We start from the raw sequence: 144,179 nt of genomic DNA on the forward strand, positions 1-144,179 counted from the left end.
AAACCTCTTCATAAACGCCTCGTCTCAGCGGGTTCATCTCCAGCGCTCCGGCTAATGCTAGCGCTGGGGCTTCTGTCAAACACACATGTAAAACGCACTATAAACTCTCACTTCGCATGAAATCGGCCATTTATTGTGCTATTAATTTCATGAAGAGTGGTTTACAGCGCAGCTTCAGGATAATTACTGAGTATTAAATATGAGAGGGTTGCACACATGCTGGTTTATGACTAGAGCACCAGATACAGTGGCGTACTTTAAAGACACATATTTTAGCTCTGTTTAATAAAACACAAAGCATTTAATTCTTTATCTAACGAAACTGGGATTTTAACCTCTTTGTCTTTAGTTTAAATAATCAGAGCTAACAGGAAAGTTTTCTAAACATTATGAACAAATGTTCTTCTATTAACATTAATAGAACATTCATTCAAAATTCTCAAAATATTAAAACAAAAAACATATTTTTTACTGAAAAATTTCAGTTGGACGTTTGTCTAATTTTTTTTTTTTAAATGTTACTGCTTGTTTTTAGAATGTTCAGAGAACATTCAAAAGTAACAATTCCACAATGTGTGAAGAATGATACAATGGAACGGAACTCAATGTTTGCATAATTTTAGAATATATTTTTGTTAGCTGCAGGGAATAAGTGTTTTTATGGATGTTAAGTCCTAAAGAATATATTTAAAGATTTCATAGATTTTTTTAAACAGAACATTTATTTATTTAAAACTTTTAATATAGAAGGAATATAAACATTTACCTAGAAATATTTATCATAATTTCATATACACTAATATACCAATAATAAAAAAATCAGGTGCTTTTATCCAAAACGACTCGAGAATAACTGAAAATTAAACTCATGAAGCATGTAATTATGACCTTTGACCAGCAGGAGTTTATTATATCTGAACGACTGCCCTTGATATGTGTTTCTACTGATGTCGAACAGATCAAAAGTACCTTTAAAACGACACACTCCTTATTTCAGTCCTGAGATATGATGATTTCAGAAGAACGCGAGTGTTTGTACTAAAAGCTCTTTCCACACTGCGGTCTTTAAATGACCGTAAACCCGCGTCTCCAATCTCGCAGCGCAGACATGGCGCATAAAAACTCACCCAGAGAGTAAATCATAAGAGCTATCAATAAATAATTACGTTTAAATGTCTCTTAATGACCAAACTTTGCTGAGGCTGCTGTATAGTTTATGGGATCTGGTGAGGTCGTAAAGAGCTAATGACACGCTGGCTAAAGATAAAAGCTCAATAACAGCAGAAAATATCACTACTGGGCCTCCATTAGACGGGAAACACACACTTCAGTCCCAGTGAAGCCAAACTGGGAGAGGAAGAAACCAGAGAGCATCAGTGAACCCAAAACACAGAAATATGATCATTAAAGGAGGACTTCATGAAAGAGACTTCAAGCGTATTAGAGGAATATTAATGCATCTCAGGTTCAAGTCAACGATTGCTTTACATTTATAGGTCATGAAGCTCAAATATTGTAATGTTCAGAGAGTGTGTGTGAGAGATCTGTGTTGGTGACACTGTTGGACACACATAAACGAGAGCTAATCGAGGCCGTTACGACCCTATAAAAGCTCCAGTACCTCGCACAAGCTGCACTTTTATTAGCAGAAACCCCAGATGAGTGTGTGTGAATCTCCAGGTGTGTGTTTCCCGTTGAAACATGAACGATTAATTATTAATGACAGCTTCAGTTTAACGACTGTCAAATCAGACTCTCTTGAGTCTCTAGGAGAGGTTAGACAGAAACACGAGACGCCTGTGATCCTACAAACAGAGTCTGAAATACAACAGCATACATGCAAATCATTATTCATTTAACTTACCAGTCCAGGTGAAGGTGTGTGAGTTTAACTCTGAGACTCCTAGATGGAGATACGGTTGATGAACCCACAGCTGGATGGAGAAGCCCTGATGAAGTGTGACCAAACACACAGAGCGCTATTACGGATTAAACAATCTTTGCAAAAAAAAAAAGGTAAAAAGGAAAAAGAAGGAAAAGCTTTTCTTGGAGTGAAAGAGATGCAAGAGGAAATATTACAGACTCTCACACTCACACACACACACACACACTCCCCACTGCTCAGATACTTGTGGAGTCTGTGCTGTCGTCCTGCCAACAGACCCCAAACAGTGCATGCACACACACACACACACACACACACACACACACACACACACACACACACACACACACATACTCTCACTCACTCACACTCAAATCTTCAAATTTTCGAAATGAAAAAAGTTCCGATCCTCAAACTTCACAGAAAATACAACATCAGTTTCTGCTGGGAACACACGCTATACAGCAGAAGAGCTTCAATCAGTCTAAATCATTTATTTAGTTTATTAATTTATTAGTTAAAGCCACATCGGCAGAAAAGGTTATTTTTCATGGCAAACTAAGAGTAAATTAGACACACTTTTACAGCTACAATTTTCCCAGAAGAAATCGTTTTAGAAATGTCCATTAATGACGTTTCTGGATAAATCTGTAGCCTAAAATCATGTAAAGCAGGACAGTCCAATAAAATCTGCGTTATCATCCAAACTGAACCATCATGTGATTGTGACTTCAGTGAGCGTTATTGTGTTCTGGTGAATGTTTAAACAGGCTCAGAACTGAAGAGTTTTAGTTCTGATCAATGTAAATGGATTCCTATGGTGTCTGTATATCTTCAGCTGTGTGTGTGTGTGTGTGTGTGTGTGTGTGTGTGTGTGTGTGTGTGTGTGTGTGTGTGTAATTCAGCAGCTCTTCTGTCTGAGGAATAATCTGATTTCATCTGAAGAGAAACACTGACATCTGCTGCTGAGACTCACACACTACACACGTTCAAGCATCATCCAGAGGTAATCATTGGATCATAGTTTAAGGGCTTTTTAGTTCACAAAAATGCCACACGTGTTTGGGCAACTGTTTCAGTGACTATATTTTGATGGACTAAAATGTTGACAATCCTGTATCTGGTTTACAGATCAGATATCAGATGATTTCTCCAGTCATACACACACCTCAGACTAATGCAGTGGGTCATTTAAGATTTTATTTTTATTTTAAGTTTCATTTGGTTTGCAGTAGTACACATACAGCAATGAAGAGAAGAATGACGCCTCAGGTTAAATTAAAGAGCATATATTATACATATTCAGAATGTATCTGTTACTATAAAGGCTCTACAAATATGAGAACTGAGCTGCTGAAAAAGTGAGACATAAGAAAAACATTTATGTGATGAATTTAATGGTTCAGGACAGAATAGATAACATAGTAAAACTGTTCAAAATTACTAGTGATTAAACTAAGGTTAGACTAAAGTCCCTCCATCATTATGTGATCATTTCTAGAATTACGAACAGGATATTCTGGCAAACACCATCCAAGTGTAATAACAGATCAGACCAGTTATATTTCTAAAGTCTAAGATCAAAGTCACATAAGCATTCTCAACAGTTATCACAAAAGTCAAAGCACATTTGTGTACATTTTTGAAGCAAGAGTACAAAACTAAAACTAACTTTATACTAGGGATGTCAATTTTCACAAATTCCTATGATCGATCGTCATTTAAATTAACGATCAATTAATCGATTAATCGTTAGCCTTAATACTGCGATATGCATCTACTGCAGTGGCTATGGCCAACAGCATGACAGGGTCTGCAAATGCTGCTCAGAACGCTATGTTCCTCACCAAATCAATGAGAATGGTTTTAAATATAAATAAAGGGCTAATAGGATTGTAAAATGTTTCGATGTGATTGATAATTAAATTAATTATTTAATAATCAAATATAACTACTAATACAACGTGTCACCAACGCTGCCTCATATGCGCTTAGAATGTGTGACTGTTGTGGACGCGCTCTTCCTGGAATAACTGCACGCGCTGAATGAATCTGCTACCGTTAAACTGGAGCACTTTGCTAGCACGTTATTTATCTAAAAGAAACGCATCCTATATGAGATTAATCAGATATATTCAAAATAAATATAATATTACAAATTATATCTGCACAAAATGACGCAAATTCATGCACAAGTGAACTTGAACTAAGTTACGTGCCATTCATTCAGAACTACTCATGTTGTGGAAGCGCTCTTCCTGGAGCAACGCGACACGGCAACTAAACCCAAATAATTCACAATGTTTTATTACAATATTGTTCTCTTTATAATGTTATGTAATATTAGTCCCAATAGTCATTATTAGTCGTGCACTGCCGTTTGAGCTGCGCGCGCTGAAGTTGACGCATATTACAACTTACATTTGCACAAAACAAAAGGTTGCGAATGCACACGCAAACTTATAGTCATGATGAAGGTGTGAAATGGTCCCAAACATAACTCCGGCGCGCTCACTTTACATGTTTCGCGGTTGAGCAGCGCGTACGCGCATGAAGACCTGCTTAATCGATGATCGATAAGTTGTATCGATTAAATGTATTATCGACAATTAATCGATCGTCGATTAATCGTTGACATCCCTACTTTATACAGTGCTATATCTGTTTGACATACATGTGTGGATTATATTGTATATACGAAATTGTGAATTTGAGCATTTATATGCTGAAAAGTTGAATTGTGATTAAATAAACTCAGTTTTGCTTGAGTGAGCGCTACTCACATTTCCTTCAGAACATGTACAAATCTAGTCTGATGTCCTGAAATTAATCATTTTGATATTTTAGTAGGTTTTGGTGTTATGTCTTAACATATTCATAGGTATGCTATATACTGTATAATTTAGGAGTTTTTAGAATTGTGGATGAGAGCTGTAAATATGAAACATCTAATCGGATGAGCACAGAATAGTAAAATCAGGCTGAGAGAGGGATACAACACAAACAAGCACTGCTGGTAAAATGAGCCAGATAAATCCCAATTGTTTTATATTTATATTTTATATGTTGTGTCTGTTAATACTGTGAACATTTATCTCAAACATGTAAAAGGTCATTTTTTCATGTAAAACACAAATCAAGCATTATACTATCATCCACAGAGACTGAGAGATGTGTAGTAAGTTATTTCTGCTGAGATCTGGGTGTTGTCACTTGTTTTTCATGAAAAATAAATCTGTTCTTGACATCCCTTTAAAACAACCACACATCAGCAGAGTAATGCCACTCACCCCAGTTTACACTGAGGATCCTCCAGTATATGCGAGAGCTGCTTCACTTCTGAGTCTCTAAAGTTATTCTCACTCAGGTCAAGCTCTCTCAGATGAGACGGGTTTGATCTCAGAGCTGAACTCAGATCAGCCCAACCTCCGTCACTGATACGACAAGATCTCAACCTGTTAGTGTCTGAGAAACAGATTAACCCTTTCAGTCAGAATACAGTGAGAATCAGATCATCAGACAATCACACTCAGACATAAAGATGTACAGTCATTACATTAACGAGTCTTTATAAACTATCATAGTATCCAAGCAAGTCTATGTGGTTTATTTATTCCCATTTGCTATTAAATAGATACATACTGTGGGGGAAATAAGTATTGAACACGTCACCATTTTTCTCAGTAAATATATTTCCAAAGGTGCTATTGACATGAAATTTTCACCAGATGTTGATAACAACCCAAGGAATCAGTACATACAAAGCTAAGAAATTAAGTAATAATGTGTGTAATAATGTGAAATGACACAGGGAAAAAGTATTGAACACATGAAGAAAGGGAGGTGCAAAAAGGCATGGAAAGCCAAGACAACAGCTTAAAACTATTAGTAATTAAAAAGCAATCCAGCCCCCTGTCCGTGCAAATTAATAACAGCTGGTTCAGTCCCAATGGATGGCCTACAAAAAGGTCTCATTGCCAAGGTGTCACACAAGACACATCTCATGATGGGTAAAAGCAAAGAGCTGTCTCAAGACCTTTGCAACCTAATTGTTCCAGCACATAATGATGGCATTGGTTATAGGCACCATTCTAAGCTTCTGAATGTTCCACTGAGCACTGTTGGGGCCATAATACGGAAGTGGAAAGACAATCACATGCTTATCTCACACTCACAGGTTGAGACCTTGGTGTTGGCTCTTGGACAACTCTTCTGATTATTCTTTTCACTCCTCTGTCAGAAATCTTGCGAGGAGCACTGGTCGAGGCAAATATATGGTGAAATGATTGTCTTTCCACTTTCGTATTATGGCCCCAACAGTGCTCACTGGAAGATTCAGAAGCTTAGAATGGTGTCTATAACCAATGCCATCATTATGTGTTGGAACAATTGGGTTGCAAAGGTCTTGAGACAGCTCTTTGCTTTTACCCATCATGAGATGTGTCTTGTGTGACACCTTGGCAATGAGACCTTTTTGTAGGCCATCCGTTGGGACTGAACCAGCTGTTATTAATTTGCACGGACAGGGGGCTGGATTGCTTTTTAATTACTAATAGTTTTAAGCTGTTGTCTTGGCTTTCCATGCCTTTTTGCACCTCCCTTTCTTCATGTGTTCAATACTTTTTCCCTGTGTCATTTCACATTATTACACAACTTAATTTCTGAGCTTATTTGTTTTGGTTTCTTTGTATGTACTGATTCCTTGGGTTGTTATCAACATCTGGTGAAAATTTCATGTCAATAGCACCTTTGGAAATATATTTACTGAGAAAAATAGTGACGTGTTCAATACTTATTTCCCCCGCTGTATTGCACATGTTCAGTCCTGTTTATATTTATTATACTTTATTACTGTATTATACTTTATTACAACATTTACACTTTACACGTATGAATATGGACACTTGTGTAAAACAACCAACAAGCACATTTATAAATAAGCTTTGGTAGTGCAGCTTTAAAGCACAATTTAGGTATGATTTGACTATTGTAGGGTTAATTATTGGTCATCTACACCTTATAGAACACTTTATCATGAATACACGGTAAAAAGCTGGTAACAAGGGGGACTGAATCTCAGAGCTGATCTCAGAACAGCACAGCTACAGAAAATCACAAAGAAATCACAAAGAAAAGACACAATCACAAAGAAAAGAGTCTGTGTGGTGAAGAATGTGTGTCAACATGCATGGATTTACAATGCCAGAATTAGAAACGTACCCCAATTTCTCCAGTTTACACTGAGGATCTTCCAGTAGATCTGAAAGCTGCTTTATTCCTAAATCTGTAATGGCATTCTCACTCAGGTCCAGCTCTCTCAGATGAGACGGGTTTGATCTCAGAGCTGAACTCAGATCAGCACAACCTCGGTTACTGATATAACAAGATCTTATCCTGTGAGTGTGAAGAAAACACATTAAATACTTATCAGGGGTGCAAACACATGTATGGTCAAAAAAGAGAGAGGTAATCGAAGCCCTCGTCCCGCGGCAAATATCCAGATACTACATTGTCACCATCCCCAACCCACCCCTATAGGCACATAGAGTCAAATGAAATTTAGAAAAACTATCTTGCTCTTCTTCTTCTTGCTTTACTGCTACTTCCTGAAAACAATTTCACCTGATGATTTGAATAGCTCTTTTTGTAAAGAATTAATAATTCTAGGATGATTGGGGTAATTGTGTAGGGTAGGCCTAGCCTAGTGCATCTGCACAGAAACTAATAAACAAAATACAAATATAAATACAATAAAACACAAATACATGAGAAATAAAGCAGTGCTTTATGTTTTTCAGGTAAATTAACTGTATTAAGTATTAATACAGTTTATCTTTTGACAAAACGTGATTTTTCTCTTTCTCTTTTGTTGTTTGATTAACTTTGGTGACACAAACAGCTGCAGGTATATTGGGTGCTGTCCCTTTAAGACGAATGCACGTATCTAATACCGGTAATGACACGCATCCGTTTTATTTTGACTGCGTTTACGGGGAAACTCCTTGAGACGGACACTGGCTTATTTTTTCGTGCACATGTCTGTTCAAACACAAATAGATAAGAAAGAAAAGGGAATTCGGTGTTCACGAACTTCACGTGCTGTCTGCGACTGCGTGGCCCTGTGCGCCGACAGACCATCTACATTTGGATGTTAAACATAATATATATAGCCTGATACAGCAAAGACAACGTCGGCAGTATTGACGGCAAAATAGGCTACAGAATATTTAATTCTGTAGGCCTATATTGACAGGGGCAATATTTGAAAATCGATAATTAGGCCTATTTTTTAAATTACAATTATATATGCATTTGTCAAAACCGAGAGACTTTCAAGCATCAAAATGTAATTTATTAATATGTATTTGCGCCTTCTATTTTGTCTGAAAACTTCCAACACTCTTGCGTGTCGCGTGAAAAATAGGCGTCGGTTGCGGTTCTATTTCTAGCACGCGGTTTCGGCGCGGCTCGAGAAGTGTGTGTGTCACGCAGGCATTGTGCTCTAACACAAGCTCTAACCAGTTAATAACATGAGAGCCGACATAAAAACGGACACTCCAAGCCACGCAGAGAGAAATGTGATGCAGTGGCAGATCCAGAGTGAGACAGAAACACTAGTGGTTCACGCTTGCGCACATACTGCTGGTTTGGCGCGCAGTGTTCTGATTCGCTTATTTCCTATTTACTTGTTGGTGGACGCAATCCAGAATTACTGTTGGTTAAATTATAATCAGACCCTCTCAACCCCCCCCCCCCCCCCCCGTTTAAAAAAAAACTCTTCGGATCTGCACGATTCACACAAGTCACCCAAACTGACGTGAAAAAAGCGGGAGGCGCCGAAAAGCGCGCTGTTTGCACCCCTGACTTATGTCTAGAAAAACGGTATGGGAAGAAATACTATAACTAAAGATTAAAGTACTTCCAGTCTTTACTGAAACAAATATATGAAATAAAGCCAGTGACACTCACTCCAGTTTCTCCAGTTTACACTGAGGATGTTCCAGTAGAGCTGAAAGCTGCTTTATTCCTGAATCTGTAATTTTATTCTCACTCAGGTCCAACTCTCTCAGGTGAGACGGGTTTGATCTCAGAGCTGAACTCAGATCAGCACAACCTCCATCACTGATACCACAAGATCTCAACCTGTGAAACAAGGTCCAAGACACAGGCAAACAGGGAAATCCAGGGAGGCAAGCAGAAGATAAAAAACAACACACAGGGAACCGGGATAATGCTCAGTATTGCAGTGACATTAAACAAGACTTCGCAATTAATTGCTGAGTGAACAGGGTTTAAACAGGCAAACATAAATGAGGTGGCAGTAATCAGAACATGAGTCCAGGCAGTGGATTATGGGAAGTGTAGTTCATGATGGGAAAGCACTACAGGAGACGGAAGGAGTGCCCTCTGGTGGTTAGCCTGGGTGTGACACTTCCAGACTTTACTAAAACCAATATATCAAATAAAGCCAATACCACTCACCCCAGTTTCTCCAGTTTACACTGAGGATGTTTCAGTAGAGCTGAAAGCTGCTTCACTCCTGCATTTCCAAAGTTATTCTTACTCAGGTCCAGCTCTCTCAGATGAGACGGGTTTGATCTCAGAACTGAACTCAGATCAGCACAACCTCCGACCCTGATCCAACAAGATTTCAACCTGTGTGTGTGAAGAAAACACATTAAATACTGATGTCTAGAAAAGTTTAGGGAAAAAGGTTACACTTAACAATAAGGTTTCATTAGTTAACTACATTAGTTAACATGAACTAATACTGAACTGCACTTCTACAGAATTTAATAATCTTTGTTAATGTTAATTTCAACATTTACTAATACATTATTAAAATCAAAAGTTGTATTTGTTAACATTAGTTAATGTACTGTGAACTAACATGAACGGCTGGATTTTTATTAACTAATGTTCACAAAGATTAACCCTCTGAGCAGAGCCGGATTAACGCAAAGGCAAACTAGGCACGTGCCTAGGGCCCGATTGGCGGGATGGGGCCCAGACAGAGGGACAAAAAAAAAACGAACGCATCCATCAGGTGCTGCGAGTGCGAAGCAAAAGCCTAAATAGGCACGCAAAGAAGCACAGCTCGTAATGCAGGTCATCGATTTTGGAGTGATTGCAATGTATTTTAAATATAAACGTGTGGGCTACTGTAGATCAGCGTCATTTCTGGAAAAATCATTCACCGCTTTGTTAGTCTACGAGTTTAAAAGAGCGCGAGCGTCATTAACGTGCCCAGACGCGACGCTTTGAATTTGCGCGTACAATGAATAACATCGCGTTGGGAGCTGACTAGTAAAAAAGCTACAAAAGTAAAAGACAAGACGTTTGTATTCAAAGTTAAAAAACCAACACACTGCAACACTTTTAAATGTTTCAAATAAAGGATCTCATATCTATGGGTCTATCTTCTATATTCTGATGCTGATGATTAGATAATACCCTGACATCATAGCCTATACGAATATTAGTTTAGAATTTTTTTCCTGCTCAGTAGCGATCGTATCTTTCTCTTCCACTTGATTTGTGTATAGCATATTTAAGGTAGCAATGCAATACATAATATCATATTACTGATATTAATAATATGACAATATCTGCAGTCAATATTGATTAAATGGGAGGGAAAAATCCTGCCCATAACGCAGCTATGAAAACAATTATAAAAGCACGTTCATGTTCATCTACTGAAGTGGTATTCTGGAACTGTGAATAAACTGAATAAAACAGCAAAATAACAACAAGAACAATAACATCTTCATTAAACAAAAAAGAGATTACCTTAGATAAAGTTTGATGTAGTAGGCTACCAGTAAAAAGTCTGGACCCATTACTATTTTTAATGTTTTTGAAAGAAGTTTCTTATTATGCTCTGCAAGCCTGCATTTATTTGATCAAAAATACAGAAAAAAACAGGAATATTCAGCGAGGATGTGTTAAATATATAAAAGTGATAGTGAAGACTTTTTTAAAACAACTTTTTAATAATCAAAAAATCCTGAAAAAAAGTATCACATGTTATAAAATAAATATTAAGCACCATTTCTAACATTTGATAATAAATCAGAATATTATAAAGTTTTCTGAAGGATCACGTGACACTAAATTCAGCTTTGCATCACAGAAATATATTTTAAAGTATAGTAAAATAGAAAACCATTATTTTAAATTGTAATAATATTTCACTATATTATTTTTCTGTATTTTTGATCAAATAAATCCAGGCTTGATGAGCATAAGAGACTTCTTTCAAAAACATTAAAAATAGTAATTTGTCCAAACTTATGTACTGTGTAAGTAAAAATATACTAAATTTAAAATTAAATGTTGTATAAATAAAAAGGTTAGGAATCATATTTGTTTCAAGTGTTTTTTATTGGGGGTGGGGGGCCTCCAACATGAATTTTGCCTAGGGCCTCCAAATGTCTAGAACCGGCCCTGCCTCTGAGGTCGGCAAACGCGCCGGCGCGTTTTGCCGTATTTTCTTCACATTGTAGCACTATAAACTTAAATTACTCCGTCATTTATGGTCATACAGAAAAAAGAAATATAAAAAAAGAATCTGTGATATTTTTACTTTTGTAGGCGTCCACTTACAATCAAATCAAAACATTGTGCTTTTGTAAAATAAAGAAAATAAACAGGGTGTGCGTTCTGCCTCTCCGTCGCGGTGAACTTTTTTTTCTTGAGCACGTCTATAAACTGAACCAAAACTCAGCGAATACTTGTCACACATTTATGAGCCATATACCTTTATAAACACTTAAGTGTGTACTTTTAAATGATCGGATTCATACTGAAAACAAATATTCTCTGTTTAAGTAATTTGTATAAAACCAACAAGATGTCCAGCTTCTCAAACGCTTGCTCATTACAGTTAATTTGGCCACGCCCACTCGCGCAAAAGACATTCACATGCAAATCTCCACATGGGACGCGAACGCGCTCGTTACCTCAAAAACAAAACACCAAAACACTTCACAAGTCTCTGCTTTTCGTCCAGTTTGAAAGACGCGCAGTGAGCTTACATTGGAATTACCTCAGAAGAAGAAGAACGCGATTTGAAGACAAGGAAGATGTAAGGTAAGAAATTCTTACATATTAGTTTGTTATTGTTGCATAAATTTCACATTGCAGTTGAACTGTTGCTAGATATATGGTGAATATTATAATATTTAGACCCATGTTTACTGTTACTGTTTGTGGATATCTGCTCAAATGTAGATATGTATATGGTAATCATAATGTTTTATATTTGAGCGCGATCGCGTTTGAATGTATCATATTTGGATCGCGATCGCGTTTGAATGTATCATATTTGGATCGCGTTTGAAAAGCACCAAACGGCGCTTCATGATTTTACTATTATCTCATTTCATGTCATCATAACGAATGGAAACATTTGAAGTAACATGATAATCAATATATTTTTCTCTAGCTTAGTTGTTACTGAAATATTTTGGAAGATTTATAGGCTGCTAATATGGTTATTGTTATTATTATTTTATGCAGCACTGCGCATAGCCTATGCCTATAAGGCACAATAAACCTGATGTTCATTATTATTGGAAACGTTTATGTGTGTGTGTGTGTGTATGTGTGTATTCTGTGAATTTTAAAAAGCAATTTTAACCAGAAAAATCTAAAATTTATTCCCAAAATCGTGCAGGCCTATAGTTTCTCTTGATATCAGTATGTTCACTTATTATTATTTTTTCAGGGCCCAGATGCCACTCCTGCTGACTTCAACATTCACATGAGTCTCTGTACATGAACATGGTAAAGTGAAAATCAAACACCTTGGAAATGAAAGGTATGTACAATGTTTTTAGGAATGGCACAAAGGTCTCTGTCTTTGGATAATAGTTTTCAATGAGTGCTTTTTTGTCATTTGTTTTGTATCTTTGGATTATGTTGTGTTGTAAATAAATCCAAACAATTTAAAAGCCATTCTTTTTTAAATCTCCTCATTTACAGTATTGTGCAAGGTTGCTCAGAATGATAGGGCCCTGATAGCTCCTAATAGGGCCGTTAGGGGGAGGTTCTTTGTCTTTCTCAGGTGAGAAAAGCTTACATATTAATGAGGTCCCGCATAAGGCTTTTTCACACAAAACACGTCGTAACATTTTTAAATCAATATATTGTCTTCTCTGAATGAGCAGTCAGGGTGATTTTCACATAGTTTTGGAGCAAATATTCTATATGGAGCTAGAAGAGTCTCAATAAAGATAAATGCACAAACTGCATTCACATATGCACACACAGGATACACAAATGCACACACATGATTCATAAATACACACACAGGATACACAAATGCGCACAAAATTCACAAATGCACACACAGAATTTAAAAAGCACAGAAGATTCACAAATGCATACAAAATTCAGAAATGCACACAAAATTCATAAATACACACACAATTCAGAAATAAAAACAAAATTTACAAATGCACACAAGATTCACAAATGCTCAGGACAAGATTCAGAAATGTATTTCTGATGCACACACAAATATATCTTGATTTACAAACTGCTTGCGGTCTGTGAACTTCACTGCATTTGTGTGTGAATTTTGAGACTCCCCTGACTTGGCTCGACACACAAATGCCTTTTTTTAAACAGGGAATGACCTGTGACCAATCAGATACCTCCCTTGTTTTAGCCAATCACAAGAACGCACCCCACGTGGGGGATTGTTTACTTGTAAGCCAATCACATGAAGTGCGGGCGCGAGCGAGAGCGCGACAGCGAGGTGGGTGGAGTTCTGCCAGTTGGTTGAGACCATTTTTTACAGTCTATGGTTGAGGCGGTGGGCCTCGAAATTACGAATTTAATACTTACCTCTCAGCTGTGTACGTTTTTTTTTTTGCTGAGGCCATGTAATAAAATCGTATAAGTACTGCAGACATTGTTTCCAACTTTGTTGTTTGCACATTTGACGCAAAATGTCCTTACAAACTCTTACTTTTTTAAACCGGCAAGTAAGCAGGAGTACTAATCATAACGTTAGAAAACCTCCCGTTTCCTTGACAACCAATGTAAATAATGAACACAGATTCTACAGCGGAGGCAAAGTAATCTTTGTCAGTGACCAGGAAGCTGCGTTCTTGAAATTTTAATTTTGCTTTAATCATTAAAAATGTAATTTTAGTAATGTAGTTCAGTAATACTGAGCTAAAAATTAGGTGTTTTATCCGTTTAGCCTCAAATGTAAAAAGCCCTGTAACTCCTTTCCCAGACAAGTTGGGCAAAGTCTGTTCAATGTAGCCTACACACAAATTATTTGTATTAATGCAATGGACTGTTGCCTATGGCTTGCTCAGTTGGGGATATTTAATTTAATTAATCAATCAACAATACTATTGATCAGCATTACCAAACGTGGACGTTTTCCACTAGAAACAAACATTGATGTATTGTTTTAATTTAATACTGTGAAGCTGCTTTGATACAATCTCTATTGTGAAAAGCGCTATATAAATAAACTTGACTTGACTGTAACGGCACATCCGTATGTCATATTTTCCTAATGTCTGGTACTGTTAAACATGTTTTCACGTGAATGAATAATGATATGCAAGTGATGCATACATGACATACCCAAAAAAAAAAAAAAGGTTGCTGCTCAGAAGTCATTCTGAATAGACACATAACCAACATATATTTAGAAATCCAACCCTTGAGAGTTTACATTTCAAGTCTCAAAATTAATATTGATATATATACGCTCAAACACAAACAAAAACAACAAATATTAAGAATATATTTATTAAATGTATAAAAATTTTATGTGAATTTAGGATTGCAACTTATAACCACAACTAAAACATGGGGATTTTTTAAAGACAATCATCCCGCACATCCTATTCTATAATAAAATCAGCTAATCGAATATTTGAAAATCGTGCCTTATCCCTAATTAATATAGTATTATTGTGTAAGTGGATGACATGACAAGTAGCAAAGGCAGTGTAAGTGGGGTCAAATGTTCATAGCAAATTTAAAAATAAAACAATGTAGCAGCATCATAGTGTAATACTACCAGTGTATTTGTGCAAGAGTCAATCAGCTGCCCTTAGGTTACTGGAGGGTGGGGGTGGAAGGAAGAGGCTCTCTATGATTCCCCTATAGAAAGTTAAGAGGATGGATTTTTGGGAGATGAGCCTTCCTCAACTGTGGGAGGAAGTGCAGAGGTTTTTGGAATTTCTTGGCCAGGTTCTGTTGGTGGTGTCGATAGATCAAGATGGGTCATCTGTGATGTGGATACTAAGCAACTCTGTGATCTTGACCTGCTCCATCATGGTGCTGTTGATGTGATGATTGTCAACGATCACCTCTGTAGTCATTTGGGTGTGGAGAGATATGATGTTGTCCTGTCCGTGTTAGATAAACAACTGAATTATATTCAGATAAATAAACACAGAAAGCGCACATTACTAGATAATATTCAATCACATTTTTCATCTTGACATTTGTATTAAGACTACTGCAGTTCTGACCACAAATAATTTTGTTAAATAGCTCAAAAACAGCCATCTTTAACTAAAATATTTTTCCACCATATTCCATCTTATACCTGTTCTGTTGTGTAGGTGAAGCCCAACCACTGACAGATGTAAGCTACCATGCACAGAATTGTGTCATTGTATAAACTGTGACAATCAACCATAATTGGCTTAAATAACTCCACTACCACTATAAAGTTGATTTGAAATCATTCTTTATTTTGGTTTGCACTCTTTTTAGCTGATAATTAGTCTAGCTTACTTGTAGCCTAGGTAGCTTGCTGTAACCAACCTCGACATACCCTCCCGTTTACCCCGTGATTCTCCCTTAGTCAGACTTATTTCCTGCTGTCTTCCCGTTTAAAATTTTTCCCGTAATAATCCCGTATTTGAATACTCTTTGCTTAGTTTATTGTGTATGTACCGAATGATTATTTTGGATTAGCCTAAGCAGCATACCGTTAGACCTAGCTTGCTCCACTTACCAACATTCTTTCGTGGCTAACGTTACTGTTCTCATCAACGACAACCAGTGATGCGCGGGTTGATCCGAAATGAGTTACCCGCGGTTACGAGTCATCCAAAAATATTTTTAATGATATTCGGGTCGCGGTCGGTCGGGTCGTTTGAAATAAAGATGCCAATTAAACCTTTGTAATTGATATAGTTCTAGACACAATTTTCTATGAATACGTTTTAAATTTAATTTACACTTTATTGGCTGAATAACTGGCGCGAAGATGACGCACGAGCTCAGTCTGCAGGTAGAGATGGAGGCGGCAAGAGAAAAGGTGAAGACTGGGGAGTGGAAGCTCCGCAAAATTATACACAAATAGAAAGAGCAAAGTGTGGGAGACATTTGCCGAAATAATGAAAGATGATGACCAAAGTGCTGGCTTTGTCATGTGTAGGCTACTTCTTGCGATGCTATTTGCACATTTGATAACCACAAAACTGGCACGACCAACCAGGCATGGCGCCAGGATTCCAGTTTTGGATAAGCCAGACCAATTGTGGGTGGGCCTTAAATTAAAAACGTTAAATAAAAATAAAATAAAAAAACGTTATCCAATCACTGCTTAACCTAATAAAAAAATATTGACTAATATAGCCTACTGTTATATTATCTGTGCGTATACATAATATAGATTTTAATAGCTTGATGCTCTTTAAATATTGTGTTGCATTGTAAAAGTAAATCCGCGATCGCTCTCCATGGTTCTGACCAAAGAAGAGAGCTTTGGAATCTCCATTATGAATATACCTGGGCTGCATTTTCCGATAACATTGTCTCTTAGCGCGCTGCGATAACTTAACTAAAGGTATACTACCACTAAAGGTATATCATTGCTAGGCGTCTTCAGGGCTATCATCCACTCGTGAGGCAGAGGCGCTGAGAGGCAGAGGCGCTGGCGCCCTCCTAGCAACGGCGCTGTTTTTGGTAAAACGTGATTTTGACGACTTCATTAAGTTTTGTTTTATAGAAAACTCTTTTTAAAAGATTTTCGTTTTGTATAAATTGTATCTTAATTTTGATCAATGTTTTATCAATCAATTGCCCGTATTTATTAAATAAGAAGCAAATATATAGCAGACAAAATAAGGCGCCGGTACGCGATCACTGCATGTGAACTGGAGGGCGCCGAAACTCAACTTGTGCCTCACAGATTTGATAAATATAGGCTATATATTACAGAAAGCTTGAAATGTCTACTTTTAAACGAAAATATTCAAACCAAAATAAATAGGCTATACTCTCTGATTATGTAGGCTAATCCATATGAAATGTATACATTTCTCTCTGGCGTTCATGGCGAGTCCGCAATCTCCGCATTGTCAACTTCATCTTTGCAGCGACACAGAAAACACCAGTTTATTACTAAACAATTAAATGTCTCCTTGCTAATTTAGACACATTCATAATCATTACTTCAACCGGTTCTTTGTGGCAAGCTTTAAGCGTGCGGTCATTACGCTTATTCCTGTAGGCTAGCCTTTAAGTAATTAATTTAATATAAAGGGGCGATTTGTCCACGAATGGCTTAAATGAACAACTAGTCGACAAGAAAAAAAAATAGTCGGAGGCAGCCCTTATTCCACATATTTTCGAAACAGCAGGCCATCTGGGTTGGGCGAGCGACCATGAGCGGAGCGGAATATTCAGAAATGCGCTCTCCGCTCACGAGCTCTGATCGGAACAAACCCGAACCTCACTGTCTGCTGAACTTGCGCAGAAACATCAAAATAGACATAGCCAGCTTTTTAAAATTGTTTTTAAAACTAAATATTTAGACTATTTTAGTACAAATTATGAGCTTATATTGACGATTTTTTATAATTCTTGACAAAATTAGAATATTATATTAAGAGCTACGATGAGCATTATAGCTATACTTAAAAAAAAATGCGGGTCAGGAAGCGGGTCGGGTACAATATTTTCTTTTTCGTTTTTTGCGGTCCGAGTTGCGGGCGGGTTAGTTGAAAACGTCGGTCGGGTGCGGTTTGTTTATACATTGACCCGCGCATCACTGACGACAACGCATATATTCACGGCGAACTATAGCTTGCAGTCTTAAATACAACTTATATGAAAAGCATTAAGATATAGGGGTGTATAATCATTGTAAAACAAATCTTACCTTGACGTTGTCTTGCCGAGACACACCGGTCTCTTCACGTTGGGTTGTAGACTGTACTAGACTCAAAACTGACGCGACGCCGGTTCAACGAATAACGTGATTGGCCAAATCTATTCAACAAGGTAACAACACAAGCGTTGATTGGATCTCACTCCGGCCAACGTTTGTGATCAGCTAGCGAAATGAAATCTATTTTTATACTTTAATGTGCAACAATTGGCGCTGGAAACAATCATTAATCTTTTTGTGAATTATTCATACAGACAAAAATGAGCCACACAGCTGCTGAGTAACTGTCAAATCAAAAACTAAACGAGATAGACGGACTTGGCCCACCGCCTAAGAAGCCGGTCTCAACCAACTGGCAGAACTCCACCCACCTCGCTCTAGCGCTCGCGCCCACACTTCATGTGATTGGCTTACAAGTAAACAATCGCCCACGTGGGGTGCGTTCTTGTGATTGGCTAAAACAAGGGAGGTATCTGATTGGTCACAGGTCATTCCCTGTTTAAAAAAAGGCATTTGTGTGTCGAGCCAAGTCAGGGGAGTCTCAAAATTCACACACAAATGCAGTGAAGTTCACAGACCGCAAGCAGTTTGTAAATCAAGATATATTTGTGTGTGCATCAGAAATACATTTCTGAATCTTGTCCTGAGCATTTGTGAATCTTGTGTGCATTTGTAAATTTTGTTTTCATTTCTGAATTGTGTGTGTATTTATGAATTTTGTGTGCATTTCTGAATTTTGTATGCATTTGTGAATCTTCTGTGCTTTTTAAATTCTGTGTGTGCATTTGTGAATTTTGTGCGCATTTGTGTATCCTGTGTGTGTATTTATGAATCATGTGTGTGCATTTGTGTATCCTGTGTGTGCATATGTGAATGCAGTTTGTGCATTTATCTTTATTGAGACTCTTCTAGCTCCATAATTCTAGGCTACATGATACAATTTTCAAAAGTCTTGTGAAGAAATAATCAGTATGGGTTTCATGACCTTATTTCAGTGAGAATTTTTTTTTGTATTTTCACAAACCACGCATAAATGCAATTATCTCAAAACAACAAACTTTTACACACATGCTGCTGATATATTATTGTAGCAGAGTTTGTGCTGAATACAGTGTAATTAGACTTTAGCCATGAAAATGTCACAAGTAACAGAAATAAGCACAAATGTCAGAGCATGTCAGAACACCTCCAGGGCCCAGAAAACAGCTCAGACCTCAGAGGGTTAACAAATACAGTAACAAATATATTGCTCATTGTTAGTTCATGTTAATTTCAACATTTACTAATACATTATTATCGGAAATAAAGAATCGGAAATTTAAAATTTTTCAAACGGTAAATAACTCTAGAATTATTTGGGATCTAAATGTAAAACCGAAGGGTATATTAGGTGGACACCTAAATATACGAAGTTTAAAATCAAAAAGTGATCAGATTAATCATATACTATTAGAATCTAATTTAGACTACCTCTGTTTATCTGAAACCTGGCTTCATGACAATTCTCCATCAGCTGCTCTAAATATCCCGGGTTATGATTTCTATAGGAAGGATCGAATTGAAAGGAAAGGAGGTGGCGTAATGATTTATGTGAGAGACACTATTCGTTGTAATGAGATTATATGGCAAAATCCGATTGATTTAGAATGTATAGGTTTAAATATGATTTTATCACCTCAGATGTCTTTTACACTTATAGTTATTTACCGAGCACCTGCTTTAAATAACAGTTTTTATGATGAACTTAAGAACGTCTTATGTCAATGTGATTTTAAGAAGGAAGTTATTGTTATGGGTGATTTTAATTTAAATTGGGAAGACACATCTATAAGGAAGAAGCTCAAACAAGTCGTTGATGGTTTTAATTTAGTCCAACTGATCAAAGGTTCAACACGAATAACAAACAGCACTAGCACTCAGATTGACCTGATATTTAGTAACAGACCGGAGAGAATTATAAAGTCATATAATATGATCACAGGGTTGTCAGACCATAATATGGTGCTTATTTCTAGAAAATTAACAAGCAAACGATTTACTACACATGCCAGTAATAAGGAATTGTTCGGTATTCCAAAAAATAAGCAATTAAATCAGCAATTGACAATCAGTTTAAATCAGCAATTGACAATATGAATTGGGAAGATTTGGTATCATCTAATATAGATTTAGAAATATCTAGTCAGATTTTTACAGAAAAGCTACAATCAACAATTAGTGATTTTTCAATCAAGACGAAATACAAGTACAAGAAACAGTCCCTCCCCTGGGTTAACGACAATATTAAAAAATTAATGAAGGAACGGGATAATGCTTTAAAATTAGCGATAAGATCAAAGATGGTCCATGATAGAAATACATTTGTAATGTTAAGAAATAAGGTAGTAAAAAGCATTAAGGAAAGCAAAGGCAGATTTTTTTATCATAATTATTGAAAACGCTCATGGTAACTCAAAAACAATATGGAGACAAATTAAAAAATTGACTGGTCAAAAGATTATTAAAACAAGTCTAACTGAATTAAAGATTAATGATACAGTTCTACAGAGCCCGATTGATGTGACACAGGCCCTTAATCACTATTTTGTTGAGTCAGTGGATAAAATAGCCCAATGTTTTATTGTACAACAACCCTATATACAAACAATTAATGAAAGTGACACAGCATTAGTATTAAGACCAGTAACTAAGTTAGAGGTTGAAAGAGTGGTCATGTCTCTGAGGACCTCAAGGGCTAAGGATATTTATGGTATGGACACACTCTTATTGAAACAAATTATTTCCTCAATAGTCAACCCTCTAACACATATCATTAATAGTTCATTAGATCAAGGGATATTCCCTAGTTCTTGGAAACCAGCGGTTGTGGTTCCAATATTTAAGGGAGGCGACACTCGCTTACCTTGTAATTATAGGCCCATCAGTGTCCTACCTACAATATCAAAAGTTTTTGAAAAACTAGTGGCCAAACAAATTATTGATCATCTTAATAATAGTCCTTTCCAATTACATCCGATGCAATTTGGTTTTAGGGCAAATCACTCAACAGAAACTGCAATATGTTACTTTACAGAAAAGGTAAAAGCATTAATGGATAAAGGTGGAATGGTAGGAGCTGTATTTCTTGATTTACAGAAAGCATTTGATACTCTAAACCATAATAACCTTTTGCATAAACTGTATGATTTTAATTTTTCTATACATTTTGCAAATTTAATCAAATCTTACCTTTCTTCCCATTCTCAATTAGTAAAAATTGATCATTTTAAATCAAATTTATTAGACCTATCAACTGGTGTTCCACAAGGGTCCATACTGGGCCCAATTCTTTTTAGCTTGTATATTAATGATTTACCTAAGGAGTGTGAACAATGTAATATTCTAATGTATGCTGACGATACAGTGATTTTTACACATGGTAAAAATGCAGAAGAGGTTGCAAAAAATCAATCAATCAACATTTATTTATATAGCACTTTACAACAACCTACAGGTATCCAAAGTGCTTTACATCAAGGGATAAAAACAACACAAAACAACTTAGAATAATAAAAAATCAGCTCCGACAACAAAATGTCACACCACTACTGGGTATTGAATGCCATTCTAAACAGGTATGTTTTAAGTTTAGACCTAAAGGTAGTTTCCTCTGTAATTATACGAATGTCCGGCGGTAATTTGTTCCAGAGTCTTGGTGCAGCAACTCCGAACGCCTGATCACCCCACCGTTTATATCGTGACCTTGGCACTTCTAAAACCAATTGATTAGAAGACCGCAACACTCTGCCATGGTCACGCACGGTTAAAATCTCAGCTAAATACTCAGGTGCCAGGCCATTTAAGGCTTTAAAAACAAACAGTAAAATCTTAAACTCTATTCTAAAATAGAATAGAGTAAAATAGAATAGAATAAAATAGCTCTGCTACCAAAACCGACCTCCGTAGACTACAGCGGATAGTTCGGACTGCTGAGCGAATCACTGGCACTACCCTTCCCACACTCAAAGAACTGTACTCATCCAGAGTGAGTAAAAGGGCTCGCAAAATCACTCTGGACCCGTCACACCCAGCACACTTTCTGTTTGAACTGTTACCGTCTGGTCGACGCTACAGAGCACCGAGCACAAAAACAACCAGACACAGGAAAAGTTTCTTTCCCCAGGCCATCTACCTCATGAACACTTAAATGTTCCCCTACTGTGGAACAAACATGTGCAATACTTCCCTCCGACATTTCATTATAGCACCTTATAACTTTACTTTATATATATTTATAATTTATAATCTTTTATTTTAATTTTTTTATTTATACCTATGTTACTTGTCACTTGTCTTGTCACTTTATATTGTATGTGTACTGGAAGCTACTGTCACCAAGACAAATTCCTTGTATGCGCAAGCATACTTGGCAATAAAGCTCTTTCTGATTCTGATTCTGATTCTAAAACGCACAGGAAGCCAATGAAGAGTAAAAAGGACGGGCATGATATGTGCCCGCCTAGATGTGTTTGTTAAAAACCTAGCAGCCGCATTTTGCACAAGTTGAAGACGAGCTATGGAGGTTTGCTTCAAACCAACATAGAGAGCATTACAATAGTCCAGCCTCGAACTAATAAAAGCATGAATTGCCTTTTCTAGATCATGCCTGTTAAGAAAAGGCTTAACTTTAGCCAGAAGACGAAGCTGGAAGAAGCTCATTCTTACAACATTTGTGATTTGTTTGTCAAAATATAAGTTACAATCGAAAGTAACCCCCAAGTTTTTAACAGCTGGCTTCAGGAATGATGCCATGGTTCCTAAACTAACCGATGGACCATTAGGGGAGTTACTAAAAATTATGCACTCCGTTTTAGCTTCGTTTAAGCTAAGAAAGTTTTGTGACAGCCACAGCTTGATATCCTTAATACAGTCCAGAAGGGAGTCTAACACCATATTATCTTTCGATTGCATAGGGAAATAAATTTGCAGATCATCTGCATAACAGTGAAAAGACAGGTTGTGCTTTCCTATAATTGCCCCTAATGGAAGCATATATAAGGAAAACAGGATTGGTCCCAGAATTGAACCCTGGGGTACCCCACAAGAGAGTGGAGCAGCTGACGAAGAGCAGTCACCTATCATAACAGAGAAACTCCTATTTGCCAGATAGGAGCTAAACCATTTAAGTGCTGAACCTCGAATGCCTACACATTCATCAAGGCGAGAGAGGAGAACTGCGTGGTCCACCGTATCAAACGCCGCTGTGAGGTCTAAAAGCACCAAAACAGCTGGATTACCGGCATCTACAGACAGGGCGATATCATTATGTACTCTCAGTAAAGCAGACTCGGTACTATGGCGTGATCTGAAACCAGACTGAAACTTTTCAAGCACAGAGTTCTGTTGCAAAAAGGCTTGTAACTGTAAAGAAACAACTTTTTCCAAAACTTTTGACAGAAACGGCAGATGAGAGACAGGTCTAAAATTGGACAACACTGTAGGGTCAAGATTTGGCTTCTTAAGTAGGGGCCTGACCACAGCATGTTTAAATGCAGCCGGGACAGAACCTACACTAAGACACAGATTAAAAAAGTGAGTAGACTTGGCCCAATGGTGCTATTAAAAACGTCCTTCACTATCCTGGCTGGGACAATGTCTGAAGGACAAAAAGTTGGCTTCAAATGTTGTACTATATCAGAGAGCTGCGTCAGAGAAACTGGTTTAAATTCCTCCAGCATTGCAGAGCGCCCAGGGACACCAGATACAAGCACGTCAAAATTAGCCCCGCAGTTTTGCCTTACAGATGCTACTTTGTCAGTAAAATAACAAAGAAATTTCTCACATGTAGTAATAGAAACCTCAGTCGGATCAGCGGTGCATGGATTTACAACAGAGTTTATAGTATTAAATAACACTCTAGGTTCATTGCAACTGTTAGCAATGATCGAAGAGAGATGTTGCATTTTTGCCACCTTCACAGCCTTCTGATATGCGGCAACACTGTCCCTTAATAAACCCAGAGAGACATGTAAATTGTCTTTCTTCCACCTTCGTTCAGCTTGTCTACATTGTTGCCTAAGGGCCCTTGTGGTGTCATTTAGCCAGGGATCGACCTTAGGTTTAATAGATTTGTTCCGAACAGGGGCAATAGCATCTAGGATTTCAATACTTGTTGAATGGAAAACTGAAAGAACATCATCTGGGGAAGAGGAGGAGACTAGTCCATTCATTGCATAAAACTGTGAGCTCACGAATGCAGACGCAAACTCTCCAGGTGAAGAGGAGGTGATGCAACGGCGCCTAGCAACTGATGAGATGCGGTTGTTAGCAGGTGGAGAAACACTGATCTCAAACCTAATGGGGAAGTGATCTGAGATACCAGTTTCTGATATATCTTCAAGTGAAACTGAAAGCCCATATGAGATTATGAGGTCCAATGTGTGGCCGTGATGATGTGTCGACCCTTCCACCCATTGGGTTAGGCCAAAAGAGTTCAGCAGTGTTTTAAAATCAATAGCAAGTGAGTTTGAGGGACAACATACGTGGATATTGAAGTCCCCACACACAAGGAGCTTATCGTATTTAGGAACAACATCAGCTAAAAACTCAGAAAAATCGCAAATAAAATTCTTATTCAGTTTTGGTGGGCGATAAATAACTGCACACAACACAGGAGTATCCAGTACAGCTACAAACAGCTGAAGTTCAAAACTGTTATAGCAGAGTGCAGGTAATAACCTGCAACTGTACTCATCTTTGAAGATTGTGGCCAGCCCACCACCTCGACCTGACACTCGCGGGGAGTTGAGGAAAGAACAGCTAGGGGGGAGGAGCTCCGAGAATGCGCTGTCATCACCTGGTTTCAGCCAGGTTTCCGTCAACAACAGAAAGTCCAGAGCATTCGTCGTAAAAAAGTCATTCAATATAAACGTCTTATTTGTAAGTGATCTAATATTGATCAGCGCCATGTGAATTGAGCGACTTATAGATTGTTGTTGGGGCGCGCGACTAAGCGAGCGTAGATTCCCCTGTACGCATCCTCGCTTGGAGCGCTTCCTGTTCCAGCAACGGAGAGATGTGAACTCGGTCGCGGCGTCCGGCACAATCGCCCGAAGCCACCGGTAGCTGTGCACTGGATATTGTCGCAGATTGCAGCCGACGGACCCGGCGGAGAAACTGCCATCAGGACGAGCCAGATCGCAGGTGAAAGATGTTGCCAGGTACGTTCTGAGCCTGACACGTACTCCGCTTCTCCTTCCGCGTCTCCTGCGGCGATTCCTGTGGGGTAGCAAGCAGGGCTGACGCTGTAGAAAAGCCGGTATTGAAGACAGGAAAGGCGGCGGTGTATCTGACTGATTGTTTGATCCATAGATCGGCACTTTCTCCGCAGTTTTACATAAACTTAAGAAAGTCAGGCGGTCATACACCAGCAGCGATGACACATTTCGAGAGACAAGCAGTAAAAACAGGAAAATCAGTGATAAATTCAACAGAGATAAGCGGCAAGCCACACACAACGGCGCCATCTTGTTAATTTAGTGACATCTGACAAAAAGTTAACAGACGTTATGGTAAAAGTTACATCCTGGCTAAATCAGAGTTTTCTGAGGTTAAATGTGTCAAAAACAGTCTGTATGTTCTTTTCTAAAGGACATAGGCCTGATACAAAGCAGGACATTTTTATTTCAGGAGAAAGATTACAGGTCGTTTCAGAATGTAAATATCTAGGGGTACATCTGGACTCCTGTCTTGGTTTTAAAACTCACATAAAAAAAGTTTGCAAAAAGATTAAATTTAACTTGGTTAACTTTAGGTTTATTAGAAATTGTTTATCAAATGAGGCAGCAAAGATATATTTCCACTTCATGATTCTTTCTCATGTCACATATTGTTTGACAAGTTGGTCAAATACACATTCTATAGTCCTAAAACCATTAGAATCACTATACAAACAAGTACTTAAAATTTTAGATAAAAAACAATTCAGCTTTCATCATTGTCACATTTTAAATAAGTATAACTTGTTTAACTGGGAAATTCTAATCAATTTTAAAAATGTTTGTTTAGTTTATAAGATCATGCATGGTTTGGCTCCTCCTCCTTTGGCTGATTTTATTAAATTTAAATCTGTTGAAAACAGAATTACAAGAGGAGCAATTAGAGCGGATTGTATAATTCCACGTAGGAAAACATCGTTTGGCCAAGCTGTTTTCTCATACAGAGCTTCACATCAGTGGAATACTGTACCTCACTCAATTAGAGAGTGCTCAACATTTAACTCTTTTAAGCTTAATCTTAAGAAATGGCTTCTTCATAACCAACAATGTGAACATTAATGCTGCTCCTCTATTATTATTATTATTATTAATCTTATTATTAATTTTATTATAAACCTAATCAGTCATATTTAACTCATAACAATTTTTTCTATTGTGTGTATATTGTCTTTTTTGTATAATGTTCTTAATTGTATTTTATAGAGGTGTTTACAAGTTCTAGATTTATGATTGTTGTAGTGTATTGTTGTAATGTTTAACCTTTTTTCTTTTTTATAGTTTAGAGCCTAATAACATCTGGCAAAGGGACAACCAATGAAAACTAGCCTTCGGGCTAATTTGGGTACATTTACATTTATGAATGTTAATTAATGTACACTGTCCCTTTTCTAAATAAATAAATAAAAAATAATTAAAAAATAATAAAAAAATGTTAGTTGATACTTTAACTAATGTTAACACATAAAACCTTATTGTAAAGTGTTACCGGGAAAAAACTTTAACTTAACTATAACTACAAACTATAGTATTTCCAGTCTTTACTAAAACAAATAAAGCCAATGAGTCTCACCCCAGTTTCTCCAGTTTACACTGAGGATCTGCCAGTAGAGCTGAAAGCTGCTTCACTCCTGAATCTCCAAAGTCATTCTCACTCAGGTCCAGCTCTCTCAGAGACAGGTTTGATCTCAGAGCTGAACTCAGAACAGCACAACCTTGGTTACTGATATGACCTCTGTCACTGATATCACAAGATCTCAACCTGTGAGTGTGAGATAAGCATGTGTTAATGTCCCGTGAGAATCAAGATTCAAGTAATTATTAAGCTCTAATCTACAATAATGAGAATCAGGCAAGTCGGATTAAGTTCACATCAAACAAACTGTTTATCCAAATCGTCATTAAAACTCTTTTGTCTCTGTTGACATGTTGCTTTGATATAATGAACAAAGTGAATAAGTCTATCTGTACTTCATGAAATTAGGGGTCAGCAAGTTTTTTTGTCATTAAGTGCCTTTTTTGTTTTTTTTTCTAGTTAATCGCTGGACACACACATTCTTCCTGCCTTATATCACATGTACACATTTATAATTATATAAATATATTGTATACAATTATTTTTAAAGGTTCAAGTGTAATAGAAAAATCAACTAAATCTCGAACTTTCTTATTTGATTAGTAACACAAGACTGACTATTATTTCTGAAGCAATATTTGATGAAATGTTTAAAGTTACGTTTATTTTAAAAACAGTGTTGCAGTATGGCCGTACTGAACCCCACCACATGCATTATTGCTGTAGTTTGCACATTTCCTGATTTGTGTGTGGAATGTGAAGGACTTTGTATTCCTAGTTAAAAATCTCCAACATTGATATCAGTAATTTATTTAGCTTTGAAAGCTCCAGCAGATCACACTGTCCTTCACTCAATCCCACAGAGTGACTGAAGCGAATCAGACTTGTGTGATTCACACTTTAAGTACAGCTCTGCAACCTTGATCTGTGTCAGTTTCAGCGGCTCATGATGTGCAGCGCTCGTGCAAACGGTTAGTCAGTGTTTCCCAATCCTGGAGCCCCAACACTGTCCATGCTTCTCTAATCTGACACCCATCTGAGGCCTTTGAGTCTTTACTAATGAGTCGATCAGGTGTGTTTGATTTATGAGACATCAAAACTGCTGAGGGAACTCCAGGACCAGGATTGGGGAACACTCCCGGAACTGCTCGCTTCTGCTGACTAACAGGTTAATTCACACACTATAATGATGATGACGATACTTTTTATTTATATTGCGCTGAGCGCTAAATAGTATTTATAGCTCACAAGTTAAGTTAGGATGCATGTCTATGAGAAAAGATTAACTCTAAATGTATATCTAACTGAATACAGTTCTCTCACTATTCCTCATATGTCAGTGATTAACCCTCTGTGTGCTGATATTGGCATGTGTGCCACAGGTTGCCGACCCCGAGCTCTAAATAAGATATTTTTTTTATTCCATCTAGACCAGACAGGCTCTTAATTACTCAACTCACCCCAGTTTCTGTAGTTTACACCGAGGATCTGCCAGTAGAGCTGAAATCTGATCCATTCTTGAATATGCCAAGTTATTCCCACTCAGGTCCAGCTCTCTCAGAGACAGGTTTGATCTCAGAGCTGAACTCAGAACAGCATAATCTCCATCACTGATATAACAAGATCTCAACCTGTGTTTGTGAAGAAAGGTAGAAAAATGTTTCTCCATCTTCATGTGTATCTGACAAAAGAGAAACTTTCAAAGAAAATAACCTACTTATAACGAACAGGTTCACTCCGTCTTCATTCAAACAAATATATAAAATAAAGCCAGTGACACTCACCCCAATTTCTCCAGTTTACACTGAGGATCTGCCAGTAGATCTGAAAGCTGCTTCACTCCCAATTCATCAAAGTTATTCTCACTCAGGTCCAGTTCTCTCAGATGAGACGGGTTTGATCTCAGAGCTGAACTCAGAACAGTATAACCTCTGTCACTGATATTACAAGATCTCAACCTGTTTTCAGTGAATAAAGTGATAAGACAATGACAAACTTACTCAGAGAGCAAAGTGTGTGTGTGCTAAACTGCCAAGATATAATCATTCACACAATATAGTGTCAGTGTTCAAATAGGTAACACTGGCATTACTGCTGGTTGGATGCTAGCTGCTATGAAAAAAATAAAATAAATTTGAACTAAAAATTTTAATTACATTGAAAAAATAAAGCAAATACAATGTTTCATTTACATACTTAAAGGACTTATTCAACCAAACATAAAAGAAAACATGAGCAGTGAGGTGTCAAGGTAGTGCCTGTGTGGAAATATCAATGAACTGCTCGTGTCTCTACTTGTGTCCTTAAAGAGGCTACATGCGATTTTCTGAAATTTAAACTCGCGACTGACACCTGTGGCCAAAAAACGGAACTGCTCTTCCTTTCTGCTCGCTCTCGTACGTGCACACTTCACAAGTCATCCGCTGCAAAGAAGTCAACATTGTTTACAGAGGTAAGAACAGTCAAATACATATATTGTTTGAGAAACTAAGTTTGTTTGCTGACTAGCGGTGGTGGCAGAGTGATCTGAAACGTTTAACATGAACGCGCTTGACGTCACATCCGCAGACAGCGCGCGAAAAATCCGACCCGACAGAAAATAGGAAAAATAGGATACAGGCTTATAGGTGCATCCACTGTGAGCTGACAAGGTATCAGTATGCTCATCAGGAGATGTTTGAGTCATAAATGGTCAAATAAAAAGGCTATTGTTACGTTTATTTTGGGGAAAAAGTTACATGTAGCCTCTTTAAACCAAATCAGCAGTTCAATCAGAAACAGCTGTTAAATAATACAAACAAAGAGTAAATAAAACCTACATATATTCATGATATTTTATTTAGCTTTCAAATGCAATTTGGACGCTATAATTATGACTGAACTGGCTGAGTTAACAAAAGTGCAATCAAGCATTCTGCGTTAGTTCAGGAGGTCTCGTGGTCAAGCTCAGCTATCACCTGTCCAACACAGCCCATATCAGCTGATCGACTCCTATGCACTCAACTGGCAGCTCTCAAACAGAGCGTCTTACTCAAACACAGCTTCAGTGTGCCTGATCGGCTGTTTCTGCTGCAGATCACCGTGATCAGGAGCTAATTAAAAAAGACGATTTCAGCATCATCTCATTAGGATTGTGCAATCAGGGATTTAGAGAGAGGAATTCGTTCCCCACATGGATTTCACCTCAGATTCATTCAAGGTTTATTTTTTATGTTATATCAAGTGTACAGTTGTACAGTGTCATTGATTGCATCTTGAATAAATATTTACATGTTCTGTATCACTCTGTGTTGTGTTTCCTTTTTCTGTTTAGACGAGAACTGAGCCTTTAAATCTCCTTTGTAAAAGCTTTATAAGGCAGAACTAGTCCTCTCTTTAGCTGAGCTCACAAAAATAGTTCACTGACCACTACTGAATGTTTTATAACTACCTGAATTAATCATGAACTACAGTAGAAATACATGTTAATAAAGCATTTATTCACACACTGAGTAACTATTACTACATGTCTAAATAATAAGATGTATAAATGTACATTTAAATTGTTTATTAATCATTTACTTACACTTTCTTTAAATGATCTTATGAACAACTAACAACTCCTAAATAACTGGATTTTAAATGATGTTACTGTTAATTTAGATATGATAAACTGATCATTAAAAAAAGTATGAAAATAAAATTATTAAACACATTATAGATTTGCTTATAAATCAAGAATAAAGCATTTATAGCTGTATTTATAAAATGCTTAATGTCTATTAATGCTTTCTAAATTATAAATGAACTATTTACTAATGCTTAAATAATGATTCATAACATGAAGTTATTATAAAGTGTTACCCAAAATTATTTTGATAACTTTTTAACGGTTTAAAAACCATTGCATAATTACAGCGGTTTTAAGTTTTTTTATATTACAGTTCCACCAAGTGGCAAATAGCCACAATTATTTTTGCATGACCACAGAACTAGCTCTTACATAAGTATAACACGTTTGGTGAATATATCTAATTGAGTTCAAGAGTTCTAGCCATTTTAGTGAAAGTTTTAACTTCCCATTGCGAACGTGAATCACAGATAGAAATTCTTTTAAAAACTTTTTTTCCATGAATGTCTCTAGATGGTGCATGCCGAGTTTTGAGTGAATCAGACAAACGGCCTATGAGGAGTTCGAAAAAATATATTTTTCAGAAAATCCAAGATGGCAGAAAAAAACGGCATACCAGAAATGAAATCAGATAAATAATGTTTTCATATCTCCTGACCACTAGGTGGTACTGTGCCAAAACTGGACAGGTAGCCTCAGTTCATGGTTGTCATAACACACACCAAGTTTGGTCAGAATACACTAAAGCGTTACTGAGATATACCTTCACGTTTATTTTGGCGTGCTCTTCATCAGATTCTTTTGCGAGTTACCCGAGAACGGTTTGACAAATGAACTTGAATTTTATTATATCTGTGAGATAATTTTCATAACTTTGCTGCAAGCGGTTCTAACGGCTGCCATAGACTCCCAGAGCGGAAGAAGAAGAAACAGAAGAAGAATAACAACGCCAACGGATACAATTAGTACATACACATCTTCAGTGCTTGGCCCACAATTACAATAGGGTTTCAGCATTTCATTCTTGAACCCCTATAAGTGCATTGAACAGTGATAGATTGTGTTATTTTGTATTAACAAATATGCACAACACCACTCACCCCAGTTTCTCCAGTTTACACTGAGGATGTTCCAGTAGATCTGAAAGCTGCATCACTCCTGAATCTGTAAAGTTATTCTTACTCAGGTCCAGCTCTCTCAGAGACGGGTTTGATCTCAGAGCTGAACTCAGATCAGCACAACCTCTATCACTGATATTACAAGATCTCAACCTGTGAGTGCGAGAAATACAAATATGGTGAAGTCAGAATACAATGAGAACCAGGTAATTATTAAAAACAATTGTTGAAAGGTATTTTAGAGACATAAGTTCACTAAATCTTTCATTTGAAAGTCACGTGTCTAGTATCTGTAAAACCGCATTTTTCCATCTTAAAAATATATCTAAATTACGTCATATGCTCTCATTGACAAATGCGGAACAATTAGTCCATGTGTTCATGACCTCAAGGCTAGATTATTGTAATGCTCTACTGGGTGGTTGCCCTGCACGCTTAATAAACAAACTACAGCTGGTCCAAAACGCAGCAGCTCGAGTTCTTACCAGAACCAGGAAGTATGACCATATTAGCCCAGTTCTGTCAAAACTGCATTGGCTCCCTATTAAACATCATATAAATTTTAAAATATTGCTGATTACTTACAAAGCACTAAATGGTTTAGCTCCGCAGTACTTGAGCGAGCTCTTAACGCATTATAGTCCTTCACGTCTATTGCGATCTCAAAATTCTGGCCAGTTGATAATAGATCCTTCTCCTATTTAGCACCAAAACTTTGGAACAGTCTTCCTACCATTGTCCAGGAAGCAGATACACTCTGTCAGTTCAAAGCCAGATTAAAGACACATCTCTTTGACCTAGCATTCACATAACACATTATAAACTTCTATAATTCAATGTTAGGCTGCATAGATTAGGTCAGTCGGAACCGGGAACACTTCCCATAAATCTTGTTGTACTCATTACATCATAAGAAGAATGGCATCAACGCTAATTTTAGTGTCTGTGTTTATCCCGAAGTTTTCCCGCAGCCTGCCGTATCCAGGCCGTATCCAGATCTGATGAAGGACCTTCGCCTGGACCCGATGACAACGCAGTGCTGAAGTGCCAACTAGTCTCTCCCTATGGAGGATCCCACTACCACTATACAGATAAAGTGTTGTCGGGAAAATTCGGTTCGCGTATCTAACCCGGAGTGATATAATTCTGTATCAAAATGTTAAGGCCAGACAAGTAGTTTTTTAAGGCTTGGTTTGTAGGGAATTACAAACCTGCGCACATATATTCAAACGCGCATACCAATAGACTGAACTCGTAATACGCATGTGCACGCCATCTGCGTTCTCACAGGTTTCACGTTAAAAGTCTGTGTAGAGTTTCCTGTTAAAACGGTGTCGTGTTAGAGGCCCCTAAGTTAATAACTAATGATCGTTGTGACGGAAGCGAATCAATCAAATTAACTTTAGCTGGAAAATTCAAAAACTGATATAAAGCCAAAACAATCTCTGTTACTTTAAACTATCCTTGTATCTCTGTAAAGCCGCTTTGGAACAATCTACATTGTTAAAAGCATATAAATGAAGATGACTTGACTTGACTTGACTTAAATATGAAGTGGTCAATTTCATGTTTCAAACATTAGTAAAAATAAATTGTTATGGCTATAATTTTTTTAAACGTATTTGTTCTGAATTTTCTGATTTGAATGGTGAGGTGTTTTGACTGTAAATATATATATATGCAGATTTACACTCTCAGACAAGTTTTCAGCAGATGCTATCCTCTCCAGTGGAATTAAAAAACAAAAATGCAAACATATGTATCCATATTCCTAATATACTCAGCCAAAAATAAATGTCCTCTCACTTTCAACTGCTTTTAATCCCAGCAAATTTCTTATTATGTGTAAATATTTGAATGAACATTCAACAACTGAGACAGTTTTACAGACATCTGACGAACAGAAATGGAAAAATGAGTTCCTGAACTGGTATTTAAACCAGTATATCATTTCATACTAGTATTACCATATACCATTGCAAGCTTAGTGACCCCCACTCACAACCATTGCCCTTCCACTTTTTACCTTTTTGTTGTTTTTCACAGCAAAATATAAACAACAAAAGTATTCCTTGTGAAAAATTCATGAACAAAAACAATACCACTCACCCCAGTTTCTCCAGTTTACACTGAGAATGTTCCAGTAGAGCTGAAAGCTGCTTCATTTCTGATTCTGTAATGATGTTCTCACTCAGGTCCAGCTCTCTCAGATGAGACGGGTTTGATCTCAGAGCTGAACTCAGAACAGCACAACCTCCATCACTGATATCACAAGATCTCATCCTGTGAGTGCGAAGAAAACACGTTAAATACAAATGTCTACAAAATTATAAAAGAAAAATTACTTGTTAACAAGAACTCAGATCAGCACAAGCTTTGACACCAATTCCACACTGATATTGTCACGGTTCATGAATTCGCTGTCTCTTCCTTGTCTCGTGTGATTGTGTGTAGTGTGTGTGATTAGTGTGGGTGTGTCCTCTGATTACCGCTGATCATCAGCACCAGCTGATTCCACTCTACTCACCTATATATTCTCAGTGACTGGTGTCTTGTGTTGTCAGATCGTTGTGGTGTTTACCGGTGTTGGTTCCTGTCCTGTTTGGCATCCTCTCGTGATCATCGTTCCAGTTTGGATTTGTCTCTTCGTGTCATTAGGTTCCAGCCGTCATCATTGACTTCTCACTCATCTGCCATCCACCACCAGCCCGGTTGCCCATCGAGGTCCCTGCGTCACTCTCCTGCCCTGTGTGTCGTGTTTGAGTAAACCTGACCTTCACTGTTTATTTATAATAAACATCTTTTACCTGCATCTTGCTTCCTCTCGCGTTCATGACAGAACGATCTGACCAGATCATGGAGGCAGCAGGTGGTCCCACGATCAGCCTTGACGAATTCATCGCTCACAGTATCACTCGGATGGACACTCAGGAAGAGAGCATCGCGAACACAGGGCGGGCAGTACAAGCTTTAGTGATGCAGGTGTCCGAGCTCACACAACAACTCCAACATCTGAGGAGTCCAACTGCGCCGCCCACACCGCCACTTCAGCCCACACCACCGGAGTCGCTCTTCCAGTCGGAACATCGTCTACCAGTACCGTAGGCGTATTCAGGAGAACCCAGTTTCTGCAGAGTGTTCTTGACCAGGTGCTCCATGCATTTCTCACTGCAACCCCGAACCTTCAACAAGGACAGCGGCGTTGTGGGGAACGGTGGTGTGGGAGAACCAGGATTCATGCTGCGCCTCGTTTCAGGCACTCGGTGAGAAGATGAGGCGTGTGTTTGACTGCTCGATGGCAGGAAGAGAGGCGGCCAGGGTTCTCACCGACCTGCAACAAGGAGATCACTCCGTGTCTGACTACTCAATCGAATTCCGCACGCTGGCGGCTGAGTGCCAATGGAACGAGGAGGCGCAGTGGGACATGTTCCTGCGTGGGCTGGCTGACCGTGTCCAAAAGGAAATCTTTAAATGGGCTCATTGAACTGGCTCTAAGAGTGCATGGCTCTCTAGGATGGAACATCGCGTTCTTCCAAATCGACTACCTGGAGGCACTGAAAGCCCACGGGTCAGCGGCGGGGACACGGTCAGCCCCGTCTTTGATCATGAGCCCATGCAGGTGGGTAGAGCTTGGCTTTCCCGGTAGGAGAAGGAAAGGCGGTGGTCCCAGGGACTCTGCCTTTACTGTGGGGGAGCGGACCACTTCCTACACTCCGCCGAGAAGACCTCATCATCGTCATCATCCATGATCCTCCTGGTAAGACTGAGATGGGCAGCCGGCACACACGACTGCCAAGCTTTACTGGACTCAGGAGCAGAGGGCAACTTTATGGACCATAAGCTCGCTTATGACTTCACATTCCTATCACCTCACTTACTCATAACATATCCATCGATGCCCTCAATGGTCAAAAACTCCCCAATATTTCACTCACCACTAGGGATGGGAACGACACGGGATTTGGGAAATCGACTGTCGAGGCCCATGTGTCGACTTTTTGTCGGATTGTCGGCCTTTTTTTTCTTTTTTTTTTAAAGAGCAGCAGCAATGCGGAGGGTGGAAAATATTCTACATTGTTGTACTAGTTTATTCTAGTCTCAAAAACATGGCTCTAGTGTCAAATTTTGACCATTGAAGCGGTAATAATAAAAACGAGAGAGAGAGTAGGCTAATTTAAAATGTTTATTCAACAGCCTTACAAACACATAAGACGTAGGCTACTTTTTGCCGTTCGGAATTTACAGAAATAAAACGGCCTGTCCATTAGTTAATTAGCTCTGTGCATGTAGCCTAAACAAGATAGTTTTCCGAATGAAAAAAATAACACTCTATATTATCATTATATAACTTTAACATGCTTATCAAACGTGAAAATAAGCAACAGTTAAAATTGAAAACAGCGTGCCCATTTTTTTTTTAAACCACAGAAAAGGAGGCAGCATAATACCATCAACTCAACATAACAAATCAGCAGTGAAAATAAAATATACCAATAGGTATCTTACCATTTAGGCCTAATTTTTGTTTAAGAACAGAAGCATATCCACATGTTTGGGTAGAAGGCGACTGCGGAGTCTACTCACGACCAGTCCCGCGGCTGAAAACACACTTTCCGCTGGCACAGATGTGGCGGGGATGCAGAGGTAGGCTTTCGCTAGACGGCTCAGGTTTTATTTCATTATGGGAAAAGTGGCACTTTATGATGTGTATTTGAATAGGAAATGTAATAAATTAAAAGCCAAAAAAAAAATGCAATTTGGAAATCCCACAAGCCCCGCCCCCTCGACATGTCGACACTCTATTTTTTTTGTCGAGTGGAGCATGTGTCGAATGTCGGTCGTTTTGTCGAGAAAAAGTCCCATCCCTACTCACCACCAGACCCATAACACTCACCACATCAGGCAACCATACGGAAACTCTGTCATTCCTCCGCGTGGACTCACCTCTGGCACCCGTAGTTCTTGGTCACCCCTGGCTCACACAACACAACATTTCCGCATGAAGTGCTCAGTGCTATGAGTCTTGTCTTTTGTCTGCTTGTCCGTCTGTACATGTTTCTGTGTTTCAGGAGGAGGCAGTGGATTTATCTAATGTGCCTGTTGTGTACCTCGACCTGAAGGAGGTGTTCAGTAAGTCCCGTGCTGCTTCTCTTCCTCCGCACCGTCCCTACGACTGTGCCATAAATTTACTTCCAGGTAAGTCTCTGCCTAAGGGCAAGTTACATTCGCTTTGTGTTCCAGAAAGGGAGGCCATGGAGAAATATATTTCTGATTCTCTAGCAACGGGGTTCATCCGGCCTTCCTCTTCTCCTGCGGGGAAGATTTACACTCTTCTCCTCTTCTTTTTTGTGGGCAAGAAGGATGGTTCTCTGCGACCTTGTATTGATTATGGGGGGGTTGAACAACATCACGGTAAAGAATACTTATCCTTTGCCGTTGATGTCTTCAGCCTTCAAGAGGTTGCAGGGAGCATCAGTCTTTACAAAATTGGATTTACGGAATGCCTATCATTTGGTCCGCATCAGAAAGGGGGATGAATGGAAGACCGCAAATAACATCCCCAGGGGGCACTTTGAATATTTGGTCATGCCTTTTGGTCTGTCAAACTCCCCAGCGGTCTTCCAGTCACTCGTCAACGACGTGCTGCGACATATGGTAAATCAGTTCATATATGTCTACCTGGACGACATATTGATTTTTTCATCTTCTCTCCAGGAACACGTGCAGCACGTCCGACAAGTACTTCAAAGGTTGATAGAGAATGGGCTTTTTGTCAAGGCGGAGAAATGCGATTTTCATGCACAGTCTGTTTCTTTTCTAGGATACATCATCTCGTCTGAGGGAGTACGTATGGACCCTGATAAGGTTAAGGCTGTGGTAGATTGGACAAGTCCAGATTCCCGTGTCCAGTGACTGGTGTCTTGTGTTGTCAGATCGTTGTGGTGTGTACCGGTGTTGGTTCCTGTCCTGTTTGGCATCCTCTCGTGATCATCGTTCCAGTTTGGATTTGCCTCTTCGTGTCTTCGGTTCCTGTCGTCATCATTGCAATGGGCTTTATGCACAGCTGCACTACTTCCTGGTCAGGCACACCTGGATTAATCAGTTTGTCCAATAATGTCAGACAGGAAACAAAGGACCTGCCTGAAGTTCAGGAAGTAGTGTAGCTTTGCATAAAGCCCATTCTGGATTACGGACTTCTCACTCATCTGCCATCCACCACCAGCCCGGTTGCCCATCAAGGTCCCTGCGTCACTCTCCTGCCCTGTGTGTCGTGTTTGTGTAGACCTGACCTTCACTGTTTATTTATAATAAACATCTTTTACCTGCATCTTGCTTCCTCTCGCGTTCATGATAGATATATCCTGCATTCAGGTGTTAACAAAAATGTATTCCCTGCACCCCCAAATAGGTATCCCTATACTTATACAGGGCTGGAAATAAATTAGTTTTGCGGAGGGACGCTGTTCCGGTGAACGGTTGCATGTATTCCGGTGTTTTGTGATTGGCCGGAATACATGCAACCAATGCTTTTCTATTGTCTCCATTAACTCATCCTTACAGAACCTTCGACTGACATATACTGACGGATACCAAATGCGTATTATAGGCTTTCAATATGGCTGATAAAACTAAATAAGAGCAATGTTTAAACACTGAATTAAAAATGTTCCTGCTGGGCTACAGTATGTAATCAATCAATTTCAAACATTTAGACAGTTAAAGGAAAGTTACTATTTTATGCATTACACAGCTCATATGCATTTACTCACTCATGTTCAACAGATGTTTTGACGGCTGGTCGAAGCTTCAGTTTCTCTGATCGATGATATTTAATCTCATCCAGCTTCTCTTCTGGGTTCAGCAACACACTCATCAGGGCTGAAGACTCATCAGGAGAGAGTCTGAGTCCAGATTTCAGCTGTGTCTTTATCTCCTGGATTAGATAACGGTCATCCAGCTCTTTCAAACAGTCGAACAGGAGACTGCATTCGACTGCATTTTCTGAAGAGGAATTCATGATCATTGTTTTGATGTGTTGAATTATTTCTTGACTGGATGAAGAGCTTCTTCTCTGTATCAGGAGGTCGGACTCCAGTCTGAAACCCAGTAAGAAGCAGAAGAAGAGATCCATCTGTTTCTGTAAAGCGATGTTCATCACTTTCTGGAGTGAATCGTATTTTGTGAAGCTCTTCTCTCCGAGCTCAAGCTTCAGACGGGAGAGATCTCTGAGCTGGAGTGGGTTTCCTCCATTAATGACATCAGTCGCATACAAACCTGCCAGAAACTCCTGTGTTCGGTGATTCATGAAACAGAAGGACTTTCTTTTTTCATCTATCACTTGTATGATTGATGAGCTTGCTTTAACACGTTCAGCACTGAGTTCATAATCTTCATCACAGAAGAGAGAGTTGGCCTTTACCAACAGGTCAAACGCTATTTTCCCCAGAGCGATGATGGTCTCTCTTCTCTCTGGATTCAGTTCAGTCTGAGCTAACAGGAGTTTGCTGTACATCTGAGTGAGAGTCTTGGGGAAATCTGAACCGACTGTACTGATGATTTCCTCTGGAATCGCTGCGATGATTCTGCAGTAATCTGGTGAATAACACATGCTGTTGATGCGTGGAGATTTCTGGATATGACTAATGACTTTATTGGCCATCCTGTGATCACTGATGCTCTTTCTGAAATACTCCTCCTTCTGTTCATCATTAAAGCCCTGGATCTCTGTCACACGATCTAAAAACCTCGCAGGAATCTGATTGGCTGCTGCCGGTCTGCTGGTGATCCAGATCTGAGTGTTTGGAAGCAGATTTCCCATCATGAGGTTTGTCAGTAGATCAGAGACTGAGGCTGGTTTGATTGGATCTGTAATCTTCTTTGTGGTTTGGAAATCTAGAGGAACTTTAAACTCATTTAGTCCATCAAAGATCAGCATGATCCTAGACTCAGGATTTAGATGTTCAGTGTTTTCACAGCATCGCTGCAGAAGCTCCATGAAGCTACACTCCTTCACCGTCTCTCTGATAATGTTCAGCTTCTGGAAAGGGATCAGAAATATATATTCGATGTCATGGTTTGATTTCTCTTCAGCCCAGTCCAGGATGAACTTCTGCACAGTCACAGTTTTGCCAATGCCAGCTTCACCCTTCATCAAAACGGTCCTGGTTTCGAAAATGTTGTTGCTTATTATTTCTTTTTTATTATTGATGTGAGAATCTGGTTCCTCTGTGATGTGCCGCTCAATGAAGACATCATTCAGTAGTTGTCTTCGACCAGGTGATATTTCTTCACTCAGATACCGAAACTCCTCCATCAGTCTCAGTTTGAATGTCTCTGATACTACAGAGACACAAACACAGTTCAGCTCACATGCTTTTCATTTATCACATTTACATCAGTAACATTATCTAGTCTATATAAAGAACTTAAAACACTTAACATTGAACTAGAAGTCACTTCTGTGCTACTAGAGTTTGGATAAAAGGCTGGAACAGATGAGAGCAGCCAACATATTTAAAGGAATGATCCATGTTCAAAGCTGTATTACCTTCTTCTGTGAAACATGAAGACATTTAGAAAAATAACAAAAAAAATGCAATGCAATGAGTCAAAGTGGTTTGATATTGTTTGGTTCCCAGTGCTCTTCAAAATATCGTCTTCTGTGTTCTACAGAAGAATGTAAGTCATACAGGTTTGGCATGGGTGAGTTAATGATGACAGAATGATAATTTTGGGGTGTACATTCTCTTTAAGCTCTACTGACAGTATTTGTGGCATAATGTGAAGCCACAAGACTTAAACATCCAAGGTATCAACATAGTGCCATAGACCTTGTCTGTGCAAAGTTATATCATTTACATTTATTCATTTAGCTGACGCTTTTATCCAAAGCGACTTACAATTGCTATATATATCAGAGGTCGCACGCAACTGGAGCAACTAGGGGTTAAGTGTCTTGCTCAGGGACACATTGGTGTCTCACAGTGGATTCGAACCCGGGTCTCTCACACCAAAGGCATGTGTCTTATCCATTGCGCCACCACAACCCCCCATATCCAATCTATCAACTAATGTAAGGCAGTCAACTAAAGTAGCAGCAAACTAACCGACTGGATTTGTGTCTGTAACATAAGTTTATTCACCTAGAACACTAGTGTCACCCAAAAAATTGAATTCTTATGAAAAAGAGGCACATACTCTGAAAAGATTTATGAGGTCCTGGAGACCAACAACTCTCGGAGGTAGTATAAGGGATCGACTGACCCTCTCCTTTAAAGTCAATGCCTGCAACACACACAAATACAACTCTTGTTGTTATTCACAGACCACCACAATTCAACAAAGTGTTTAAAAAAAACAATTATGGGCAGGACAAATATTTGACTCACCAGTAATCAAACTGCCCTTTCCCTAGAGGAAATATTTGATAATAATTAACAACCAAGATAAGAAGTTACCGTTTACTCATTCTCATAAAGCTTCTCATGTATTTTTTCTTCAGCTGATAAATGATCATCATACCTCTGTGACAACTTCAGTAACGTCACTGTATACGGTGTAGTTGAGTTTCCCCAGCGCTGCACATCTGATCTCATACTCAGCTTCTTCTCTCAGATCAGTCAGAGTAACTGTGAGTTGATCCTTCAGCACAAGTTTAGATCTCCAGACTTTATCCTGCTTACGTTTGTACAGTATTCTGAGCTCCACTGTTTCAGGACATGATGGAGGAACCTTCAGAACCACACTATTATCTTTGACCTCTTCAGTGACTGGACAGGCTGGTTTGGATGGAGGAATGAAGCAAACAGCTTCATCACATTCACTTTCATACAACAGAATGCAGGAACCTGGATTATTCTTCATTTCCTTTGAGGACACAATGAATTTGGCTGGTTTACGGTCTTTTGAATCGATCAATTTCTTTAAAATCTTCAAGTTACTCCTCAGTGTCTTTTGGATCTCAGGAGTGAGCCAAGACTTCTGCTCTGGATCAGGGCTGTTCTCATTTTTTCCTTTTGTTAAAGGATTCAGATTGGCCTTTTGTTGAAGAAGCAGCACGTCTGAGCAGTTCAGAGATGTGAATGTGTAACAGACCAGATTTCCAACTTCCAGATCCATCGAAATCAGATCTATGTTGTATTCTACCTGTGCACCAGCATTCTTCAGCTGTCTGAGCATTAGTTTTACAACATCAGACTCCCTTTCTCTCTCTTTCAGCCATTCTGCCAGGTCTCGTCCTCTGAATGGAGATTCATCATGTTCTTGTAGAAGATCATTCAGGTCAGTTTCCTTCTTCCCCTCACGGATGTTTGGCAGCAGAGAGCCGAGTTTCTCCATGATTCTCAGTTTGTACATGTCGCAGTTTTGCTTCATTTGCAGGATTTTATCATGAAATGCAGCAAAAGTCGAGGCAGGCGAGTCTTCCAGAAGATCACTGCATCTCATCTCAGTTGTATTTAAACTCTCAATCACTGATTCAATCGCCATGATTAGATCCATGCTGATGTCCTTCTGAAGCTTGGAAGCTTTTGAGAGAAGTTTGTCTAGAGGAAAAAGCCAAACTCTCAGAGGAACCGCCAGCTCTTTCTTTTCTCCCAGCAGGTTTGGAAGATCAGGGAAAACCTTCAACGCATCTTCAAAAGAGGTCGGGTTAGACGGTAACTTGAAGTCACCATAAAACGTGCAAGTGAATTTTTGGACTGCGTTCTTCTGAGCATCATTCATCTTCAGACTGATGTTTGCATCTACTGAAATTAGTTTGAGCTTCTCAAAGGCCACTTTTGCTTCTCCTTCTACTGTCTTTATTTCCTCATCTGAGGAAACTTCTCTATCAAACACAAAGCAGGCGTCTGCTCCATACAGCACTGCTGTCACCACGTGTGTCGCTGCATCATTATCAAACACATTGTGAGGAACTATATTTTCAGGTGCCAAGTGGTTCATGGTCAGTTCTTCAACCCTGCTGGTTGAATGATAATGAAGCGACAGTCTTTGCTGTTTGAAAGACTTCTTGGTGTCGTTGAGATATTTGGCTACTCCAGTGACATTGACGAGTCCACCTAAAACACTCAGTTTCAGAGAGCCGTCAATGTTCAGTAAGCTTGATTTGTCTTTAATGGAGTCTGAAGCTGTGACTTTGAAATTTGTGTTAATTTGGGGACGGACTCGTAGACTCTGCTGTAGCTTTTCTTGATCCCACAGTGTGATTCCTGCAAAAGTATAAAGTGTTTAATACAGTCAAGTCATTATTTATGTCTATAAACACAATTTTGATTAAATGATCCCACTGTAGGGCTATGTGCATCTGTTGTAAAAAAAAAAAACAAAAAAAAAAAACACTTCTTTCTGAAGTGTCCTTATATGGTACATGCTTATCAGGGTCACTTTCCCTACCAATAGACACTGGAGAATGCATGTTAAATCTCCCCTGAAATATGAGTCTACATAATTGGTCTGTACAGCATTGCAGTAATTGATGTGCAGAAAAAACCTATTAAGAAGTCTAATTAACTAATAATCATTCAGTTTGTTCACAATATGATGCATTTATTCACTGCTGCAAGTGATATAATCTACAAAACTTATGCCCTACAATACCCAGAGCAAAAAGAAACTGGATACAGCATCACATATTAGAGTCATCCATGAAATGATAATTTTTCAGGGTGTGTGATAGAATGGATAATTGTTAGTAAACTCTAGTATTTGTATTCCCTTTCTAAATGGGAACTCGCACTGCGTCTGACAAGACCCTATGGGGAATGAGAGAGCATGGAAGAAACCGTATTTATCTCGTATCCATCAATTTCAGTATTCTAGCTATACAAATGTCGAGGGGATGCGTGAGGGCTGATACGTGTCGGTGTCTCCCATTGAAGAGACGGTTGTGAGCTATCTCTCAAAGGGGGAAACATCGTCACTGAAGACTCCGACCCTGCCAGCTAAGCCCCTTGGGACAACATCGCTTAAATGGCATATGTGCTGCAAGCATACCAAGCCGATCTGCTGAGGGACCTGGACCAGGGTCAGGGTCTTTCCCCTGATGCGATGGCTGAGCTGCGCCGCAACACAGATCTCACTCTCTGGGCCAGTAAACAGACCTCTGCCGTGATCAGCAGATTGATGGCAGCAATGGTGGCCACAGAGAGACATCAGTGGGTGAACCTGGCTAGCATCGGGACACAGAGAAGGGCGTTCTCCCCGATGCACTGGTTTCGCCTTCTGAACTATTCGACACATCCATTGAGGCGGTGGTCGATAAGTGTAAGGAGGCGAAGGCGTGGGTGGCAGCCTTTAAAATATTCATACACCGCTGGCCCAGGTCCACGCCCAAACTGCCGGGGGAACTGGCCCAACTTGGGCTCACAACTAAAGACAGGACCAGAGGGCTAGTGTCGCTCACATCCTCCTCCTCCGAGAAGCAGTTCGCAGAGGAGGCGTGAGGCGAGGAAGAAGAAACATGATCTCAGGGAAGTGATTCAATCTAGACATTAACACTGTAAAAAAAATCCTACTGTAAAAATCCTACCCTCCTTCCCTTGGAGGCCGATAACATCTGCCCTCATTCTTGAATTTTTTTTTTTTTTCACTATTAAGTGCTACTGCTAGATTTTCCAACTGGAACCCCTTTCAGTAACCCCCTCATAGGACGACTTCCTTAAGAGTAGTGTAGTCATGCCTCCTCTCATTCTAGAGAATTATCCAGTAAAGGCCTTTACTATCTAGGGCTCTTTTTTAAAACAAGCCTATTAGAGTGTTGTTAGGCTACCGCTCATCTATTGAGAGTTGTTCAGTTGAAGCTTCCACTCCCTTGAGCTAACCACTGGGATTGTGAATTCGAATGGTCTAGCTCTCTTTGCTAAAGGCCTCTAATCTCTTAATGTTGGCAATACGGAGTGGCATGGCTCTCTGTGAGCCTCCTCCTTAAGCAGCCTTAGTATGAGATTGTATTAGCTCCTCTTGTTTAGAGAGTCTTCCTGACGAATTCAGCAATCTCTGACCTCCGCCTGGATATCTTTGTCCAGTGGCATGATTCTCTGAGAACTATGTTCTTGGTAGGGCTGTCTCTAGTATAATAGTTAGGCCTCCTCTTGTGCAAGTCATCCTGTTGAGTCCTCTGCCCATCAGAGACCCTCTTTTCCAGCTGAGCTCTCTTAGGTTGAACATGGGTGATACTGCCCTTTCCTGAGATGGGCCGTTATTCTAAGTACTCCTTAGAATTCTGTGTACTTTTGTATCAAGTAACAAGCCTCTCTGTAAGCCTCTCTGATAGGTTAAGTCTAGTGTATTAGCTAGTAGTTCCCTCAATTAGAGGGTCATTATGTACTTTGGGCTGCAGTCTCGAGTTGTTAGGCTGTCCGTGAGCCTCCTTAAGGTACTCCTGTAGGCTAAGTTTGGTACTCACCTTGTTAGAGGCTCAGTATGCAGAGTGCCTTGCTCTCTAGAGCCCATATAGCAGTATTGTCTAGTGATGGGCATTCAGCCTCCTGGATGAACTTTTTTTTTGGGCCGAGCCTGTGTAGAGCCTGTCGTTTGAGAGGGTTGATATAGCTGAATGCTTCGCTCCCTGGGGATAGTTAATGGTAGGTCTTCTGAGGCCTTCTTTAACAACAATTATGTCAATGTCGGTCAGTTCTTCCCTTCTTCTAGAGGCTGATCATGTAGAGTTCTCCTCTGCAAGTCAGAGCAGAGTTACTGAGTTACTCCCCTCGCATGGAGAGTCAATATGCTAAGTCTCTGCTTTCTAGTACTTCTGTCTCTGGAATCCGTTGTGAAGTGGTTACTGCCTGTTGCAATACCTTCTCATTGGAGGCCTCTGAATCTAGAGATTCTGCTTAGGCAGAAGGGTTTTAAGCTGACCAGGCTGATGGTGAATCTGGTGAATCTAGGGGTTGATGTTTTAAATCCCCCTGAAGTGACAGACCAGGTCTCTTTGCAAGCCTGGCCATATTCCCTTAAGGGGGGGGGGGGGTGAAATGCTCATTTTCACTCAATCTCCTGTTAATCTTGAGTACCTATAGAGTAGTATTGCATCCTTCATATCTCCAAAAAGTCTTTAGTTTTATTATATTTATAAAAGAAAGATAGGCTGTACCGAGTCTTTCCGGAAAAAAACGAGCGGCTGAAGGCGGGCCGTGTGGGCGAAGCTAAAGCTGTGCTTATGCGCCGAGCTAACAACACACAGAGACATTTGAAGCAGTTTTACTCACCGCCTGCGACCGCGAACCTTTATCATTGTCAGGGGTGCAAACACATGTATGGTCAAAAAAGAGAGAGGTAATCGAAGCCCTCGTCCCGCGGCAAATATCCAGATACTACATTGCCACCATCCCCAACCCACCCCTATAGGCACATAGAGTCAAATGAAATTTAGAAAAACTATCTTGCACTTCTTCTTCTTGCTTTACTGCTACTTCCTGAAAACAATTTCACCTGATGATTTGATTAGCTCTTTTTGTAAAGAATTAATAATTCTAGGATGATTGGGGTAATTGTGTAGGGTAGGCCTAGTGCATCTGCATAGAAACTAATAAACAAAATAGAAGCATATATAAATACAATAAAACACAAATACACGAGAAATAAAGCAGTGCTTTATGTTTTTCAGGTAAATTAACTGTATTAAGTATTAATACAGTTTATCTTTTGACAAAACGTGATTTTTCTCTTTCTCTTTTGTTGTTTGATTAACTTTGGTGACACAAACAGCTACAGGTATATTGGGTGCTGTCCCTTTAAGACGAATGCACGTATCTAATACCGGTAATTAAGTTTTATTTTGACTGCGTTTACGGGGAAACTCGTTGAGACGGACACTGGATTATTTTTTCGTGCACGTCTGTTCAAACACAAATAGATAAGAAAGAAAAGGGAATTCGGTGTTCACGAACTTCACGTGCTGTCTGCGACTGCGTGGCTCTGTGCGCCGACAGACCATCTACATTTGGATGTTCATATATAACTTATAGCCTGATACAGCAAAGACAACGTCGGCAGTATTGACGGCAAAATAGGCTACAGAATATTTCGTTCTGTAGGCCTATTGACAGGGGCAATATTTGAAAATCGATAATTAGGCCTATTTTTTAAATTACAATTATATATGCATTTGTCAAAACCGAGAAACTTTCAAGCATCAAAATGTAATTTATTAATATGTATTTGCGCCTTCTATTTTGTCTGAAAACGTCCAACACTCTTGCGTGTCGCGTGAAAAATAGGCGTCGGTTGCGGTTCTATTTCTAGCACACGGTTTCGGCGCGGCTCGAGAAGTGTGTGTGTCACGCAAGCATTGTGCTCTAACACAAGCTCTAACCATAGACAGTATATAAACGATATGGCTCTAACCAGTTAACATGAGAGCCGACATAAAAACGGACACTCCACGCCACGCAGAGAGAAATGTGATGCAGCGGCAGATCCAGAGTGAGACAGAAACACTAGTGGTTCACGCTTGCGCACATACTGCTGGTTTCTGGCGCGCAGTGTTCTGATTCGCTTATTTCCTATTTACTTGTTGGTGGACGCAATCCAGAATTACTGTTGGTTAAATTATAATCAGATATAATATATATAGATATAAATTATAATCAGACCCTCATAAACCATCAGACCCCCCCCCCCCCCCCCCCCCCTTAAAAAAAACTCTTCGGATCTGCACGATTCACACAAGTCACCCAAACTGACGTGAAAAAAGCGGGAGGCGCCGAAAAGCGCGCTGTTTGCACCCCTGCATTGTGACTGCTCCATCCTTAAGCATTAGACGATCTGCAAATCCGTCGATCTGGGCTTTGTTTATAAAACAATCATCGTCGAAATGCAGGGAACAAACAGTCTTGCACAAAAACAAACAGTCTCTGAAAAAACAAACTCCATCCACTGGTCCCTTAGCGCTGGGTTCTTTAGGAATCTGTGCAGGGTTGTCTTGCCCTGGCAACCAAAAACACACTTCTTTGGTGACATTGACTTCCAAAAGCTGAGCAGAGCGCTTTGATGGGCGTACTGCTTTCGCTCTCTTCTCTCTCTGTCTGGTCTATGAGTGCGCGCGCGCCCGCGGAGAAGTGCCCTTAGGACCCACATAAGGAAATTCAGCCCCAGCTGACGTCACGAAGACCCATACTCGAAAAAAACTTTACGAAACTTGTGACAAACCGGAAGGACAATTTTTGGCACAGAAATACTCCTTCAAACGTACAATTTAATTTTTGAAACTTTGTCCATGTTTAGCATGGGAATCCATATCTTTAACAGTGTAAAAAACTCAGTATGCATGAAATAGCATTTCACCCCCCCTTTAAAGAAATCTTTCATTGTGTTAATGATTCCAAGTCTCTGAGCTCTGCCCTTGGGCCGAGTCCTACCACTTGGCCCTGCAAGGACTTTCCTCGTTTAGGGTATGCAGGTTGGTCAATGGCCGTAGGGAATAGTGTCATTGACAGCTTGCTGGTGTGTACCTTTGGGGAATCTGACTCTGACAGTGAGGTCAGGAAAGTCAGCTTTTTTAGTGCTTAGTCACGGCCAATAGGGCATGTATTCCCCTCAGCAAGGCGGAGTAGGTATTTGTTCCCCATAGATGTAGTGCGAGTTCCCATTCAGAGGGAACGTCTTGGGTTATAAATGTAACCTATGTTCCCTAAGAAGGGGAACGAGACACTGCGTCTCTTTTCGGGCTTCCTGTCCCGTCTCCTTCAGATGAAGAAGGGAATGACGTGTTCCTCAGGAGCCCTTTTAGACTCACGGTCACACTGGTAGAGACGTCAAGGGCTGTCGCCGGCCAATACAACTGTCGCTTCAGACATCAGTCACACTGAAGCGCTCCCCATAGCATCTTGTTTCCCTTCTCAGGGAACCTCTTTTACATTCGTAACCAATACATTTTTTTGTACCTGGTATCAGAGCATCTTTCCTGCAGTCATACAGCATCCCCAGCTGGAAGTGTCTCCCTAGAGCCGCTGTTTCAATCACGTTCACTCCCACTGTAGCCATTCTAAACACACAAACACACACCAGTTATTAATCCTGAACACTTATTTTAAGTCACTGACTACCTGTATAAACAATGCTGCTGCAACATTAGGCATATAATTAAAAAAATTATTTCTACATTTCAGAATTTGAATTGAGGGGGATGCACAATTCTAGTTTGAATTTAATGTTGCAGAATCACAATAAACTGAAATTAAAAGAATTTCATAAAACTAAAGTAAGTGTAAAAAATAGAAACAGGTCAAGACAAAGTTTGAAGAAAGGATTAATAAAGGCTTGTCTGAAAGTAAACAGAAGTATAAATACATCTTAAAATTAGATTTTTTTTTTAAGCTTTACAGACAGAACTGTTTGTTTGGCTGCTTCTATACACTGTACAAAATGATTGTTTGTGATTTTAATGGCAAAAGATAGTAAAAATGCTGGAGTAAATAAAAATTATATATACATATGTAGGGTACAACGGGGCTAAAGGCGCCTTTGACTTTATTCTTCTCTGATTCACTAGATGCACAAAAACTTGCCACAGCACTTTCCTAAACATCCGCTCTTCAAGATGCACGTGGAAATTTGGCTGATCTGTGACGTGATCGCGAGCAGCAGCGCAAAGTAAAAAAATCTAATATTTGATGTTTTTTAAAAGTTGTAGATTTAAGTAGCAAATGAGAATCTATAAATTTAAATTCAGTTTTATTCAAGGTAATTAAAGCAACAGTTTTTCAATAACAGAAGAATATGTAAAAGTATGGTATTTGGGGCAAAAGCACAATAATAAACATGATAATAAATATCTGACTGACTTTTCCAGTTGTGGACATGATTAGATTCAGATGGTAATTATATTAAGTTGGGTGTCCATCTTAGAGATAATACCCATATTCATAATGAAACAATCATATTTAAAAATATGATATTAATCATATCATATAATTGCTATATAATGTATTGAAAGCTTCAATGATTTCAGAAACTTTACTTTTTTAAATATATTGTTATTAACATATTTTAATGATAGTATATTTACTGAACAAAAATGAATTATTTTATTTATGCAAAAAAACAAAACAAAACTGAAAATAGTACAAACTTTGCTAAAGTGATTGTTATGAACAAATATTTACTTGGACATCATTAAAAACATTTTTTTAGCTAAAGTATTTGTATCAATAAGCTACTGTGTGTATTTTGCCTCAGGCTGTTTTATCCTGTGTGTTTGTGGGATAAAAGACAAACCTCGCTACCTCATACATTTATAAGATTTTTAAACAAAATGAATCACTATGATTTATTTTCACACAAAATCTGTTGCTCCATCAATGTTCAATACAAACATGTATATATATTTTTCTGCATTTGGGAATATTAAAAAGGCACATTTGTCTTAATGTGTGCCTTTAGGCCCGTTGTACATTATTTCAGTGAGGAATCTTTCAGCCAGTGTGTAATTCTCTCTGAAATGAAATCTTTCATAATGTTGTTCGCTTACCTGTCCTCCTCTTCAGCGCTTCCGCACCAGCTGATGTAGAACTAGACAGTTTATCACGTGTTTGACGCTTATTTTTATTTAAAGATATATTTATGATTTATTGAGAAAATTAGATACCTAAATCAGAAGATTAACAAATCGCATTGCCGTCTGTAAAGCCACATCTCCAAACACTTATTATTATTACATACCTGAACTGTTTTCTTTCCGCGGTTGTTCTCTCCTCGGACTGTCTTGCTTTCGCTTTCAGTTCCTCTATAAAGTGTGTCTTTAACACGTGACAGCAGAAACAGAGGTGAAGTTTGACACGTTCTGCTTCCCGTAGTGACGCTCGCGCCGCGTTTGCTTCCTTCATCGCAGTCGAACTGGATTAGATGTGTAATATCTGTAAATGTGAAGTCTAGAGTTATTAATGTCGAGTGCTGTTAAAGAGCAGCGTGTCTGATAATTTATGATCCACAAATCTGTGTTCGACAAAGAGAGTGAATAAATTAGTCTGTCTTATTTCACTGACATTCTTCTATTATATTGTGTTTTAGAATTACAGCCCTGGCAAAATATTACCAATAATTCTTCAGTTTTTCTATTATTATTCTATTATTATTTTCTATTATATTTTTCTTACAGTTAAAACACATATTATTATTACGTAGGCTACTTGAACTGTTTTCTAAACACACAAGAGAAAGGTGTGTAATTTGATGATCTGGTACTAGAACACTTTACTGAACACCACTATTACACGCTTCATTGTTCATTAGTGTTTTAGACCTATAAGAGGACTAAACACATACAGTATAATGTCATATAATGTCACACATGCACAAGTTTAACAGTCTTTTAAAACTCCAGCATAACATTACAGGACAACACACATATTGAAAGTAGAAACTGATTTACTGGCCAGATTGAGTGAAAGATTAACACTGAATGTCAGGATGAATGTGGCCAGAATATCTGAGCATCTCCTGAAGCAGACGAAGAGATTTCACTGTCATGATGACGGTCTGGAGAATGACCAGTAGATGAAGCTGTTGCTCAGGAGAACACCGTCACACACACACACACACACACACACACACACACACACACACTCCAGCAGAGACACTATAGAGTTATCTAGAGCTACAGAAGCTGTGGAGCTGAACATGGGACTGTGAAATACTAAACTTTATACTTTCTGATGACCAGGACTCTCAGATATGAGGATCTCCACTTATAATCGTATATAGGCTTTAATATCTTTAGATATCCAGTTGCGGTTCAGAACGGGTTGGAGGTTCAGCGCTCCATCAGGACCAGAAGTGGATTGTTTGTAATGAACAGTAAACTCCTGTGATTTAAAGAGTTGAAGGTGAAGTTTCTCCGGGTGTAAAGCAGCGCTGAGTTCTTCTGCTCCTGATCTTCTTCTGCGTGAGAGAGTTTTAATGCATGGATGCCTTGAGCTTTAGCGGCCTGCAGTTACTCAGAGGCCAGATGCATGATGGGATTGAATGGACTGATCTTCACACTCATTGGTTCAGTTCAAGCACAGGTCAGACTCTTTAACTAGACTAACCTGTCAGTGAGTAATCTATCGGCCCGTGTGTGTTCATGTCCATCTCCAGAAAACACACACACACAGTAACGGTTTAGGGACAGAGAAAGAGTTTTCTTTCAAATCATGAATCACATCTTTATTGAAGATGTTCAGATGAAAGTTTCATTTCTCGCCTGTTGAATCTGTTTTGTGTTTGAGAGACTCTGGAGATGATCGTCTCTGGGTTTCTGTGTCTTCTGGATCTGAAAGAGGTTTTAGAAGAACTTGATCAAACCCAAAGACTCTTTACACACACAATATATCTGACTAAATGACAGAGTCAGTAACGACTGTTGAACATCTTTACAATCTACAACTGCATTATATTCAGAGCCCACAGACCCAACACTGAATAACAGCAGAACATCACTATTAAATATCAGCAATTATAATACTGGAACATTAAACACCAGTTATCTGTTAGAAAATACAAAGTTCAGATTGCATCTAAATCTAAAATACAACCTTCATTTCTGGCCCAAACACAGATAGAGGAAATATGGATGTTAAGTGTCTGTCCAGTTCTGAACAACTCCATTTGAGCAAAGCATTAAAGGGTTAGTTCACCCAAAAATGAAAATTCTGTCAGTAATTACTCACCCTTGAATGAATAGGAAATGAATAGTGGAATAAAGTCGTTATTTTTGTTTGTTTTTGCGCACAAAAAGTATTCTCGTCGCTTTATAAACTTAAGATTGAGCCACTGTAGTCACTTGGACTATATTAACAATCTCTTTAATACATTTTCTGGGCCAGCAAGTTTCAATCACTTAGAAGCCTATGGAGGAGTGAGACAGCTCTAAGATTTAATCAAAAATATCTTAGTGTTGCGAAGATGAACGAAGGTCTTACGCGGTTGGAACAACATGAGGGTGAGTAATTACTGACAGAATTTTCATTTTTGGGTGAACTATCCCTTTAAATTGCACAAAAATAAAGCCAAACCAATGAAAAATAGGGAGAGATCACATGACATGAGCAATAAAACATGATTGAGAAATCTGAACTGAAAACATGAACAAATCTAGATGGACTGATACTTATGAAAGTGGACAAAAGTAACAAAAGCTTCACTTTATTTTCCAAACAAACACTTTGTCCTACAGACTGCAGAGTTTGAGATCATGTGATCACAGCCGACGGACACAAGAACCACAGCAGAGATGAGGAACAAGCAGCAAGACGTTTATTTAAAAGCAGGGGCAAATAAATAAAGCATTAAGTTAACATTAAACATTAAGTGCATTAAAAGTACAGAACATTAAAAACAGTCTAAAACTAATTGGAACATACCATTACTAAAACTCACTGCGTCAATAAACACAACACAAGAGGTAACAAAAAAATAAAAATAAAAATAAAAAAAAAAGAATAAAACCAAACCATTTTAAATGGCTGAAATGAGCTTGTGCTTCTAAAACAGGGAACAAAACTGAACCCCATAATATAAAAACAGTTCAAAAGAACAGTAAAAACAGTGATGGAGGAGACGGAGGAGGTGAAGGAGGGAGACGGAGGAGGAGATGGAGGTGAAGGAGGGAGACGGAGGAGGAGATGGAGGTGAAGGAGGGAGACGGAGGAGGAGATGGAGGTGAAGGAGGGAGACGGAGGAGGAGATGGAGGTGAAGGAGGCCGGACGAGGAGATGGAGGTGAAGGAGGCCGGACGAGGAGATGGAGGTGAAGGAGGTGAAGGAGGGAGACGGAGGAGGAGATGGAGGTGAAGGAGGGAGACGGACGAGGATATGGAGGTGAAGGAAGGAGGCCGGACGAGGAGACGGAGGTGAAGGAGGCCGGACGAGGAGATGGAGGTGAAGGAGGCCGGACGAGGAGATGGAGGTGAAGGAGGCCGGACGAGGAGATGGAGGTGAAGGAGGGAGACGGAGGAGGAGATGGAGGTGAAGGAGGCCGGACGAGGAGATGGAGGTGAAGGAGGGAGACGGAGGAGGAGATGGAGGTGAAGGAGGGAGACGGAGGAGGAGATGGAGGTGAAGGAGGGAGACGGAGGAGGAGATGGAGGTGAAGGAGGCCGGACGAGGAGATGGAGGTGAAGGAGGCCGGACGAGGAGATGGAGGTGAAGGAGGCCGGACGAGGAGATGGAGGTGAAGGAGGCTGGACGAGGAGATGGAGGTGAAGGAGGGAGACGGAGGAGGAGATGGAGGTGAAGGAGGGAGACGGAGGAGGAGATGGAGGTGAAGGAGGCCGGACGAGGAGATGGAGGTGAAGGAGGCCGGACGAGGAGATGGAGGTGAAGGAGGCCGGACGAGGAGACGGAGGTGAAGGAGGCCGGACGAGGAGATGGAGGTGAAGGAGACGGATCTGAAAGTGAATCAGAAACTCAAGTGAATCATTTGCACAGCAGAAGATCTGAAAGTGAATCACAGGATGAGCTGAAACTCTGAACTACACACCCCGTTTCTGAACTACACACACACCGTTTCTGAGCCGCTTTAGCATACAAGTCTGATGAATCAAAGAGCTCAGAGAAAAGCTTAGTGAAATTAATATTCTTAATGATAATAATCTTCATTACGGCTCCATCTTCACCTGAGAGACACAGAGACATGGATCTTCATGGTGCTGAGGACAGTGAGATGGTCTAAAAGGTGTGTGTGTGTGTGTGTGTGTGTGTGTGTGTTCCTCCCCACGAGCACCTGCACCTAAACGTCACAGGAGGTCAGAAACACATTTGGTTGTTTCACGGCCGGATCTTGGACTTCTACGGACTAGTTCTCCTCTCTCCTGCAGTTTCCATCTTTCTAGAGCTCCCATTTCTCCTGTTCCTCTCTCGGTCATCACACTCTTTCTGTGGTCTCAGTCGTTCTCTCACCCTCTCCGGCAGAGACACTCTTCTCCTGAGCTCCTCCAGAGCCGATCGGGCCGCTGACTCCCTCCTGTTGCTCCCAGACCCCTCCGGGAACTCCTCGTCCCCCACCCGGACCCGGACCGTGAACCTGACAGAGGGAAAGATGAGGAAGAATATAATATAGAATATAATCTTTATTCTTCGAGAGTTTGGGCCAAATACTCTTTTACTCTGACTAACTCTAGTCTTTTTAATTAACTCTAGTCTTTTACTCTAATTATTTGTAAGTGTGAACTCATGAACTGTCTGTGGGCATCTGTGGGCCTCTGTCTGGGCCGTGTGGATTGGCCTTTGCTGAAGGAACCATTATATTTATTCTATGACCATCATTTGGTGCTTCAAAGCACAAATTATTGAAAAATAATAATTAGAAACAAATATAGTTTTGGAAAAATCTTTTTTTTTTTTTTTTTCAGTCCAGGTCCATCTGAAGATTAAATTGAAACAAACTCAAGTGAATAATTTGCACAGCAGAAGTTGAATCATATCACAGGATGAACTGAAACACTGTTTCTGAGCATACAAGAGTCTGCTGAATGAAAGAGCTCATAGAAAAGCTTGATGAAATTAATATTCTTAATGATAATAATAACCTTAATCTTTAATGTGGGGCCCAGAAGCTGCCCAGGGTCCGGGTCCAGAAGCCTGTTTGTGTCCGGGTCCAAAAGCCCGTTGGGTTCCGTCTCCGGGAGCTACCGTAGGGTCCGGGTCCAGAAGCCGGTTTGTTCCGTCTCCGGGTCCGTGAGCTGTCGGGGGGGGTCGGGGTCCGTGAGCTGTCGGGGGGGGGGGTCGGGGTCCGGGCCCAGAAGCCTGTTTGTGTCCGGGTCCAAAAGCCCGTTGGGTTCCGTCTCCGGGTCCGTGAGCTGTCGGGGGGGTCGGGGTCCGGGAGCTGCAGGAATGCTGGAGGACGGCTGTGGACATCATAGATCAAGCTTCAGTGTGAAAAGCTACTGATGGTCTGAGTGAGTGAGTGAGTGAGTGAGTGAGTGTCTGAGTGAGTGTCTGAGTGAGTGTCTGAGTGAGTGAGTGAGTGAGTGAGTGAGTGAGTGAGTGTCTGAGTGAGTGAGTGAGTGAGTGAGTGAGTGTCTGAGTGAGTGTCTGAGTGAGTGTCTGAGTGAGTGTCTGAGTGAGTGTCTGAGTGAGTGTCTGAGTGAGTGTCTGAGTACCTGTGAGACCTCTGTGAGGAGGATGGCCACGGCTGCTTCTCTCTGGCCGGCTGCTTTGAGGAGCCGCTCATGGGGAGGAAGGAGCGACCCCCAATATCACCTGGTAGGAGAACCTGAGAGACAGAGAGACCGAGAGAAGAGTGGATGACAGGTGTGTGAAACGTGATCATTTGAGAGAGACAGAGACAGAGACAGAGAGTGTGTGTACCTCTGGGAATTGGGGTCCCGTCTGCTCCACCAGCTCCTCCCCATGAGGAGTAAACCCTAACCTCTGTGAATTGGGGAGCCCAGTCCGCTCCACTGATGTGATAAGCTCCTCCCCATGAGCGGCTGCGTAACACCGCAGGCCAGAGAGGGAGTGATGAGGCGGTCCTGCAGTCGTGGCCGTCCTCCGAGTCTCTGCTAGGATAGAGAAACTCTACATTACATCATGTGACACACAGAAAATGAAGCAGATGGGAATAAAAGCGTGTGGTTAGTAGTGTTGGGTGATATGCTCCATTTTCATATCGTCCTATCATCAGCCTGTGAGATCGGCGATACACGATATTATCGTGAGGGGGCGGGGCTTACTTATTTGATTAACTTGCTTATTTACTCATTAATTTGCTTGTTTTATTACTTCGTTTTATATATGATCTTATTTTTCTATTTTGCTAAGGTGGAGTCACCTATTAATAGGCTAGATCTTGTTATTTCCAGGTATAGTGAGGTGTATCTCAGTCTGACTCTCAGTATTTCAGCGGGAAATCTACAGACACACATTATCCTCTCATGCCGTTACACATGCAGCATTTCGACTAGCCTACTTCTAAACGAGATGAGAACACGTTTTAATCATTTCTTGGGTCAAGAAAGAGTCGGAGTTTGCATATGAGTCCTACCAGTGCTCTCTCGGTCCTCCTACACTTTACATATGCGCACTTCAATAAGCCCAAAGAACGCGGATTAATGCCGGATTTTAAATGCCGGGAGAAACCAGATTAAGGGGCAAACATCTAAAAGTCGATGCATTGTCAGTTTCTTCAGCAGAATCGGGTTAAGAACGTGCATGTAAACGCGCTCATTCCCTGAAAGTGAAAGCAGAAACGGACTGAGCTTTCGGCATCTGTCGCTGCATTAACGCCGCGTTCTCTCAGAGACGACGATGGATATAACGGTATAGCGACTATCTTAATTTACTGGCTTAATATTTCTCTTGTGGACCTACATTAATGACAGTGAAAAAAATTGTTAAACAAGTGATTGAAGCTGCTTTTGATTTTCACAGATGGCAGAGTTGTGCAAGTGCTCGTGAACTAAAGTCTGTTATTATATATGTCTATGTTATATATATTTAGGCCTATATCATTTTAGTGATTATCGATACGCAATAGCGGTTAGTGAACGTCTGACTCTAGTTCTGTATTAAACGGCTGAAGCATCTCCTCTAGAAGCCATACGGGTCGCTACAGGTTTACTGCGGTGCGTCTCGTCTGTTTTACCTGGAATAACAATGGAAAACAGTCCCAGACACTGATGGCTACTAGTCGGAGTAGTTTTAGCACTATTAGTGCATTTCTCTGTTTCTGAACGAGTCTCTGCTGTGAACTAAACCCTCATGCTCTTCACTAGCTGTCAGTGTCAATCATCTTTCACAGAGACTCGATTACAATCACTGGTGACGGTTCACAGATTAATAGAATATCATCTGAAGGGGACCGTTGGCGTAATTATCAGCCCTAATAGACCCTGTTTCATCCCTAATATTAGAGACTACTTTCTCCTCTTGTTCCTGTTCCTCTCTCGGTCATCACACTCTTTCTGTGTTTCAGTGGTTCTCTCACCCTCTCCAGCAGCGGCCCTCTCCAGGTGGTGGCGGTGGCTGTGGCTGTCTTCCTCCTCCATAATAAATTGGATAAACTGTGGAGGACGAGAGAGAGAGAGAGAGAGAGAGAGAGAGAGAGAGAGAGAGAGAGAGAGAGAGATCAGACTGTGTTCACACTGCACTGAGGACGAGCTGCACTGAGAGAGACAGAGCCAGAGGATGTGTGACAGCGAGCGAGTGAGTGAGCGAGTGAGTACCTCCTATTATTGGGGGCCACGCTCTCCTGGTTCATCATCAGGAGTTCCCCCCCACATGCGGCCGCGTACTGCCGCAGGCCAGAGAGGCAGTTCAGGAAGTCCAGCAGCCGCGGCCGTCCCTGCCAGGACAGAGAGAGACTCGATTACAATCACTGGTGACGGTTCACAGATTAATAAAATATCATCTGAAGGGGACCGTTGACCATTATGGTCACACTGTTTCTGTGGTGTCAGTCGTTCTCTCACCCTCTCCGGCAGCGGCCCTCTTCTCCTGAGCTCCTCCAGAGCCGATCGGGTCGTTGTCTCCCTCGCCGCCCTCTTATTGCTCCCCTCAGCAAACTCCTCCAGCCCAACTCGGACCCGTGCTGTGAAAGGTGGAGGAAGGAGATGGAGGGAAGGGGGAGGAGCGTTGAGGGGAAAGATGGAGGAAGGAGATGGAGGGAAGGGGGAGGAGAGTTAAGGGGAAAGATGGAGGAAGGAGATGGAGGGAAGATGGAGGAGAGTTGAGGGGAAAGATGGAGGAAGGAGATGGAGGGAAGGGGGAGGAGCGTTGAGGGGAAAGATGGAGGAAGGAGATGGAGGGAAGATGGAGGAGAGTTAAGGGGAAAGATGGAGGAAGGAGATGGAGGGAAGGTGGAGGAGAGTTAAGGGAAAGATGGAGGAAGGGGGAGGAGGGAAGATGGAGGAGAGTTAAGAGGAAAGATGGAGGAAGGAGATGGAGGGAAGGGGGAGGAGCGTTGAGGGAAAGCTGGAGGAAGGAGATGGAGGGAAGATAGAGGAGAGTTAAGGGGAAAGATGGAGGAAGGAGATGGAGGGAAGGGGGAGGAGCGTTGAGGGAAAGCTGGAGGAAGGAGATGGAGGGAAGATGGAGGAGAGTTAAGAGGAAAGATGGAGGAAGGAGATGGAGGGAAGGGGGAGGAGCGTTGAGGGAAAGCTGGAGGAAGGAGATGGAGGGAAGATGGAGGAGAGTTAAGGGGAAAGATGGAGGAAGGAGATGGAGGGAAGGGGGAGGAGCGTTGAGGGAAAGCTGGAGGAAGGAGATGGAGGGAAGATGGAGGAGAGTTAAGAGGAAAGATGGAGGAAGGAGATGGAGGGAAGGGGGAGGAGCGTTGAGGGAAAGCTGGAGGAAGGAGATGGAGGGAAGGGGGAGGTGAGTTAAGGGGAAAGATGGAGGAAGGAGATGGAGGGAAGGTGGAGGAGAGTTAAGGGGAAAGATGGAGGAAGGAGATGGAGGGAAGGGGGAGGAGAGTTAAGGGGAAAGATGGAGGAAGGAGATGGAGGGAAGATGGAGGAGAGTTGAGGGGAAAGATGGAGGAAGGAGATGGAGGGAAGGGGGAGGAGCGTTGAGGGGAAAGATGGAGGAAGGAGATGGAGGGAAGATGGAGGAGAGTTAAGGGGAAAGATGGAGGAAGGAGATGGAGGGAAGGTGGAGGAGAGTTAAGGGAAAGATGGAGGAAGGGGGAGGAGGGAAGATGGAGGAGAGTTAAGAGGAAAGATGGAGGAAGGAGATGGAGGGAAGGGGGAGGAGCGTTGAGGGAAAGCTGGAGGAAGGAGATGGAGGGAAGATGGAGGAGAGTTAAGGGGAAAGATGGAGGAAGGAGATGGAGGGAAGGGGGAGGAGCGTTGAGGGAAAGCTGGAGGAAGGAGATGGAGGGAAGATGGAGGAGAGTTAAGAGGAAAGATGGAGGAAGGAGATGGAGGGAAGGGGGAGGAGCGTTGAGGGAAAGCTGGAGGAAGGAGATGGAGGGAAGATGGAGGAGAGTTAAGGGGAAAGATGGAGGAAGGAGATGGAGGGAAGGGGGAGGAGCGTTGAGGGAAAGCTGGAGGAAGGAGATGGAGGGAAGATGGAGGAGAGTTAAGAGGAAAGATGGAGGAAGGAGATGGAGGGAAGGGGGAGGAGCGTTGAGGGAAAGCTGGAGGAAGGAGATGGAGGGAAGATGGAGGAGAGTTAAGGGGAAAGATGGAGGAAGGAGATGGAGGGAAGGGGGAGGAGCGTTGAGGGAAAGCTGGAGGAAGGAGATGGAGGGAAGGGGGAGGAGAGTTAAGGGGAAAGATGGAGGAAGGAGATGGAGGGAAGGTGGAGGAGCGTTGAGGGAAAGCTGGAGGAAGGAGATGGAGGGAAGGGGGAGGAGAGTTAAGGGGAAAGATGGAGGAAGGAGATGGAGGGAAGGTGGAGGAGCGTTGAGGGAAAGCTGGAGGAAGGAGATGGAGGGAAGGTGGAGGAGCGTTGAGGGGAAAGATGGAGGAAGGAGATGGAGGGAAGAGGAAGGAGCGTTAAGAGGACGAGTGGAGGAAGGAGATGGAGGGAAGAGGAAGGAGCGTTAAGAGGACGAGTGGAGGACTGAAAACAAAAACGAGAAAACGAATGATGCTATGCTATGATAGACCGCACATCGACTCTGAATGACAACAACACAACACACATCTAATCAATACTAAAGACTAAAGACGCCATGCTAACACTAGCAATGCAGTCGAGAGCCTCAACACTAGTGTTACCGGTTCAAGACTCACAGTACTGATGATCAACAGGTTACAGGAGTAAACTCACAGAAACAGCAGCGGCTGAGAGAGTTCGCTAGATGTGTTACCTTGGGGAGTGTAGAGGTCCAGTGCGGCCTTCCTTAATTGGGAGTTTTTTGGAACTTGACCTCCTCTCACAACCTTGCAGTAGATTTCTATTGCTCAGCTCTTAACACTGCATGCTTGGTTACAGGAGTAAACTCACAGAAACAGCAGCGGCTGAGAGAGTTCCTCACTGGATGTGTGACCTTAGACCGTGTAGAGGTCCAGTGCGGCCCTCGCTAATGAAGGCGACCTCCTTCCTCTGGCTGTACTGGAAAATAGGAGACGGGTGATCCATTTTTTGTTTTGTTTGAATCTTGTGTTCATGTTCATTCGTGTTTCTTTTATGCATTTACTGGCGGCTAACAAACAAAGGTTGTAGGTAAATTAGCGCCACCTACTGTGCTGGAGTTTTGGCTCCAGTATTGGAGTCTCGGATGGTGCTGGTGGACGGCTGTGAAAACAAGAGAAATTATGATAGACCGCACATCAACTCTGAATGACAACACGCATCTAATCAACGCTAAAAGACTAAAGATGCAATGCTTACACTAGCAATGCAGTCGAGAGCCTCAACACTAGTGTTACCGGTTCAAGACTCACAGTGCTTCACTAGATGTGTGTGTTACCTGTGCGTGCGCTTCACTAGATGTGTGTGTTACCTGTGCTTCACTAGATGCGTGTTACCTGTGCTTCACTAGATGTGTGTGTTACCTGTGCTTCACTAGATGCGTGTTACCTGTGCTTCACTAGATGTGTGTGTTACCTGGGCGTGCGCTTCACTAGATGTGTGTGTGTTACCTGGGCGTGCGCTTCACTAGATGTGTGTGTGTTACCTGCGCGTGCGCTTCACTAGATGTGTGTGTGTTACCTGCGCGTGCGCTTCACTAGATGTGTGTGTGTTACCTGCGCTTCACTAGATGTGTGTGTGTTACCTGCGCTTCACTAGATGTGTGTGTGTTACCTGCGCTTCACTAGATGTGTGTGTGTTACCTGCGCTTCACTAGATGTGTGTGTGTTACCTGCGCTTCACTAGATGTGTGTGTGTTACCTGCGCTTCACTAGATGTGTGTGTGTTACCTGCGCTTCACTAGATGTGTGTGTGTTACCTGCGCTTCACTAGATGTGTGTGTGTTACCTGCGCTTCACTAGATGTGTGTGTGTTACCTGCGCTTCACTAGATGTGTGTGTGTTAACTGCGCTTCACTAGATGTGTGTGTGTTACCTGCGCTTCACTAGATGTGTGTGTGTTACCTGCGCTTCACTAGATGTGTGTGTGTTACCTGCGCTTCACTAGATGTGTGTGTGTTACCTGCGCTTCACTAGATGTGTGTGTTACCTGCGCTTCACTAGATGTGTGTGTTACCTGCGCTTCACTAGATGTGTGTGTTACCTGCGCTTCACTAGATGTGTGTGTTACCTGCGCTTCACTAGATGTGTGTGTTACCTGCGCTTCACTAGATGTGTGTGTTACCTGCGCTTCACTAGATGTGTGTGTTACCTGCGCTTCACTAGATGTGTGTGTTACCTGCGCTTCACTAGATGTGTGTGTTACCTGTGCTTCACTAGATGTGTGTGTTACCTGGGCACGTGCTTCACTAGATAACTAGATGTGTGTTACCTGGGCACGTGCTTCACTAGATGTGTGTGTTACCTGGGCACGTGCTTCACTAGATAACTAGATGTGTGTGTTACCTGGGCATGTGCTTCACTAGATGTGTGTGTTACCTGGGCGTGTGCTTCACTAGATGTGTGTGTTACCTGGGCGTGTGCTTCACTAGATAACTAGATGTGTGTGTTACCTGGGCGTGCGCTTCACTAGATAACTAGATGTGTGTGTTACCTGGGCGTGCGCTTCAGTAGATAACTAGATGTGTGTGTTACCTGGGCGTGCGCTTCACTAGATGTGTGTGTTACCTGTGCTTCACTAGATGTGTGTGTTACCTGTGCTTCACTAGATGTGTGTGTTACCTGGGCACGTGCTTCACTAGATAACTAGATGTGTGTGTTACCTGGGCACGTGCTTCACTAGATGTGTGTGTTACCTGGGCGTGTGCTTCACTAGATAACTAGATGTGTGTGTTACCTGGGCATGTGCTTCACTAGATGTGTGTGTTACCTGGGCACGTGCTTCACTAGATGTGTGTGTTACCTGGGCACGTGCTTCACTAGATAACTAGATGTGTGTGTTACCTGGGCATGTGCTTCACTAGATGTGTGTGTTACCTGGGCGTGTGCTTCACTAGATAACTAGATGTGTGTGTTACCTGGGCGTGCGCTTCACTAGATAACTAGATGTGTGTGTTACCTGTGCTTCACTAGATGTGTGTGTTACCTGTGCTTCACTAGATGTGTGTGTTACCTGGGCGTGTGCTTCACTAGATAACTAGATGTGTGTGTTACCTGGGCACGTGCTTCACTAGATAACTAGATGTGTGTGTTACCTGGGCACGTGCTTCACTAGATGTGTGTGTTACCTGGGCGTGTGCTTCACTAGATGTGTGTGTTACCTGGGCGTGTGCTTCACTAGATAACTAGATGTGTGTGTTACCTGGGCACGTGCTTCACTAGATAACTAGATGTGTGTGTTACCTGGGCACGTGCTTCACTAGATAACTAGATGTGTGTGTTACCTGGGCACGTGCTTCACTAGATGTGTGTGTTACCTGGGCACGTGCTTCACTAGATAACTAGATGTGTGTGTTACCTGGGCATGTGCTTCACTAGATGTGTGTGTTACCTGGGCATGTGCTTCACTAGATGTGTGTGTTACCTGGGCGTGTGCTTCACTAGATGTGTGTGTTACCTGGGCGTGTGCTTCACTAGATAACTAGATGTGTGTGTTACCTGGGCGTGCGCTTCACTAGATAACTAGATGTGCGTGTTACCTGGGCGTGTGCTTCACTAGATAACTAGATGTGTGTGTTACCTGGGCGTGTGCTTCACTAGATGTGTGTGTTACCTGGGCATGTGCTTCACTAGATGTGTGTGTTACCTGGGCGTGCGCTTCACTAGATAACTAGATGTGTGTGCTACCTGGGCGTGTGCTTCACTAGATGTGTGTGTTACCTGGGCGTGTGCTTCACTAGATAACTAGATGTGTGTGTTACCTGGGCATGTGCTTCACTAGATAACTAGATGTGTGTGTTACCTGGGCGTGTGCTTCACTAGATAACTAGATGTGTGTGTTACCTGGGCGTGTGCTTCACTAGATAACTAGATGTGCGTGTTACCTGGGCGTGTGCTTCACTAGATAACTAGATGTGCGTGTTACCTGGGCATGTGCTTCACTAGATGTGTGTGTTACCTGGGCGTGTGCTTCACTAGATAACTAGATGTGTGTGTTACCTGGGCGTGTGCTTCACTAGATAACTAGATGTGTGTGTTACCTGGGCGTGTGCTTCACTAGATAACTAGATGTGTGTGTTACCTGGGCGTGTGCTTCACTAGATAACTAGATGTGCGTGTTACCTGGGCATGTGCTTCACTAGATGTGTGTGTTACCTGGGCACGTGCTTCACTAGATAACTAGATGTGTGTGTTACCTGGGCGTGTGCTTCACTAGATAACTAGATGTGTGTGTTACCTGGGCGTGTGCTTCACTAGATAACTAGATGTGTGTGTTACCTGGGCGTGTGCTTCACTAGATAACTAGATGTGCGTGTTACCTGGGCATGTGCTTCACTAGATGTGTGTGTTACCTGGGCGTGTGCTTCACTAGATGTGTGTGTTACCTGGGCGTGTGCTTCACTAGATAACTAGATGTGTGTGTTACCTGGGCGTGCGCTTCACTAGATAACTAGATGTGTGTGCTACCTGGGCGTGTGCTTCACTAGATGTGTGTGTTACCTGGGCGTGTGCTTCACTAGATAACTAGATGTGTGTGTTACCTGGGCGTGTGCTTCACTAGATAACTAGATGTGTGTGTTACCTGGGCGTGTGCTTCACTAGATAACTAGATGTGTGTGTTACCTGGGCGTGTGCTTCACTAGATAACTAGATGTGTGTGTTACCTGGGCGTGTGCTTCACTAGATAACTAGATGTGCGTGTTACCTGGGCATGTGCTTCACTAGATGTGTGTGTTACCTGGGCGTGTGCTTCACTAGATGTGTGTGTTACCTGGGCGTGTGCTTCACTAGATAACTAGATGTGTGTGTTACCTGGGCGTGCGCTTCACTAGATAACTAGATGTGTGTGCTACCTGGGCGTGTGCTTCACTAGATGTGTGTGTTACCTGGGCGTGTGCTTCACTAGATAACTAGATGTGTGTGTTACCTGGGCGTGTGCTTCACTAGATAACTAGATGTGCGTGTTACCTGGGCATGTGCTTCACTAGATGTGTGTGTTACCTGGGCGTGTGCTTCACTAGATAACTAGATGTGTGTGTTACCTGGGCGCGTGCTTCACTAGATGTGTGTGTTACCTGTGCTTCACTAGATGTGTGTGTTACCTGGGCGTGTGCTTCACTAGATGTGTGTGTTACCTGTGCTTCACTAGATGTGTGTGTTACCTGTGCTTCACTAGATGTGTGTGTTACCTGGGTGTGTGCTTCACTAGATAACTAGATGTGTGTGTTCCCTGGGCATGTGCTTCACTAGATGTGTGTGTTACCTGGGCGTGTGCTTCACTAGATAACTAGATGTGTGTGTTACCTGGGCACGTGCTTCACTAGATAACTAGATGTGTGTGTTACCTGGGCATGTGCTTCACTAGATGTGTGTGTTACCTGGGCGTGTGCTTCACTAGATAACTAGATGTGTGTGTTACCTGGGCGTGTGCTTCACTAGATAACTAGATGTGTGTGTTACCTGGGCATGTGCTTCACTAGATAACTAGATGTGTGTGTTACCTGGGCATGTGCTTCACTAGATAACTAGATGTGTGTTACCTGGGCACGTGCTTCACTAGATGTGTGTGTTACCTGGGCGTGTGCTTCACTAGATAACTAGATGTGTGTGTTACCTGGGCATGTGCTTCACTAGATAACTAGATGTGTGTTACCTGGGCATGTGCTTCACTAGATGTGTGTATTACCTGGGCGTGTGCTTCACTAGATAACTAGATGTGTGTGTTACCTGGGCATGTGCTTCACTAGATAACTAGATGTGTGTGTTACCTGGGCATGTGCTTCACTAGATGTGTGTGTTACCTGGGCGTGTGCTTCACTAGATAACTAGATGTGTGTGTTACCTGGGCACGTGCTTCACTAGATAACTAGATGTGTGTGTTACCTGGGCATGTGCTTCACTAGATGTGTGTGTTACCTGGGCGTGTGCTTCACTAGATAATTAGATGTGTGTGTTACCTGGGCGTGTGCTTCACTAGATAACTAGATGTGTGTGTTACCTGGGCATGTGCTTCACTAGATAACTAGATGTGTGTTACCTGGGCATGTGCTTCACTAGATGTGTGTGTTACCTGGGCGTGTGCTTCACTAGATAACTAGATGTGTGTGTTACCTGGGCGTGTGCTTCACTAGATAACTAGATGTGTGTGTTACCTGGGCGTGTGCTTCACTAGATAACTAGATGTGTGTGTTACCTGGGCGCGTGCTTCACTAGATGTGTGTGTTACCTGGGCGCGTGCTTCACTAGATGTGTGTGTTACCTGGGCGCGTGCTTCACTAGATGTGTGTGTTACCTGGGCGTGTGCTTCCTTCGCTAATGAAAACCTCCTGTCCTGTCTTCTGTCTGCACTGGTGAAGTGATGAAATCCTCTGATGTTGTTCTCAGCATTTCTTCTTTTATGCGTTTACTGGCGGTGGCAAATAAATGAAGGTTCTAGTGCAGGAGTGATTTCTTTCCAAATAATATAAAAAAAAACACAATTACAATACATAAATAAGAGCTCCAAAGAACAGAGCACAAGTAAACAAAAAAAAAATTAAATTAGCATAAAACAACAAACAGAAATGACAGCTAAAATATCAGGGTTAAACTAAACAATTGCACTAAACTCCCATTACAATCATGGTTTCATACAATTCACTTCAAAATGCTTATGTATGCAAATTGAGTGTTGAATTTCAGTTTATTTTATTACATTTGTATTTGCCGGAACCAGTACTTTATAAAATAATTTATAATGTCTTTCAGAAGACACAGTGCATATTTTTTTTGCTGCCTAGAGTCAAATATAGATATTGCATATATTCTAAAACTGAACGATAATATGATTATGAATAAACTCACAGGAAGAAGTCAGAGACTGAAGTAAGAACAGGAGTTGCTCTGAGTTTCTGCAGGAGAATTGAGACCCTGCTGTACTGTACTGAGATCAGCTTTATCTGCTTCCGTCACACCTTCAGCACACACACGACATCACTCAGAAACCTGGAATAAACCACAGCAGAAACACAGAAATATTAGCGTTCCCATTATAAATGACCATAGCTAATGCTAGGAGGAATGAGCACACTCTGATATCAGAGTAATCGTCGATCAACAGCAGTGTGCAACACATTACAGCAATCTGTGTTATAAAGGGAATCAGACATTTATGATGAGCACTGAGACTCATTATGCCGTTTCTCAATATGCGAACTTGTCTGTACTTGTGTTCTTGTGGACTTGTGAAACGTCATCAGTCGCTGCCCTAGTACTGTTCCAATTCAAAGTTCACATCTAGCCAAGTCCAGTTCGAATCCCCGGATGTGTTCTTGATCCGCCCCTTTTACCGAGGATGCATCGAGAGGTGACTTGTGCGGACTTCAGACAGCCAGGTATCCCAGAATGCATCTCACACCAACCAGCAAGCGTCAATAACAGAGGAGAAACCCCGCGTAATTTAAAAATACTGCTATAATTGTGTCACAAAATGTAGTTTTAAGAGTATTTCAGGCGAGAATGTAGTTGTTAAAAGCTCAAATCTTTGGTTTATTTATAAAGATAGCGCCTATTTGAAAATTTGATCTGACGTTTTCGGAGTTTTGAGAACCAGGCAATCGGACGCTCGGCGCTCGTACCCCGCCGAGAACAGCCTCTCTCGGCTAGTGCTGCTGACTTGCCGGTGGCTCGGATGTCTAGTCTAGTGGTTTAACTAACATGAGATATAAATCGTCTTGTGTATAGCCTATCCAACAGGCGATTTATTTATTTTATTTGTCTCATTAATGTATAATTTGTTCCCTGGCAAAACGTTTTAGCTGAGAGCAAAGTGAAGTTTCATAGCTTTATTTAACGTTAGTCTATTTAAATTTAACGTTTTAGCGAGAGCTGACTTATGTTTGACTGAATCGTTGGCTTTTTATTGTTGTATAGCTTCTTATACCTTTTAGGCTACTTATACTTTTAGAATGGCTATTATTGATCATTAAAACTGACATTTAACAAAAAAGGTTATGTCATTTATATTAAAACATAGCCTAGCCTATACAATATTTTATTATAGTCTGCATGTTGCCTATTCTCTTCACTGTATATACATATATGACACAACCCTGTCTCTTTTTGCTAAATATTCGTTTTAATGATCAATATTATAATGTTTTTTATTCATCATATTTTTAAAATGAAAACAAAAAGAGTCAGGGTTGTGCTTTATATTTCGTGTTGTTGTAAATATGCAGTGAAGATAATCAATTGCGTTTCCTGAACCACATTTGTGTGGCCATTATGTTAAAGATTTTTTTTTAAATAAAAATGAAAAGAGGCAAAGTGGTGGTTTATAACATATTTCGTTTTATTTGTAGCCTAAAGAGATAACCGGAGTAGCCAGAGCAAGCTGAGTGAGTGACGCTATCAAGTACGCCGCTGTTCCATTTGCAGAATTACCGGACTCGCGTCCTCCCGTCCTCGGGAGTTCGTTCTCCTGAGTCGAACTTGTCAGTCCGAACTACCAAGGACTCAAGTCCGAACTTTGCGTACTTGGTATTGAGAAACGGCTTAACAGAGAGGAAGATGAGGAAGAGTTTCTCCAGGACAGAGACTCACCTGAACGACGGCCATTCTCCAGCTGTAACTCCTCCAGATCTTCTTATATAAGATCAAACCTCTGTCTCTGCCGTTGGAGAAAGAGGATCCTCAACGAGCGCCAGCTGTGTCTCATTATGTCTCATTAACCAATCACATTACAGCTCGGACTGGCTTTACTGGGATCATAAACTGCCTAAATCATATCGTTTACACATTGGACTCTTTGCAGTTGTTCTGTGTGTTTAATATTGCAGTTTGAACGCTTTCATTGCGAATAGACTGTGTTTCTAAAACAGCTCAAAGTTTCAATAGTATCAGTCACTCTCACCCTAGAAATGAAACACTGTCTGTTTATTTCATATACAATAATTTAACTATATTTCCTTACAACAATATTTTAATATAGTTCAGACTGAACATCATGTGATTCTGAGTGTCAGTCAGTGCAAGTGTTTTAGTTCAAATCTATTCAGTTGTATTCCTCATCTATATATATATATATATATTCCAAACCCATATTAAATGTGTTCCTTGTGTCTATATATATCAGTTTGGTGTGTGTGTGTGTGTGTGTGTGTAATTCTGCAGCTCTTCTGTTTGAGGAATAAACTGAATGTGATTTCAGTGGAAGAGAAACACTGACATCTGCTGCTGACACACACACACACACACACACACACACACACAATTATCAGACGTGCTGCTTAAAGGTGAACTGAGTAACTTTTTTACCTTAACTGAACAGCTTCGAAGTCATTGGAATGGTATATTACTTATTTCGGGTTGAATGGTGGTCGTTTCGCACCCCCCTGGTGCCCGAGAGCGGAAAATACGCACTTTCAACTTTGAGCCGGCGGGCCGCCGCGTCAGGAAGTATCGCGTGATATCAGGTCTCGCGATGTAAACAATTGCTTAAGAAATCTGCTAAAATACTGTCATTATTGCGCTCCCTCACGCTGTTTGAACCCGAATGAAGAAGACGTTTTAAAGAATGTCCCATCTGATGTCGTTGATCTACTAGCCTCTGGTGTCCGAGAATCACCTACGAGTTTTTACAACAGTGTTGTCAAATATCTATTCTGAAGCTGTGGGGGGAGCTCTAGAGAGAAACCTGCGAGCAAAAAGCGAGAATACAGCGAAGAAATCCCGAAGTTACTGAGCCCCGCTTTAACACTCAGAAACCAGAGTCAAACTGAGCTCTACAATGAAAGTGTCATAAAGGGTTTCATAACAATATGATTCATGCATTATATTCCACATATGAAATCAGATCTCACACTCTTGTGTCGCCTCACACTGATCAGCTCAGTGAGTTAGAGAGCGCGTGTGTGTGTGTGTGCGTGTGTGTGTGTGCGTCCTTCTTGTGTGTGAGTGAGAGAGAGAGTGTGTGTGTGTGGTTGTGTGTGTGTGTGTTCTGAGACTAATGCACTAACAAAACAATGTTTGGGTTTAATGTTTTAATCTTTTTTCTATTTTTTTCACATTAAAGATAAAAAATGTAAATCTATTTTTCTTGGATTATTTGTTTAATGTGGAAAGCTGCTGTTTTAACAGATGTGTGCAGGTGTTTTACAGCCACTGTTCATCTAGAAACACAAGTAATCATGACATGCACAATGTAATTATTTTATACATTTAGGAATATTTTAAAAGACTGTAGAGTTGAGTGTGTGGTTTTGATTCTTTATATTCCCGTGTTCTGTAGAATAAAGTTCCTGCGATCTCTGCAGGTCCAGATGAAGAAGATTCAGATTCGGTCACACAGGATGAGTTTATAAAGCTGCTCCTGACAACATCAACACACAAAACACTATCACAAAACACATCCAAGGAAAAGAAAAGAAAAGGCTCATATATACACAAGTTTAAAATTTATTATTTATTTATTTTTACAGTTGGTTATGGCATATAGCTGTGAATGACAATATGTTACAGCAGAAAGCTTTCAGACTGAAATACTGTGATACTCACACTGCTCTCCGTGTCTGTACATGAGTAACCAGGCTTCTGAACTCCTGTGGAGAAACACACACTTTAAGATCCGCTCAGATATGAGCTCACAGAAACATTAATATCTGTCATGAACAAAGTCTCTAAAGCTGCTGTGATCAGAAATAAAACTGATACCTGTGTGTGGAGCTCTCGTTTCTGAAGACGCCGTTCAAGGAACTCTGAGGAAAAAATAACACAAGTCGTGAGTAATTATACAAACACACTTGAGAAAGACGACACACACTCATACTTCAGTCACAGCTTGTGCATATCTGTACCTCTGATACACTGCGGTCCTCAAATCGACACCAGATTTCATCTTCACATCAGGGGCCTGTTTCAGAAAGGAGGTTAAGTGAAAACTCTGAGTATGTTAACCCTGAAATGAGGGAAACTCTTGAGTTTTCTGTTTCAGAATGGGAGGTATGTCAAACCTGAGAAAGCAGAGTAAGTCAAGCCTGTTTCAGAAAGAGAGGTAACTTATACTCAGAGTCAGTTACCATGGCAACTTACTCTGTGAACCTAACCTGGTCGGGAGCAGGTTTTCTTCGGGAAACCCAGAGTTTCTTTCAGTCTCCTCCCCTTTTTTAAAGAGGAAGTGGTATTTAATCACCTCATTCATTCTTTCGGTATTCATTCATTGCGCACATTTCAATCACGCAGAGCGCATCAAATTAAGTGAATGAAATGGCATGTCCTTTTATGGACGATCCTGTGGATGAAGAGGCTGCATTAATCCGTAGGGAGTTGCATTTACGTCGGGAGAGGATTTTGAGACCCAGAGTGGATTTTTTGTCATATCCATATTCATTTTTATTTGAGCGGTACCGTTTTTCTTTACAGTCAATAAGATACATCCATAATCTCATCCATCCTTACATCAGAAACATCAGCCATCGCGGCCGTGCTCTAACATCCGAGCAGATGCTTTGCGTTGCATTACGTTTCTTTGCAAATGGTAGTTTTCTGTATAACATTGGGGATGCAGAACATATCAGTAAGGCTACTGTTTGCAGAGTTGTAAGGAAAGTGTGCCTCGCTCTTAAGCGCTTTCTCTCGAATTTTTGTGCTGTTTCCTGGGCACAAACCCGTGAGAGCCATCAAAGAGGAGTTTCACAGGATTGCAGGTCAGTGATGTATAAATCGGTTTAAATGAGGCTAACCTGATAAATGACGTTCAGTTAAGAGCATATTGCTGCGACCCCTGGAAGTAAACTAATAATTAGAATTCCTTTTAGGATTTCCGAATGTGGTTGGATGCATTGATGGCACACATATTCCCATCATTGCACCTTCTGAAAATGAAGCGGACTATGTCAACAGGAGGTCCATCCACAGTATTAATGTGCAGGTACACTGAAAGCCTACTGTTTCAAATGGTCAAAGACTACATCACAATACTATAACATGTCTCATTCTTTGCATTGTCAAGATCATATGTGATGCTGCACATCTCATTACAAATGTGGAGGCCAAGTGGCCCGGTTCTGTTCATGACTCACGAATGTATCGTGAGTCAACGCTGAGCAACAGACTGGAAAGGGGTAAGTAAATGCATGTATTTCAATGTATGCACTACACACTTACTGGGGAACTTCTATGCAGCTCTAAAGCAATGTGAACTTTCTTACAGGAGAGATTGATGGCTTTCTGCTGGGAGATAGGGGTTACCCATGCCGACCAACACTAATTACCCCTTACCCAGAATCTGAACCAGGCCCCCAGCGCCGCTTCAATGTGACACACTGCAGGACGAGAGCCCGGTTGGAGATGACCATAGGCCTGTTGAAAGCACGTTTCCAGTGCCTACGTCACCTCAGGGTAACCCCTGAAAGGGCCTGCAACATTATTGTGGCATGTGTTGTTCTCCATAATATTGCCATAATTAGAGGGGAGCAACACCCTGCCCTACAAATACAAGACCCAGAGGAAGACCCCATCAACCCGGCAGATTTCCAGGAGGGAAGGGTAGTCCGGGATATGATATGCCGAAATGTCTTCACAGATTAATACACATTATATCCACCACCACAACCAACCAACCACGAAATAAAATAAAAATGAATAAACACAAAGTCACAGCAATTTATATGGTGTTCTTTATTTCCTACACATAAAAAAAAAAAAAAAAAAAAGAATTTAATATATTTTCAATACTTAGAATTCACCTGTGACCATGCACTCACCTCTAGCTTTAGTTTCAGAATCTCAATTTCCAGATCTGCCTTTTGGATCTGGCGGTCCAAGTATACAAGTTCTTTGCTGTTTTTTTCTATCTTTTTAATAAGAAGAAGTCTATATAACTCCTTAACTGGCAACTGAAAATACAGTAGATTACAGTTACATCATGTAGTTCTAAAATTCTACAATATTAAACTGTGGCATTTACTGAAAAAAAAAATCACTGAACTGTGTTCATCTGTGCACCAGAAGTTGATGGACCATCCTCTTGCTGTTCTTCCACACTCTGAGGAGAGATAAAAATACCTGTTTATACTTAGATTTAAACTTAGATTCTATAGGCTACTCCACATAAAAAAGGTGAAGAAATGTGAATGTGTAGATTGTTTGATAGACACATAATATTAACATTACCTCTGTAGGCATCTCTGTGGCAGCAGAAACTGTTTCTTCATCCCCATCATCCTGTGAAGATGAGCATTTGAGTACACTTTATAACACTATTTGTAATAATTTCTGGTGTATTGAGTAGGCTACTTACAACTGCCTGTGGTTCTGTTGGGACAGGAGGCTCCAAAAGACTAATTTTACCATCAGAATCTGTTGGGACCAACGAAAAACCCAACCTCAAAGTAAAATAAATGGAAATATCACAAATAGCCTATATAAAAACACAACACATAGGTAGACCTCTTACATTTTATGAAGGCACTTAAATCTTCTGGAGTGACTGGCTCTGATGAAGTCCCTCCAGGAATTCCCTCAGCCATTGGCCTTCCAGCATTCGGCTCAGGGCCATCTCCTCTGCATTTGTCAGAGGTGGTGGTGCAGGTCCTCCCCCCGTTTTGCGAGCCTCTGCCTTCTTTCTGTTGGCTGAGTAGTCAAATGAGAATGAACATTTAGACCCATGTCAAAAATGCTGGTGCACTGCTAGACACTGGATGCTATTTAGTTATTTATATGTCAAATGTTTGTAAAGTCAGGTAGACTACAACCATGATATGCTCATGCCTTACCTGATTGAATTATGTTTTTATATTTCATTTTCAGCTGCTGCCATGTTCTTTTAATGCCTGCAGGATTGCTCCACATGAAAATTAAAATTAGGTTGAATAACACACTGTTCTTCCAGTTTCACTTCTGATATTATAACAGTTGGGCAAGTCACTTATATTACTAACTACAACTGACTTCTTCAACAGTGTAATTAGATTAATGTAATAATGACTATCTCTAGAAAGTATTGGTCTACTTATTACTAATTACTATCAACCTCAACCACTTGAACAATACAAGGAGAGACAAGAAACTGCACTTTTAATGCTTTCAAATAAACATTATACAATTGCATGAATTATTCTTGAAAAAATATATCTTTTAAAATTTGATGTTAAATCCACTATTGTTTTATACAGAATTGCTTTATAGTTTATGCAGCATTTAATGCAATTACATCAGATTTTACTTTAAATTACGGAGTAAATTAAATTACAGTTTTTAGATTACATAGAAATTAATTGCACACAACACTGTATAACAGTAATTCAAATGTAAACTTACGCATTGACTCGAGCAGCTATTTTCTCCCAAGCTAACTCTCTGTCCTTCGCCGCTGCAGCCGTGTTGCTTTTTTTTTTAAATATATGTTCGTACTCTCCATATGCTTGCATAAGCACATCCAGTTCTGCTGGTGAAAAATATGAAGACCTCTTTTTGTCTGGCGCTGTTGCCATGGTGACTCGTAATATCTGTGCTCCATTGATAATGGCTTTTTATAGTTGTGGTGCACGCGCTTAACTCAGAGTAGGTCAACTCAGAGTTGATTGAACTAACTCATTTCAGCTGTTCTGTAACCGAAAACTCAGAGTTTCCCATCTCAGGGTAAGTCAACTCAGAGTTCAAGTTTTAACTCAGAGTTGGTTGAACCTCCTTATTGAAACAGGCCCCTGATGTCTGCATTATAACGTCCGCCACCTCGAGGTGTTTTCCTGTAGTTTACTACGGCATAGAGCTCATACTCATGACAGAGAACCTGTTACAGCAGGAGGAATTATCTTCATCATCTTAGTTATATTTTTACATTACAATAGTACATTATTTACTCTTCTTTATCCTAAAACCCACCAATCAGACCTTGTGTTGTTTTTCATTTGTGTCACGTTTAATAAAAGCACAGATGGAATGAAAATAGCAACAATTACAGTCTTTGACTTCAGCAAGAAATGTAATGAATTTGAAATGAACCAGAATTCACAAATAAAGCTATGATGACAAAAGACTGTGTCTAAAGCGGCTGAGATGTGTTGAGCATTAAACCTAATCACTGCAACTGACACACAACTGACACGCAACTGACACACAACTGACACCCAACTGACACGCAACTGACACGCAACAGACACGCAACTGACACACAACAGACACGCAAGCGACACGCAAGCAACACGCAACTGACACGCAACTGACACGCAACTGACACGCAACAGACAGACAACAGACACACAACTGACACACAACTGACACACAACAGACAGACAACAGACACACAACTGACACACAACAGACAGACAACAGACACACAACTGACACGCAACTGACGACACACAACTGCTGACACACAACTGACGACACACAACTGCTGACACACAACTGCTGACACACAACTGCTGACACAATTGCTGACACACAACTGCTGACACACAACTGCTGACACACAACTGCTGACACAATTGCTGACACACAACTGCTGACACACAACTGCTGACACGCAACAGACACGCAACTGACACACAACAGACACGCAACTGACACACAACAGACACACAACTGACGACACACAACTGCTGACACACAACTGCTGACACACAACTGCTGACACAACTGACGACACACAACTGCTGACACACAACTGCTGACACGCAACAGACACACAACAGACACACAACAGACACACAACTGACACACAACTGACGACACACAACTGACGACACACAACTGCTGACACACAACTGCTGACACAATTGCTGACACACAACTGCTGACACACAACTGCTGACACACAACTGCTGACACACAACTGCTGACACGCAACAGACACGCAACTGACACACAACAGACACGCAACTGACACACAACAGACACACAACTGACGACACACAACTGCTGACACAACTGCTGACACACAACTGCTGACACGCAACAGACACACAACAGACACACAACTGACACACAACTGACACACAACTGACGACACACAACTGACGACACACAACTGACGACACACAACTGACGACACACAACTGACGACACACAACTGCTGACACACAACTGCTGACACAATTGCTGACACACAACTGCTGACAAGCAACAGACACGCAACTGACACGCAACTGACACACAACAGACACACAACAGACACACAACAGACACGCAACTGACACGCAACTGACACGCAACTGACACGCAACAGACACGCAACTGACACGCAACTGACACACAACTGCTGACACACAACTGCTGACACAACTGCTGACACACAACTGCTGACACGGAACAGACACGCAACTGACACACAACAGACACGCAACTGACACGCAACAGACACGCAACTGACACACAACAGACACGCAACTGACACACAACAGACACACAACAGACACGCAACAGACACACAACAGACACGCAACAGACACGCAACTGACACACAACTGACACGCAACTGACACGCAACAGACACGCAACTGACACGCAACTGCTGACACACAACAGACAGACAACAGACACACAACAGACACAACTGACACACAACTGACACACAACAGACAGACAACAGACACACAACAGACACACAACTGACACACAACTGACACACAACTGACGACACAACTGCTGACACACAACTGCTGACACGCAACAGACACACAACAGACACACAACTGACACACAACTGACGACACACAACTGACGACACACAACTGACGACACACAACTGACGACACACAACTGACGACACACAACTGCTGACACACAACTGCTGACACAATTGCTGACACACAACTGCTGACACACAACTGCTGACACGCAACAGACACGCAACTGACACACAACAGACACGCAACTGACACACAACTGACACACAACTGACACGCAACAGACACGCAACTGACACACAACTGCTGACACACAACTGCTGACACCTGCTGACACACAACTGCTGACACACAACTGCTGACACGCAACTGACACGCAACTGACACGCAACTGACACGCAACAGACACGCAACAGACACGCAACAGACACTCAACAGACACGCAACTGACACGCAACTGACACGCAACTGACACGCAACTGCTGACACACAACTGCTGACACGCAACAGACACACAACTAACACAACTGACACGCAAGCGACACGCAAGCGACACGCAACTGACATTATTCCAGTACCGTGATATAAGGACGAATGATCGCTTCCGGGTCATTTCTACTGGAGCTCGACCCATATGAGCTCTTCATCATCTCAGATCTCTTCAACACAACAATCATGTGTTCTGGAAACTTGATCATTTCCCTTTTCTGTGGAGATAATAATAATATATTAGAGCAGCATTAATGAATTGTGCTGTTCTTCACAAGATACTTTCAGCATTTGATGCGAATGTCACAATGAACAATTACTTGATTTGGCAGATTTCAGGGTAGTTTTTAATTGATATTGCCATGAAATTCATTCATTTTCAAAGTGAAACCGATGACGCCATGTTGGCAGCAGCTTGACGGACACACTCCGTCCAAAATTGTAATAATTTCCTAACAAAACCAGCATAAAACTCTGCGATTCTTAACAAATTCGACATGTCGACAACTAGAGGCAGAGGACAATGTAAACAGGACTCAGCTAAGGAAAAAGGCGAACACTTGAAGCAGCGAACTCTGATGCAAACGCAGAGTGCGCAGTCGGATGCTATCATGCGTGACTCAGAGTCAAAAATACTAGCAGAGCTCGAGAAACTGAGGAAAGACAACCAAGATTGACACACTCAGACCCAACTATCTTTAACACGGCTGGAAACGTCCTTCGGTGAACTGAAAGGAGATCTTATTGAACTGCAAAAGAGAACCACAGAGGCGGAGGACCGTATTAGCGCTAATGAAGACACGGCTAGGCGCCCTTCGTTACCTACTACACCGAGAAATGGATTTGAATGCACGATGTGAAGATATGCAAAATCGTCTAAGGCGAAACAATCTGAGAATTTATCAAGTGGCCGAAGAGAGCGAGGGAAGAGATGTTAAGATGCTGGAGACGGAGCTGTGCCGAGAAGGGTGGAATACAGCGGGAAGGAGAGCCAACGGAGGCCCAGCGATACTCGCCAACGCAGAAATCAAAGCCTTTTTCAACACCGATAACTCATTTATACCTTCGCCGAGTACATCTATCTAATTAAACCAGTATAAGTTAGCAGAAGAAAAGTGAAGATTTCCAATATGGACGAGACGTGAGAACCACCAAGTGGAGGACCACCTATCCACAGCCAAGTCGCAAACGAAACGCTCTGGGAGCGACAGCGATACCGCACACGGCGTGTTATTCCCCGCGGAGGACCAGTCACCAGCCTCCGCCAAAGACACACCGGGGACTGGGTCACTCAGGTTTGAGAACTAGTTAAAAGATGCACATTTGATCCAGTCGGGTATGTGGAAGCCTACATTGTTCAATTTGTTTGTTATGTGTTCATTTGCAAATGTTCTTTTTGTCCTGAGACTTTTGTTGGGCCATTATACTGTTATTTTTTGTAATGATTCTTTTTATAGTGATTTATGTGAGAATCAAGAAAGGGTTATTGTAATCTAGATAGTAATCTATCTATGTTAAAGGCTTAAGTAGTCCAATTAAAAGGAAAAAAGTGCTGAATCAATTGAAAAAACTTAACTGTGCCACAGCAATGCTCCAGGAAACACATCTCTCAGACAAGGAGCTCATGAAGCTGAGGAGAGAGTGGGTAGACCAGCAATAGAGCTCCTCACATCACAGTGGGAGGACAAGAGGAGTTGCTATTCTTTTCAGTAAGTCAGTGTATTTTTGCCATGAGAAAACTTTCAGTGATAAGGGGGGCAGATTTCTGATGGTGATTGGATGTGTAGGGTCATTAAAATGACTCTAGTAAATGTATATGCTCTAAATGAGGACTGTCCTATTTTCTTTAAAAATATTGCATCATTGATAGCAGACAAAGCCGAAGGGATTATTCTTATAGGGGAGATTTGAACTGTGTTCTGAGAGCATCTGTAGATAGGCTCCCTGTTGACTTTGTCCAAGGACCAGGAAGTCTTTAACTCGATAACATAATTAGGTATGTTTTTGATGACTGGTGCAGATTCCTATAGAGTGACGCAGTGTACTATTGAAGCAATTACCATCTCAGATCACGCTCCAGTCTCTTTGACGTTAAAGCTGAGTCCAAATAATCATTTTAAGTACTGGAGAGCAAATGTATCCATTCTAAATAACGAAGTGATTCAACAACAAATTAGGAAAGTGTTATTAGAGTATATTCTATTTAATGACAATGAGACCGTAAGTCCATCAGTATTATGGGAGGGAGCCAAATGTGTCCTAAGGGGAAACATTATTGCGATTTCATCAAGATTAAAGCGAGAGAGGCTTGCAGAACAATTAGGATTGGAAAACAAAATTAGACAATTAGAGAAAGAATACCAAACAGTACAAAATAATGACACACTTAAAGGAGAACTCCAGTCAATTTTAACATTGAGCTAATTTTTTTGTACATTTGGAGTGCTGTCAATACAGAGAACAACGACAAAAATCGGTGTTGCCTACACCGTGTTATCCTCTTTTTAAAATTTGCACCCTGTTGACTTCAATGGGGCAAGTTTTAAACCTGCTTTTAGCCTCTTAACATCCTTGTTGTGTCATTACAAGTGCACAGCTAATGTGAGTGATTCCTTCTGAGTGAACACGGGTCAATCTGACTGCAGTAGATGTGAAAGATATGGATAAAAATTATGTTATTTAAGCCAGCGCACATACCTCTATTTACATCCTGTTTTCGGTCGAAGTCCAAAGTAGTCGATTGTCGAGTTCACGCGCATGATCATGGCTAACTAAACCTATGTGCGTGAACTCGACAATCGACTACTGTGGACTTCAGCCGAAAACAGGATGTAAATAGAGGTATGTGCGCTGGCTTAAATAACATCATTTTTATTCATATCTTTCACATCTACTGCAGTCAGATTCACTCGTGTTCACTCTGAAGGAATCACTCACATGACCTGTGCACTTGTAATGACACATCAAGGATGTTAAGAGGCTAAAAGCAGGTTTAAAACTTGCCCCATTGAAGTCAACAGGGTGCAAATTTTAAAAAGAGGATAACACGGTGTAGGCAACACCGATTTTTGTCGTTGTTCTCTGTATTGACAGCACTCCAAATGTACAAAAAAATTAGCTCAATGTTAAAATTGACCGGAGTTCTCCTTTAAAGATTTGGAATAAGGTTCAAAAGCAGTTGAAGGGAAAGACTGCTTTATCTCAAGCTATGACTATTAATGGGAATATTGAGTTCCTTCCATCTTTATCAGACAGCAGTGGCTTTTCGGGGATGGGCTGAGAGGGGTCTCCTCACAGTGAATCAATTGTTTGACGGAAATGTAATTAAAACCTTTGCCAAATTAAGAGCAAAATTCAAGTTACCCTCAAGTGATTTATTTAAGTATTTTCAAATAAGGAGCTATGTTACAAAACATAATGATTGGGAACTGATCAGAAGAGAGCCTACAAATATAGAGAAGCATTTTATTAATTTGATTGAAAATGGTGGTGTAATGAAAAAATAAATGTCCTTGATGTACAAAAAATTGTTGATTGACATGTCAGATAACACACAACACATAAAACAACAATGGGAAATGGAGCTGAATGTTACCTTGGATGACGATGTTTGGGTTAACATTTGCTCTGGCTGTCATAAGGGTGTGGGCAGTCAGGTCTGGAGGGAGTTTGATTGGAAGACGAAAACCAGATTTTTCAGGACTCCGTTAAAATCTCTAAAGAGTATCATGAGTGACAAATGTTGGAGAAACTGTGGATTTGTCGGTGATCAAACTCAAATCTTTTGGGACTGTTCCACCATACATAACTTTTGGAAGGACATTAAGTCTCAGGACAATGTTCGTGTTTTTTTGTGTGTAATCACAATAAAGTAAAAAAAAAAAAAGAGGATCATTATTTCACATTCGTTGTGACTCGAAGATATAATATACACTAGAAAAGATACTCACAGTTTCCATGTCTTTCGTTCTGCTACAGTGAAAACAATATCCTGATTCACTCTTATTTTCACGAGCACGTGCCTGTAAAGCATCATTCTATATTTGCAATGAAGAAAACAATGGGAAATGGAAGAAAAATGTCAGGATAAAAGTTGCTTTTAGTGAGTTTTGCTGTAATCTGTGTATAGAAATAATTCTTAGAGAGATATTCAGAAGAGCAAAGATCTGCTCACCACATCCGGAGAGTTCTGAAGAGACACTGGTAATGAGAGGAAATCCTCCAAGGTTTCTTCTGGATTGTGTCTGTGTATCCCGCATATTATTGTCGTCTTCATAGCGCCCTTAAAAAGCTACACAGATGTGAAGAAAACAGACTTTAGTGATGATCCACAGATATACGTGTGCTTTCACTGTTAAAATGATCATTCTCTGCAGTTCAGCCTCCAGCACATTAGACTGCTGATAATGTGCTGTATGTAGCTTTTTTACCAAAACAAATCCTTTTTTTATTGCCTGTGTGTGAAGGGGTTGTAATCTCACATTAAAATTATCCACTTTGCGGGTTTTGCTATTACCTCTGAAAGCAAGTATTCTTATTTTTATGTGAAGGTCCCGGGTCGGATTTACCGCCAGTGACGTGACCTGCACGCGCACTCCCGAGCCTCTCGCCTCGTCTACTGACTTTGCACTCAACAGCGACGACACTGCAAAAAAAAGTTTTTTCTGCTGAAGCTCGTAAGGCCAGACGTGAATCGGATGAACTTCGGGTGAAAAACACGGCTCAACATCGGCAGGGCATTTGAATAATGGAGAAACCTTATCTACAAACCTAGAATGTACATTTCCTGAAGAAAATGTGAAGTGGTGCTTGCAGTGGCAAAATTCGGCACGGTTGATAGGGTTCCATACTTATCATGGTACGAGCATGGAGCATTAGTTAAACGTCAAGCTGATAAAAGTAGCCTATTATTGTAACGTTGCAGTGGGAGTTTACCTGAGTTTCCAGCATGTTGTGTGATGCTTTGGTGTGTTGTGTCTCAGTCTGGCCGGTACCCACAGTGCTCGCTCATAAATTCGAGCACGCGCAAGAGCACGCGCTTCTAAACTTATTGGTTGCAATCTGAAACATCACTGCTAGAGGCCGCTGAAAACTACATACAGCTCCTTTAATTGTGTCTCATGCCAACAAATGATAGTCAAGGATCCGAGTGAAGTGCGTTTGTAGAGGAAATCTAAACCAGATATGAGGCAATAATGTCTCTGAGCGTTCACTGAGAAACACTTCCAGAGCTGAACTGCTGAGAGATGATGATAGATGCTCCTCATGAAGATGACAGAATAACCCAGAAGAAACTAGTTACCTCAGAGGATCCAGGAGTCTTTTTAATGATCAAATCTAGAAGTTCTGCTGCGTCTCGTTGTTCATGAACTTTGGGTTTGATGGAGAGAAAGCAAATAACAATCAAACACTTATATTGAGTAACTTTCATCAGCAGAAACATTGACTGAATGCTGGAAACAGCAATAAAGAGACCAACCGTCTGTAATGCCGAGGCTGTTCAAGACTCCAGCTGCTGAAACTGCAGTGTTCTGTTGTGTTTCTAATTCACTGAACAACTTCTTCAGTTCTTCAGCCAAGTGTCCATCAGATGAACCGACTCTTCCTCCCAAACTACAGAAGACATTGAGTGTTTATCGATCGGCTGTTTGTCATGTTGTTTCCACTGCTGGAAGTGAAAGATGTTTCTTTACCTCTGGACATGTTGCCTGAATCCCTTCGTCATGAAGAGCGTCTGAAGAACTGCATTCAAGTAGCAGGTGTTCCCTTCATTCTTCAGCCCACAGTATCCTGATATGAGAAACACATTAACACTGGACTGACGTCCATCCAGCTGACCAGAGAAACTCCAGAAACACATCCGGCAGATCTTACAACATACAGAGCCATCGAGTGTCCATCAAGACACTCACTTACCCGGTGAGGCGGGGCGGCGAGCCCCCTAGCACTTCTGGTGTCAAGCCGGGTAGGTCCTCTCCAGAGGTCCCCCCCCCCCCGGCGACACTCAATGGGACAGCGGAAGATGACCAATGTGGGATTGCAAATTTGAAAGATGGCGCATTCATAAACACATTTATGTGAGCAGGTGTAAATGGAATCTCAGAAATCAGAGCTAGAGTAATATCAACTAAAATAGTCTACTACATTATACAGATGTTCTCCTATTAATTTAACTAATTAATTGTCCATAACGCACAATAATACTTGATACAATCAACTGTAGGCTATCATTGGAATAAAGCGAGGAACATTGGAATGGATAACGTCTTTCGAGGGATTAGACAGCGGGAAAAACGGTGTTGCTCCGAATTTCGACTCCCTGACAGAACTTGCCAGGGAGTAATTGTGATGCACTTACATTTTTTGTCGAAATTCGGACAACACCGGAATGAATAGGCTACATTTTTACAGATAAACCATGTTCTTCCAAATCACCAACAATAGATTTTTCTCTCAGAAAAATAAAATAACTGCATATTCAACGCACCAGCATTATTAACAGCAAATAAACAGTCTTCCACTGACACTTTCATTTTATAAACATTTGCACAATTTTACCTCTGGAATTAGACGACATCTAGCTGTTTTCACAACACAACTGAAGTCTTTTAAATATCCATTTACGTTTCCAACAACATCTTCGAGCTGTTTTTTGTCATTTTGCAAAATCAAAAATCTGTAATCTTTGTTGTCGCCTCAACTTTACGATTTAATAAATAAACTAAATTTAAATCCGTATTCAGATAAAAGTTAGAAAAAGAAAGAATATTTAACTTCAGTCAGCTCAACGTAAGTGTTGTTGTAGAGATGCGAGATCGCGAGTGGCTGTAAATCGAAAGTGAGCAGCTTTATATCTTTTCATGAAGCCCCTCCCACAGAGCTCCTCTCCACTTACCAGCAATCAACACATTATAAATAAAGCAGGGCTTTCAGGTTTTCTCAGTGTGATTCGATTCTTCCTCTGCAGTGTGGAAATGGTTTTCCAGGTGATTATTCATTTCAAAGATAAAAGTAATAAACCGCTAGACGTGGCAGACAGTTTGGGTGATTTTAATAAAACCACACTGTAAACCCAGATTTTGATTCAACTCAAAGAGATTGAGTCCATATTACTTAAATGTGTCTAATTTATTGACATTATTGTTAATTCTGATTAAGCTGAACTTTTTCTTGTCCTTTCTTATTGTAATTGAGTTTTTAAGTCCAATCAGTAGTTTCTACTCAAACAAACTGAGTTTGTATTACTTAAACATGTGTCATTTCTTTACATTAATTATGAATTCTGAGTAAACTGTACTTTTTAATGGCCTATCTTATTGTAATTATGTGTTTGAGCTCAAACAACTTAATATCACCAAGTTTTGCCAGTCCAACGGTAAGTTCAGAGGGTCAAAAACAAAATACGAAATCGCGAATAATTTTCCAGATGGAGTCGGGTAAGTTCGTGATTTCTGGACGTTATTGTTGTGTCCACTGTAACCCTTTACTGTAAATTTACAGCGAATTTCCTACAGAATTGTAGTGTTTTTCCATAATACAGTATTAGGCTGTATCTTTTACAGAACAGCTGTAAATATACAGCACATTTCTGTTTTCAACCGGATAAATTCGTAATACAGTATCATACTGAAAAGGTATTGCATTGTGAGATTGATTTCTTTCGTGCTCAATTCAGTTCAAATGTGACGCGTTCAAATGAAGTTCAGTTCAAATGAACAGACAGTAACGTTAGCTACTACAGGCAAACTTGATTTGTCAGCGAGATTCATTCAACTGAACAGAATAATCATTCATGTTATCAAGATAAACAGTGTCTGCGAATCTGTGAGCAATTTTTAAGATTTTGTGAGCTTCGGTTCGTGTTTCAAACAGTAGTTGCCTGTGACGCAGCAGAAAATGGACGACATTAACGTTACATGAAGATGGATGGAAGAATCATCTGAGTAATCTAACCTGCGCCTGTGACTATAAGTGGGATTTAGCGTTAGAAGATGGAAAATTGTTCAACTGAGTGATACGGTAAGCCAGCATATTTTGAGTTCGCATTTCAACATTGTTTCCACGTATTTGGTTTGATTTTGCGAACGCGGTTTATACCGCGGCCTCGCACGCATTCACTCTGTTCCACCTGTTTACTAAGTAACGTTAAAAGGGGTACATGCAACTTTTTCCCCAAAATAAACGTAGCAATAGCCTTTTTTATTTGACCATTTATGACTCAAACATCTCCTGATGAGCATACTGACACCTTGTCAGCTCACAGTGGGTGCACCTATAAGCCTGTATCCTATTTTTCCTATTTTCTGTCGGGTTGGATTTTTCCCGCGCTGTCTGCGGATGTGACGTCAAGCGCGTTCATGTTAAACGTTTCAGATCACTCTGCCACCACCGCTAGTCAGCAAACAAACTTAGTTTCTCAAACAATATATGTATTTGACTGTTCTTACCTCTGTAAACATAATGTTGACTTCTTTGCAGCGGATGACTTGTGAAGTGTGCACGTACGAGAGCGAGCAGAAAGGAAGAGCAGTTCCGTTTTTTGGCCACAGGTGTCAGTCGCGAGTTTAAATTTCAGAAAATCGCATATGGCCTCTTTAACTTCGACATTTCACATAATAGGCAACATTTGCCATGTTATTTGCATGACGTACTTTTGATATATGGGTAGTTGACGTGACGTGGCTTTTTCACCGTCACAGAAGATAAAAAATCATTTATTTCACATTTTCATCATTTAGAATACAATAAATGGTTAAACATTTTCTTGTTTTACATGAATTTGTTGTTTGAATACCTGAGTTATTTTTTATTTTTTTACAACTTTGAGCCAAATCTCAAAATCGTCCTATGGTGTGACGGACAACATTATTTCATAAATATTAACTTTTATAAATAAATAAAATAATGTTTAAACATCTTAATGAACACTCCTGGCATAATTGTGCAAGTGTCTATTTCACTAAGTGGCCATCACTTTTCCTATACATACATTTCTAAAAGTGTAGGAATTTAACAAAGTTTGTCACAGAAATAAATGTCCTTTGGAGTTATGCAATAACCTGATATTAAGTTGGGCAATATCATGGACAACTAAATTTAGTTGAAAGACCCCATTCAAGGTCATGTGACTGAAGACCCCTATAAAGCCCATGAGCAGTGCACATAGCAAGTATTTCTCTCAGAATTGTTCAAATATTTAACGATGTTTTCAGACCACTGAAGATGTTAAGTTAAGTTTTGTCCTTTAGTGTGACTCCTAAATAAAAAATTTTGATAAAAATTTGTATTTTTGACAGCAGGACTATGTAATATTATGCAAATGTATCATGTCAATTGCTAATAACAGTTCAGCTAGTATTAGCATGGTTATTAACTGCCACAAAAGCTCAAATGTCCTTTGGTGTGACAGGAAATGTAACAGGAAATGTCCTTTGGTGTGACACTTTGGCCTGTCACACCATTGGACAAGACCTCCTTAAGAAGCTTTTAAAACGAATATATACGAATATAAGTTACAACAAAAAAACAAATGTCCTCCTTTATTATTGTTACAATAAACACTATATATTCTGACTCTTTTTATGCAATGACTATCTTTGTCCTTTGGTGTGAGGTTTTGTCCTATGGTGTGACAAACATAAAACAACAGAAAAATATACTTATTTTAAAATATCTTTTAAAAAAAAGTCAAGTTTGGCTTTAGGGGATTTACAATAATATCTCCTCTTAAATAGGTACAATTTCAAACAGTTTTGTAAGGTTGGCGAAAAAGTTTTATTGACATTCGTAGGGAAAAGTTTATCAGGTTCATCTATCCATGGTGAAAATAATTCTAATTAGTACTTTCATGTTATCACTTTAAGAAAATAATGTTTTAATAATGTGAACAATTCTGTCTCAAGTATTTTTTTATGTTATTTAATATAATTTAATAATATACTATATAATATACTTTTTAAATGTCACACCATAGGACACATTTACAGTACTGCTGAGTGAAAACGTGAAAAAAATATGTGAAGTCATTGACAAAATGAGTGACCACTACTATTTTCTGAAACTGCAGTTTTCATACTCCATAAATAGATCTATTATTTCTTAAAAAGTTATGTTTTCCAAAAAAAAGTACTTTTTCTTGGCCATTTGTCAACTACCCATATATTTTTCGTTTCAGGCTTTGTAATCTGATGACGGTCCAGTGCTAATGTAAGTGCTTTTAAGTAGTGTTACATTTATAGTCTATCTGTGGTCAAAAAAAAAAAAAAAAATGCTGTCAGTTCTGTGATCGTGCTTTTGAATCGTTGTCAGAATTTTGCTAGCACAAGAAAATCCATTTTCCTAATGTTGTTTTCAAATGTAGTATTCCTGATTGCCATCCCATGGTCCTACAACTACTCCCACCATTCAAAGAGAAGTTAGACGGTGTTATCCTTAAAGCAGATAAGTAGAGATTATTCAACAAATCTCATTAATCTGTAATATGTTTTATGTTTTGGTTCTGTTAATCATTGCTGTGCTGTCCTTTTTAAAAATTGTTTCAGGAATTTGCAACGCTGATGTCCCATACCAGAGAGTCCACGCCTTTTTTCCTGGTATGTAAACATTGGGTAGTTTTAACCTTAAATGAAAAGCCATCATTTACTCACCCCACTGCAAAATATGTTTTTCTTAATTAGTGTTTTTTTCTTGTTTCCAGTCCAGATATCTACAATTCTTACATGAAGAAGCATTTAATAGACGCGTAAAAATTGTCTTGTTTTCTGAAAGAATAAGTCAAAATTAAGTGAGTTTATGCTTAAAACAAGCAAAAATAATATGCCAGTGCGTTTTAGCGTTCTAACCCTAATCAATTTTAATGTTTAGGTGAAAAATTGAATTCATAGAACTATGAATAGACAACTACCTCGAACCACAGTGAAACCCACAATAGTTATTTATAATTATTAATATTATTATTTTTTTTTTTTTTTTTTTTTTTTTTTTTATTACAGGTCAATCTCTAAGCGACCAGTGCTGGATATTACGTTTGGAAGGTCAAGGTGTGTGTGAAAGGATCACAGCATCTTCATCACTGGCCTGGCAGCGCTGTTTGCCTCCTCCTATAACTTCAGCTTGCAGTACCAGGAAGAGGCAGCACCTTGAGTTTGTTCAGAGGTTAGTCATTAGCATATTTGCCATTCATATAAATATTAGACTGAATTGTGACTTGTCTTGACAGTATTTATTAAGCTGACTACTGGTATGAACAATATGGCCCTGGTTTCCATACTGGGCTTAGCTTAAGCCAGGTCTAGGCCTTAATAAAATTAAGGTATTTAAGCAGCTTTTATAAAAATGTCTAATAAAAAAAAAAACATTACTGGTGTGCATCTTGAGACAAAACGTACTCGGTTACTAACGTAACCTCGGTTCTCTCTAGAAGAGGGAACGAGTATTGCGTAAGTATCTTACGCATCGGGAAAGTCTTCTTTCTTCGAGATCTGAAGCCAAAAAATTATCCTTAATTTTGTATTCATTGTCAACGCAGTGCAGCAGCCGACAGACCTAGGCAGGCTGTATAAGCGTGCTCATTGGCTGCTCGGCTGCAACTGCTTAAGCCTATCGGTGAGCGCTCTGAACGCGGCAACCAATGAGGGCGCTTCGCGCCCTCCACACCCTTCTAACCGTCAGAATGGGCGTGGCCAGCGTGTATATATTCAGCGCTCATAGGCTAAAATTCTGGTTTTCGCAGTCTGAAGCGCAAAAGCTCGTGGCGCGACACGGCAGGTTACGCAATACTCGTTCCCTCTTCTAGAGAGAACCGAGGTTACGTTAGTAACCGAGTACGTTCTCTTACGAGAGGTTCTCTCGTATTGCGTAAGTAGCTTACGCATCGGGAACCCTTTGTCAACGCCGTGTGCGCCGAGCATCCAGCCCATGAATCCCAGGGGAACCGGGGAAAACACTCTGCTGGGAAATGTGGCCGGTCGGAGAGACGGGCCAGCGTAGTACAGGCACTTCATGCAGCATATGAAATAGAGCGGCGCGGCCGGTCTATAAACATAGCAGTACAAACAGTAGGGCCGGCGGAGCGAGCCCATACAGTACATAAGCACTCATAAGGGTAGGAGAAAACGACATAGTCGGTCTCACATGAAGAGAAAAATTCCCGTGCGGCAGAAAATAATGCGGGCGGCCAGCAGCGCGGGCCAGCACCGACAACAGCGCGTAACGGGAAATAGGAAACAGAACGGATCAGCCGGTCTGAGTCAAACACTTCACCCTGAGTAGTTACCAGAATAGCGCCAGCATATGAACGTAGTCTGCACACGGGAGCTGGGCAGAGCATACATGTCACTTATACCGACAATATATTTGCCTGTAGGGCAGGAACTTCCAGGTTATAAAACCTCACGAATGTAGACGGGGAGGCCCAGCCCGCCGCCATACAAATGTCGTGGATAGAAATTCCGCTGGACCAGGCCCACGACGAGGCCATGCCTCTAGTGGAATGGGCTCTGATGCCCAGAGGGCACTGCAGGTGTTTGGAGGCATAAGCTGCTGCTATCGCGTCCACTATCCACCTGGACAAGCTCTGCTTCGAGGCGGCAAGACCTTTGGTGCGTCCGCCGAAGGAAACAAAGAGCTGCTCTGAACGCCTGAAAGCGGCGGAGCGCGTGATGTAAACTCTCAGCGCCCGGACAGGGCATAGGAGGTTATCACTGTCCCCACTATCGGATGCTGGCAGAGCCGAGAGGGAAATAACTTGTGCCCTAAACGGGGTTCCAATCGCTTTGGGGATGTAACCGTGCCTCGGTCTGAGAATGACTTTCGAGTCATTCGGCCCGAACTCGAGACATGCAGGGCTAACAGATAGCGCGTGCAAATCACCCACTCGTTTGACTGAAGACAGAGCTATCAGAAAAACGGTTTTAAGCGACAGATACTTTAGATCCGCGGATTCAAGCGGTTCAAAGGGAAAAGCCTTTAGGGCCGCCAGGACCAAGGACAGATCCCACGAGGGAACCGAGGGGGGCCGCGGGGGATTCATCCGTCTAGCTCCTCTGAGGAAGCGGATAATGAGCTCATTCCTTCCCATTGCCCGGCCGAGCGTCGTCTCAGCGAACGCTGTAATAGCGGCCACATATACTTTGAGCGTGGAAGGGGATCTGCCCTTTTCCAACAGCTCTTGTAAGAAGAAGAGCACCCGCGGGACCCCGCATGCGCGCGGATCCAGGTTTTGAGTAGCGCACCATTTAGAAAACACCGACCATTTAGACGCGTAGAGCCGTCTCGTGGAGGGGGCTCTCGACTGCGTGATCGTGTTCACGACCCCTTCTGACAGGTCAACGGGTATCCGTTGATCACCCATGCATGCAGCGACCAGCGCTCTGGATGGGGATGCCAGATCGATCCAGCGGCTTGGGAGAGGAGATCCTTTCTCACCGGGATCGGCCATGGGGGTGAGTGCGACAGCCTCACTAGCTCTGGGTACCAAGTTTGGTTTTCCCATCGCGGGGCTATAAGCAGCACTGAGTGGTGCGTTTCTCTGATCCTCGAAATGACCTGTGGCAACAGGGAGATCGGAGGAAAAGCATACAGCGGGAGGCTGGGCCATGTCTGGGACAGCGCGTCCTCGCTCTTCGAATAAAACTTCGGGCATTGAGCATTGTCTTTCGACGCAAAGAGGTCGATTTCCGCTCTGCCGAATAGGCGCCAGAGAAACTGGACTGTCTGGGGGTGCAGAGACCATTCTCCCGGGGGAATGTTGTCCCTGGACAGTCTGTCTGGACCGACATTCAGGTGGCCCGGCACGTGCGCGGCTCTCAGCGAGCGCAGCGAGCGGTAAGCCCACACGAGGAGGCGTTCTGTCAGCCTGCACAGGTTCCTGTATCTGACACCGCCCTGTCGGTTCACATAGGATACCACGGACATGTTGTCCGAGCGGACTAGCACATGGTGATCCCGTATGAATGGGAGGAAGCGCCTGAGCGCGTTCTCGACCGCTATCATCTCCAAACAGTTTATGTGGAGGCATTTTTCCCGGTCTGACCATAGGCCAAAAGCCGGTTTGCCCTCGAACAGAGCGCCCCAGCCTGAGGTGGAAGCGTCCGTCGAGATAATTTTGCGGTGTGAGATAGCTCCCATTGTCACTCCCCGCTGGTACCAGTCGGCCGCTAACCAGGGCTTCAGAGCTGAAACGCAGCTCTGAGTCACTCTGATTCGGATGCCGCCGGAAGCCCATGCTCTGTGAGGCACTCGGGCATTCAGCCAGCGTTGTAGCGGGCGCATTCGTAAAAGACCCAGCCGAAGCACTGCTGCGGCTGAGGCCATACAACCCAGTAGCCTCTGAAATGTTTTGAGAGGTACGGTGCTGCCCGGCCGGAGGGACGCGGCCAGGCGTCGAATGCAGCGCGCGCGCTGTGTCGACAGGCGGGCCGTCATCGCTACAGTGTCCAGATCCAAACCCAGAAAAGAGGTTGATTGACTGGGCACGAGCGAGCTCTTGGTCCAGTTGACCGTAAGCCCCAGGCTGTCCAGATGGCTTAAAAGCACTGTTCTGTGGGCGATGAGTTCGGCCTCTGACTGTGCTAGGATCAGCCAATCGTCCAAGTAGTTCAAAATTCGCATTCCCCGACCCCTCAGGGGAGCGAGAGCCGTGTCCATGCACTTCGTGAATGTGCGGGGTGCCAAAGACAGGCCGAACGGCAGGACGGTGTACTGATATACCTGACCGTCGAAGGCGAATCTCAAGAATGGCCTGTGACGGGGTATTATCTGGATCTGAAAGTATGCGTCTTTTAGATCGAGAGATATAAACCAGTCCCTCGGGCGAATTTGCGCGAGGATTTGTCTGGTTGTGAGCATTTTGAACGGTCTTTTCATAAGAGCCTTGTTCAAACGTCTCAGATCTAGAATTGGTCTGAGAGCTCCGTCCTTCTTGGGAACGAGGAAATAACGGCTGTAAAAGCCCGACTCGCTCATGGAAGAGGAAACCGGTTCTATTGCCCTTTTGCACAGAAGTGTGGCTATTTCTGCTCGAAGTAGATGTGCTACTTCCCCATTCACTCTGGTCTCGACACGCGCTTGAAAGCGCGGAGGGCGGCGAGCGAACTGCAGAGTATAGCCTCGTTTTACTGTGCTCAGCACCCATTCTGACGCGCCTGGAATAGCTTCCCACGCTTTCGCGTGTGCGGCCAGGGGCAGAATAGCCTCCGGGCTCTGATCGCCGCTGATCGCGGGCTCGAGAGCTCGAAACGGAGGGGCGGGCGTGACGCGCACGCTCTTGGTGCTTAGATACGGCGGGTCGCTCACAGCGGTGACCGGCCGTTTTACACACAGCGTCCCGGTGGCTTTTGACGGGGAACATACAGTGTGAAGCACGACGCTCGAAGGCGGCGTCGGGGGCGAAGTAAGAGAGCGGGCACAGCATCCGTGTTTATAACCTGACCGGTACAGAGGGGTTGTGTAACAGAGCGGGCAGTGGGTAGGTGTGGGCACAGCGGGGTGGACACGTGACCTACTTTTAACACTCGAGCGGCTTGTGCCAGCTTTATGCGAGTGGACTCTGTGAGAGACACGGGGTTTACAGTGCTTGTGTGCAGAGGTGAACACAGATAAGTGGGCACATTTACTGCATTTGAAACACTTACAGCGCGAGGCGCGCGACCAGGCATAATACTCTCTTTGAGATTTCTCTGGGTCGCCGTGAAAACGGCGGTTGTGTGCAGGCGAGAGGGTGAGTTCACCGGCTCGTTGGCTGCGAAATGAGTGTCTGCAGTAACCGTGGCAACGGGGACTGACAGAGCTTGAAGCTTTGACGACGGTCCGGCCGCGGCGGGACCCAATCGTCGCTTCTCTCCTCGGGCTAGGAGGATTTTGGAGGCTCAGGCTTCACCGCGATCCTCTGCCGGGGTCCCCGGGGAGGCGGCGGTCTAGCGCGGCTGGTCGAGCGAGAGCGAGGGCGGCCGCCCTGTCGTCGCTGCGAGGACGGAGGTCGAGCTGGACGCTGGGCAGAGCTTTGTGCAGGCTGGTCCGAAGGACGGCGTGCAGCAGGTCTGGAGCGTCGAGGCAGAAACAAATTCATTGCCTCAGAAGTCTTTTTCACCTCCGAAAAGCGGTCGACGATCCCGCTAACCGCTGGGCCGAACAGGCCGGTGGGGGAGAGGGGGGCGTTGAGAAACACCGCGCGCTCAGACTCCCTCATGTCCGCGAGCGTGAGCCAGAGATGCCTCTCTGTAACTGACAGAGAGGCCATGCACCTTCCAATGGCCTGGGCAGCGGATTTCGTGGCGCGAAGGGAAAGGTCCGTAGCGCTCCTCAAATCCGTAAGGGAAGCAGGCTCCGAGCGCTTCTCGTCCAGATCACGGAGGAGGTTAGCCTGGAGGATCTGCAGTACTGCCATAGAGTGGAGTGCTGATGCGGCCTGCCCCGCGGCGGTGAAAGCGCGGCCGACGAGGGCTGAAGTGGTCCTGCATGCTTTGGACGGGAGGGCAGCCTTTGAGCGCCAACGAGAGGGCGGGCAAAGGTGCGCTGCGACCGCCTCCTCCACAGGGGGGATGGAATTATACCCCTTCTCAGCGGCGCCGTCAACCTGTGAGAGCGTCGATGAGGCGTGTGAAGACACTCTCGCGGAGAATGGAGCATTCCACGATTTCGAGAGCTCGCTGTGAAGCTCAGGCAGGAAGGGTGCTTTTCTGGACGCCGGCTGTCGGCGGCGTTGGTGAAGGAAGCAGCCGTCGAGTCTGTTCGGGGCTGGCTCTTCCGGGGAAGACCAGTCAAGGCCCAGCTGTTCGACAGCTCGCGTGAGGAGGCGTAAAAGTTCCGCGTCCTCGCCCGCTCGAGATCGGCCTGAATCCTGGACTGACGAGGAGGCAGTGGACCATTCCTCGCTGTCAGAGGCCAGGAGAGAACAGCTGTCCGCGGCGCGTTCACCAAACTCATCCGCCTCATCCCCTGAAGCGGCGGAGGCGCGGGCGAGAGCCGGCGGCTGCGCGGCCGTGAGGGGGGGCGGGGAAGGCGAGGGAGAAGCTCGAGGGAGAGACTCCGGCGAGCTTCTGTGCGCCTGGTTGGTCTCCGGCGGTCGCTGTGAGCGGCGCTTCTTCTTGCGCGGCCCAGCAGGGACGGGCGAGGAGACATGTTGGTCGAAAACTTCAAGCCGAGCCCGCAGGGTCGACATTGAAAGTTCCTCGCACTCGGGGCAGCCGCCCGTGGAGAGTGCGGTGGCGGCGTGATCGCGGCCCAGGCAGAGAGCGCAGATGTGATGGCGGTCTCCGTCGCTGAGCGGGGCGTGGCACGAGCCGCAAGAAAAACGGGGCATTTTTAGAAAAACGCCCCGTGCTCTTTTAGAGAAGAGGGTGTGTTGCAGTAGGCGAACACACAGCAGTGAAAAAGGATATGACGCCGGATAGCGTAGCAGGCACGGAAGGCTGAAGGCGGCGAAGGCGGCCGGCTTCTTCAGGCGCTGTCCTAGGCTTGCTGGTCGCTGGTTTCAACGGCGGCGGCTTCTCCAGATCCAGCGATGCGAAGAGCTTCGCTGAAGACAAGAAAATCAGAATTTTAGCCTGTGAGCGCTGAATATATACACGCTGGCCACGCCCATTCTGACGGTTAGAAGGGTGTGGAGGGCGCGAAGCGCCCTCATTGGTTGCCGCGTTCAGAGCGCTCACCGATAGGCTTAAGCAGTTGCAGCCGAGCAGGCAATGAGCACGCTTATACAGCCTGCCTAGGTCTGTCGGCTGCTGCACTGCGTTGACAATGAATACAAAATTAAGGATAATTTTTTGGCTTCAGATCTCGAAGAAAGAAGACTTTCCCGATGCGTAAGCTACTTACGCAATACGAGAGAACCTCTCGTAAGAGAACAGTGGCAGTCACATATTTTAAGATATGTCAGTGCAAGTTGTTTTCAGTTAAAGGATTAGTGAAAATTCTGTCTAATTACTCACCCTCATGTCGTTCCAAACCTGTAAGACCTTCATTCATCTTCAGAACACAAATTAAGATATTTTTGATGAAATCTAACAGGCTTCTGAAACACCCATAGATAGCAACGTCTTTGCAACTTTCAAGGCCCAGAAAGCTAGTAAAAACATCGTTTAAATAATCCATGTAACTACAGTGGTGCAACCTTAATATTATGAAGTGACGAGAATCCTTTTGTGCACAAAAAAACAAAACAAAATAACGACATTATTCAACAATCTCTACTCTTCCACGTCATTCTCCTACGCTGTTGACGTAGTGTAAACAGTGTCAAGTCACCTTCATTTATATAGCGCTTTTAACAATATAGATTGTTTCAAAGCAGCTTTACAGTGATAATAGGAAAGTACAGTAACATAGATTGTTTAGGCTTTACAGCAGCTCTAGAATAAATTTATTAGATCAACTATTTTTGACTGCCAAAATGCCGGCGGACACAGCTTCAGTGAGTTGTTCAAAATCTTTCTTTTTAGTAAACTCTGTGTACACAAACACTGTTCTCAATGCTGGAGTTCATGTGTAGAGCCCCTGGTGACACTTCCAGCAAAGTTTCATGTTGTGTCGAGCCTTCTTAGTGTTTTAAAAATAGCGATTTTTGATGCTATCATAGTTGTGCCCCAAGCACTCCCATTCACAAGGCAATTTGACTGAAAACAAAAATACGGTCAAACTTAAAAGTGGCGTTTCCTTAGCCAATAGTGAGCCTACATTCTGATGTAGAACCCATAAGCACTGCACTGTTTACACTACGTCAACAGTGTAGGAGAATGACATGGAAAAGAAGAGATTATTCAACAATGTCGTTATTTTGGGGTTATTTTGCGCACAAAAAGTATTCTCGTCGCTTCATAATATTAAGGTTGAACCACTGTAGTTATATATATTCCAAACCCATATTAAATGTGTTTCTTGTGTCTATATATATCAGTTTGATGTGTGTGTAATTCTGCAGCTCTTCTGTCTGAGGAATACACTGAATGTGATTTCAGTGGAAGAGAAACACTGACGTCTGCAGCTGACACACACACACACACACACACACACACACACACACACACACACACACACACACACACACACACACTGTGGTGAGATCTGGTATTTATCTCATTATCCTGAATAACCCCTAGTATCACAGTTGCTAGGTAGTCTTTTGCTGTCAGGTCAGAATAGGATGATATTCTCACTAGCTTGTTTAATTTATACCAGCAAATCTAGGTGTGTCCCTTCACTCTCGTGCAACAATAATAATCGTTGGCGACTAGACATATGGATCAAATTCATACTTACCCTCCAACAGAATCGTTTCTGGAAACTTTGTTGTCCTTGGTCTTGCAAAGATTATTATAATGCTCTGTCTATCACTAATAGAACTGTATTTGTAAGCTGAAGTAAAACTTAACAGTGTTTGTCTTTAGAAATAAAACTTTATTTAAACAAAAGGTAAAATAAAGGTAAAATACAAGGATTAATATTTGTAGCAAATCATCAAAAAGTTACAGGTTATAAAACTTCAGCTTATTCAATCTCAACAGGGCAGTCCTGTATGAGTGAATATTACACAGGCTAATTACCTTATAAGCAGTTCAAGCAATAGATGTAAAAAATAACTTGTTCTCATCCGAGGTTTCTCAAGTTATAATAATACAGCAGAGCAATTTAAACAAAAAGAATTTCAGTTAAAAAACTGAGCTAGAAGAGAACTAATTTCTCACTAGGGATGCAAGCGACATCAAAAATGCAACAACTAACAGTCAAAAATGCAGTCATATATGGAACTGGGTTACATTGTTCCTATGCAATTTCTTGGGTTTTTTCCAGAGGAAATATATCTTGTGACATTTAGCCTTCTATCACCTCAGTCGAGGGGGCTTTTGATGACAACTTTGTTTCCCATATATGGGCATTCTTGCGTCCTTTCCGTCCTCTGTGCTTTGGACTTCTGTGTTGGTGTGTGCGTGCATATTTGTCTGGAAGTGTGTTTGTAGGTCCAAAATATCTATCAAAATTCACATATCTTACAACCACACACACACACACACACACACACACACACACTCACTCACTCACTCACTCACTCACTCACTCACACACACACACTCTCTCTCTCTCTCTCTCTCTCTCTCTCTCTCTCACTCACTCTCTCTCTCTCTCTCTCTCTCTCTCTCTCTCACTCTCTCTCACTCACACATGCACAATCTAATTATTTTTATACATTTAGGAATATTTTAAAAGACTGTAGAGTTGAGTGTGTGGTTTTGATTCTTTATATTCCCGTGTTCTGTAGAATAAAGTTCCTGCGATCTCTGCAGGTCCAGATGAAGAAGACTCAGATTCGGTCACACAGGATGAGTTTATAAAGCCGCTCCTGACAACATCAACACACAAACACACTATCACAAAACACATCCAAGGAAAAGAAAAGAAATGGCTGATATATGCACAAGTTTAACATTTATTTTTTTTATTTTTTACAGTAGGTTATGGCATATAGCTGTGAACGAGTTATTGTCTGTTGCTGACCGAACTCTGCAAATAATTTATTGTCAATATGTTACAGCAGAAAGCTTTCAGACTGAAGTACTGTGATACTCACACTGCTCACTGTATCTGTACACGAGTAAACAGGCTTCTGAACTCCTGTGGAGAAACACACACTTTAAGATCCGCTCAGATATGAGCTCACAGAAACATTAATATCTGTCATGAACAAAGTCTCTAAAGCTGCAGTGATCAGAAATAAAACTGATACCCGTGTGTGGAGCTCTCGTTACTGAAGACGCCGTTCAAGGAACTCTTAGAGGAAAAAATAACATGATGTAATTATATAAACTCACTTATGAAAGATTGCATACACTAATACTCCAGTGACACAAAACTTGTGCATCATTTCCAAATATATACATATATACCTCTGATACACTGTGGTCATCAAATCGACGCCAGATTCCATCTTCACATTTAATGTCTGCATTATAGTGTCCACCATGATATGAGCCAGAAAGGTTTATTATGGCATAGAGTTCATACGTGTGGAAGGAAAACTGCAATACAACAGGAGAAACTCAGTCAAAAATAATGCAACTGTGTCAAATGTAATATTACAGCTGTTTTATTGTGTTTATAATTAAACCCATTACAGTTTTTAATAAAGTCAGTTCTCAGTAACTGGGGGTTGGATTCACAATCCCTCTCCTTGAACTATATAATGAATTGGAAATCATAGTGTTAGAAGTCTGTTTAGTTTCATTGTGTTTTGGTTTTCCCTGTTCCATTTTTACCTGTGTTCCTGGCCATTATTAGTTTCCATTGTTTCTGATTAATCTCACACATGTTTCTGCTTCAGTTAAGGGGATACTTCACCTCTGGAAAGATGAATGTGTATTTAAAATGTGTCATTTATGTAGAAGAAATGTGAAATTATTTTTGAATTTGGAGCTTTCTAGACCGAGAAAAGCCAGAAAATGTATTTTTGGCTTATGTGGATGAAAGACAACAACTCCCAGAATGCACTTGCTTCGCTGCCCTACTAGGCCACTCCCAAGCCACGCCTACCGGTAAGAGAGCGCAGTTAAACAACTAGGCAAGGCTACTAGTGAGTCTCCGTGACGACTCAAGTCTGCCCGGGATTTCGAGATCGCCCAAAATGTCCGAGATTCGGCTTTTGCGTTCTACAGTCGCCATTCATCATGTTTACTGTGGCGAGCAGGACGAGGCTGAGGGGCGCAGGAGAACAGCGCGAGGCCGGTCGTGTGATTACTGAGACGCGCCGGGTCTCATATCTCTCACGGAGGAGCGGGAATTTTCTCAGCAATGTTAAAACGCACATCAACCGATCACTTGTTTAGCGTTCATGTAAACACTACATTCAGATTCACCAATCGTAATGAATTCAGTTAGATTGAAACAAAAGGTGTGCATGTAAACAATGAATGGCGACCACAGAAAGCAAAAGCTGAATCCCAACATTTTGGACAATCTCGACGGCCAGACATGTCCGGGAAAAGGAGGATGGTAACCCCTACTACTCAGCTTTCTCTTTAAAAATCTTAAACATATTAATATGAGGTTCAGGCAATATGTGCATTATGATATGACATAAAACACAACCCTGTCTCTTTCTGTTAAATGTCAGTTTTAATGATCAATAATAGCCATTATAAAAGTAAAAGTAAAAGGTATAAGCAGCTATATAATAAGAAATAAAGCAAACAATTCAGTCAAACAGACAAAGTCAGCGCTCTAGTAGGCTACAGCGGTAAAGTTAAATATCCTAAATATATAAAGTTATGAAACTTCATTTTGCCCTCAGCAAAAACTATTGGCACGGAAACAAATGAGAGATTCAGAGAGACAAAAGATCGCTCCTTAGATATACACAAGACGAATTATATCGTATGTTTAACCACTACACTACAACCACCACTGTACTTACGTACACAGAACAACAAGCGTCTTTAAATGACCTCATTTGTGTAAAGAACAGAATACCATGTTCAGATGCTGCTAGAATTATCTATACTGTTAACCAATCAGAAACTGTAGAAATGACATTAACTGATTATCCATAGGATAAAGAAACACTAGTACTCATAGTTCTAAGTTAGTTCGAGGCTGGATACTCTTACTCTTACACTGGTCTAGTTATGGGGTCTAACTGGTATTCCCCTACACTTCAGTGCAGGAGTAGTCAATCTGTTCCTGGACGCTCCCCAGCACTGCACAGTGAGGGTGTTTCCTAGGGCTGTAATCAACCAAAGAAAATCTTGGTCGACTGAAGTCCTGAAATTTTCAACTAAAAATCGACTAAAAATGACGTTAGGGAAAAATAAAACGTTAAATTAATTAGCTGCGCACTGTGCGCAGTACTTGGTAGCCTTGTTGTCCGCCTAAATGAATTATAAATAAACAAAAAAGTAGTAGCTTATTTGCAGTATATTAAATCGTTTTTGACCTTATTATTTTGCACTGAAATGAGTCTGACACTCGAGTCTGTCGGCTCTGACAGCGTTGCATCACGTGCACCTGCGCAATATCATAGCCTATGATTTCCGAAAATAGTACTATGTTGTCAACTAGTGATATCACAAGAACTTTTGAGGAATATGCAACAAAATTTAGACAATTGTTTTTGTCATATGTATTATAATAACTGACAGACACTAACGTTATCATTTCAGCCGCTCAGGGGTGCGTTTCCCGAAAGCATCGTTGGCCAACTATGGTCGCAAGTTCATCGCAATGTCCATTGAACTCTATTGGTAACGAGGGAACTTGCGACCATAGTTGGCCAACGATGCTTTTGGGAAACGTACCCCTGTGCAGCTCAGCTTCGCAGCTGAGACACGAATAGACTATTAACTTTTAAAAAAATGCTGCCACACTGCCGATGTCTTTGTTGACATGGTAGAAGAGGACTGACTATGAATTAAACACTCTCACAATTAAATAATATTCAGCAAACCTTCTTGTAGCCTACTTTCTTCAATCTGTCTCTCTTCTCCAGTGGGTTGGGCTAATCTAAAAACAAGGGGGGTGTTCTGAAGACAGACTGTTACCTGGGAAACAGGGGTGCTCTGAAAACACCCCCATTAGCAATTAGTGCTTTCCACCTGATGAAATGAACGCGGCAAAAAATCAACCAATCAGAATTTTGGTCGAGCCAGAACGTATCGACTAATCAACTAGGAGATTACAGCCCCAGTGTTTCCTTTATTGGACACATGCAGCTCGGGTCATTGATCCCTCTACTGACCAGCCGATGAGTTAATTCAGCAGGGTCAATAAGGGAGACATCCAACACGTGCAGTGATGGCGAGGCTCCTAGAAAAGCTTGATACCTTATGCCGAGTTCAGACTGCACGATTTTCAAAGTAGTCGGGTCACTGTTGTTTTCACACTGCACGACTATCCAGGGTAACATTCAGTTGCTGGTGTGTTCACACTGCACGATGCATCGGCGACAGGATGTTTCACACTGCATGACTTTCAGGAGGAAGAATCGCCGACAACTTCTGTCTGGTCCGCAAACTACGTTTCACAACCAAACACACGCGAGAAGTTATCAGGAAATAACGCAAAATCCCGCGTGCGTAAGACCGCAGTTCTCGCGCGAGACTGAAATTGTTATTAAAAATGATAGCCTGCAAGAAGCTTACGATCCAAACTGTCTGTGCACTAATTTGCAGCGAAAAGGAGAAAAAGAAAACCATATTATGCATGAGGAAATGTCTGGGAAGACAAGGGGAGCAAGGACTGTGTGTTCTGCAAAGAGAGTTGGGGGTAAATAAATAATTTTGCAATGTGCTGCTGTTGCTGCTGGTCAAGCAAATGTTTGGGCTTTGTTTCTGTTTGATATAATTGTAAATATATCTATTCAAATACTGATATTGTGGTCTATAACTCCTCCCCGAACTCCCCGCTGCTCTGTATCTTGCTCTCTCATTGGCTGTCGGTCATCGCAGATGTAGTTTTCAGTCAGAACACTTTCACACAGCAGGATGATCGTCGATTCTCTCAGATCACGTCTTTGCTCATTCACACTGCGTGATTGTCACTCGCGTGAACGAGCACCGATTTGCCTGTGATTCCGGCATTCGTCGGCGATTTCTCAAAACCTGTCGGCGAGCCAAAATCAGGGCTAAAATTGTGCAGTCTGAACTCGGCATTAATCACAGGTGTCAATCTCTGTTCCTGGAGGGTCACAGCCCTACAGAGTTTAGTTCCAGCCCTGCTCCAACACACACACACACACACACACACACACACACACACACACACACACACACACACACACCTGTTGTTTTCTAATAAGACTGAAGGACTTGATTGGTTGGATCAGGTGTGTTTAATTAAAGTTGGAGCAAAACTTTGCAGGGCTGTGGCACACTTAACCCATACATTAGTTCAGTACCTTAATATGAGGACGAATGATCACTTCCAGGTCACTTTTTCTGTAGCCCCGGCCATCTGAGGTGATCTCAAACCTCCTTAACTGAATAATCAGTATTTCTGGAAACCTGATCATCTCACTTTTCTGTTGAGAAAACAATTTAGATCATAAGACATGGCAGTATTTAATATGACAACAACCCAGCATGAATGAGTTGTGCTATCTTTCTTCAATATATTTATGAAGCAAACATAGCATTTAACAATTAAATGCAAAAACAAATTATTACAACAAACCAAAGCATATGTCACAACTACATGGACCTGTCCAGTTTTCAGGTTCTCTCTCTCTCTGTCTCTCTCTGTTTCTCTCTGTTTCTCTCTCTCTCTGGTGCATGCTGGGAATTGGGAAGGGAATGCATGGGAGGGTGATCTAGGTGAGAGGAGATTTTCTAAAATTTTCACTGTTTCTTGCTTTTTATTTTATTTTATTCAATTATTTAAATTGGAAAAAAAAAAAAAGTTAAAAAAGTAAAACAAAAACAAAAAAAACAACAACTGAGTTTGTTTTCTGTGGGAGTTATCGCGTGTCGGAGGTAGGGATGGCGTCTCACACTCGCACGAGTGTGCAGGCGTCAGGCCTGTCGCTCCGGCATGGGATTAGGTGTGTGACCCAGGCAGGTGTGCCTGTAGAAGATGTGTTACTAGACGTGGCAGAACGCGTGGGCCATGAGAATATCGTCTCGGCGTCTCGGATGAATAAGGCCGTAGTGATATTTTTGAAAGAAGAAAATCTGGTTCATGGTTTGATTGAGAGTGGGATTTCGGTAAGTGGCACATTTGTTCCTGTTCAACCTTTAGTTTCAATCACGACGAAGGTGACGGTTTCTAACGTTCTGACTTTTATTCCCGATGCCGACATTGAGCGAGAGCTTTCTCGATAACTCGCCAGTGGAGTTAGAACGGTTTCACTGGGTTGTAAAAATGCCGCTTTAAAACATGTGTTGTCGTTCAGGCGACAGGTGTACATGTTTTTAAATGAACCAACGCTGAATATTTCTTTTCGAAGTGTTTTTGAGGGCAAGTCGTACATGATGTACGCGAGCACGGGAGAGATGCGGTGTTTTGAGTGCGGGAGTATTGGACATGTTAGGCTGTCTTGTCCTCATAGAGTTGAACTTGAGAATGAAGCAGGCCCAAGCTATTCTTCAGATAAGAGGAAGGAAGATGAAGTGCAAAATAGTAATGTACCAGATGAAGTAGCAGTGGTGAATAATGAGGATCAGAATGTTGATTCAAATTTGAAGGAAGGAATGATAATAAAAGATTTGTTCCCTAATAATGAAAAAGATACAGAGGAAGCTTCTGGTAGTAAGACAAAACAGGGGAAAATGAAGAAAGTTAATGTTGTTACCGATGTGACTGTTGAGAGAAGCATTGAGGGGTCTGAGCAAGGTGATACTGTGGAGAGTTCAGACTCAGAGAATACAGGCCAGACGAAAGATGACGCAATCAGATTGAAAGGTGAAGTTTTGGAAAGAGGAAAGATAGTATCTTTGATTAAGAAGGTGCAATCAGAAATGGTTGATGAGGAAATGGATGATGATGATGATGATGACGATGATGATGATGATGGTGGTGGGTTGTCTGATTTTTCAGACGTGTCAGATGCTTCGCAAATAAGCTGTGAACAGGTTTATTCACTAGATGAAATCAATAAATTCTTGGATGAAACCTTTGGAAAATGTGTTGATGTGCGGAATTATTTTTCTGATCTGAAGAGGTTTGAGACTTCCGTTCGTTATTGGCAGAGGAAGGTTGGAGAAGATGAACTCAGTCAGAGAAAGAGATTTCGTTTAAAGAAGTTTCTAGCAAAATTGCGAAGGGGTAAAACCCCTATAAAACGTAAATTCAAATAATTGAATCAATGGTTTATACATCACTCAGGATGACTTTACTACACTTTTTATTTGTTTCCATCTCTCTTTTCTATCTCTTTATATTTTCTATGGAGATGATAAGGGTAGCCTCTTTAAATATTAACGGAGGGAGAGACAGGAGCAAGAGAGCAATGGTGGCAGAATTAATCAAAATTAAGAATGTCAATGTTTCTTTTTTGCAAGAAACACATACTGATTGTAAAAATGAAGTAGAGTGGTGTAGATGGTGGGAGGGGGAGAGCGTCTTCAGTCACGGGTCAAACTTGAGTGCTGGAGTAGCTATCCTTTTTTCAAAGAATTTGAATTTAAAAATTTTGTCAACTGAGGAAATAGAAAAGGGTAGAGTTTTAATGGTTGCTGGAGAAATAAATGATTTAAAATGTATTTTCATAAATGTTTATGCTCCAAACATTGGATCAGATCGTGTGGAATTGTTTAGGAAGTTGCAGAGTGCTTTAAGAAAATGTGATAATGATTCTTGCATAATAATGGGTGGGGATTGGAATTGCACCATAAATTTTCTTTTAGACAGGAACAGAGAGGAGTCTCATCCACTGTCTAGTAATGCGCTTCAGAATATTATTAAAGAGTTTGAGTTGATGGATGTGTGGAGGAACATGAATAAGAGAATTAGACAGTACACATGGGTTAAAATACTAGACTCTAATGTAACTGGAGCGAGATTAGATAGAATATATATAAGTAAAACAAGTATGAATAGAGTATCTAATGCTAATATTTTCCCGAATGGCTTTTCTGATCATCACATTGCAACCATAGATTTTAACATTACTACTTTAGAACGCCCCAGGTTTTATTGGCATTTTAACACTAAATTGCTGCAGGACAGGTCTTTTTGTGAAAAATTTGCTGATTTTTGGAAACTGTGGAAGTTGAAGAAAGGTAATTTTGAAAAAGTGACATCATGGTGGGAGGTGGGGAAACCACAGATAAAGGTTTTATGTCAAAATTTCTCCTACAATACTACTGTGTGTGTTAAAAAGAAAATTGAGCAGTTGGAGAAAGATATTATTGTTATGGAAAATGTGATGGATGTAAATGTTTTGAGTGTATCCAATGATTTAAGGAATAAGAAACTTGAATTAAGATCCATCTTAGAGGAAAGAGCGAAGGGCGCTTTGATTAGAGCAAGAATTTCTTCTATCAAAGACATTGACTCTCCCACTTCTTACTTTTTTAATCTGGAGCGGAAAGTTACACAACAAAAGCGTATACTTCACCTGCGCAAGGAAAATGGAACATTAACATCAAACCCAACAGAAATGAGGAAAATGGCAATGGATTTTTATGCTGATTTGTATGGTCATACTGATTGTGACTCTGAGAATATGGCACAATTATTACAAGGACTTCCAAAGTTGCAACCTGGGGATAAGAAAAAGCTTGACACCATGATCAACCTTAATGAACTTTCAGATGCAGTTCAGCAACTCTCCACAGGGCGTGCACCAGGAATAGATGGTTTACCTGCTGAGTTTTATAAGACTTTTTGGCCTGTTTTAGGTGAAGATTTTTATGAAGTGTGTTGCGAATGTTTTGAAAAGGGAATGTTACCAACCAGCTGTCAGAGGGCTGTGATCTCTCTTTTACCAAAAAAAGGAGACCTAGGTTTGTTAAAATATTGGCGCCCTGTTTCTTTGATGTGCTCGGACTATAAAATATTGGCAAAAGTTTTAGCCAATAGGCTAAAAAAATATTTGCATATTGTGGTCAAAGGAGAGCAAACATATTGTATTCCGGGTCGCTCAATCATGGACAATCTGTTTTTAATAAGAGATGTTATTGATGTGTCTTTTAATGAAAATTGCAATGTTGGATTTTTGTCTATTGATCAGGAGAAAGCCTTTGATCGGGTGGGACATGAGTACATTTTTAAAGTATTGGAATCTTTTGGGTTCGGGGATTGTTTTATTTCATGGATCCAATTGTTGTATAAAGGGGCTTCAATAATGCTCAAGATGGGGAATGGTTTGACTTATCCATTGCTGGTGAAAAGAGGTATTCGACAGGGGTGTCCTCTCTCTGGGCAACTTTATAGCTTAGCAATTGAGCCCCTGTTATGCAAATTAAGAAATGGATTAAGGGGTTTCATGGTTCCAGGTGACCCAAGGGAGTCGAGATGTTTTGTGTCGGCTTATGCCGATGATGTAACCATTTTTGTTACTGGGCAAGAGGATATGCAAGTATTATGTGAGAGTTTGGATATTTACGAAAAAGCATCTTCGGCCAAAGTCAATTGGGAAAAAAGTAATGGTTTTATTGTGGGCCAGTGGGAAAATGGTGGGCCACCGCCACTTCCTGGGGGATTACATTGGGGAAAAGAAGGTATAAAAATTCTCGGAGTGTTTTTAGGAGTTGAAAGCTATAGGAAAAAGAACTGGGAGGGTTTGCTGGAGAAGGTGTCTGCTAAGTTGTCTAAATGGAAATGGCTATTGCCAGAGCTATCCTACAGGGGTAGAGTTTTGGTTACAAATAACCTGGCCGCCTCCATGTTATGGCATAGACTCAATGTTTTAGAGCCACCAGATGACATTGTTAAAAGCATCCAGAGAAAATTGGTGGAGTTCTTTTGGTCTGGACAGCATTGGATTCCTGCGTCGGCTCTGTATCTTCCAACTCAAGAGGGGGGACAGAGTCTGATTGACATAAGGAGCAGGATCAACGCCTTTCGATTACAGGCAGCGAAGAGACTGTTGTATGAGGAGGACGTGGGGTGGATAAATGTGGCATGCTCTCTGTTGAGAAGAACATCGAATCTGGGATATGACAAGCAGCTGTTTTTACTAAAAGTTAATGAACTGGATTTGAATCATTTGACTTCATTCTACCAATCCATGCTAAAAGTGTGGAACATGACTTTCTCTGTGACCAGAGAGATTTCGCGACCACAGGACTGGATTATGGGAGAACCACTGTTTCATAATTCTTTGATACAAACAAACACTTTGTCTTCAAGCAGTGTGAGGAACTGTCTGGTCAGAGCGGGATTAACGAAGATCGAACATCTAAGGGATGACAATGGGTGGAGGACTGCAGATTCAATTCAGCACAAGACAGGAATACGTTCTTTACGTTTCGTGGATCAGATGTTGGAGGAAGTACGCTCAGTGCTGCCTGGAGCCTGCAGAGAAGCATTGGGAACGCCTTCACAGGGATGGAGCTACAGTTTTCCAGCAATACGGGTCTCTGCTGCACAGAAAAGTCCGGATGATGAAGACACTTTTGTGTCCTTTAAAACTCCAGAGTTGGGATTATTTCAGGACATTGGCAAAAAGGCATTATACATTGTGTGTGTTAAAGTGACTCATCAAACTGTTTTGAGAAGAGTTAAAACATGGAGGTGGACAGAAGTGTTTGGACCAGACTTCAGAGGCTGCTGGAGATCTCTGTACAAACCTCCTATTGAGAAACGTACAGCAGATTTACAGTGGAGACTGATGTATGGTATAATAACTACGAACAGACACGTGGCGCACCTGAATCCAGAAGTGGGGAGGGAATGTCCTTTTTGTGGAACGGAAGAAACGATTGAACATTTGTTTATCCAGTGTGAGAGGTTAAGAGGTCTTTTTTACTTTTTAGAGGTTTGTTTTTAAAGTATGGGTGAGGATTTTTCCTATAAAGTTTTTATTAGTTGTCCGAAGTACAAAGTCAGTGATCGAAGAAAAGTGGTTTTGTCAAATTACCTTTTAGGAACAGCCAAGATGGCAATTTGGAGGACACGGAAAAATAGGATCTTGGGAACTGGTTCAGTTGATGCAGAGAGTGTTCTGAAGGGGATGGTTGCTGCTCGAATTAAAATTGAGTTTGCTTATTTCAAATTAGTTAATAATGTTATAGATTTTTCTGCAATGTGGTCGGTGGGAAGTGTTTTGTGTGAGGTTGGGGAGGATGAAATGTTGGTTTTGAAGATGTAATGAAAGGGCTGTAATCTGTATTGACTGAATTGTTTTTTTTATTTGTTTTTTTTATTATTTATAGTTTTGTAGACATTGGATGACATATTGGAATGAATAATGATAAATAAATATGTTTTAAGCCTCTCTCTCTCTGTCTCTCTCTCTGTCTCTCTCTCTCTCTCTCTGTGTCTCTGTCTCTCTCTTTCTCTGTCTCTCTCTATCTCTCTCTGTCTTTCTCTTTCTCTGTCTCTCTCTCTGTCTCTCTCTCTCTCTCTCTGTCTCTCTCTCTGTCTCTCTCTCTCTCTCTCTCTGTGTCTCTGTCTCTCTCTTTCTCTGTCTCTCTCTCTCTCTCTCTCTCTCTCTCGTGCGCATGTGCGGAGTGTCTGTGGGGAGCGTGTGAGCGGAGGAGTGTGTGGCGTTGAATGAGTGAGTTTTTTTCTAATTTTCTCTTCTATTACGGCTGTGGTTGTGTAAATCGTTTGTTTGGATAGTACAATATTGAGTAAGTAGAGACGCTGGCCGATATGGCGGCGTCTCACAGTTTAGATAACTTAACTTAACGCAGAGCGTTGCTCGGTTGAAGATTGCACAATTGCAGTCGCTGAAGTTGTTGGATACTCTAGTATTTTGTCTGCAGCTAGAATGAATAGTGCTGTAGTGATTTTTTTGAACAGCGTAGAGAAAGTTAATGATGTTGTAGTGAGAGGGATTGTCGTCAACAGTGCGTTTACCCCGGTAATGCCTTTAGTCCAGCCGGCAAAAAGGATTACACTTTCAAATGTACCGCCATTCATCAGAGATGAGATGATTGAAAGAGAATTGATGAGACATGGTAAAGTTGTGTCTAAAATCAGGAAGATTGCTTTAGGGTGTAAGTTACCTGAGCTGAAACATGTGGTTTCATTTAGAAGACAGACATATATGATTCTAAAAAATGAAAATGAGGAGCTAAGCTTAGTCATGAAATTTAAGGTGGACAATTATGATTATTTGATCTATGCAACGTCAGAAAGTATGAAGTGCTTTGGCTGTGGGCAGGAGGGACATATAATTCGTGCTTGTCCTGAGAAGGTTGAATCAGTAGTGCTTCTAAATGAGAATGAGAGTGAGGAGCAGACAGATGTGGGTAGAAATGAAGAACAGGGACAGTCAGCAACTGGTGAAGGATCGAGTGCTGACACAGAAAAGGGAGATAGAAATATTAATGAAGTTGGAAAGGAAAAGGAAAAGGAAAACTTGGAAGAGGTTGTGAATGAGGATGATAAAGCAAACAGGAAAGAGTTTGAGGCAACTGATCCTAAAGTGGTTGTAATAGGAGGTGAGGAAGACATGGAAATGGTAGAAGATGAAAGTGTGTTTAAAACACCTGCAATTAAACGGAAATTGAAGAAAAAAGGATGTGGGAAGAGAGTTAGGAAAGAAACTGGAGATGAAATATCTGGAAAAGATGTTGGAGATTCTGAGATTCAGATGGAATCAGAGATGAGCAATGTTGATGAGTCTCAATCCGCCCCAGAAAGTGGGAGTGATTCTTCAGGATCTGTGAATTCAGCCTCACAAAAAAGATCCGTTAGAAGTGATTATACGATTGAGAAAATAAGAAAATTCTTACAAACAACTAAGGGAATGAAAGGAGTGAGAGTGGAAGAGTATTTCCCGGACCGAGAATTGTTTGTTAATTCAGCTAAAATGTCAATGAAAGAGAAGGGTGCAAAGAGTTTGACTGATCAAGAGATTTACAGATTGAAAAAATTTGTGCAAAAGACTAAAATGAATATACTTAACGATGAATTTGAAACAGAATGAGTTCTTTATTTTTCTTGTGTTGTTTTTTTGGTTGCTTTGCCCAGTTTTGGTCTCTATTCATACATATATGAGCACGCTAAGATTGGGCACACTCAATGTAAATGGAGTACGAGAAAGTGGGAAGAGAACAAAGCTTTTTGAATTAATAAAGCAAAAGAAATATGATGTGATGTTGGTTCAAGAAACCCATAGTGATGCAAAAAATGAGACTGATTGGAAAATGGGATGGGATGGAGAAGTTATTTTAAGTCATAAAAGTTCAACTAGTGGTGGTGTAGCTGTTCTTTTTCAAAAACACATGAAACCTTTATCATATGAGGTTGAACACATTGTTGAAGGGCAACTATTGAAAGTTAGAGCAAAATTTGAAAAATTTGTTTTAGTTTTTGTAAATGTTTATGCTCCTGTTTGTGGTCCTGAGAGGGTTTACTTTTTGAAAAAATTGAATGATGCTCTTTCTAGTTTGGAACAAGAAGAGTATATGTTTATGGGAGGAGACTTTAACTGCACAGAAGATGCTAAAGTAGATAGGAACCATAAAGAGCCCCATATTGCATCCCAGCATGAAATGTTGAAACTCATTTCCGAACACGATCTCTATGATATCTGGAGAATATTGCATAAGAATGAAAGACAATATACATGGGCACAGGCAAGAGAGAATTTAATTACCTTGGCTAGACTTGACAGATTTTATTGTTGTAAGCAGCATTTTAATGTTATAAAGAAATGTGTGATTTTACCTGTAAGTTTTTCTGATCACTGTTTAGTTGAATGTAATATTTACATAGCAAATATAAAACCCAAAAGTGCTTATTGGCACTTTAATGTTTTATTGTTGCAAGATAAGTCTTTTATTGAGACATTTACATATTTTTGGAAACAGTTTGGGTTGAAAAAGAATGAATATAGATCTTTACGACAGTGGTGGGATTGTGGTAAAGTGGAAATACAGCAACTGTGCCGGCAGTACACACTCAATGTTTCCAGGGACATTTCCCGGTCAATGAAAAACCTGGAGAGCGAAATTGTGGAACTGCAGAATTCAACAGCATCCACAGGAAACCAAGGGCAGAGTGAACTCCTCAAATTCAAAAAGAGCAAGTTAGATGAACTGTTAGGTGTTAAAACACAGGGCGCACTGGTCCGTTCTCGATTTCAGAGCATTGAACAGATGGATGGCCCGACTAAGTTCTTCTTTGGTCTAGAAAAAAAGAATGGTCAAAGTCGTTTCATTCACTCGCTATACTCAACAACTGGAACAGACATAACAGAGCCCAATGAGATTAGAAAAAGGGCGGTGTCTTTTTATTCAGAATTGTATAGGAGTGAGAGTACAGAAGTGGATGAGTCAGTCAATGGGTTTCATACAGGGTTGCCAAAAGTGCCGAATGAAGTGAATGTTGAACTTCATAAGCCCATTTCCATAGGAGAATTGCAGATTGCACTGCGGAGCATGGAATGTGGCAGGGCACCTGGAATGGATGGCCTCCCTATCGACTTTTATAAGGCTTTTTGGGCAGTTATAGGGGATGATTTGCTTGCAGTACTGAGTGAGAGTCTGGCTGATGGCTTGCTACCACTGAGCTGCAGAAGGGCAGTCATAACCCTGCTGCCAAAGAAGGGAGATCTGAAAGATATGAAGAATTGGCGACCCGTTTCACTTCTGTGCACTGATTTGAAAATTTTATCTAAGGTTTTGGCAATAAGACTGAGGGAGGTGGTTGGTCGGGTCATTCATCACGATCAGACGTACTGTGTGCCTAAGAGGTCTATCTTTGATAATATATTTTTGATTCGAGATAGTTTGGAAGTCTCCAGGTTATTGGGTTTAAATACTGGTCTTATTTCCATAGATCAGGAAAAGGCGTTTGATCGGGTTGAGCACGGCTATCTCTGGCGTACACTGGAGGAGTTTGGGTTCAGCTCAGGTTTTATTGCTATGATTAGGGTCTTGTATCAGGACATTGAGAGTGTGCTGAAGATAAATGGAGGTTTGTGTGCACCTTTTAAAGTCAAAAGAGGGATTAGACAGGGATGTGCATTGTCAGGAATGCTGTATGCATTGGCGATTGAACCTTTGTTGGTAAAAATTAGAAATAATATTGAAGGCTGGTCGATACCACAATCAGGTGAAAAAGTTAAATTATCAGCTTATGCTGATGATGTTATTGTTATGGTTAAAGATCAAAAGGATATACTGATGTTAAAGAAAATTATTGATGATTTTGGCATTATTTCTTCAGCCAAAGTAAACTGGTCTAAAAGTGAGGCATTGGTGTGTGGTGAATGGGATGGTGATCCTCCTAGTTTACCAGGAGGCCTGTCCTGGAGAAAGGATGGAATTAAGTATCTGGGAGTTTATCTTGGGAATGATGCTATGTTACAGAAAAATTGGGAAGGTATTTTAGAAAAAGTAAAAGGGAAGTTAGATAAATGGAAGTGGCTTTTGCCGAAGATGTCATTTAGAGGGAGAGTTATAGTCATTAACAATTTGGTTGCATCAATGTTATGGCATCGATTGACTTGTATTGATCCTCCTATTGGGCTTTTGGCAAAACTACAAGCCATCATAGTAGACTTTTTTTGGAGTGGATTCCACTGGATTGCCCAGAGCGTACTGTTTCTCCCCACGGAGAAGGGCGGACAAGGACTCATACATCTGGCCAGCAGAAGAGCGACGTTTCGATTGTTGTTTCTACAGAGATATTTGACGGGACCAGAGAATGTGGTCTGGAGGAAAGTAGCTGATATAATCTTTAATCAAGTGAGTGGATTGAATTTGAACTCAGGACTCTTTTTAACAGACTTTGGCAAACTACAGTTTAGTACGTCGATTCAATTCTACAAAGGACTTTTTAATGTCTGGCAACTTTTTAAAAAACAGAGGCAAAACACAACATCTCTGTACTGGCTGCTTGAGGAACCTCTTGTTCATGGAGCGAGGTTGGATGTGGCTTGTGAAGCCACACCAGGACTATCTCAAATACTGTGTTCATCCAAAACATTAAAGTTACATCATTTAATGGACATTGGTGGTCCTGAGCTATGTAATTCTCAAGCTGTGGTTTCTCATTTGGGAATTCATTCTGTACGACAAGTTGGTAAAGTGTTAGAGTTATTATTGCAAAGGTTGACAGTGGAAGAAAAAATGGTGTTGAAAGAATATTATGATGGCAAAGTGGTTTATACTACTTCAGATCCTTTTCCAACAATTTTAATTACTCCTGATTTAAAGGGTTTAAGCGGGTTTTTTTTGGATTTGGAGGGTTTGGAGAATTTGAATTTTCAAGATGTTCAAAGTAAAGTGTTATATAAATGCTGTGTAAAGATCTTAAACAAAACAATTCTTAAAGAACGAAAAGATACAGTGTGGAGAGAAAAACTGGGGTTGGAAGATGATGTTAAACCTGTATGGAGAATTCTTTATAAACCACCATTAGAAAAGCACACTGGTGATCTTCAATGGAAAATATTGCACGGCACAGTTGCTGTTAATGCATTTGTGAGTGTTATCAATTCTAATGTGTCTGATGAATGTCCTTTCTGTAAAATAAGGGAAACGATTTTTCACTGCTTTTTAGAATGTTTAAGATTAACGAGTTTGTTTAGTATACTGAAGTTAATGTTTTTTAATTTTGGTGACAATTTCTCCATTCAGAATTTCATTCTTGGTCCATGTTATAGAGCGTCACAAAAAAGTAAATGTCAATTGCTAAATTTCTTGATTGGACAAGCTAAAAGAGCTATATATATTTCAAGGAAGAAAAAACTAGAAGGTTTAGTGGGGCAGAAAGTTGAGACTGTTTTTAAAAATTTGGTGAAAAGTCGGGTTCTGATTGATTTTAAGTTTTATAAGCTGGTTAATGATTATGAAGGGTTTTTGCAAAGGTGGGGATATAATGAAGCTATTTGCACAGTTGTGGATGGAATGTTGTTTTTTGATTTGGTGTTGCAATAAGTATTAGAATACGGAAGAAAGAATAATATGTGACAAGAATGTGATTAGAATGTAACAATTGCAGTGTGAAGTTCTGAGAAATAAAAGTTGTTGTTAAAAACTCAAAAACTCTCTCTATCTCTCTCTGTCTTTCTCTTTCTCTGTCTCTCTCTCTCTCTCTCTCTCTCTCTCTCTCTCAAATTCAAATGAGCTTTATTGGCATGACTTGTACAGTATTGCCAAAGCATTGGCCATTACATAAATGGACATTACATACACAAATAATCAATAAATTCAATAAATCAATCAATCAGTAAACAAATGCATGAATACATTTATATAAACAACAAAAAAAAAACACCTATGTACATTTGTACCAACATTCAGACAGATAAGGATGATTCTGACTGTAGTTTTGTCCACTGGCTGACTCTCGTAGTTTGTGGCAGGCTTTCACATATTTTGCTGCTGTTGTGATTGAGCTGAACTCTCTCTCTCTCTCTCTCTCTCTCTCTGCTGATTGAGTCATCTGTATCACCTGGTCCTCAATAGCACGACTCTACTTAATCTGTGCCTTTTCTGTTCTGTGTTGTGTTCCAGCTCCCAGTTGTTCCTCAGTCCTGTTCAAGTGTGGATGATTGCTAGATCGGATCGGGTTTATGGACTGTCTGTTTGCGGCTCTAATTGTTGCCTGGATCCCCTCGACTCTCCTTACAAGTGTTTAACTGGCTTTGCCTGCTGTTCCCATTTGTGTTTGGCTAATAAATTCACCTTACTGCGATGGGCAATTTCATCTGTCTCGTTCATCCCGTCTACCAGAGGACTTTGTAACAAATCAAAAGAGAAAAGGAGTATTTGCTTTATCATGAAATGGATGACTATTTTTTATAACTTGGCTCAGGATAGAAAATGCTATTGTGTATTTTCTTTTTTATTTAAAGTATGGAAGAGTTTATGTACTGCAGTTTTTCACCCAAATTAAAATGATTTACTTAAATGTGGATTAAATACAAACTATATTTCACAATTTATCTCACATTATAACAGATATTACATGTTGGAAATATACTTGCCTTTTCCCAGTCTGTCGTGTTTTTACAATCAACACAATACAGCTGATACTCTCCACACATTTGATCAACATATTCCTTTAAAGCCTTTTCCTACATTGGAAGAAATATAAAAATAAATAAGATACAGCACAGTTAAACTGTTCATTAAGTTAATGTGATGTGCTTGTACATGAATATGCATTTAAAGGGGTGATGAACTGAGAAATCAAAGTTTCCTTGAGCTTTTGACATATAAGAGATCATCATACTATAATAATATCCTGTAAGTTTCAGAACTGAAAACTACCTTGTTAGTCCATTAAAAGCTTTTATAGACATCAGGCTCAGCAAACGACTCGTTTTTCAAAGTGGGGAACTATGACGTCAAAGAGGATAAAACACCGCCTCCACAAAAGAAGATCAACGCCTACTTCAACACGGCCTGTTTAGCCCCGCCCACCGATTCGCCCAAACATGCTAAATAACATAGGACGACATGATGATTGCTAAACCGGATCGAGCTACTTACAAGCAATAAACATGCTGTTTACTAAATATTGTGCAGTGCCTGTTTGTGGAAGAAGACAGTCATAAGCTTCCTTCGGATTCCAGCATGGTTAAACTTGATTAAATCAGTCAATCACAATTTCCCGACGGATCTGCCAGCAACATGTAAGTAACCATGTGTATTCTAATGCCTGATCTGCGATCAATGGTTTCTGTGTAATTATTCAAGTTCAGATTCTCTTAAAATCGTTCAATACTGTTTATGCATCAGTGACTAAACGATCAACTTCACATAATTTCTCGTAGTATTATGAAAATAATCTTTTTTTAAACTGTTATTAAATTATATAGCCTACAGAAAGCGATCAAAGAACGATCCCTTTCAATCGCCCAAGCTGTCAATCAAACAGCACAGCGCGAGCCGCGAGAGCTTATCTGGACACTTACCAAACTCGTGATGAAATAATGACACTGTTACACTACACAACGAAGCTCTTACTGTGTATTCACATCGTGTTTGCATTGTGATTTGGTGTAAGCATTTGTGAGAGTGCAAAAATTGCGTTGCAATGATAAGATCTTTATTCACGCGATCAACAGACTGTCTGTCATCTGCTCAGTGCTCATCATGCTGCAACATTTCATGTGATGGAATAGATTTAAATATAATGCTTTAAACGATACTTTTCACGATTTGTTAATCTCGATGGCTGTAATAGTAAAAACGTAGTAAAAGTTTTCGAGAGAGTTCCTGTAATACTAGCTATTTCATATGCAAGCATGTCAGCCAATCACAGCAGTGGGCGTTTACACTGCAGTCTCACAGCAGACACGCCCCTTAAAACGGAGCGTTCAAATCTGAGCCTGAAATCAGGCTTGGAAAAATGGCTTTTATTTATAAATTATGACAATTTTTTATGTAAAAATCATACTAACATTATAAGGGCACCCCAGGCAACATTATAAAATAATAAAACAATCCAGTTCATGACCCCTTTAAATACAGACATTTATTCATCAGAGTGCCACTGAAGCTGTGTTTCAATAGAACTCTATAGTAGATCCCGATACCTTTGATTAGCAACAGAGCAAAGATACATGTTGATTTGATAAGAAGCTCTAAATATGTCATTTTGAGTCACATCGGCTATGCAGCACCATACGCAACAAACTGAGATGCACTGTGTATTCTGACACCTTTCTATCAGAACTAGCATTAACTTCTTTAGCAATTTGAGCTACAGTAGCTCGTCTGTTGGATCGGACCACACGGGCCAGCCTTCGCTCCCCACGTGCATCAATGAGCCTTGGCCACCCATGTTCACCACTGTTCCTTCCTTGGACCACATCTGATAGATCCTGACCACTGCAGACCGGGAACATCCCACAAGACCTGCAGTTTTGGAGATGCTCTGACCCAGTCGTCTAGCCATCACCATTTTGCCCATGTCAAACTCGCTCAAATCCTAATGGTGCCCATTTGGCGAATACTTGCCACACAGATATGAGAGCGATGTCTTATGAAAGCAAAAAGTGGCTATTTTTTGAAGACAGTCATATTGAAAACAAATATTAAATATTAAATAACCAACCTTTCATTGAATATTAGAATGTTTAGACCAGTGTTTACTGTGAAATACAGCATTCCTGAATATCTGCTCAAACGTAGATGTTTATAATGTGCTAAACAATAGTTTCATAGAGTAAATGGTCTCCGCGAGCACTGTGAGTCTGAGCCACTTACGATGTGCATTTGAAACATTACATGTTTTTATTCCACATGTTTAACTCACTTCATAACTTCCATTTGCCTTATTTCAGTGACTTAAACAAATAATCACCAACCACGCATAAACATAATTTTGTCAAAACTATAAACTTTTACATACATGCTGCACGCATATTATTGTAGCAGAGTTTGTGCTGAATACAGCGTAATCAGATAATAACAGAAATAAGAATACCTCAGACGTCAGAGGGTTAATGAGCGCAATTTGGGTAAGAAAAAGCGTTTAATTGTTTACTGGACGAAGTGTTTAAATTAACTAAATTAAATGTTATATTTTTATATGTTGTTGAATAAAATAATCACTATTTTAGACATGCTATTGAGAGCAAATGAGACAATATTTAGAATATGAATCTAACTTTCACTATTAACCTCATCATGGGAATGACGAATCTCTCAGTCAAAAGTATAAACCACTGACAGTAAGCATTAGTTAATCAGATATATTTGATCAGACATATTCAGAAGAGCAAAGATCTGCTCACCACATCCGGAGAGTTCTGAAGAGACACTGGCAATGAGTGAAAATCCTCCAAGGTATCTTCTGGATTGTGTCTGTATGACCTGCATGTTCTCGTCGTCTTCATAGTGCCCTTAAAAAGCTACACAGATGTGAAGAAAACAGACTTTAGTGATGATCCACAGATATACGTGTGCTTTCACTGTTAAAATGATCATTCTCTGCAGTTCAGCCTCCAGCACATTAGACTGCTGATAAACCTTTAATTGTGTCTCACGCCAACAAATGATAGTCAAGGATCCGTGTGAAGTGCGTTTGTAGAGGAGATCAAAACCAGATATGAGGCAATAATGTCTCTGAGCGTTCTCTGAGCAACACTTCCAGAGCTGAACTGCTGTGAGATGATGATAGATGCTCCTCATGAAAGAGACAAAAGATGACAGTGTGGCATAATGACCCAGAAGCCCATTTGTCTGTTCTGGTAAATTCTGTGACGTCATTAATCTGCGCTTGCATTTAGGCTTGAGCACGTCTTCGGTGAACTCTCGCCTCTCTGTGTGCGTTTCTTGGTGCTGCGCGCTGCTGTGACTGACCGCTCCGAGCGGGATACTGCTGCGACCCATCATGTTCCACTACAAACGTGGAGTTGACTTCCTCCATCTTTTACCGGATGGCTGCCGAGCGGGTGTCTGTGCCCTTCAGGTGCGGGTATGACCGGCTTTAATGCATTGTGGTCGCCTTGATAAAATGTAGCAACTGTTTAGATAGCAACTCTCCTGTATTGTTTTTTTTTTTAGTTTGTGAATGACGACTGCTGTGAACTATTAAAGGGATGTCTATTTATGTACCTGACCCCGCAGCTATGTGACGGAGGACTGTAGTTGTGCAGTGATGTCACCGCTGTTTTGACGATGTTCTGATACTATGGTCAAGTCAAGTCAAGTCATCCTCATTTATATAGCGCTTTTAACAATGTAGATTGTTTCAAAGCAGCTTCACAGAAATACACGTATAATTTAAGGTAAGATTGTTTTGGCTTTATAGCGGTTCTTTAATAATGTTATTTTCCAGCTAAAGTTAGTTTTGATTGATTTGCTTCCGTCACAACAATCATTTGTTGTTAAATTAGGGGCCGCTAACACGACACCATTCCCTCTACACACTTTAAACCCGAACCTGTGAGAAACGCTGATGGCGTTCACATGCGCATTTACGCTTCGATTCCTTCACTTGGATGCTTTGCCCATATTTAAGATTTCAAACTGGCTTGTGCTCTGCTTAGTTTGCTAGGATTTTTCTTGCTTTGTCGTCTTGAGGTTTTGTTTTGCAGAAGGATTAAGTTCCTTTTTTTTTTTTTGTATAATTGTTCCCATGTTTTGAACTGTGTATTTTTGGTAAATATATTATTTGTGTGAATCTTGATTTATTTTGTATATTGTTAATTCATTTGAAATGTTTTTGATTTGTGTATGTGAATAACATACTTACGTTTCTATTTTTTTTTTTGGGGGGGGGGGGGGGGGGAATACGAAAAGAATATTTTTATTATCAATTCTTTTCGTTATTGGATTGGGCCTATCAAGGGTTGACATTACATTTTATAATATTTTTCCTCTTTGTGTGGTGTGTGTGTGAGGTCTGGAGAGTGTGTTTTCTTTTTTGTGGCCTTTTTTTGGCATAGGAAATTGATCGTTCCCCTCCTTTTGGTGGTGGTGGTGTCTACACCGTGTGCCGTGACTGATCACTTCACTGGGGCTCTTGTGCTGTGAGTGTGAGCGTGTGTGTGAGGGGAACATATATATCTCTTGCGATGGCACAGCTTTCTTTCTGTTAACATTGTATTTGAATGTTTGGGGCTTGTCCCCTTTCTGTGTCTGTTTTTTTTTATTATAAATTATAATAAACTTTTGTAATTTTGCATGAATACCTGTGTCTCCATGTCTTCCTGTCTTTAGTGGGGAACCTATGCGTGGATAATATTCTCTGGGTGAAATTCCCAGGGTGGCGTAGTCTAGATCAAAACATAAGTAGTGTTCTTTTTCCCTCGTGGTTGCCACAACAGAATAACCCAGAAGAAACTAGTTACCTCAGAGGATCCAGGAGTCTTTTCAATGATCATATGTAGATGTTCTGCTGCGTCTCGTTGTTCATGAACTTTGGGTTTGATGGAGAGAAAGCAAATAACAATCAAACACTTATATTGAGTAACTTTCATCAGCAGAAACATTGACTGAATGCTGGAAACAACAATAAAGAGACCAACCGTCTGTAATGCCGAGGCTCTTCATGACTCCAGCTGCTGAAACTGCAGTTCTCTGTTGTGTTTCTAATTCACTGAACAACTTCTTCAACTCTCCAGCCAAGCTTCCATCAGATGAACCCAAACTACAGAAGACATTGAGTGTTTATCGATCGGCTGTGTGTCATGTTGTTTCCACTGCTGGAAGTGAAAGATGTTTCTTTACCTCTGGACACGTTGCCTGAATCTCTTCGTCATGAAGAGCGTCTGAAGAACTGCATTCAAGTAGGAGGAGGACCCTTGATTCTCCAGCCCACGGTATCCTGATATGAGAAACACATTAACACTGGACTGACGTCCATCCAGCTGACCAGAGAAACTCCAGAAACACATCCAGCAGATCTTACAACATACAGGACCATCGAGTGTCCATCAAGTTCAGAAACTTCAAAGCAAATGTTGGCTAGGTTTAAAAGTGAGTAGGTCTGGATATAAGAAAGCATGTCCAGAAACATCGCTAAGCTCCGGAACATGATTCTGTTTCTGATGCAGAAAGTTAGTTCATGCTTTCATGACCTCTAGACTAGATTACTGTAATTACTAGCTGGTTGTCCTTCATCCTCGATAAACAAGTGCAGTGGATTTTAATTAGATAAGATTAATTATGTTACTAACCATGAAAATATGAACTTAGATTTTCATATTATGATCAACTTTTTATTACACTTCCAATGTCTGATGGTGACTAACTTTCCATTCCAGATCTAACAATAAAACAGGATAACTTTTACTTCCTTTTATTTAGGAAGTATTTATTTATTTTTATTTCGATATGATCTAACCTTTTAACAAACTTTTGATTCAATGTATCCTTGGTCAATTGGAACTTTGAAAATGGACTCAAAGTTCTGTTTATTTTGACTGTATTGTGAAATGATTGACTGAAATATTAACCCCTTACAATGTTTTTTTATATTTTGCTGACGTAGTTAAAGGGTAATGAAAGGGGCTTGCTTTAAACAATTTAACCAATCATATTAGAAAATCTGACTATCTTATCTGTTTTTAGAGATAAAACTCTTTTATATTCGATTATCACGAAAACGCATCCCAGGGAACGATCGACTCGGTAACCATGTGTTAATTACCCCTAGGTTCATTTTTCACTGGAATTGTCCTTTAATAATGTCCATCTTCAGAAAACAATCCCAATATGAACTGTGGGCGACAATCTGAGAGCCACAAAAAATTGTCGACCGAGAGGCTGAACAGGGAAAACTAATTTGCCAGACGCGCTTCAATGATGACAAAATCCAAGGACTGCATTTTGTCGTTTTATTATCGTGAGAAGCAAACAAGGTTGTGTATTAAAACATTCCATAATTGTTTCTCAGACATTCGATATACAGCGTTTAGATAGCGGTCAACAAAAATATGACTTCCCCAGTCACCCCCTTTCTCCCTCCTCGAACCACGCAGGTGAACAGCTGATAAACTCTACTTCCTCCCCACCACCAAGTGCATTGATTACCGTAAATAGCCAAAAGGGTGTTCAGAATAAATAAAACATACCCAGCTCTTACATTCCGGCCCCTAATTATTACAGTTAATACACAGTAATAATTACACAAACATTACACATGCAGGGGAAAGAACAAAATTATTTATAGTCCATCATTTAAATGTGAGCCAATCTTCTGTTTTCTCTCAAAAAAAAAGTCAAAAAATAGCCCAGTCAATTCAGTCAAAAGTCATGTTATCCAAGTACAGCAATCAGGATTCAGCTGACTCCTGAAGAAGGCAGATCTTGGTCACAGGCCGGCATATACGGCTGGTTTGGGTCTTAATCCAGACTTGTCTCACGAGTCCTCTTCTGTCTGGTACCACTTCAGTTATCTTTCCAACAATCCATGAGTTGCGGGGCGCAGAATCATCCACTATGAGTATGATGTCTCCAGGAATGAAATTCCGCTTGATCTTTGTCCATTTTTGTCGTTCCTGCAGTTGTGGTAAATACTCCTTAGTCCACCTTTTCCAAAACAAATCAGCCATGTATTGGACTTGCTTCCATCTTCGTCGTGCATACATGTCCTCTTTCTGAAATAGTCCAAGAGGTAAACAAGGTTTAGTTTTAAGAAGCAGAAGGTGGTTCGGAGTTAATGCTTCCAAATCGTTGGGATCTGTCGATTCCTTGGTAATGGGTCTACTGTTGAGAATTGATTCCACTTCACAGAGCACTGTGCAGAGTGATTCCTCGTCCAGACTTTGTGTCCTTAAAATTGAATTAAGGACCTTTCTGACAGACCGAATCAACCTCTCCCATGCTCCTCCATGATGTGACCCAGTGGGAGGGTTGAAGGTCCATTTTATTCCCTTTAACGAGAGTGCATCATTGATCTGTTCCAAGTTCCATCCTTCAATGGCTCGTCTCAACTCACGCTCTGCTCCGACAAAGTTGGTGCCGTTGTCTGACCGCAACTCCTTAACCTGTCCTCTTCTCGCAATGAAGCGTCGTATTGCATTAATGCAAGAATCTGTGTCCAGCGACGAGGCAACTTCAATGTGTACTGCTCTTATCGCCAAACACGTGAAGATAACTCCATATCTTTTTACAAGACTCCTACCACGCTTGACCTCAAACGGACCAAAGTAGTCGACTCCAACGTGACTGAAAGGAGGTTCTTCCGAAGAAACTCTGTCTTCAGGCAAGTCTGCCATTTGCTGTTGACCTGCAGCTCCATGTAGCCGCCGACACACCACACATCTCGCCAAGATCCTCCTTATGGAACCACTAACACCAGTGATCCAGTATCTCTGGCGTAGTCTTGACAACATATGGTTTCTACCTCCATGGCCAACCTCTTGATGAATATGTTGTAGAATGAGGTCAGAGATATGAAGGTCTTTAGCTAATATGGCAGGATGTTTCGACTCTTCAGGCATAGCAGCCTTACTCAGCCGTCCTCCAACTCTTAACACACCATCTTCCAATATTGGATTGAGCTTGTATACATGGCTGTTTCTTTTTACACCTTCTCCCTTCTGGAGACAGGAAAATTCTTCTGAGAACCTTCTTCTCTGACAAAACATAATTATTCCAATTTCAGCTTCTCGGATCTCTCCCAATGAGAGATAACCACCGCAGAACTTATTCTTGAAATCACACATGTCCTTGGTGAGAGCATCTCTCTGTTGAGTTGCATTTGACACTGGCCGAGTAAGACATACAGTGGTCTCTTTCATCTTCCTGAGGTTCAGAAGCAAAACCTTGAATCTCAGGACCCAACCCATTACTCTTGTCAGACGTGTCCAAGATGAGGTGCGATTGATCAAACAAGTTATGGCATCATTCTCCTCCCTTATTGCGGAAACTTCAATTGCAGCTGATACCTTGACCTCAGGATCTCCAGGTGGAAGCTCTTGCAATTCATCTGGGTTAACAGGCCAGTCTTCCTCTGATTGCAAGAGAAATGAGGGACCAGAAATCCAAGTTTCGTTGTTTAGGAATGGTTCCGCCCTCGCACCTCTGGAGGCAAGATCTGCGGGATTGTGTGCAGTGTTCACAAATCTCCATTGAGATGCATCAGAAACCTTGAGAATCTCGGAGACTCTGTTTGCCACAAAGATTCGAAATCTTGAAGTTTCATTCTTAATGTATTTTAATACAGAGGTACTGTCTGTCCAGAAAACAGAGTCTTGAAGCTGCAATCTTAGCTCCTTTCTCCACAGTTTGTCCATACGAGCTGCTACAACAGCAGCTATCAACTCCATACGTGGGATAGTAACAGGCTTCAAAGGTGCCACCCTGGATTTTCCCATTATGAAGGCACTGTGTATCTGCGAATGTTCATTACGCAGCAGTAGATAGGTGACAACACCGTATCCTTCCTCACTTGCGTCGGCAAAATGGTGCAACTGAGCAGTGGCTGCATTTCCAAAGTTCAGAGGTTTTAAACATCGTCTGATGCTGAAGCCTTCCAACTGATGAAGCTCTTTCAACCAGTCCATCCATTCCTGGGCAACTGCTACTGGTATGACGTCATCCCATCCTAGCCGGCTTCGACACAGATCTTGAAGAATTCTTTTAGCTGTAAAAACCACAGGAGCTAGGATCCCCAGAGGGTCATAGAAAGAGCTGACAGTTGACAGGATGCCTCTGCGAGTCAATGGTCTCTCCTGAATAGTTATGCTGAACTTAAAGGTGTCAGACTGGACGCACCAGCGCACACCCAGTGCTCTCTCAATAGGTAGTGAGTCATGGTCCAGATCCAGGTCTTTAACTTCCTTTGCTCTCTCCTCCTCAGGTATTGAGGCCAACACACTGCGACTGTTGCTTATCCATTTTGTTAGATGAAAGCCACCCTTGGCACAGATGGCTTTAAGGCCTTTATAAAGGGATATAGCTTCCTGTTCTGAGGCTACAGAAGCAAGGCAGTCATCCACATAGAAACTGTTCATTATGGTATCAATCACTTGCTGGCTGAAGAACTCTTCATTGTCTTCTGCGCACCTCCGTAGAGCAAAGTTAGCGCAGCTTGGAGAAGAAGTTGCCCCAAACAAATGGACAACCATCCTGTACTCAGCCAAACACTGACTGAAATCTCCACTGGACCACCAAAGAAATCTCAACAGGTCGGCATCCTCCCCTGGAACTTGAACCTGATGAAACATCGCCTCAATATCAGACATCAAAACAATAGGCTCTTTCCTGAACCTGGTCAGGACTCCAATCAACGTACTAGTCAAATCAGGGCCATTCAGGAGTTGCGTGTTGAGTGATGCGCCTTGAAATGATGCTGCACAATCAAAGACAACTCTGATTTTTTCTTTCTTTGGATGGTATACCCCATGGTGGGGAATATACCAAACTTTTCCGTCGCTGCGTTCCAGATCTGTGGTTGGCACAATCTCAGCATAGCCACTGGATATAAGGTTATTCATGAAAGCAGTGTAGTCCTTATGGAGTGATGAATCTCTGATAAACCTTCTCTTCAGGTTAAGGGTGCGTTGTTCTGCAATTTTACGGTTGTTAGGCATGCTTATCTTCCTGTCCTTCAGAGGTAAAGCAATATTGTAATGACCATTAACCAATTTCACAGTATTGTTAGCCATTTCTAAGAACCTGCAGTCATCCCTTGAAAGTCCTAGCTGTTCTTCCTGACTGCATTCTGGAAAGTCTGTCTTAAACTGTTGCTTCCAGAGTTCATCAAGTGTTACAGCCGAAATTCTGTTGATGGTAAATGCGGACTGATACACATCAGGTCCATCACAACATTCTCCACCCAGGGGTCCATTTACCGTCCAACCAAGCATTGTCTTGATGGCATATGGCCCTTCGTCCACACTACGGATGATTTCAAGTGGTTCCAACGCCCGGGGTACATTCATTCCTATCAGAAGCTCCACGTCTGTATCTATCTCAGGCAAGTACACATGTTTCAAATGAGGCCATTTAGCCAAATCGTCCTGTCGTGGGATGTTACTCCTATTCACCGGCATCCTAGGTTGTGAGAAGATATCTGGCATTTCACAGTACCAGCCACTGTCCAATCCAGCCACTTCCAAGTCCGACACAATACAACTGTCCACAATTCTCTCTTGGCCCATAGTGCGCAGCAGAATCTTAGTTTTTCTCCCAGAGAGATTTAATCTATCCATCAAACCCATTGTGCAGAAAGATGCTGAACTTCCCTGGTCCAAAAAGGCATAGGTCTCCACGGTCCTTTGCCCACTCTTTGATTTAACTTTTACTGGTACAATGGCAAGCTTAAAATCTTGTTCACCGGCCCCAGTAAGACCACTGGTTTGGACTGCAACCAAAGAACTGCCCACTGCACTCTCTGAGTTGCTCTTACCTTTCTCTGCATGAGCTGCTTTATCCTTGTGGTGGATGTGAAGCATACTAGGGTGCCTCAAGCCACATGTTTTACAAGAGAGACGTTTCCTGCACTCCTTACTTATGTGACCAATACACAAACAGCCAAAACAAACTCCCAACTTTTTCAGGAAATCGATTTTCTCACTTTGAGCTTTCTTCTCCAGCAGAGTACAAAACCCCAACATGTGTCCACCCTTACAGTACAGGCATGTCCTTTCAGGTGAATGTCCATCTTTAACCTTATGTTCTGTTAGTGTCCTTTCAACTGTAGTAGCAGCAGTGGCAAAGATACTTCCTTTAGCCCCTGAGCGAAGTGATTTTGTCCTGCTGCCTTCCTTATTTGCCACCGATACTGGTACGTCCTGTAGATTTCCAAACACAGGATCTGTCATGATCTTCACTTGACGCTCCAGAAAAGTCACAATGTCAGCAAACATAACTCTCCGGCAATGCGTTTCCTGGATGTTACATGACACTGTACGCCACTTGTCTCTCAGTTTGTAAGGTAATCTTTTAATCACAGTGATCATAATGGCAGGTGTATTCAGTTCACAAAGACTATGAACCTCTTCCATGGCATTGCAACATCCACGCAAGAAAAGACTGTATGCATGTAAAGCCTTGCCATCTTCTGGCTTAATCACTGGCCATGAAGAGACCTTATCCAAATAGGCAGATGCTATCATGTGCTCATTTCCAAAGTGTTCATGCAGTAAAGTCTTTGCCTTTGCATAGCCTGAGCCGTCAATCAAATGTTGACAGCTCCTGACAAGTTGTTGTGGTTGCCCCCTGGTGTACTGTTCAAGAAAATGCAGGCTGTCTTCAGCATTATCAGACTTTTGCTCAATTACTTGTTCAAAAGACCTCATGAAAGCATGGTACTGTAGAGGGTCGCCATCAAATATTTGGATATTTCTTTTAGGCAGCGATAAAAGACATTGCTGATGTACTAACATTGATGTTATCTCATTCTGTTTTTTCATTATAGACAACATGTTGTTCTGGTCACTGTTGATGTTCGTGGAAAATGGTGTATGAACATCTCTATGATTAAACACTGGAGGCGCTGTAGTATTTGGAACTGTGCTCTGTCTCATAAGCTCTGAAGGCCCCTGCTGGAGATAGATGGTATTGTCAGCCATTTTCTGTTTTGGCCTTCCAAGCTGTAAATCAGCGTTTCCCATTGCTGGTTTTCCCTTTTTATCCTTTCCAAGCTGTGGAACAAAAGTCTCTGCATCAGTGTTAAGAGCTTCAACCGTTTTCCCCTTTTTCTCAAAATATGACTCCATTCCATTAGATTGAGAAACCACACTCCGCACACCAGATCCAGAGGTCCTCAAAACATTCAATTTAGCCACTGATGCAGCTATATCGGCTTTAAGCTGAAGTTGTTCCTTTTGCTGTCTTAATTTCTCTTCCTGTTCCTCAAGAGAATGTTTTTCCTTCAGCAAACCTTGACGGGCAAGTAGAGCGGCCATTTCAGCCTCTGCTCTAAGACGTGCAGATGAAGTAGTGGAAACATTCGATTTTGAACCTTGTTTTCCACTGCTTAGGTTTGATATGCTGTCACATGGCAATATGTCATCCTGGTCATCATGTTGAGAAGATGGATGCCGTTGTCCCATTTTTACATTCTCATGAATCATAATTTCATCCCCAAACAGAACTTCCTGATCACACTCCAAATTATGAGTTAGCTCTGAACGAGGCCTGTAGGTTTCTGAGATCCATTCTTTGGCATCCTTAATAAACCCTTGGCTGTATTCAGTGATGCTTTTGAACCATGCATTTTGTCTCTCCTGTTCCTCAGAAGGGATTAAAGGCATCAAAGAGTTGTGCAATGCAGTGGCATTTTCATACAATTGCAGCAGAACATCAAACTGTGCTTTAACTTGTGAAGCATTTTGATCATCTCTCATGAGCTCTTTGAGAGACGGTATCTGTCTCTTTAAGTTGCTTATTTCCTTTTTACGCTGTTTCTGAATTGACTCAATCCTGTTTGCCAGAGCCTTTTCAGTCAGAGTGATTTTTCTTTTTTCCATATTAGATTTAGTTGAACCAGCCCTTGATCCACTCATTTTGTGCACAAACAGATGCAACTGAACATCGCAGTATGAATCCAACGTAAAGCAACAATCAAGCCAGTAGCCACAACAATTAAATGCCGACACGAATAACCAATGCACCTAAGCAACACCGCACACACATCAGCTGATCGCTCCAAACACAAACCCGATCAGCGGCAATCAACCCGCTCCAAACATCAGCAACACCAAACCTCAACAAGTGGCAGTAACCCGTTCAAAACTATCTTCCAAACAAGCCATAACACCAAACAAAACGCAGGTTACATACCACTGTTTGTGTGCGATGCTCTCCCGCGGCCGCCGTTCTCCAGGATATTCAGCCGAATCCGTGTGTGTGTGGTCTCAATGGCCGATGATCCCGTATCTCCGTGAGTGATCACGACCTTCAATGAGCGTGGCTTATGTTCCAAGTGTATCTTGATTTTTGTTGACAAATGTGGGCGACAATCTGAGAGCCACAAAAAATTGTCGACCGAGAGGCTGAACAGGGAAAACTAATTTGCCAGACGCGCTTCAATGATGACAAAATCCAAGGACTGCATTTTGTTGTTTTATTATCGTGAGAAGCAAACAAGGTTGTGTATTAAAACATTCCATAATTGTTTCTCAGACATTCGATATACAGCGTTTAGATAGCGGTCAACAAAAATATGACTTCCCCAGTCACCCCCTTTCTCCCTCCTCGAACCACGCAGGTGAACAGCTGATAAACTCTACTTCCTCCCCACCACCAAGTGCATTGATTACCGTAAATAGCCAAAAGGGTGTTCAGAATAAATAAAACATACCCAGCTCTTACATGAACGGTTGTGTGAACTGCAGAGAACAAACTCACTGAAGATCAGACTGTTTCTCACAGAAAACAAACCGGATCATTGTGAGAAACGCAGACAGTAACGTGAGACATGACGCTTTTCCACTACACAGTACCAGCTCGCCTCGACTCGACTCTGTTTGCTTTTCCACTGTGTAAAAGTTGTACCTGTACCTGCTTCCAGGTACTTTTTTTCGTGCGAGGTTCTAAGCGAGCTGAGGCGATACTAAAATGTGACGTGAAAACACGGCAGACTGCTGATTGGTCAGAGAGAATCGTCACTATTCACTGTGTCATCATTGCACGCGCCAGACGGAGTATCCTGAATAAAGAACAGCAAAAACAAAAACATCCAAAAACAGCATACACTCGATTTCCTCCATTGTCCTGTGTGTGTGGGTAGCGGGTGTGTGTCTCGCGTAAAAGATTAAGTCACAGCAGTTTCCTGCAGCGTCGCTATGACGACCAGGTACTATTGTAAACGTACTATCTGCAATGGAAAACGGAGCAAAAAGCGAGCCGAGTCGAGTCGAGCTTGTACTGGTAATGGAAAAGCGCCAGAATCTTCTCCACAGGGTTTCAGGGACGGAGATAGTGTTTTCTCTCAGTACAGCTCTACTCTAATCATGATTCACACGCTCTTTACTGATGGAGATGCTCAGAGCAGATGAAGGGTTCATGTCTTACTTCTGTTCTCGGCTGCTGAGTCAGTCTTCTTTGTGTTTGAGAGACTCTGGAGATGATCCTCTCTGGGTTCCTGTGTCTTCTGGATCTGTAATATGTTTTAGAGGAACTTGATCAAACTCAAAGACTGTTTACACACACACAATATATCTGACTAAATGACAGTCAACAATGACACTTGATTGAACATCTTTACAATCTACAACTGCATTATATTCTGTGTCTACAGACCCAACACTGCTGAATAATAGCAGTATAACAGAATATCACTATTAAATTAAATGTATAAAACGGATAGTTCCGGTCCTTGATTCTGATTGGTTGAGCCGCGTTCAAAGCCGTTGGGGCGGCAGTGGCTCAGTGGTTCATGTAGGTTGTCTACAAACTGAAAGGTTGGTGGTTCAATCCCCAGTTCCACCTGACCAAGTGTCGAGATGTCCATGAGCAAGACACCTAACCCCAGCTGCTCCCGACGAGCTGGATGGCGCCTTGCATGGCTGACACCGCCGTCGGTGTATGAGTGAATGGGTGAATGTGAGGCTGTATGTAAAGCGCTTTGGTGGCCATGGGTCTGTGAAAGCGCTATATAAATGCAGTAAATTTTTCCATTTGTAAATATCTCCACACACACACACACTGTGCCCTGGCCCTAAAAGCAGCCAGGGCTGCGCATCTCCACAAACTAATAGAAAATAACCAAAATAATCCAAGGTTTTTATTTAACACCGTGGCTAGACTAACAAATAAACAGACGTCACCTGAGCAAAATATTCTGTTACAGTTTATTAGTAATGATTTTATGAATTTCTTCACTGAGAAAATAGAAAGCATCAGAAACACAATTGTAAATGTACAATCTTTAATGGTGTCTTATGATTCAGCCTCAATTATCGCCCCTCAAGAACAACTACAGCGCTTTACAACTATAGGACAGGAAGAGCAAAATAAACTTATCACTTCATCTAAACCAACAACATGTTTATTAGATCCTATACCCACTAAACTACTGAAAGAAGTGTTACCTGTAGTGGAAGAGCCTCTCCTCAATATTATTAACTCGTCTTTATCTTTAGGTCATGTTCCAAGAACATTTAAACTGGCAGTTATAAAACCTCTCATTAAGAAACCACAATTAGACCCGCATAATCTAGCAAATTATAGACCCATTTCAAATCTTCCATTTATGTCTAAAATACTAGAAAAAGTTGTGTCTGCCCAACTGTGCTCTTTCTTACAAGAAAATGACATCTATGAAAAGTTTCAGTCTGGTTTCAGGCCGCATCATAGCACTGAAACTGCGCTCGTTAAAATCACAAATGATTTACTTTTAGCTTCTGACCAAGGCTGTATCTCAATACTAGTTTTACTTGATCTTAGTGCTGCGTTCGACACTATAGATCACAAAATACTCTAAAAAACTACACTGGTGTTCATGGACAGGCATTAAGCTGGTTCAGATCATACTTATCTGACCGCTACCATTTTGTCTATTTAAATGGGGAAAAAGTCGATCATAACTCCAGTAAACTATGGAGTGCCGCAGGGATCTGTGTTAGGCCCTCTATTATTCTCAATATATATGCTGCCACTTGGAAATATTATAAGAAAACTGTTATAATAAAGTTATGCTGATGACACTCAATTATATATTTCATCACGGCCAGATGAAAACACTAAATTATCTAAATTGACAGAGTGTGTTAAAGATATAAAATACTGGATGACGTGTAATTTTCTGCTATTAAATTAAGATAAAACGGAGGTATTACTTATTGGTCAAAAAAACTGCCCACAAAACCTCTTACAATACAACTTTAATTTAGAAGGATGTCCTTTTACTTCATCCTCTACAGTAAAAGACCTGGGTGTTATATTAGACTGCAACCTGTCTTTTGAAAATCATATTTCATGTTACAAGAACAGCCTTTTTCCACCTTAGAAACATTGCTAAGCTACGTAACATGCTATCAGTTTCTGATGCAGAAAAGTTAGTTCATGCATTCATGACCTCGAGACTAGATTACTGTAATGCTTTATTAGCTGGTTGTCCTGCATCCTCAATAAACAAGCTACAGTTAGTTCAAAATGCCGCTGCTAGAGTTCTTACTAGATCAAGAAAATATGATCATATAACACCAATTTTAACATCACTACATTGGTTACCTATAAAGTTCCGTATTAATCACAAGGTATTGCTACTGACTTATAAAGCCCTAAACGGCTTAGCTCCAGTCTATTTAACGGATCTTCTATCGCCCTATAATCCATCGCGCTCTTTAAGATAACTAAATTCGAGGCTTCTGGTCATACCTAGGATATCTAAGTCCACCAAAGGAGGGAGAGCATTTTCACATTTAGCTCCTAAACTCTGGAATAGCCTTCCTGATACTGTTCGAGGCTCAGACTCGCTCTCCCAGTTTAAAACTAGATTAAAGACGATACTAAAATGATATAAAATAAATATTAAAATTAATATGTTTTATGGAGTAACCATTTTATAAAAGCAATAAGCCTCTTGAAGTGTTTCATAGTGAATTTAGATTTATTTCCGCTTCTAACAACGGCCCTCAGCTGTTCTAAACTCACTGTAAAACACGGCTTCAAGAGGCATATTGCTTTAAACTACTGTAACAGTACAAAATAATGGCATGTCAAATACCAATTATCTGTAAAAATATCTAATGTAAAATTATTTGTATAAAACAAGCACACGAAGCTCAAACGATGTGTGTTCACAATGAAACCCCTAATAAAACACACACAACCTCTCCAGCAGCATCTGGGGTCACTTTACTGGCCATCATCAATCGCTGAACTTCACGTCTGTGGAGGAAAATAAAACACTATTTTAAAATAGCAGTTGATAAAACGAGTAGTTTTATCCAGTAGGAAAAAAAAAATGGTTCCAGTTAACCGTTTGGTTACTGACATTCTTCTAAATATCTTCCTTTCTGTTCAGCAGAAAAATTAAATTCATACAGGTTCGAAACAACTCGAGGGTGAGTAAATGATGACAGAATTTTCATTTTAAAGTGAAGTATCCCTTTAAACATTCCCTTTCCACTCTTCCCCCCATAGCCTACATAAAATAAGTCAGCGCTCATAATAGTTCCACTCTCCCGGGAATTTTATCAATTTTTTATCAAAATTCTCTCTGAAATGAAATCTTTCATAATGTTGTTCGCTTACCCGTCCTCTTCAGATCTTCCGCATCAGCTCATGTAGAACTAGATAGTTTATCTCGTGTTTGACGCCTATTTCTATCTAAAAATATTTTTATGATTTATTGGGGAATTAGTTTACCTAAATCAGGAGATTAACACATCGCATTGCCGGCTGTAAAGCCACATCTCCAATCACTTTTATTACGTACCTGAACTGTCTTTCCGTTATGTTTCTCTCCTCGGACTGTCTTGCTTTAGTCTTGCTTTCAGTCACTCTCTAAGGGTGTCTTTAACACGTGACCAGAGTGCTAAGTGCTCGTCGCCGCTTCAATCAGTGAAGTGGATACAGTGTTGTTTTGTGGCTCGCGCAGTCTTCACTCTTCACACGGACGCGCGCTTCAATCCGTTGTGGAGACTGAGCTATTCGTTTCGTTTCACAACAATATGTGCAAAACAGATCCACAGAAAGCGAAACTAAATTTTCACAGGTCACAAATTTGGTCCGAACTTCACGAAACTGGACGTACATGATCCTTGGACCAAGCCTCACAAAAGTTACTAAAAAGATTTTTGATTTTCGGAAGCGTTTTGCCCGTCACAGCCAAACGAAATCGGCGGCGTAGTCGCCAAACAGGAAGTAGTTCATATTTCAGGAATGCTGTCACGTATCGAAACCAAACTTTGTACATGAACTCGGGAGGATGCACAGATCTGATTTTTTTTTTCAGGCTAATTGACAAACCCATTTATGTCTATGCAAAAGTGTCACCTCACACTTTTAATGTTAATGCATTTAACCCTCTGGGCTTCTTCGTAAAATAGTCACACTTAGTATCCTCCCGCCCGAAAACGGGCGAAGCCTTAAAATTTTACTTTACTTTTTCCCAGGATAACCAATCAAATATATTTTTGTTCTATAATGTTTTCTGATTATTATTTAGAATTTTTAGAATTTTTTATGATACTTTGCATTAATTATATAATTTTTATGAGCTATTTTTCCCATTAGAATTTATATATATATATATATATATATATATATATATATATATATATATATATATTTATTTTATTTATTTTATTTTTCAATAAATGCAACATTTCACATCAAAATAGAGTGCAGGCCTAAAAAAAAAAAAAAAAAAAAAAAAAAAAAAATTAACGTGAGAAGAGCGCCATCTAGTGGCTTCAAAATGTATTAATTTGTGTCGTGTCCTATAACCGCCTATAGGCGGCCTATAGCTTTTTTATTTATTTATTTAATTTATTCCCATTCGGAAAGAAAAAAAATTATTACTAAGCAACCACTGAATGGAACAACACAAATTATATATCATTTTAAAGCTTAGGATCTCAGCTTTTTAATGCATATATTTGCAAATATATATATATATATATATATATATATATATATATATATATATAAATATATATAAAAAAATATATATATATATCATATATAATGCAAATAAATATACATGTATTAACTCCTAACGAGTGCTGAGTAATCCCTCTAAAACCGAGTGTACCGCCAGCAGGCGCCACCTAGCTGCGAAAATATTCTTTACCATATTTAAAAAAAAATCCTGCTTTGATTAACATAAAGTTGATGTCATTTGAAAGCTTAGAGTCTGAACTTTACAGTGAATGTATCCACTTTGAAAAACTCTTAAGTATTGCTGAGTTATTTGCTGATAAATAGAATTTCTTTTTTTTCATAATCTATAAAATAATGTACTGCAATGTGTCAAAAACATCATACAGCTCATGAAACATTCTCAGATAATTGAAAATGGCACTTCATTTTTTACAGCATATTATTACAATTAAAATGAGCCCAAAATTAACATAATCTATTGCTTTTATGATAAGATATTCTTCATGGAGAAAAAATTGCCCATGAGGGGGTGTCAAAAAAGGCTATCTCTTTTCCAAATGCTGTAACTTTTGATTCCTTTATCCAAAAATTATTATTTTTTTATCCAGATGCAGCTAACATGTAGGGGGACTTCACTAAAAATGAATTTTCCTCCTACCTTATTTCCTTCCTGAGTTATTCCATGACAAATAAGAAAGATATGCAAAATCATAATAAAAATTATATATATATATTGTCTTTTATCCGCTGTTTCTTGGCAGGACAATGTCCAAATGTAATGTAATTAATATTTTCAAAAAATTAAACCTTTTGACTCTCCTTGCTATAGTTTTGGAGTTATTATGATTATATAATTTTTATATCGTTTGGGGCAAAATTTGCTGTTTCAGTCTTACCAGTTCATTTCTCTGTGTGTGTTTGTGTGTGTGGGTGTGTGTGTGTGGGGGGGAGGGTGTCTTATTTGCACTCTTGATGTTCTAGAGTGTCACCCCTTCATTGCTGTACACTTTTTTTCAGCACAGTGGCTGATCTGTAGCTTGTACCACCAAAAGTTTCTCTGAGTTTTCCTATTTTTTCGTATTTCCCATTCATTTCCTATGTCGCCCATTTTCGGGCGGGAGTAAGCTAAGTGTGACTTTTTTTTTTACTACCCTTTAACATATCAGAATCATCTCCTTGATTGTGTGTTCATATAGGTAATACAACAAAAGTCACCAAGTTTCACCCCCATCCGATGAAGCAAAAAAATTAAACAATTCGAAACGTTCAAGTTTTCGCCCGTTTTCGGGCGAAGAAGCCCAGAGGGTTAAACAGTAGGTGGCACTGTTGTATTACATTTCACAGAGCTGCCAAGTCAGTGTATAGACTGCATTCGTTTTTACTAGGTTTGTTTTAATAAATGCAGGGCCTGAATTTCGTTTTTTGCATCAGTCTAATTTAATCATCTTAATTTATTAATATATACAGATTTGTATGCATGAATTGTGCATTTCCAGTTTTCAAAACAGTTAATAACAAAAAAAAAAACAAAAAAAAATCATTTGTTCTGAGATGAAGTGAATATATTTGTGCGGGAATTTCTCGCACTATAAAAGCTAACCTTGCGGGAATGGTTTAAATTATGCGCAATCCCCACATTCCCGCACCGAAATTCAAGCCCTGAAATGGCAGCGGGATGTGTAACTCTAGCATATGGCGCATATGTCATATAAAGTTAGGCAAGGCCAAACAGCGTTATCCATGTTGTTGCGATTGCATCGCTAGAGTAAGCTAATAGTGAAACTGATAGCGTTTTTCATTTAATTACAATATAAGGACTGACGGTAGGCTATAAAAATCAGCGTTTCTGTGTAGGTGATGACAACCATCTTGACAGCAGCAATCAAAGCATCGCTAATTACGGTAGACCTTAATTTGAGATAGTAAATTTGTTCCTAATCAAAGGGAACACTCAACCACAGAACAGCTGGGCGAGTTTTGTATTGGCTTATTGGATACAGTAAATGAAGACTGTCAACTTCTTTTCAATACTATTTCATCACCCAAAACACTCCCACTCTCTGCTGTATATTCATAACCAATTATTTCAAGAACAACTACCAACTACCATCTTGAAAAAAGTACTATTGTTGAAATTCTCAGATCGAGCAAACTTCAATGCACCCTTTACCCACTTCCTGCTCACGTTAGTGCACTGCACCCGAGCAAGTTTCCTCCGGAAATGCATTCTAGCTGATTTAGCAGCTGCTTTTATTCAGAGTAACGAAAAACAAAGATGTAATTTTTGTGTATTCATAAAGTCAAAGGGTGTTGTAATAATGTGTTCTAAGTTTAAATGTTAATCTTCAAAGTTCTGATAATCAAAAGTTGTCAGAATTGTGGTGTCATTGTTTGGGTTTGATCTTTCTTTCACGCGTTCTCCTAGAACAACATGATGAGGGACGGCTCCCCAGGAAGAGGGCGATTTAGCTTATCAGAGCAATCACTGGATAATAGTAGGTTATATAAAATGTAACTTCCTGGCTCTTTTGTTTTGATTCCCTGACTTTTTTACTCTCTCCCACAGACATTATGGACTCTGCAACGCCATCTGAAAACCAAATCTATGACAGATCTATTCATGTTCATAATTTCATCATTCTGCGGACATTATCCTGCTATAATAAAAACACCCCCTGAAAAACATTCACTTCCTTGTCACACCAAGCAGAATGTCATAAACACACATCCATAATGAGATGCCAAATGAAGATAAAGATGTGTTCTGGCGACTGGCGTGTTTATTGGACCAATCAGATAAGAGTAAATCGAGAGTCAGCGAGGAGCTCATCTGATTGGCTACATGATGAAGGTCCTCCTCTTCCTCAGTGAGTGAGGCTCGTTTACACGTACATGGGTTAGACATTTCCCTTTAATTTACACTTATGTACACTTCCACAGATCTTACCCTGCGCATGCGACTCTTTATGGCATCATATTACCTTCATACTAAAGGAAGAAAAAATATGAAATGGGAGGAAAAATAATGTCAATGCTCTCGAAAAATGTTTGCGTTCCCTGAGAAACATTGACTTTAAGTGCAATGGCAGGATATTTATATTAAGTACATAAATATGTAAATACATTTGTAGTATACTGTAGATTTAAAAATCTTGCTTTCCCCTGTTGTTTGATTTCATGGAAACAGACACCAGTGATTTTGCCAAGAGATCTCTTATTTATTTATTTATTTATTTTATATAAGACACAGGAGGAAGAGACAATGGACCAAACAAATGTCTTCATTCAGCAGCCTTTCCATCTCTTCCTGATTTTCAGACAAAAGAGCTCAGTCTTTATACTACTGGACCAAGGGAAAAAACTACATCACCATAGGAACATATGGTTTCCATTGTGGAAAACACTGCATATACATTTCAGTCTCTAACTCAGCACACAAAGTCTCAAAGTCTCTTCCACATTTTCACAAAATACAATGATTACAAATGATTATGAATGTACATAAAAAGTATAAAACAGATAGGCTACATAATACTACTGATTATGAATATTAATCAAAAGTAATAATAATACTAAAAACAATATTAAATGATGAGATTTGAGTCTTCATATACTTAGCATAAAATGCCTATGCCGGCTACAAAAGAAGCAAATACAATAGGAAATAAACACAAGCAAACCATTGGGTTTAACAGTAAGGGAGCGGCACTTTAGTACAATGTTAAAGTGTAAATTGCAGGTTAACCACCACAGCCAATTAATGTGTAAATTAAAGCGTTCTATGTATATATTTAATTATTTCTGTCTTAAAATGCGTTAAAATAACATTTATTGGGGTTTCTTCAAAGGTATCCAGGTGTCCTGGTGAGTAACGTTAGCTACGTTAGAGCTAGCCTGGTGGCAAACTTAACCCGGATAATATAAGGGAACAAGCCAGTCTTTTCAAAATCTTGCCGTCATGTTGAATAGCAAGGAGGGACAATGACTGAAGACATTATTTACTTACAGTAAGTCAGTCTGTCGTGTCTTTCCTTTTTATAAAGACAGAGGACATTAAAGAAGAGTCTGAAACATCAATTCAGGAACTAAAGAACGTGCATCTCTTTATTGCTCACATTCACTTGTATTCACTTGAGCATATAACTTCATCATCATTCTATAACTCCTCCCATTACTTATGTCTTAAAGTAACAACGCTTTATACATAACACTCCTTCCCCCCAAAACGAAATGTCCTCTTTTATTTTATTTTTTACAATAACAAATGTCAACACAAGAACATCTTCATTCAATTACTAAACTAAATTGAAATAAAGGACTTAAACTATCAGATTTTGTAGTCCCTCATTTTCTTTCTTTCTTTCTTTTTTCACTATAAATCAAGTCTTTTAGGTGGGCATCTTTCCCTAGTGGAACGGCGTTCTGTGCTTGAAATGGGCTCTGAAACAGATATGTTGGATCTTGATTCTGGTTGTTTTTCCAAGTTTTGCATCTGTGGAATGTTTTCAGCCTCAGGTGGCACAGATCCTTTTACTGGTGTAAATGGTGTGTCCACAGTCCCTTCTGGAACCATCGGAAAGTCCAAACAAACAGTGGGTGTGGCAACAGTAGACTCCACCTCAGTAGCATATCCCAGCAACAGCTGATCCAAGTGTCTTTTCCAGGTAAGCTTGTCAGAAGTTAGTACAGTGTATGACACTGGGCCGGTTTGAGCTGTCGCTGGTACCCACTTTGGTCCTGAAGTATAGTTGCGTGCCAGCACATTTTGTCCTGGATGGAACAGTCTGCTTTTAGCCTTCATGTCTTTCCTGTGAACTTGCTTCTGTTGCTGACGAGTTACCACCTCTTTAACAGTAGAAGGTCTCAGTAAGTCAAATCCAGAGCGCAGAGGACGCATCAACATCAGAGAAGCTGGAGAAACCTTTGTTGTCCCATGGCTGGTGTTTCGGTATGACAACAGGAAATCATTCAGGCGCTGCTGAAGGCTCCCTTGTCCCTGTGATGTCTTTAAGGCATGTTTGATGGTTTGAACCATTCTCTCTGCGAGACCATTTGTGGCTGGGTGGTACGGAGCTGATTTAATATGTTGTACCCCACAACGCTGTAAAAACACAGCAAATTCTTGTGATGTAAACTGTGGTCCATTGTCACTGATGAGCTGTTCAGGGTAGCCAAACCGGCTAAACATTTCTCCCAGTTTCAATACTGTTTTCTCAGCAGTTGTAGAGTGCATAACAGCAACTTCAGGCCACTTGCTGTGGGCATCCACCATTATTAACAAAATTTTTCCTTCGACTGGACCAGCAAAATCTACGTGTACACGCTGCCAAGGGATTTCTGGCCAGTCCCACGGGTGTAATGGGGCCAATTGGGGTTCATTTCGCACTTGCTGGCAGGATGCACATGACTTTGCTTTACCTTCAATGTCCCCCTCAAGACCTGGCCACCAAAAATAACTCAGAGCCATTTCCTTCATTCGCACAATACCACAATGGCCCACATGGAGCTGCTGGAGGACCAGTTTTCTCAACGATGGGGGAATGATGACTCTTTGTCCCCAGAGAAGACATCCTGAATGAAATGACAGTTCATTCTTTCTCGACAGGTACGGCTACAAATTGGTGGTGTCCTTAGGCACATGTCCATCTTTTACCATCTCCATGACTGCAGACAGAATTGGATCGTTCCGGGTGCATCTTCTCACCTGTGTGGAAGTCACTGGGGCCACTGTGACTTGCTCAAAGTAGAAAATATCTTTCTGCTCACTCTCGGGACATGTCACAGGTAATGGTAGTCTTGATAAACCATCTGCGTTTCCGTGTTGCTCTGCCATCCTATTTCTTATTTCATATGTGTGTGCTGATAACAGCAGCGCCCATCTCTGCATTCGGCTTGCTGCCAGAGAGGGAATACCTGTGTGTGGCCCAAGAATGGTGGTTAAAGGCCGGTGATCAGTTAGCAGAATAAACTGCCTGCCATACAGGTACTGGTGAAATTCTCGAACACCGAAAATTATTCCCAAAGCTTCTCTCTCAATTTGTGCATACGTGCTCTCTGCTTTGTTCAGCGTGCGTGAGGCAAATGCTATTGGCCGTTCTTCTCCTGAAGGCATGATGTGGGATATCACAGCTCCCACACCATAAGGTGACGCATCACAGGCCAACTGCACGGTCAATACAGAGAACAACGACAAAAATCGGTGTTGCCTACACCATGTTATCCTCTTTTTAATATTTGCACCCTGTTGACTTCAATGGGGCAAGTTTTAAACCTGCTTTTAGCCTCTTAACATCCTTGATGTGTCATTACAAGTGCACAGGTCATGTGAGTGATTCCTTCAGAGTGAACACGAGTGAATCTGACTGCAGTAGATGTGAAAGTTATCAATAAAAGTGATGTTAATTCAGCCAGCGCACATACCTGTATTTACATCCTGTTTTCGGTCGAAGTCCACAGTAGTCGATTGTCGAGTTCTCCACTGTTGCTTAGTTAACTATGATCACGAGCGTGAACTCGACAATCGACTATCACATGGCTGGTGCACTTGTAATGACACATGAAGGATGTTAAAGGCCGTGTTGCAGGTTTTTTTTTTTCATCGAATTTGTGCAATTTACTTGTTGGTAATAAACATTTAAACTGTTATCCATTGTATTTTATGTTGTTGGGTATCACAAAGCGGAATATAATACGAAAAAGTAGGTACTATCTTACAGCGGTTTGCAACGATTCTCCTTTGCATTACGTCACGTTGGGGAGAGAATTTACCAAAGCCCGCGGCCCGCATTGAGAGTGACTAGAGAGACGAGTAGTAGACGAGAGTATTCAGATAACGTTAGCGCAGATTATAGATAAATACATAGATATAGATAGACAGACAGACAGATAAATAGATAGATAGATAGATAGATAGATAGATAGGCTAGTATAGAGAGAGATAGGCAGACAGCCAGATAGCATAACGTTAGCATAGATAGCTAGCAGCTAGATAGATAAATATATAGAAATATATAGGTAGATTGACAATGGTGAACTACTGTTTGTCCTGGGTGTAAAAACTCTGGATGCTGAGTGAGGCACGTCACATCTGGTCGCGGGGTGAGCTCCTCGACCAGCGACCAAAACGCACTCACTTCCCTACAGCACAAGCTTTCCAGCAGTTTCCATGGGACGGCACCGCCGGCGCCCACACAAGCACCTGCCAAACACAGCGACAGACACGCGGCGGCTACGTTTGCAACAACATTTTCACCGGAGGAAGAGATTAACGCTTAGAAACGCCCATATAGCTAGCATGATGCCTTCTATTTCTAGATGACAAAGACAGAGTTTACCAGTACTACAACACTATGACAAAGGTTACCGGTACTTATCTCAACTAACGTCATGATCACTGCCACTAGATATAAAGAAAACGTTGATTTTTCACTCTGTGCTATTCAATGACAGTAAAAAAAAAAAAAAAGGTGTCGTTATTGTGCACTGCTGCTATTTAAATCTTGTGGATTATCTGGACCTGAAGGCCTCAAACGAGGCACCATCAGCTGTGCACTCTTACCACATTGTGGGTACATCTTGGTATTTTAAAGCTTGCTGCATCTGGTACATCGTGGTAAGAAAATGCCTCCCAAACATTCTAAGCTATCTCCATCAGATGATGAACCTGTAACAATATACGCGTTTACATGACCAAATATTCGGGTTAGAAAAGGGGTACCCCAGGGGTCATATCTGGGTTTTTACTAACCGGGATATGAGCATATCCGGGTTTTTGCCGGTGTTTACATGGCCGTGTGCGACCGGGTTATTGCTAATATCCCGGTTTTGAATGGGTTATTGGCTGCATGTAAACGTAGTCAATGACTTTGCTCTCCCAGCTACTTGAGCAGCAGAAGGAGTTTTACAAAGAAATGTTACAACAGCAACAAGAAAACTTTAAATGCTTTGTCCAAATGATAATTGAAAGTACAAACAAGCGACTGGATGATGTTATCCGGGATCTCCAGGGGGTAAAAACAAGTCTGGAATTCACTCAAGCAAATGTGGATGTAATGAACAAGGAGCATAAGACCGTGGAAATACAGATAAAAGGACTTGAAAATTAACTTAGAAAATCAAAGGAGGAATTAAACAAAATGCCGACATTGAATTATATGGAGAAACTGGATTACATTGATAACCAACACAGAAGAAATAACATCTTAGTGGATGGGATTCCAGATGTAAAGGGAGAAAATTGGAATGAATCTGAAAGAAAAGTCAGAACCATCTTGGAAACTAACATGGGTCTAGATGCCAAGATCATTGAATTTGAGCGTGCCCATAGAGTTGGCCACTACCAAGAAGGAGGTAGGCCTAGACAGGTAATTATTAAACTTTAAGGACAAACAGACCATTCTTTCAAGTGCAAAGAAATTGAAAGGCACCAACATTTTCATAAATGAAGACTTTTCAGAAGCGGTACAGATAAAGCGGAGAGAACTCCTCCCCGAGCTGAAGGCTGCACGTAGCAGGGGAGAAATAGCCAGTTTAAGGTATGACAAGCTCATTATCAAAACCAGGAGTGGAAATGTGCTAACAAAAGGCTGTTAATTACTTTATTTGTGCTATTTTCCTTTATTTTGGAATGTTTGCTAAAAAATTTTTTTTTTCATTAACCAATCATACGTCCAGGTCAAACTCCTGAAACTTTGGTCCATTGTTCTGTTGTACAATGTTTGAATTCTTGTCCAGTTGATAGTTCTAATTTGGACAGCCAGATCTTCAAGCCTTTTGATTCCTTCTGCTTCTGATCCTTACAATGGTGATATTGATCCTGATCAGAATTTCTTTTCTTCATTTGATGTTTCCAGCCTCTGTCTTCGTTATAATGAAACCCAGTTTAATGACTTATGTACTTCTATGTCTGGTGATATTTTTTCTACTTCTCATTTGAATATTAGAAGTCTTCCGAGTAACTATGATAATTTCATCCATTATTTATCTTCACTTAGGCATAATTTTTCTGTTATAGCCTTATCTGAAACATGGCTCACGGAGGACTCTAAAGAAATGTTTAAAATACCAAAGTATAAATCAGTTCATCGTGTTAGAGTAAACAGATCTGGGGGAGGGGTATCTTTGTTTTTTGAGGAAAATTATGACTTTAAAATTAGGGAAGACCTCATTCTAAAAACAGTTCAGGATGATGTGGAGTCGCTTTTTTTGGAGCTTATTAGTGCTTCTCATGAAAAGAATTTCATGAGATTTCAATGAAAGTTTGCTTTGTTCACTTGAGCGTGTTAACAATGAGAATAAGCCTTGTTATATACTGGGGGATTTTAATTTGAATCTCCTTAACTATGATACAGACACTCTCACTGGGGACTTTCTAAATGTTCTTTATTCTAGTTATTTTTTTCCTCTCATCCATAAAGCTACCCGAGTCAAAGAAAAATCTGCAACTTTGATAGATAACATTTTATGTAACTCTTTAGGTAAAAAATTGAAATCTGGGATTCTGTATTCTGATTTGTCTGACCATCTCCCTATATTTCAGTTATCTGTGACTAAAGCAAATGGATACAAGAATACAAACCAAGTATTGTTTATAAGAAATATGAGCGATGTAAATATTTGTAAGTTCAAGGATAGGCTTGACAATACATCATGGGATGACCTATATGAGTATTATATCCATTCATTTCAATGAATGTTTCCTCATGGGTAAATTGTCCAAAAAACAGAACGCAGCCCTAAATAGACCTTTGGTTTACAGTTGAACTAAGGAAACTGTTAAAGAAAAGAATACATTGTACAAAAAGTATGTTTCAAATCGTACTCCACTTATTTATGCTGTTTATAAATCAGCAAGAAATAAATATACAAGCTCAATTAGGTCTGCAAAAAAAAAAAAAAATTTAGTAATGCATTTCTTAAGTGTTCAAATAATGTTAAATCTACATGGAAAGTAGTGAATCAATTGCTTCAAAAAGAAAAGGTTACCAATAATTTACCCTCTGTTTTTCAGAATGGTGACGACTATTTAAGTAATTCAAAGGAAATAGCTGAACATTTTAATACATTTTTTGTCAGTATAGGTCCGAAATTAGCCAAGGTAATTCCAGATAGTGATGCAAATCCTTTGGATTTTATCCATCGGACATTTCCTGTTATGTCTTCATTCAAACCTATTGATGGCCATGAAGTAAGTGACATCATTGATCAGTTAAAACCAACCGCAGCGGGCCATGACAATATTTCAGCATACCTTGTTAAACAGGTGATGCAATCCATTCTACAACCACTTTCTCATATTATGTCTTTGTCTCTAGAAACAGGAGTTGTGCCAGATGATTTCAAAGTTGCCAAAGTCTTTCCCTTGTTTAAAGCTGGTGATCCTTGTTGTTTTACTAATTATAGACCCATTTCTATTTTGCCATGTTTCTCTAAAATATTAGAAAAAATCATACATAAAAGGATCATTTCTCATTTAGATTCCTATATGATTCTTTATAACCACCAGTATAGCTTTGAATTGGGCCTGCTGAGATGCTTCAGTTAACAACAACAACATGTTTAGGAGTTATTATTGATGAAGGTTTGAGTTGGAGAGGACACATAGACTATGTTTGTGGCAAAATTAACAAGTCAATTGGCATAATAAGGAGGATTAGTCATCTTGTTACTCCAAAATGTCTCCGTATCCTATATTACAGTTTAATTTATCCGTATTTGTCATATTCTAACATGGTGTGGGGGAGCACATTTCCTACAAAGCTACATAAAATTTTAATTCTCCAGAAACGGTTTGTCAGGATAGCGGCTCGTTCAGGTTCCCACACATCTTCAGCTATGTTATTTAAGAAACTGCAGATTTTTTCAATTTTTGACATTGACACCTTCCAAATAGTGTTTTCAT

At 40.9% G+C, this 144,179-nt stretch overlaps 3 protein-coding genes and 1 long non-coding RNA gene across 4 annotated transcripts; all 4 read right to left on the minus strand.

Moving 5' to 3' along the window:
• Positions 1 to 3,065: 3,065 nt before the first annotated feature.
• On the minus strand, positions 3,066 to 50,327 carry LOC307151520 (uncharacterized protein). The gene is made up of 16 exons (XM_079859606.1): positions 50,274 to 50,327; positions 50,083 to 50,123; positions 48,497 to 48,597; positions 41,133 to 42,820; positions 41,000 to 41,021; positions 40,809 to 40,895; positions 38,381 to 39,950; positions 33,720 to 33,893; positions 31,593 to 31,763; positions 28,667 to 28,840; positions 28,343 to 28,513; positions 26,880 to 27,068; positions 9,368 to 9,541; positions 8,855 to 9,028; positions 7,106 to 7,279; positions 3,066 to 5,350 (listed from the first exon to the last, which is right to left on the minus strand). Exons 3-16 carry the CDS (start codon positions 48,594 to 48,596, stop codon positions 5,344 to 5,346), a joined length of 4,875 nt encoding a protein of 1,624 aa, XP_079715732.1. The 5' UTR covers position 48,597; positions 50,083 to 50,123; positions 50,274 to 50,327; the 3' UTR covers positions 3,066 to 5,343.
• A 19,387-nt stretch (positions 50,328 to 69,714) lies between these two features.
• On the minus strand, positions 69,715 to 75,044 carry LOC307151704 (uncharacterized protein). The gene is made up of 10 exons (XM_079859822.1): positions 73,425 to 75,044; positions 73,106 to 73,281; positions 72,950 to 73,008; positions 72,823 to 72,873; positions 72,638 to 72,694; positions 72,414 to 72,545; positions 70,506 to 70,561; positions 70,363 to 70,406; positions 70,207 to 70,250; positions 69,715 to 70,021 (listed from the first exon to the last, which is right to left on the minus strand). The coding sequence occupies exons 2-8, from the start codon at positions 73,176 to 73,178 to the stop codon at positions 70,397 to 70,399; spliced, it is 438 nt and encodes a 145-aa protein (XP_079715948.1). The 5' UTR covers positions 73,179 to 73,281; positions 73,425 to 75,044; the 3' UTR covers positions 69,715 to 70,021; positions 70,207 to 70,250; positions 70,363 to 70,396.
• Positions 75,045 to 82,068: 7,024 nt separating this feature from the next.
• Positions 82,069 to 82,552, minus strand: LOC307151705. The gene is made up of 3 exons (XR_013819921.1): positions 82,460 to 82,552; positions 82,246 to 82,367; positions 82,069 to 82,136 (listed from the first exon to the last, which is right to left on the minus strand). It is a non-coding gene; the product is annotated as an uncharacterized lncRNA (long non-coding RNA).
• Positions 82,553 to 96,146: 13,594 nt separating this feature from the next.
• LOC307151526 (uncharacterized protein) lies at positions 96,147 to 132,305 on the minus strand. Its single transcript, XM_079859620.1, has 13 exons — positions 132,111 to 132,305; positions 131,503 to 131,560; positions 128,741 to 128,825; positions 119,501 to 119,597; positions 119,299 to 119,420; positions 119,122 to 119,189; positions 117,061 to 117,177; positions 114,301 to 114,390; positions 101,644 to 101,766; positions 97,643 to 97,774; positions 97,483 to 97,526; positions 97,327 to 97,370; positions 96,147 to 97,098 (listed from the first exon to the last, which is right to left on the minus strand). Coding segments are annotated over exons 2-13 (963 nt in total). The 5' UTR covers positions 131,542 to 131,560; positions 132,111 to 132,305; the 3' UTR covers positions 96,147 to 97,096.
• Positions 132,306 to 144,179: the final 11,874 nt, after the last annotated feature.

Source organism: Squalius cephalus (assembly GCF_949319135.1).
Source record: "Squalius cephalus genome assembly, chromosome: 23".
Lineage (NCBI taxonomy): Eukaryota > Metazoa > Chordata > Actinopteri > Cypriniformes > Leuciscidae > Squalius > Squalius cephalus.

Excerpts from the sequence above, each read along its gene's own strand:
- LOC307151520 (XM_079859606.1), bottom strand. The coding sequence starts at position 48,596 with ATGGCTACAGTGGGAGTGAACGTGATTGAAACAGCGGCTCTAGGGAGA. Across the intron at positions 42,821-48,496 it reads GAAAGATGCTCTGATACCAG|GAATCACACTGTGGGATCAA; the intron begins GTACAAAAAAAT and ends ATACTTTTGCAG. Across the intron at positions 7,280-8,854 it reads TGTAAACTGGAGAAACTGGA|GATAAGATCTTGTTATATCA; the intron begins GTGAGTGTCACT and ends TCACACTCACAG.
- LOC307151704 (XM_079859822.1), bottom strand. The coding sequence starts at position 73,178 with ATGGCTGAGGGAATTCCTGGAGGGACTTCATCAGAGCCAGTCACTCCA. Across the intron at positions 72,695-72,822 it reads CCACAGAGATGCCTACAGAG|AGTGTGGAAGAACAGCAAGA; the intron begins GTAATGTTAATA and ends ATCTCTCCTCAG. Across the intron at positions 72,546-72,637 it reads CTGGTGCACAGATGAACACA|TTGCCAGTTAAGGAGTTATA; the intron begins GTTCAGTGATTT and ends CTGTATTTTCAG.
- LOC307151526 (XM_079859620.1), bottom strand. The coding sequence starts at position 131,541 with ATGATGGCCAGTAAAGTGACCCCAGATGCTGCTGGAGAG. Across the intron at positions 128,826-131,502 it reads CCCCAGATGCTGCTGGAGAG|ATCCAGAAGACACAGGAACC; the intron begins GTTGTGTGTGTT and ends AACATATTACAG. Across the intron at positions 97,371-97,482 it reads AACGAGAGCTCCACACACGG|GAGTTCAGAAGCCTGTTTAC; the intron begins GTATCAGTTTTA and ends GTTTCTCCACAG.